The 131050-nt window shown below is 47.4% G+C and overlaps 5 protein-coding genes and 1 long non-coding RNA gene across 8 annotated transcripts; 5 read left to right on the forward strand and 1 right to left on the reverse strand.

The window, feature by feature from the left end:
- Positions 1–5510: 5510 nt before the first annotated feature.
- Positions 5511–20231, forward strand: LOC116499347. Its single transcript, XR_004254220.1, has 3 exons — positions 5511–5525; positions 17462–17467; positions 20172–20231. It is a non-coding gene; the product is annotated as an uncharacterized LOC116499347 (long non-coding RNA).
- Positions 20232–26750: 6519 nt separating this feature from the next.
- TACR1 (tachykinin receptor 1) lies at positions 26751–47071 on the forward strand. Its single transcript, XM_032204132.1, has 5 exons — positions 26751–27407; positions 40862–41056; positions 45205–45355; positions 45654–45850; positions 46249–47071. The coding sequence occupies exons 1-5, from the start codon at positions 27007–27009 to the stop codon at positions 46538–46540; spliced, it is 1236 nt and encodes a 411-aa protein (XP_032060023.1). The 5' UTR covers positions 26751–27006; the 3' UTR covers positions 46541–47071.
- An 18722-nt stretch (positions 47072–65793) lies between these two features.
- On the forward strand, positions 65794–75161 carry NCAPH (non-SMC condensin I complex subunit H). Its single transcript, XM_032204196.1, has 17 exons — positions 65794–65931; positions 66037–66130; positions 66473–66565; positions 67630–67768; positions 68303–68424; positions 68714–68903; positions 69487–69578; positions 69739–69941; positions 70400–70548; positions 71100–71206; positions 71628–71750; positions 72071–72178; positions 72877–73041; positions 73347–73463; positions 73707–73786; positions 74106–74181; positions 74637–75161. The coding sequence occupies exons 3-17, from the start codon at positions 66518–66520 to the stop codon at positions 74694–74696; spliced, it is 1779 nt and encodes a 592-aa protein (XP_032060087.1). The 5' UTR covers positions 65794–65931; positions 66037–66130; positions 66473–66517; the 3' UTR covers positions 74697–75161.
- Positions 75162–83951: 8790 nt separating this feature from the next.
- Positions 83952–89807, forward strand: PROM2 (prominin 2). Its single transcript, XM_032204180.1, has 23 exons — positions 83952–84168; positions 84390–84439; positions 84573–84775; positions 84896–85016; positions 85160–85223; positions 85301–85390; positions 85495–85694; positions 85775–85849; positions 85937–86000; positions 86111–86270; positions 86367–86519; positions 86806–86929; positions 87454–87545; positions 87628–87712; positions 87831–87977; positions 88100–88171; positions 88245–88337; positions 88423–88476; positions 88853–88933; positions 89088–89156; positions 89253–89342; positions 89533–89639; positions 89744–89807. Exons 1-23 carry the CDS (start codon positions 83952–83954, stop codon positions 89805–89807), a joined length of 2475 nt encoding a protein of 824 aa, XP_032060071.1.
- A 13508-nt stretch (positions 89808–103315) lies between these two features.
- On the forward strand, positions 103316–109031 carry PRNP (prion protein). 2 transcript variants are annotated; one of them, XM_032204047.1, is made up of 3 exons: positions 103317–103604; positions 104518–104597; positions 106288–109031. In XM_032204047.1, the coding sequence occupies exon 3, from the start codon at positions 106290–106292 to the stop codon at positions 107055–107057; it is 768 nt and encodes a 255-aa protein (XP_032059938.1). In that variant the 5' UTR covers positions 103317–103604; positions 104518–104597; positions 106288–106289; the 3' UTR covers positions 107058–109031. The 2 variants fall into 2 exon arrangements, with proteins under 2 accessions (XP_032059939.1, XP_032059938.1); XM_032204048.1 differs by lacking the exon at positions 104518–104597 and having other exon boundaries at positions 103316–103604.
- Positions 109032–115214: 6183 nt separating this feature from the next.
- On the reverse strand, positions 115215–128925 carry RASSF2 (Ras association domain family member 2). 2 transcript variants are annotated; one of them, XM_032204134.1, is made up of 12 exons: positions 128906–128925; positions 127534–127718; positions 124436–124518; positions 123292–123367; positions 121885–122036; positions 120731–120819; positions 119001–119155; positions 118776–118877; positions 118572–118623; positions 118364–118485; positions 117250–117347; positions 115215–116715 (listed from the first exon to the last, which is right to left on the reverse strand). In XM_032204134.1, the coding sequence occupies exons 3-12, from the start codon at positions 124492–124494 to the stop codon at positions 116646–116648; spliced, it is 975 nt and encodes a 324-aa protein (XP_032060025.1). In that variant the 5' UTR covers positions 124495–124518; positions 127534–127718; positions 128906–128925; the 3' UTR covers positions 115215–116645. The 2 variants fall into 2 exon arrangements, with proteins under 2 accessions (XP_032060025.1, XP_032060024.1); XM_032204133.1 differs by lacking the exon at positions 128906–128925 and adding an exon at positions 128198–128236.
- Between the last annotated feature and the right edge of the window lie 2125 nt (positions 128926–131050).

The raw sequence follows: 131050 nt of genomic DNA on the forward strand, positions 1-131050 counted from the left end.
GTGCTCTTGGGGCAAGGAGGGGACCTGTTTGACCTGTCTGCTTGTGGCTCTGCTAGGTGCAAGGCGAGCCCTGTGCAAGTAGACAGAACTTGGGAAAAGGGTCTTTGGGAGCTTTTGTTATGGATCTGGGGGTCAACGATTAGATCCATGGCCTTTTAGAGCTCTGCAGTGATTTTTCTGAGCTGCCAGATGGAAGCAGAGGTGCTGTGCACTGCTTTCAGCTGCAGCTCTTGGGTTTTGTTAGCTGCATATGGGACAGGGTCAACCAAAATCCTCCTTAGTATCCCCAATATTTAAGTGGTATGGGAACAACTGGCTTACCACTAGAGGTGGTAAAGGAGCAGGCAGTCAGCATTTGCTGATTCAATGACTGGGTTCACTGCCTTAATTGCACCTATTGAATAAATTAGTGAGTATTGCAATTGATCCTATTGCAATTCCTTACAGCCAAGTTGGAGTTGGAAAGTGCTAATTTAAAGTTTAGCGCTTCAGCCCAGGCAAAGTCACGTCTTTGCACACAGGACTGGTGCACTGATGGGATCTGTCCTGCTCTGTCTGAGCTGGGGAAGTAGCAGTTACAACAGTCTCTCCCAATCCTTCATCAGACAGCCACAACAGCACCTAAATTATGGTTCCTCCCAACCAGATTACCATTTAATTGCATGAAAAGTGATGCTGCTACTGCTCTTACTTGCACTTCTTTTGCAAGCCAGACACACTGAACTGTGAGGAAGAAGCACAAAGCAAATGATGCAGAGTATTGATCCCCTTGCTGACTGTGTGGATGCACTTGCAGCTATTTCACATCTCACAGTGACACCTAATTGAAAACAAATTGCAACCAAATTATCGAAAAAAAAAAGTGTCAAAAACGGAATGAGTTTTGAATTACTGTTACTCCCAGCACCTCTCTTCAGCTACTGCCTGGGAAGATGGGAAGGTTCCCAGTACCCTCATTACAGCTTTGCTGCTTCGCAGATGGGTTTTCATCTTGTCTAAACCATGGGTGAAGGAAAGTTTTGCTACAAGCTCCAAAGGAAGGGACAAATCATGGGCAAGTTATTCACAGTGAAGAGCTTTGCAAAAAGGAGCAAGAGGCAGGAAAAAAAGTTGTTGGACGCCCTGCAGCATTTAGAGATTCATCCTGCAAGGGAGAATGTTTGAAGCCAAACAGCATAACAGGCTTAAACTGCAAGCTACCTCCTCTTTTCCCAGCTGCCAAACCCTACTAAAACCCCATTTGCTGATTCAGAGTTTGATTTTGCTCCCTGTTATCCCAGAGCTGCAGAAAGAAACTTTAACTTGTCCCTGTGATTTTATTCACTAATATTTGTGCTGATCTTAACCCCATTTGCAAACTTTGATGTTGCATTTCTAAACCAGTGGCATTTGGCTAATGCTTTATTTGACCTTTTAATGCCCCATGCTCCATGCTCTTGAGTCATATGCAGGTTTTTTCCTTCCCTTTCCCTTTCCCTTTCCCTTTCCCTTTCCCTTTCCCTTTCCCTTTCCCTTTCCCTTTCCCTTTCCCTTTCCCTTTCCCTTTCCCTTTCCCTTTCCCTTTCCCTTTCCTTTTTTTCAATTAGGCAATGAATACACCAAGCTGCATATTTCTAAATGAAACACTGTGTGTTGCATTCTTCAAACCTAAACTACATTTAACCACAAGCTCCCATATTACACAGTGCCCTTCCCCATCCTGAATTGTTGCCTTGGCTTCACTACACCCTCCTGCAGCAGATGAAAGCACCAACCTGTTTAATAAACACATCAACAAATGAAAAGACCTTCCATGGTGCAATAGTATTACTGAAGTGATGACTTAGCCTGTATTTTCCCAGGCAGGCAGTGATTAAAGTGGAAACATTTTGACTCTGCAAATCATGGCACAGCTGGCTCAATACAATAATGAGTGCAGCAGCTATAAAGAATAAAGTGAACCATGGGGGGGAAGAGAAATAGCTTTGAGGGATTAAGATAATAAGCAAGCAATGTTGCATGATAAAGAGCAGGAATAAAACTGAAGCATTAATGTGCAATTTTCTGATTTGTAAAACACTCTGATTACAAGAGAAGGGTAAAGCGCGGGTCTTGGGGGTGCCAGGATCAGCATCACACTGCAGACACTGTGCCCATGCCAGTGGCAAAAGCGATGCGGAGCAGAGGCATTTCTAGCTCCTATGGCTCAGTTTTACTCAAGCATCCTCCTCGGTTAGCACTGGTCTGCAGAGCATCACTTCTAATTGCACAGGATGGAGCAGTCCTCCATAAATCTGCATTATCCCCTCAGGAAACAACTGATGCTTCCAGCCTCAACAGCCTGAAGCCCTACAACTTTATTAGGGAAGGCAGGAGAGCATCCCCTTTTTTCTCTGTATTTTCAAGGCTTGTATGTGCCACAAGTTTCTGCTTTCTTCCTTATATCTCCTACAGGCACCATTCACTGGGTCCTTTTTTTTTTTTCCTCTTTTCTCTTACTTTTTAGACATTTTGGTGTGTTCCCCCCCTGGCAACTTGCTCTGCTGAGAATCATTGCACCAGTGCTGGAGCTGAGTGGGTAGGTGCAGATGCACAGAGCTCAGGTTAAAAACCAGCAAAAAAACATACATGATGGAACATCTGACAGATACTGCTTCGTCAAAATATTGCTTATAATTAGGGGCTAGTTGTACTGGGTCTGGCTGGGATGCAGTTAACTTTCCCTGCAACAGCCCAGACAGTGCTGTGCTCTGCATGTGTAGCTAGAACAGCGCTGGTATAACACAAGTGGTGTCTACTGCTGAGCAATACTGGCACAGCATTTCTGAAACAATCTTATCACTTTCTGGGCCAAGAGGCATGGCACTGAGTGGGTGTATCACATCCCTTACCACCCACAAGCCTCTGGGAAGGCTGAGAGGTACAATGGACTGTTAAAGGCCATGTTACAAGCATTGGGTGCTGGGACATGGAAACAATGGGACATAAATCTACCAGATCTACTTGGCTAGTTAACAACAAAGGGTCTGACAACCATGCTAGTCCTGCTGAAACAAAACCCCTACACATGGTGAGAGGAGCTAAAGTCCCTGTAGTGTACGTAGGGAAGTGGATGGGGAAGGCAGTGTGGGTTGCTTCTGCCTCGGGAAAAGGCAAACCCACTTGTGGGATGGTCTTCCCCCAAGGACCGGGGTATACCTGGTGGGTAATGCAAAAGAATGGGGATATCAGGTGCGTGCCTCGAGGAGATTTAACCTTGGGAGAAAACTAATCTGTAAGCTAAGTTATACGTAGTAGGAAGACACTGCAGAATCAACGACAGGTCAGCTTTGCAAGGAACCAGGCAAGTGCATCAACAACTCGAGCTAAGCTGGTGCTGGCATCCAGAAATCCAAGAAATCCAACTCTGCCTGCCTTAAGTGACTGCTCTGGCAGATAAAGACTAAATCATCACCAGTTCTTATGAATGATTTTGAGAAAGACCTATAGAATGAAAAGATGTACCTACCTATCAATCTGTTAAAGGGCAAGGAACAATGGTGATGAGAATACTTATATGCTAAAGTACATTGGACCTGAGAGTGACACAAATGTTATGGAATAAGAGGTGGAGGTTATACTGGGTCTGGCTGGGATGGAGTTAACTTTCCCTGCAACAGCCCAGACAGTGCTGTGCTCTGTGCTTGTAGCTAAAACAGTGTGACAACACAAGTGTGGTGTCTACTGCTGAGCAATACTGGCACAGCATCAGGACTCCCTCTAACCCCCCTGAGAGCCAGCAGGCTAGGGGTAGGCGAAAAGCAAGGAAGGAACATCACCAGGGCAGCTGACCTAAACCAACCAAAGGGATATTCCATACCATCTGATGTCACACTCAGCAATAAAAGGTGCAAAAAGGAAGAAGAGGGGAGGGGTGGGCTCTCGTTGTGAAAACGTCTGTCCTCCAGAACAACGGCTACATGCGTTGAGGCCCTGCTGCAAGGACGTGGTCAAGCATTGCATGTTTGTGGGAAGTAGAGAGTAACTTCTTTCCTCTGCACTTCCACGCAGCTTTTGATTGTTGCTTTTTTTCCTCTTTTCCCCTTTCCATTTTTTCCCTTTAGTTAAAATGTTTAATTAATATTATTTTTTCCTTAGTAATTATTTTCCTTTAATTAATTTATCTTTCTCTCAACCCATGAGTTCTTTCTCTCCTTTTCTTCTTCCCTTCCTCTTCTGAGGAAGGGGAGTGAGATAGTGGTTGTGGAGGAGTTCAGCTACCTTGCAAGGTAAAACAACCACAATGTTATGTTCCAGAGTACAGAGACAGCCAAGCCAGACTTATAGTACCAAATATATATAACTATATATAAATAAACAAAATTAAGAAGAAAAAAACAGTGTTTGAAAACATAGAAGCTATAATTGCAAAACGAAGGTGAATTTGTAGCTCATAGCTGGCAGCTTTGATTTTTTTTTTAAGATGTTTTATTATTTCATAAACCACAGGAAAAGAGGTGTTGTTTTTTTTTTTTTTTCTATTTTCTATGCAAAAGATGTTCTCTGTGTGCTGTCTGCACAGTCTGAAAAGACTCAGCTCCAAAGCATTCCACCAGGTTGACGACCTGCTACAGCACTTAGATATATGCAAGTCGATGGTGCCGGAGGGGATCCACCCGCGGGTAATGAGAGAACTGGTGGAGGAGCTGTACAAGTCACTTTCCATCATTTATTGGCAGTCCTGGGTATTGGGGGAGGTCCCAGTCGACTGGTGGCTAGCAAACATGACGCCCATCTACAAGAAGGGCCAGATGGTAGACCTGGGGAACTATAGGCCTCTTAGTTTGACCTCAGTGCCAGGGAAGCTCATGGAGCAGGTTATCTTGAATGTCATCATGCGGCACTTGCAGGGCAACCAGGTGATCAGGCCCAGTCAGCATGGGTTTATGAAAGGCAGGTCCTGCCTGACGAACCTGATCTCCTTCTATGATAGTGACATGCTGGGTGGATGAAGGAAAGGCTGTGGATGTGGTCTACCTTGACTTCAGTAAGGCTTTTGACACCATTCCCCACAACATTCTCCTTAAGAAACTGGCTGTTCATGGCTTGGACTGGCATATGCTTCGTTGGGTTCAAAACTGGCTGGATAGGTGGGCCCAAAATGTTGTGGTGAATGGAGTCAAATCTAGCTGGAGGCCAGTCACTAGTGGCATCACTCAGGGCTCAGTACTGGGACCAGTCCTCTTTAATATCTTTATCGATGATCTGGATGAGGGGATTGAGTGCACCCTCAGTAAGTTTGCAGATGACACCAAGTTAGGTGCATGTGTTGATCTGCTCGAGGGTAGGAAGGCTCTGCAGGAGGATCTGGAAAGGCTGGGAGATGAGTGGTTGGAAAGCTGCCTGGCAGAGAAGGACCTGGGAGTATTGGTTGATAGTTGGCTGAATATGAGCCAGCAGTGTGCTCAGGTAGCCAAGAAGGCCAACGGCATCCTGGCTTGTATAAGAAGCAGTGTGGCCAGCAGGGCTAGGGAAGTGATTGTCCCCCTGTGCTCAGCTCTGGTGAGGTCGCACCTCAAGTATTGTGTTCAGTTTTGGGCCACTTGCTACAAGAAGGACATCGAGGTGCTTGAGAGAGTCCAGAGAAGAGCAACGAAGCTGGTGAGAGGTCTGGAGAACAAGTCTTACGAGGAGCGGCTGAGGGAGCTGGGATTGTTCAGCCTGGTGAAGAGGAGGCTCAGGGGCAACCTTATTGCTCTCTATAGGTACATTAAAGGAGGCTGTAGCGAGGTGGGGATTGGTCTATTCTCCCATGCGCCTGGTGACAGGACGAGGGGGAATGGGCTAAAAATTGTGCCAGGGGGAGATTTAGGTGGATATTAGGAAGAACTTCTTTACTGAAGGGATTGTTAGGCATTGGAATGGGCTGCCCAGGGAAGTGGTTGAGTCCACCATCCCTGAGGTCTTTAAAAGACGTTTAGATGTAGAGCTTAGTGATATGGTTTAGTGGAGGACTTGTTAGTGTTAGCTCAGAGGTTGGACTAGATAATCTTGGAGGTCTCTTCCAACCTAGATGATTCTGTGTGATTCTGTGATTAAGTCACTGCAGTTCTCTCTCTTCATTAAAATGCTTCACTAATTAACTGACAGCAAATCACAAACTCATGACTGCCTCTCTTACTCAGCTGCGTGTAGCAGAGGCACAAATTCTTCCCAGACTCCTTCCCACCAACATCAATGAGCAACTCTGGGCCAACACACTCCATTGCTATAGCAATAGAGAAAACCAAAGCCTCTAACACAATGAAAGCTTTCAATTTGCAGATGTTATCTCCAGAGTGGCTTCTGTTTGTTTTTTTTTGTTGTTGTTTTGTTTTTTGTTTTTTTTTTTCCCCCAATCACGCAAGCCCAGATTAGAGCCCTGACAATAAAATAAGCATTCCCCAGTCCAGCTGTACTATCCTGATCTCATTCGCATGCCTTCAAGAAAATAGGAACCTGAACAGTACTCTCCTGGGTACGTCAGAGTCTAGGTAGTTTGGTGTTAGTGTTGGTGTTAGTGCCCATCGCCAGCAACAAGGACTTCCTTCCAAAGCCACTAACATGGTGGAGGATATAATATAAGGAGAGGAAGCATCTAGAGGAGTAAAAAAAATTAAATAATAATAATAAAAAATTAGTACTCTGCATGCCCAATCATCCTTGCACTTTCTTGCTGATGATCTTGAAGAAGAACATGGAAACTGGCTTTCTCCCTCTTGAAAAACACATGCCAGAACAGGAGGCTGGGTTGAACAGATCCCTGTGATTTGCCCATTCAGTGGTCTTCTACTCACCTAGGGTTTCAGGGTTGTCTTTTCCTCATGTTGTTTCCTTGAGACCCTATAGTTTCATGGATATGATGCATAGCCTTTCAGGCTGTAACTACAGAACAAATTCCTTTATGTTCTTGTATGCGCAGCTCAGCTTTATCACTCTCTCACACCAGAAGTCTCCTAGGCTTAGCCATTTCTACTCCTTCAAACCTGAAGCAGAAATGCCACTCTGATACAGGCTTCTTGCGTCTTATCCACCTTCTGGAGCTGAGTCTCATGCCTTGGATATGATGATGATAACTCATCTGCAATGATGGACAGTAAGAAAAAAAAACAAAAAACACAACAACAAACAACAACAACAACAAAAACAAACAAACAAAAATAATAAAAAAAAAAAAAACAGAGCTGAACTATATATCAAACCTTATAGAGCTCTAGAGCAAAAGCTGAAACACACAATGCCTGAAATCAACTCATCACCAACAATTCTCACCCAAAATTATGCATTTTATGTGGAATTCAAATGCTTTTATACTCCATTGCCATCACAATATGTTCGTTAAGGGAAAAAAAAAAAATCACCTCGCAGTACAAAGTCTTTCTACGCTTTAAGCCAACACTAGATCCTTTAGTGTACCTTAGAGGAGCATCTGAAGCAACCAGAAACAAATATGATAATGGGAAGGAAAAGCAGTCCCTGTACTAAGTTGTTCTAAAGACTAAAAAGCCAAACATCAATCTGAGCAGCACTGAAAGCACTGTAATGTTCTGCAGCTGCAGCATTAATCACCCTGCTCAAACTACACCGTGGAGAGAAAAGCCAACATCTCAAGGTAGAAAATAATCCTGGCCATATGCAGGACCAATTTTGGTTTGATGCCATTGTGCCAAACTTGCAGTTTGTCTCATACCTCTGGTTAAAAACCAGCACAAAGCCAGGTGATACCAGTTCCCAACAGCTACTACTTGCACGAAGCACTAGCAGGATACATTTGTTGGATATCCCAGGGAGAGAAAATATTTACAATCATGTGACATAACATATGGATTTGTGGGAACATAAAAAATAAAAAATATATCAGGGTAAATAAGAGAATCTCTCTGTTGGCCAAGTAAACTGATTTATTACACTTCCAAAATGTTGCTTTGCTGGTAGTCCATAAACCAAAACCTACAACTCAGAGACAGCAGAGCAGTAAAGATGTGCAGTAAAGGATCACCTCACTTCTCAGTGTCCTTCAACTCCTATCTAGTGTAGGTCGCTTCCGTTTTGAAGCCCTAACAAGTAAAAGGAGGGCCCTGAGGAGCCACTGTAAGGTACATTTATGTATACTGTAGCCCTAAGTAAACAACTGCTTTGTGTTTACAACCATACATACTTGGGAGATGATTAAAGAAAGCAGAAAGCACACAAATTCAGTCCTCTGACACCCAGACATTGAATAGGGGTTAACAACCAACTCCAATTTCTCTATGGCAAATATATAGATTTTTTTAATCCTTTGGTTGTTGCTTCCTTAGATGTGTCAGTCACACTACATGTTATTTTAAAGTCAAGCATGCAGAAAGAAGAATTGAATAACTTATTGCCAAAAATAGTCACTTTCCCTTTGAAAGTCACCTTCCTGCTTCCTCTGCATTGCACAGGCTTCATGGAGGAAAAGCCTCTCAAATTGTACAGATTTGCTATTTAAAAGCCATTTTGCATACAACAACAGGTTTCATTTAGCTGCTTGCTAAATCCCCAAAGGGCACCAGTTCCTATTTTGGACTGAAGTTCATGCAGGAGAGAAGCACACATTCTCTGAACACCTTCTGCAGAGTCATTTAGGTGGGCTCACACACATGCTGTGGAGCGTCTTTGTCAGGGGATAACATACAAATGAAATAACCAAGACCACCCCCCCTCCCCCCCCGCCCCCCCCACACACACTATTTATCCTACTGGCAATAGTTCTTTCACCCTGAAACCTCTGCAACTTCCATACCTAATGGAAAAGGTGGGACTGCAAGAGCTCAGGCCACCTTCCATGCCTTACAGCTCTTGAATTTCCCCCAAGCCTGAATTTTAACTCTGAGAAACTAAACTGCATTTCACTTCTTGAAGACTTTTTTTTTTTTTTTTCCTCTCAAATCTCCAAACAACTGTGCCTACTGCTTTAGCAATAGCTTCACCACTCTATCCTTGTAGTGGTTGGTGGTGTGGGATCAACATGTACAGACCTCACACAGCGGAACTCAGAGCAGCTGGGAAAATACAGACTGAGTAATTTGCAGGTAGAGCTTGAGAAACATTTGCAATGCAAGACAGCAGCGCCAAGTGCCAAGCAAGTAGCTCAAGTGGCCTTTCCACCAGTGCTCCCCATTGCGACCTAGTACAAATCATTGGTACCTGTAGCAAGAGCTACTTTCTGTTTGGGCTTTTGTTAGTAAAAGCACTGATGGCTTAAAAATCCCTAGTGCTTACGTAAGCCAAGAGACATCAGATTCTGATAAGCCTCTGGACAAACACACTGAACATATGCTTTGCCATATTGACCCATATTGAATCCCCAAGAAGAAAAATTGGTTCTAGATAGAGAAATACTGTTCAGCATCAAATAGTGAAGTTTTATCTATTGAGAAATGCAATCAGTTCCTAGAACCAGTATTAAATGTCATTAATGGCCAGACAGATGCAAGCTCTGGCTACTAAGATAGATTGGAGTGGCAAGTCATCTATCTCAGTGCTAATCAAGCCCTACTGGGTAAAGCACAGCTGCTGAGTTCAGCACTGCACAACTATATCTTCCTTCCCTAATTCTGAACAAGTGCTAGTTCAGATGGTCTGGCAGTCCTTTCCCTTTGCCATAATATTTTACGCTAAACGCACTTTCTCCAGCACCAGTCTCAACATTAACTCACTGCATGAATGACTCGCCTCTGCTGCAGGAAAACCAGCATCCACTTGGAGGAACTCCATTTAAACAACAACAACAATAATAATAAAAAACAATAACACAAAAGCAATCATATATAAGTAAATGAAATAAAGACTGTTTTACCAAGGACAGGGCATCTCTGCTGGCCCAAAACCCCAGCACAGCTCAGAGGGATCCAAAATAACAATGCAATACACACCACATGTGCTTCCTCAGGAGTCAAAATTAAGTGCAAAGCAAACTGATGACCACATCTGTGTACAGATCAACCCCTACCCCTCCCTCCAGCCCCTTCCGCCACTCCTTTGATCCTTAACCATCCCAGTGGCCTTTTCCCATGTTCAAAAACCAGGAAAATAATTAAGGTCTTGTCTGTCTCTTGCCTTTAGGAGCTTTATCTGTCCTGACAGCTGTTGGAGCCACTCATGGTACAATTATCCAATCAAGTCCTTCCTCCAGCAACATGTGGTGAGGGAGAGGAGGCAAATCCCTCACATTCTGGGGTGGGTGGCACCAGAAAATACAGTGGGTTCCTTTTGCCATCATCCTACCCTGAAACAGCAGCACACAAGCCACCTTGTGCTTTCCTCCATAGTATTTTGGTACAGAGCCAAATACAAGTCATGTGCAAGCCAGAAAGGTCCCAGAGCACAAGGGTTTTGCAAGTTTGCAGATTAAAACCATTTTTATTCCATCTGTGCTGTCCGCAAGCTTCCTCCAGAGACACAGTCTCTTCCCTTGGACCCATCATCATCCTAGAAGAAACATGGCTGAAAATACAAACTCACCCACAGGTATCTTTGCTGTTCCCAGTTCTGGGGTCAGGATCTTCAAGGCCAGCATCTCTGCATGCTTTTCTGCCCTTCAGAGAAGCAAATTTCTTTTAAGAGCAAGGATATTAAAGCACAGTCTTCCAGGAAATATTGAGGCATGTCTGACAAGACCCAGCACATTCAAACTTGGCAATTTCTCAGATGCCTCAGGAAATGCTTTAAGGAGGGAATCCCAAGCTCTAGCTGAACCAGTCAACTATTTATAACCACATTTTCTGGCATCCCCAAAAGCAACCATGCTGCAGAAAACCTTAACTAACCTAAGAGTTCTGTTTTTTCTTCTTTTTTTTTTTTTTTTTTTCTTTTTAATGGGAACCCAGCATTGGCATGCTTCACTCAGGAGATTGGCCAGCTGCAAGCAAATCTCATCCAGCTGAAGTTCCAGAATGTTTCTACTCATCTCAAACAATGGTTGCTACTAAACCACGTGGTGCAATTGCTAAACTTTTAGGAATGGAAGTGCAAAGTGTTTGGGAAGATTTGCATGGGGCCAGGATGCTGAAATCTCCCACATTACCCCTGAACTTCCCTCGCAGCAAGGCAAGGAGACTCTGCAGCCTCCCACATAGCTCCTTGTCATTGCCCTTCTGTCCCCATCACCAAGCCAAGTTGAGGCACATCCTCTAACAGGCTTTTAATTGCTCTGAAACATACTCCATCTTTGGGCATTTGCTTGCAAACATGCAAGTCAGGACCAAAAAAACAGGAGGAGTAAAGAAGAGAGGCAACTTGAGCAAGATGTATTTGGGTTTAAATTGCTTAGAGCAAATCATCCAATTTAGCTGACTTCATTTCATTTGCGCACAGCCTTGCAAGCAGGACTGTTTGCGTTACGTATAATCTCCGCTCTTCATTTAGAGCACTTTTGGCAGACATTGCTGGGTGGAAATAAAGCCATCATTAATAAATAAAAGGCCAACACTTGGAAATGCATGGCACTCCTGCCATAACAAAGAGTTATGTTGAGAGGAAAAGCAGCAGAAGTGTATGGCTATTTCTTTGTGTGCTGCTCGCAAAGCACTGAAGAAGACAAAAACAAACCAGAAAGCATTTTGCTCCTGTTAGTGCTTAAAGGCAGGAGTTTGCAAGGTGCAGTAACTTCCTGGTAAAAATGCCATCATTAGAGAGGATGAGCTTGCACCACATTCCATTTTTGAACCCTTTTAAGTCTTCTTTCTGGGTCTCATTCAGGTCTGTTGCTGCTCTTCTGCCTCTGTGGTGGTTCAAAACAGCTGCCAAGTGACCCTGCCAGTATGTTTCTGAGAAACTCGGAGGAGCTTTGTTAAAATTGCAACAATCCTCCCCAGATTCCACAGATCACTTTCGCCATCACTTGCTTTCCAGCATTCCCTGAGCACTTGGTACAGGGTACATCAATAAATTCATCCTCAGCCTTGGATTTTATTGCCAAGATGACATGGCTTAATATTTCTTTTTAAGAAAAAAAAAAGAAAAAAGAAAAAAGAAAAAAGAAAAAAGAAAAAAGAAAAAAGAAAAAAGAAAAAAGAAAAAAAGAAAAAAGAAAAAAGAAAAAAGAAAAAGAAATACTTCTCAATTACTCCTTCTCTTTAGTCTCCAGTGCTGCTGTACACTAGCACAGAAGTTGTGACCAACAATGCTTCAAGCTTTTCAAAAGGGCATGACACTTTCCTATCAGATACACCCTCATGAAATAAAAATGGAGATTAAAAGATTCTCAGTAGCGGAGAATCAGCTACATCCACCTCAAGCAAGAGTAACTGAACCTTAATACCACTGCATCTTGCAGATTTGATTAAGAGCTTGCTTTCAGGAATAGGTGCTCCATCCCCCTCCCCTACACCCCCCAAAGCTTATCAAATCCATAAGCATGACAACAGCTAAAAAGATAACGGGTCTTAAAGTTCCCACTGCTAAGAAACCCATGGCTTGCAGGAGGAGAAACAGGGGAGAAAAAGAAGGGTAACATTTTAGATAAAAATACAACTGTAAAAATACATTTAATATTCTTTTGTTTGTTTTACCAGCTCTTTCTCTTCTCACCCAAGCCAAAGTAAATATTTTTCAAGTCTTCTGGCTAATTTGCCAAAGAAAATGTTGTCCCAGAAGGCTGACTCACCTAACTGACTCCATTTTAACTGGAATTTGTTCCTCAGTGGGCTCAGTGCCTGAGGGATTAACCCAGCCCAGGATGGCTTCAGCAAGCACTGCTCTGCTGCTGAACTAGGTGCCAAACTCAACAAAGCCAGGTGACAAACTCAAAAAAAGGCTGGCTTGTATGTTCTAAACCCTTGAAATACTGCAAGTTTGGCATGGTCAGATCTTGCTGTTCATGAACAGAGAAGGACTGGAGGGCGATGTAGTGGCTGGGAGCTGTCTTGGGCAGAGAGACCATGAAATGTTAGAGTTCTCTACTCTTGGTGAAGTCAGGAGGGAGGTCAGTAAAAACTGCTCCCCTGTACTTCCAGAGGGCAGACTTTGAATTGTTCAGGACACTGGTAGGGAGGGTCCCTTGGGAGTTCAGTCCTCAAAGGCAGAGGGGTCCAGGAAGGCTGAACACTCCTCGAGAAGGAAATCTTCAAAGTGCAGGAGCAGGCTGTCCCTTGTAAGGTCACCTGTAAGGTGACGTAGCAGGGAAGAAGACCGGCTTTGGCTAAACAGGAAACTTTTTGCTGAGTGTCCAGGAGAAAAAGGGAATTTTATGTCTGTTGGGAAGAAGGGGCAGGCAACTTGGGGAGGGTACAAGGAAGCTGCCAGCATATGCGGATAAAAAGTCAGGAAGGCCAAAGCTCAGCACGAGCTCAGCCTGGCCACAATGGTAAAGGATAGCAAAAAATGTTTTACAAATATATTAACAGTAAGAGGAGGGTAAAGGAGACTCTTCATCCTTTACTTGGTTGCAGGGGGAGAACATGACTATTGAGGATAAGGAAAAGGCTGAGTGTCTCAATGCCTTCTTACACTGGTCTTTTTCTAAGACCGCTTATCCTTGGGGTACTCAGCCTCCTGACCCAGAAGTCTGGGATGGGGAGCAGAGGAAACCCTCCATAATTCATGTGGAAACAGTTAGAGACCTGCTGCTCCGCCTGGACTGTCACAAGTCCATGGGGCCAGATGGGATCCACGTAAGGGGAGCTGAGGGAGCTGGCGGATGTAGTTGTCGAGCCGCTTTTCATCATCAATCAGTGGTTATGGTCATCCGCAGAGATCACAGATGACTGGAGACTGGCTAACATGATGTCCATCTATAAGATGGGTTGTAAGGAGAATATGTGGAACTATAGGCCTGTCAGCCTGACCTTGGTGCCAGGAAAAGTGATGGAACAGGTCATCTTGACCACATGGCATGTGCCAGAAAACCAGGGGATCAGGCCCAGTCAGCGTGGGGTTCATAAAAGGCAAGTCCTGCCTGACCAACCTCATCTCCTTCTGTGACCTGCCTGGTGGATGAGGAAGGCTTATTGACATAGTCTACCTAGACTTCAGCAAGGCCTTTGACACAGTCTCCCACAGTATTCTCCTGGAGAAACTGACAACCCATATGCCTTGGACAGGTACACTCTTGCTGGTTAAAAACTGGCTGAACATCTGGGCCCAGAGAGTGGTGGTGAATGAAGTCCACTTGGTGACCAGTCATAAGTGATGTTCCCCAGGGGTCAGTGTTGGGGCCCATCCTCTTTAATATCTTTATTGATGGTTTGGACAAGGGAATTGAATGCACCCTCAGTAATTTTGCAGATGACACCAAGTTGGGGGTTAGTGTCGATCTGCCGGAGAATAGGGTGGCCCTGCAGAGGGACCTGGACAGGATGGGTCGATGGGCTGAGGCCAATGGGATGAGATTCAACATGGCTAAGTACCAGGTCCATGCACTTTGGCCACAACAACCCCAAGCAGTGGTACAGACTTGGGGCAGAGTGGCTGGAAGCTGTGCAGTGGAAAAGGATCAACAGCCCCAGTTGGTCGATGCTCACCTGAACGTGAGCTGGCAGTGTGCCCAGGTGGCCAAGAAGGCCAACGGCATCAGCCAGCAGGACGAGGGAGGTGATCGTCCCCCTGTACTCTGCTCTGGTGGAGGCCACACCTCGAGTGCTATGTTCAGTTTTGGGCTCCTCACTACAGGGAAGGACAATCGAGGCCCTGGAGCTTGTCCGGAGAAGGGCCTACGAAGCTGGTGAAGGGCCTGGAACACAAGTCCTGTGAGGAGAAGCTGAGGGAAGTGGGGTTGTTTAGTCTGGAGAAGAGGAGGTTCAGGGACACCTCATTGCTGCCTGCAGCTACCTGAAAGGAAGCTGTGGGGAGCTGGGGTTGGCCTCTTGTTGCAGATAACTACTGATAAGAGAAGAGGGAATGGCCTCAAGTTGCATCAGGGGAGGTTCAGGTTGGAAATGAGGAGACATTTCTTCTCAGAAAGAGCATCAGGGCATTGGAACGGGTTGCCCAGGGAATTGATGGAGTCACTGTCCCTGGGGGTATTCAGAAAAAACTTGGACGTGTGCTTAGGAACATGGTTTAGTGGTGATATTGGTGTTAGAGGGATGCTTGGACCAGATGATCTGGGAGGTCTTTTCCAATCTTGATGATTCTATGATGATTCTATAGCATAAACACTAAAAAGCATTTCTCTGCAGGCAACAGCAACGACAGTAGAAGCCTTCAGCATTTTGCTCAATCCATTCTGCCCATTGCTCAAGCTCAGTCCATGACCTTTTCCATACCAAATCCTACTTACTCGTGGTGCAATTATTTGGTCAGTGTATGAAGCTTCATGCTTGGAAAGCATTTTTCTCTGGTTCTCAGCATAAATCTTAATTAATTGTGACAGGCAGCACAGATACAACAGAACACACATTTCTGGACACCAGAAGCAAGCAGCTGTTGAAGAATCATCATCAGAGCTGTTCCCTCCAGCTACTGAGCACTGCTTTATACCTTTAATTAAATAGTGGTAAACACTGATACGAGCTATATAGTTTTTTCCTTAATTCATTTACTGCACTAGCCCTTTCCACCTTTGAAGCATCATCTCCATTTCCTTCTTTCTTCCAGGAAGTGATTTTGGAAAATAAACGAAACAAAACCATAATTTGATTTCCAATAGCAAAAGTCTACTTGTCTTGAGCAGGAAAATCATTCCTGCCCTGTAGTGGCTCCTCACTTTTCATATTGCCATTCAAGTGCTAATACCTCTCTCCCCATCTGCTGCTATTAGGAATTATTCTTTTTTCCATCTTTCAATGACTGAAGAGCTGTAACACTAGCGTTTTCATACCCAAACCTCTCACCTCTCATTTGATTTGGCCAACACATCTCTAGATCCGTTTATAAAAATTTTAACCAAATTTGAGGCTAGCGCTCTTTATAGTCATCAACATGAATTGTATTTTGGGAAGGGGCACAGGAAAGAAGAGAACAACTGCAGCTGAAATAGATTAACTACCTTTCTGAAAGCAGCAGGATGGCAGGGGATAGTTTAGTGTATGCTAATCACTTTGGGTAAATTTTCTTTATGGAAAAGTTTCTATCCACTTCACGCTCAGTTTGATAGAAAGGCTTTCCCATGCATCGCTACCAGTCCAATCCAAACTCATGATAGCACAGAGCTTAACCCCCAACCCTGCCAGCTGCTGCATCTGTCTTTAGACCAAGAATGTTGCAGGTTTGTGTGGTTGTTTTACCTTGCTAGGCAGCACCACCACAACCACTATCTCTTCTGAGGAAAGGGAGTGAGGAGGGGAAGAAGAAAAGGAAAGAAAGAACTCATGGGTTGAGAGAAAGATAAATTAATTAAAGGAAAAATAATTACTAAGGAAAAATATTATTAATTAAACAATTTAAACTAAGGGAAAAAATGGAAAGGGGAAAAGAGGAAAAAAAAAGCAACAATCAAAAGCTGCGTGGAAGTGCAGAGGAAAGAAGTTACTCTCTACTTCCCACAAACATGCAATGCTTGACCACGTCCTTGCAGCAGGGCCTCAACGCATGTAGCCGTTGTTCTGGAGGACAGACGTTTTCACAACGAGAGCCCACCCCTCCCCTCTTCTTCCTTTTTGCACCTTTTATTGCTGAGTGTGACATCAGATGGTATGGAATATCCCTTTGGTTGGTTTAGGTCAGCTGCCCTGGTGATGTTCCTTCCTTGCTTTTCGCCTACCCCTAGCCTGCTGGCTCTCAGGGGGGTTAGAGGGAGTCCTGATGCTGTGCCAGTATTGCTCAGCAGTAGACACCACACTTGTGTTGTCACACTGTTTTAGCTACAAGCACAGAGCACAGCACTGTCTGGGCTGTTGCAGGGAAAGTTAACTCCATCCCAGCCAGACCCAGTATAACCTCCACCTCTTATTCCATAACATTTGTGTCACTCTCAGGTCCAATGTACTTTAGCATATAAGTATTCTCATCACCATTGTTCCTTGCCCTTTAACAGATTGATAGGTAGGTACATCTTTTCATTCTATAGGTCTTTCTCAAAATCATTCATAAGAACTGGTGATGATTTAGTCTTTATCTGCCAGAGCAGTCACTTAAGGCAGGCAGAGTTGGATTTCTTGGATTTCTGGATGCCAGCACCCAGCTTAGCTCGAGTTGTTGATGCACTTGCCTGGTTCCTTGCAAAGCTGACCTGTCGTTGATCCTGCAGTGTCTTCCTACTACGTATAACTTAGCTTACAGATTAGTTTTCTCCAAGGTTAAATCTCCTCGAGGCACGCACCTGATATCCCCATTCTTTGCATTACCCACCAGGTATACCCCGGTCCTTGGGGGAAGACCATCCCACAAGTGGGTTTGCCTTTTCCCGAGGCAGAAGCAAACCCACACTGCCTTCCCCATCCACTTCCCTACGTACACTACAGGGACTTTAGCTCCTCTCACCATGTGTAGGGGTTTTGTTCAGCAGGACTAGCATGGTTGTCAGACCCTTTGTTGTTAACTAGCCAAGTAGATCTGGTAGATTTATGTCCCATTGTTTCCATGTCCCAGCACCCAATGCTTGTAACATGGCCTTTAACAGTCCATTGTTACCTCTCAGCCTTCCCAGAGGCTTTGTGGGGGGTAAGGGATGTGATACACCCACTCAGTGCCATGCCTCTTGGCCCAGAAAGTGACAAGATTGTTTCGGAAAAGACTCCCATTGTCGGACTCAATTCTCTCTGGTGTTCCATGATGTCACAGCACTTGCCTTTCCAGGCCCAAGAATAGTGTTTTGGGCGGTGGGCATGGTGTATGGGATGTGTTTCCTCCAGCCACTCAGTAGTTGCTTCTCCCATAATATGTACCATTTGCCTTGGCAGGTTTGTGGGAGTGGTCCGATATAGTCAATTTGCCAGGCCTCACCATATCGAAACCCTATCCACCTCCCCCTGTTCCAGGGAGATTTTAAACCCTCATGACTCTCTGATCAGAGCACAGTTTCACGCTCATGGGTAACCTGTGTGATGCCTCAATGGTCAAGTCCACCCCTCGATCACAAACCCATCTGTACGGGACATCCCTCCCCAGATGTCCTGATGTTTCATGGGCCCATTGAGCTACAAACAAGCTCACCCTTATGTTCCCAGTCCAGGTCCACCTGAGTCACTTCAATTTTTGAAGCTCAGCTACAGGGTAACAGCCAGATACGTTTACCTCTTCGCTGACAGTTGCTTTGTTCTATTGCTGCAGCCACCCTGCAGAGCATTTGCCACCATCCACGAGTCAGTGTAGAGGTAGAATAATGGCCTCATATGCTGTATCTCCTTTTCAGTTGGGGTGCAATGGGCTTATGGTCCTCAATAGCCCTGTAGCCCCAGCTCCAGAACCCCAGAGGTCGACCTCAAGTTGTTTTTTTTTTTTTTTTTTTTCCCCTCTGGCCAAAAAAAAAAAAAAAAAAAAAAAAGGAGAAAGCGTGTTTTGTACTGCTGATCTGGTATGGACCTGCAGCAGCCCAGTGCAGTTTGCTAAAATCTTCAGTGCTCTTTGCACATCAGAAGCACCAGGCTCCATTAAAAGGAACAAGAGGGGAAAAATTATTTTGGGAAAGCGTACTCCGTATTTTCCTGCAGAATAGTAACAGATAATAATACACCTGGGTGCCAAAATACTCCTTGGGCAATTAGAGGCTCCACAATACAAACACACCCAAAGCTCTGAGCCTCCTTGAGCACCAGTGTCTGAAGATGCTTAGCCTTTCTAAAAATCCCCTTTTTAGCAACTCTGTACAGAAAACACACTTTATCTGCTGGAAGATTGTTTTCCAGCAGCTTTAATATTTCCACTACAAAATAACAGAGATAAATCCCAGCCAGGCGAGTGAGCTTGAAACAAAATACATGTGCAGAAGAGATCTGCCAAGGAAGAGGACTTTTTCCAGTTGTTTTGGGGTAGAACAATACCAGACAATTAAATCACAAGAAGCCCAGCCTTTAAAAAAACAGTCAGTGGTTTATATACTAAAAAGACCATGAGAAAGAGCAGTATTCCTCAGCTAAAAGCATCTCGTGCAGCTTTTATTAGCACAGCTCACTCTCTGGCCCCTGGGGTTGGAAGACTGAAGTTTTGAATGGAAATAGCCTTCTGCAAAGAAGCATCTCTCAAGTGCTCTGGCAAAAGCCAATTTGAATCTCACTTAATATTGTATCCTTGCAAATAGAATGAATTAAGTGGTTCTGGGAACTGAAAATAGTTTAATTAGCTACTGTTTGGTTTAGGGCCAGATCGTTAATTCATTGACAGCTAGGGAGAGCAGCTAGCAAAGCAGATTTCACTGGAAGCAGATTTTCACTGGATCTTCTGTAACCACAGATATCACGAAGACAGCACCATTGCAGTTACCAAGAGGCATTTGCAGACCAAACTCCTCTGCATCCGCCGTCTAGATTGGGCTTGCCAAGGCCCACCAGCCCCAGCGACATTAATAAACTATTAATAAACTTTACAACCCTACAGTTAAAATCACCCAGTTTACAAGATCAATCAAAGCCAAACTAGCAGCAAGCCACAAGACTTGCATTAAACTCTTTCCATTCAGTATTGCAAGCATGTGTTCTCAATTTACCTTCCTGTACACCTCCACACCCTACCACCTACTTCAAAGCTTCACAGGCAGGTTTGCTGCAAAAACAAAGCACTTTGGGCTGCCAGTGGGCCACTGCATAAAGTCCCCAACCCAGGAGCAACCTTCAGGCATTATGACATGCTGGCAGGTAGCTTGATGGCAAAGCAGCAAAGAGTGAAAAGTCCAATGGGGTATTATGGTTTCCCCTCACTCCTCTGCTAGGTATCATGAGTGTGCTCAAACAGGGACCCAGTGCAGTGGGGAACTGCTGTTTTTGAAGATGCTCAAAGCCACTAAGACAGAGACCTGACCATCCAACAGCCCAGCTTCAGGACCTTCAGGGACTTTCCCACCCAAACAGTTAGCAATCATCCTAGGGAACAACTGGAAATGGCTTCCCTGGAGCTGTTTTTACATAATTCACATTGTTCATCCACTTAATGATGCATGTCTGAGCAGGTCCTCCAAGGCCCTTCCAGTTGTTCTCCCATGGAAAAGGAGGAGCACTTCTTGGGTAGCAAACCTGGAGGAACTATCTCCATTCTGCATTTGAGCTTGGCCTCAGGAAAGAAACCTAGGTCCAGGGGGAGGAAGAAGGTGAGAAAACGCAGGGTTTTGAACCATCCAGTGTGGAGGAATGGTTAAGTGAAGTAGGTCATGTGAATGTTGAGCAACTAGGAGGTCGCGAGTTAACAAAGTATTGAACGCAGCTCATATGAGTCTGAGAAAGTACGTAAATGAGTCTGAGAAAGTACGTAAATGAGTCTGAGAAAGCACGTAAGATCTGGGAGGTTTCAGGTACAAGAACATGATATCTGTTGGTGGTCTGGGAAAGTACTAACTGTGTTATTTCGGTTGATGGGAGTGAGAAACTAGCTGATAAAATAAAGAAATGCACTAACCAATCATGAGCTTAGCTTTTGCAATATGTATGAGCTAATTATATTGAATTAGATAAAAGACGACTGAGCTATCCAATAAATCGAAGTTCACTGATCACTCATATTGAGCGTCTGTGTCTTCCTTCCGTCGACAACAAATGTCCTCGCAACAATCCAGAAAGCCTACAGTTACCAGCTTTTGAATGCAAAACAGAACAACCAGGATCCAATGCCATGGGAAAACACCCAAGAGAAGACAATTACAAAGAGCCCATAGACAGCACAGCAAGCAGGCAATGAGTTTGGTTTCATCTATCATTGGCCACCCATGACTCCCTACCTGCCCTGATTCACAGCCATGGTGGCTGGTCTCTTCTAAAGCCCAAAACCCCACGTTCAAGATCCACATGGGTTGTGACTATCACTGCAGTCTATTTCCCAAGGGAGGAGAGGCAAAGCCAGATGTTTTGAATGCAACATGACAGAGGTGGGAAAAACAAAACAAAACATACAAACCTACCAGTTCCCAGAAGATTTTGGGGGAAGAAAGAAGAGAAAATGCATCTCCCCCAGGGTTGAAGCATACCTTCAGGGCAGGTCCACTCTGGGGCACCCACAGCCAGGGTTTGCATGCTTTGCTTATCAGCATCCACCCCTTGCAAGGTGAGGAGGAGCGTTGCTAGGACACCTGTACCAGGCTTCAGCAATTTCAGGCTGATGATGTATAAGAGAGCTGCAGGAGGCTCTGAGAAGGAGAGGCAGAAATTAAGAAGTAAGGTGCTGGGGAGAGGTGCAACCTGCCTGGAGGAGCCCAGCACCCGGGGCCATACAAATGCTGGTTCAACTTCTTTCCACAGGGAATTGCCTTTTCGGTTTGGGACAAAAGACCCAGAAGCAGGCTGGCCAGATTTTGCATACTGAGGCATCTGCAAAAGCAGCACCAGCTCCACCTTCCTCATACTGCAAACTGCACACAGACTATTTTTGATCCCACTTTTCCCTTGAACAATGTCGCCAGCAAACAGAGAAGGGTGAGGGGCAAGCCTTCTGTCCTCTACTCCCCCTCTGGATTTCTCTCCATAACTCATTATAGAATCACAGAATTTCTAGGTTGGAAGAGACCTCAAGATCATCGAGTCCAACCTCTGAGCTAACACTAACAAGTCCTCCACTAAACCATATCCCTAAGCTCTACATCTAAAAGTCTTTTAAAGACTTCCAGGGATGGTGACTCCACCACTTCCCTGGGCAGCCTGTTCCAGTGTCTAACAACCCTTTCGGTAAAGAAGTTCTTCCTAATATCCAACCTAAAACTCCCCTGGCACAACTTTAGCCCATTCCCCCTCGTCCTGTCACCAGGCACGTGGGAGAACAGACCAACCCCCACCTTGCTACAGCCTCCTTTAAGGTACCTGTAGAGAGCAATAAGGTCACCCCTGAGCCTCCTTTTCTCCAGGGAGAAAATTAATGCAGTGAGATAATATTACAGCTTTCATAGCAAATTGTCCCTCCAAAATGAGCCAGCTCATTTGATGCAAGGCTGGTAGGAATTAGCCCCAGGCATGGGTAAATGCTTCATACCCTGAATCCTGCCTGGAGTCAAAGTCCTGCAGTCCCACACTACTGCTGCCAGCTCCAAAGTTCAAAGCCGAGACATTTTGTCTGGGACAGGGGAAAAGGCTTTTGAACTTCCACAAAGATTTTTCAAAGAACACAAAGCTGGATTATTCATCCACATTCCCACATCCAAAGCTTGCTTAGGTTGGACGTGTCAACGCTGAAATAATAATTAATATTAAGCCTGGGTTTGAACCTTCTTTCACCTGACATGGAAAATAAAGAAAAAAGGCAAATGAAGAGCTGGAGATGAATGAACCCTGCAGCATGCCATCCCTAGCATCTTTTAGGGATGTGGGAAGCTAAACTGAAAAGAAGCTCCAGCAGGAAACACTTTAGGTATTTCTGGTGAGGTCCTGAATTTAAATTAAATAGCAAAATGAGACGTGCTGGATTAAGCCAGCAAATAATTGCCAGCAGCTGGGAGAGGTCTGCTCAGCAGCCCCCAGGTACATGGCATTTCAGTAACAGCATTCACAGATAAAGCAAGCCCCATCAGTATCAGTTTTGGATGGCTCTTTCAGTAACCTGTTATCAGTCCCCCCCCCCAGACAGCACAGTCTTCTCCCTCTGCTTATCTCAGTGTCACATACTGCATAGCAGCAAATAAAACCTTTTAATTTATTTTGCTATTGTTTTTTCTTTTGTTGTTTTGTATAATTCCAGTTATTTTCTCCTCTTCCTCTCCAGAATTAAGGACTACTGCAGGCAGCTTTGGAGTCAGTGGTATGGGTGGGTTGACTACATCATAAGGTAGGGTTTTAAAACTGTCCCCTGCTGCATAGCCCTGGGCACATCTTTGACTCCTCAGGATGTTTTCTTACCTGGCCACTGCTCCCCCAGTTCATGACTTTCTATGCTGGCCATTTCCCCATACTTGTGTTTGTTAAGGCTCTGATTTTGGTGGCTGTACAAAGCTCAAGCATGGTTTGGTGTGTTTTGCCCATCACTACAGTCTCTGAGTTCCTCAGTGACCTTACACGGAGCTCTAAGATTGCACCACCACCCTGTCTTTTATTGTCGTGCTCCTGAAGCCTGGAGATATTGCAGTTGCACAAAGACTCTGTTGCAATGGAAATGATGCAATGCAGCAGCTTTAAGGACTTTTAAAGCCCATGTAGGGGCTTAAATCCACAAGCAAGAGCTGCACTGGCCTGGGAGGCTATGGAAGCTCCAGCAGCACCCAAAAAATGCAGATTACTTCTTATTCACCTGCTTAAGAGCTACATTGCTGACTGCCACTGTGCAATGCAGCTCTAGCAGAGGCAGGCGGTGACTTAGCCCACAAACATCCAAAAACATCCCCAGAATCCTCATGTCTAAGGATACCATTTAACACACTAATTCTGTAAAGTCAGGAAATGTAAAAAACTGCTCTGAAGAGCTTTTAGAACATTTCATGTTTCTGTAATGCTGCCTTAAACAGACCCACAACCAGTTCACCTCACCCAAGCACAATCTTTCATCTCCAGGGAAATAAAGCCCCTCTCCCCCAGCTAAAGCCACTCCAAACAAGTAGGCTTCACACGCGCCCTACTAAGAAAAAAATTAATAAAATAAAACTTGTATTTATCAATCCACCCCTATTCTTTAGCCTTGAAGGCGTTAAGCACGGAGCTATCTAACTGCAGAAGAGCGCTCATTAAACAAAAAAAAATCCTCAGCCTGGGAAACACCAACCATTTGCAAAACATGGCCTCAAAAATAGAGAGGGAGCTGTGCTCAATTTAAAGCCAAGGCAATATTATCATGGGTAAGGTAGGGAAATTGGAGAAGAGCTCACTTGCTCACATACACACATGCAAACCACTTGCAGGAGGCAGCTTGTTTGTGAGTCTTTTATATTGTAAGATGTCCAAACTAATAATGAGTAGTTGCTTGGCAAAGTGAGCTATTTCTGCTGAGGGACAGCTGAGTATCCAGACACCACTTGGTGCCACGGAAAATGGCTTGTGCAGCTCCTTGCTGTCTCCTCTGTGTGCACATTGACTTAAGGATGAGACACATTCCTCCACTGTTTGAGGGATAAACCAGGGCTCCCTTTTAAATCCAGCTGTTTTAGGAAAAGATGTTATTGCCTTGCTGGGTGCAAGCTTGCTATCCCCCACTGGTGCCATACCCAAAATCTAAAACACAGCTTGATCTGCCTGCACTTTTTTTACCCACGCAAGAAACCATGCAAACTCCTCTATCAGCAGCCTGCAATTTGCTGCCCAGTTTGGTGCTTAGGACCAGCAGCCATGTTTCTGGGAGAGAGCAAGTCTTAAATCCATCACTGCTGTCACTTGCACCTGGCTTTGTACAATGGGGAGACAGGGTCCAACCCCTTGGCCAGGGTGGAGGAGCTGAAACTGCAGAGGCTGCAAAAAGACCAACTCTGATGGTTTCTTTAATGATGAGGCTTGTTTTTCCTCACAGATAACTGCGCTTTGTATATGAGCAACATTGTTATGCTGGCCCAGGGGACTCTGCTGGGAAACCTATAGTCAAGGAGGTTCCTGTTCTTCTGAAAAACATAACAGGAAAAGTCAAGGTTTTCTCCATCAGACAATTACAAAGCCCTTTTCTTTGCTCTGAAAGGGCCGGAAACATGTGAAGGTATACATGCGCCCATGGGAAAAGGAAGGAGGGGGCTTGTTGGAATAGTCCATTACATTCACCAAGAATAGTGCTGGCTTCTTCACAGGGACCTGCAAGCATTAATTAGTCATCACAAGTTTGCAATAGTGTGTTTGTTTTTGCCAAGTAACAAATTCATCTGCTCTCGCTCATGTGGGTTTTCTATGCCCCTTCCGTAGCCTGCTTTAGTCAAGATGCTAGGTTGCATTTCAATTCCTTGCACGGCAGCAGCACAAGAAAAAATAGTTAGTTCCTTCCAACACGAATGTGCAAAGGCATTGCCCTCTTTTTCCTAATGGAAAAGCTGAGGAAGGGACATGGATGTGATCTCTCTCTGTTCTGCAGTCATCTTTGGGGTAATGCTGCCATCTTGGAGCAGATAAGCAGATTGGAAGGAGTTGGAAAGGGTCTCCTGGAATGGGAAAGGGTTTGCTAAGGTGGGCTGAGATGACTTCTAACATTGTCCCCTCCTGCCAGGGCGTCCACTCCTTGGGTTTAGCCATATTCACAGCAATGCACTTTGGTGAAAGGGAGGTTTGGAATGCAAATGAAGGAGAGGGTTGGAAATACCATTGCCAGCCAGCCTTCCCAGGCCCTGACAGGGTGATCACTCATTCCTCTGCTGCAGTTTTAAGCAATGCTGCCATCGAGTGGTCCATGAGCATCCAGATCCACAAGAAGAGTGCTTTGCTGCACTGGACCCCACTGTGGTCTCTCAGGCAGCCCCTGCTCCCAGGTCTGCTGGAAATGCAGAGGTCCTGGTTGAAATATATCCCCCCATTCACCCATCCTAGAGTTAAAAAGCTCAGTCCCACTTAAACTACTTACCTGGTGTTAAGGACTAGAGATTTTCAGCATCACAGAATCACAGAATGGCTTGGGTTGGAAGGGACCTCAAAGATCGTCTAGTTCCAGCCCCAAGTCCTTTGTGCTTGCTCTTGCTTAAGAGCTCTGCATCCTCCCTTGACATGCACAGAGCTCTGTCGTGCAATCCAAACCCATTTTTTCCCCAGAGTTTGGTGAGTTGCAGCTTCACCTGGGAGTGGTTCCTCAGCTGGACATGTCCAACTCAGAGCTCGTCATCCACCAGTTTTGGAGTCTGCATCCTGAAAATGCAAGCTGGGAGGATGCTTTAGCAAACCAGAGGGATGTGCTCAGCTTCCATAAGGGATTTTTCTCTTCATTGCATTCGTGCATCCCGAGAGAAAGACAGATCTTCTAGCAGACAACAACATTTTTACTTTTTTTCCCATACCTGGCAATAACACAATACTGGATGAGTAAGTTAAAATCACCCTTCTGGTGGCTACCACAAACCTGGACTATAGGAGGGTGTGACTCTGTTTGCAGTTTAATTGGATTCCAACTACAAAACACTCCTCTGAACAGAAGGCTTTGCCAGCCCGACAGAAGATGTATTTACTTGCTTTGTAGCTGTATTAGGGAAGAGGCACAAAATGAAACATCTCATTTGCATTGGGAAGAAGCTGTTAGCGCCTTTTCCTAGACAGAAGTCAAGCATTTGATTTTCTCATAGGGGATGGAGAGCATTCACCAACCACAGCATAAAACTGATCGGGCAAACGCCGCAGCTGTAACACGGGAAAGGCTGCATGTAAGCTTTATGCCTCAAGGAACGTGTAAAACTCCGAGCGACTTTTTAGAGACGAACTGCAGCTCGCTTCAGGCAGGCTCGACCCAAACGCCCGTCAGCCCCTCAGCATGAACCCAAAAGCGGGGGGATTCAGGGGGCAAGGCAGCTGCAGGGAGGGTGCGAGAAGCCTGGGCGGAGCGGAGTGCGGGGGGGGGGGGCTGGAGGAGGGCTCTGGGCTCCGGCTCCGCTCCAGCGCTCGCTGGCACCGCCCGCGCCGCCCATAAAAGCCAGGCCCGCGCCTCCGCTCCGCGGTGGCGGCTGCGGCCGGGGCGGGGGGTAGTCGGGGCCCGGGAGGAGCCCCACGTCGCTGGCCGAGCCTTTGCCGACCCCAGGGAACTTGCAGAGGCAGCGGCTGCATGGCCGCTGTGCCCCGAGAGCGGCGTCGCCCCGAGGTGGCCGGACGCCCCGCTGCAGCTGCACCCAGAGGCGGGAGGGAACCGCAGGCTCAACCCGCTGCGCACCCCAAACCGACCGTGCGCGGAGTCGGGAGGGTCCTCAACCCCAAAGCGGCTGCGCTATGAACCAGGAGGCGCTTGCACCCCAAACGTTCCGCATTCCGTGATCTTCGGTGGCCTAACCAGGAGAGACCTGTGCCCTGAAGCATACTCGTACCCTAAGCTGCTGCACCCTAAAGCAGGAGGGTGCTGTGACTCAAAGCATCCCTGTGCCTGGTCTGGCCGCACCACATCGCGATGGATAACGCTGTGCCGCTGGAAGCAGAGCTAAAGCACCAGTGGCTGTTCAACGCCACCCGGAACGATTCTTTTGCCAACCCGTTTGTTCAGCCCCTGTGGCAGGTGGCTCTGTGGGCTGTTGCCTATGCCCTCATCGTGGTAGTGTCAGTGGTGGGGAACGTGGTGGTGATGTGGATCATCCTGGCTCACAAGAGGATGCGCACTGTCACCAACTACTTCTTGGTGAACCTGGCTTTTGCTGAAGCCTCCATGTCTGCTTTCAACACAGTGGTGAATTTCACCTACGCCATCCACAATGAGTGGTACTACGGTCTGCTATACTGCAAGTTTCACAACTTCTTCCCCATTGCTGCTGTCTTTGCCAGCATCTACTCCATGACAGCCATCGCCCTGGACAGGTGAGCTCCGAGCATCAAACCCCAAACCCTCCCTGCACCCTGCAGGGTGCTGCTCTCCAGATCTGCCTCTACCTGGATGCTGTGTTCAGCTTCGGCTGATCTCTGGCTGCAGGAGAACATTGCAATTAAAATACAGCTCATTCTGGTAAGGGTGCTTGAAAAAGGCACTCTCCTCACCCTGTATCCAGGTGGCTTAGGGAACCCTTTGTCTGCTCTGCATAAGGAGCTCAAGAGAAGGCTTTTTAATTCTGAGCATGTTGGTAGTGTGTGATAGGGTGTGCCTTTGTAGCATTGCTCTGTCCTTTCCTTTCCCTTCCCAGCTTCTCTCCAGAGCTGTCCATTCTTTTCCCAACCTTCTCATTTAAAAGCAAACTTGATATTTAGCACAAAAAGACATCACCTCGGGACAATAAATACACGTGTTGAACTACTGCCACTGTACTGCAGGTGGTGTTTCCTATTGCTTGATCGTGGTTGCCTAAGGAGCCTCCAAGAGATGCTTGAGCTTGGAAAAGGTGTTTCAACTTGGCAGGTGCATGTTGTTGCATTGCCTGTCAGCATGTTCCCCCAAGTTGCAGAATCTGCAAAACTGCTTTGATTTTGTAACTGGGAGTCAAAGGGGAGGGAGATGCCATGGATTCATCTCATTTGGGTGCAGCCAGTATATTTAGTTGCTTTTTTCTGCTACTGACACCTGTCTGGGTGCTGCTGACTGGCTGGGCACTGCTGGTAGAGCAAGATCCCACTTGCAGTTTTACAGGATAGAAAGTTCAGCAGCACTTGGTAGGTTGCAATGGCACAAGGGATGTTGCATTTCTCACCTCAAAGGGAAGGGGCAGAAGTTGACAGACACAAAGTACCCATGCCAAGGTCCTTCCTCCAAGCATCTCTGGTACACAACTCCCTCACTTCCTCCCACTCTCCCAATCTTTGATTTCATGGCTTTTTCATATTAGCACTAGCTATAAATCGATGCATCCAAGCAGCTTTGCAATTCCTTCTTGAATCCCAGCACAACACGTTTTCCAGTGCAGCATATTTCCCCAAAGACAGCTCTGCTCTGCAGTACCTCCTTTTGGTACTTCTTTCTAGGGAATAAAACACATTTTGGCTTTGGAGTGTGGGGGGGATTTGCACTACCATATGCCAGCACATTTTGAGCTGACATGTAAGTACTGCACAAGCTGGCAAAGATATATCCCAGCAAGAAACTATAGTGCTGCATTAAGTCACACACTAACAGCTTGGAAAACGGAGCTTGAGATGGATGATGGTCATTAAAAACAGGCTCAGATTTCATTTTGCTGTGGCGTGGTTATAAGGCTGTGAGCCTGCCTCTCCCCAAAATCAGTTGGACATAGCAAAGCTCTGGTACTGGAGATGTGAGGAAAACAAAAGCAGCGATAAATAAAAAGAGGAATGCTACCAGCATGGTTCTGTTCCCACCTGATGATGTTGCTGGCTCTGTTTCAGGACTGTCTGTTTTAAGGATGTTGGGGATCAGTGGGCAAATTCCCTTTCGGGTGAGGATGAATTAGGCAGATGATATTTTTATTTTTTATTTTATTTTCAGCTTGCCTTTAGCTTTCAGTCTTCATCCCTGAACAACTGCAAAAGCAAATATAACAAGGGAAGCTGGGGTACAATGAGGAAAATGGGGAGCAAAGCCAGGTCTGGGAGCCTGGGGCTGAATTTTGGGGGGAATTGTCATTTCCAGGCTTGTGCAGTCCCTTAACAGAGGCTGGGTTTTCCCATGGGTGGACTGTAAAACTCATGCATGCAGGCCTAGCTCACCTGCCAAGTAGGAGCCAAAAGAAGGTGCAGCCTTGGTGTACAAATACCATGCCATCTGCCTGCACAGAGCTCCCTCCTGCATTTATTGGCCCCAAATTTTGAGGGAGGTGGGAAATTTGGGAATGGAGGCAGCAAAGCCTGTTTTCTGACCCTTAGGCACAGAGCATGCAGCATCTCTAAGTGCTGGAAAATGGCCTGTTTTCCTGTGCCTGAGACCTGACAATAGTAATTAAATGTGTTAGATGCAGGAACTTGTTCCAGGAACCCAAAAAGAAAAAAAAAATAATAACATGGCGAGCAACAAAAATGGTGTGGTAACATGGAAAGCAAATGCTTCACTTCAGTACGCTGTGTAAGAGCAGCAGAGCCATGAAAGCTCAGCAAAATGAGTTATATGCACAGTATCTGAAATGACTGCATTTCTGATTTCCAGAATATAGAAATGAATGTGCTTTATGTTTCCCAAAGTGTATTAAACCATCTATCACAGCAGCTGAATATGTAACCTGAAGGCTCAGAGGAGAATCAGCTGCAGATTGCTCACCTAAATCATCTCCACTTTTGCTTTCTGCAAGCAGTTTCCAGAATGTCCTCACCAGAAGGTACAAAACCACCTTTGAAAGACTCAGCACGGCTGTAATGGCATCTGTGAGAGAACAAGAAGGGAAGCGGGTTTGATTCTCCCAGTGGCTTTTTTGCAAGGCCTGCCATGGATTTGTGCAAGAAAAAGGCTTTTCCTTGAACCTAGGTCTGCTCTTTTACCAGGACCTATTTCAGACTGGGCACAACCACTCAGGGGAAAAAAATAATATAAAATTAATTTTATACCAAGCACTATTCTGAACCCTGCAACAATGGCAGGAAACTCAGAAGTCAAGGTTGGCAGCTGGTATTGTCTGCTCAGGAAAAACCATGATGCTGCGTCTCAGCATCCTGCAGAACTGGAGGCCAGGTAGCTTGATTTGGCACTAGACAGTATGCCACGTACTTTGCTGTCAAGCATATCAGTGCACTCAGGTCCTTGAGCAAAAGCAATCCCATTGATGGGTTTGCCTTTGCCTGAGGTTTGAATAACCCAGACTCTCTTCCCCAGCACATCCTTTCTGTGCACCAAATGGACTTTATCTCCTTCTGCACTGTGTAAGAGGTGGGACTGGGCTGGGCCAGCTGGGTTGGCAGCTCCCCTTCTGTTGACTAACAAGGTGGCTTTTGCTAAAGGTGTAGGGGGGGCTTTCTCTTTGAACATCCAGCCCAGCACTGGTAGGTGGGTTGCCAAGAGTGCTTCAGTACCAGCCACTTCCAAAGCAGCTTGAACCCCTTCATATGCTGCTTTTTCACTTGGAGGATAGCAGGCCTCAGCTCCTCTGTATCCCCAACTCCAAAACCATAGGGGTCAACATCAAGTCTCCCTCTGGCTTACTGCCAGCGGCTCCAGCTGGGGTCATTCTCTGCAGCAGTGGTGTAGAGCACATTGTTTGCATCTCCCCCTGCCAGAACTGGCCCAAGGGCTACTGCATGAACAATCTCCCATTTAATTTGTTCAAAGGCTTGTTATATCTCAGGGCCTCACTTAAAATCGTTCTTTTGGGTCACTTCATAGACAGGGATTACAATCAGATGGTAATTTGGAATTACAAAAACCCACACCACCTAAGAAAGCTTGTTTCCTTTTTGCTTTTGGTGGAAACATAGCTGTTCTTTTGTTGATCACATCCATGGGATCTGACCATGCCCATCATCCATTTTATTCCGAAAAACTGGATCTCCTGTGCAGGTCCCTTGACCTTACTTTGTTTTATGGCAAAACCAGCTTTCAGAAAGACTTTGACTCTCTTACTTCCCTCTTTGAAAAACTTTCTCTGCTGAGCTGCTCCTCAAAATAATGCCACTGATGTATTGCAGCTGTTCAGGAGCTTCCCCCTGTTCTGGTACAGTGTGGATCACTCCATGGCAAATGGTAGGGCTGTGTTTTCACCCCTGCAACAGTCAATTCCAGGTGGACTGGATGCCCCTGCAAGTGAAAGCAAAGTGGGGCCTGCACTCTGCTGCCAAAGGAGTGGAGAAAAATGCATTAGCAATATCGGTTGTGGCATCCCACAGAGTGGTCTTTGACTCCAGTTCGTATGGAAGTTCTAGCATGTCTGGCATGGCAGCACTCAGCTGTGGCGTGACTTCATTCAAGTAACAATAGTCTCCTGTTAGTCTCCACTCTGCATTGGACATATGGGAAGGATGAAGTGTGAGTGAGTTTTGCTGATCACTTCTTGGCTCTCCAGTCAATGACTCAGCTTATGGATGGGAATCAGGGAGTCTCAGTTGGTGCGATATTGCCACTGGTGCAGCATTGTGATAGCAGTCAGCATCTGCTGTTCTTCAAGCCTCAGCAACCCCACAACGTCTTCCTTGAAGGGATCCCTTTCCTTCATGCCTTCACAGGAGCCACCTGCAGAGGCTGAGGGCTTGTGCTCCATTTCCAATGGCTTTCTCAGTGCCCCCTTCCGTAGCGAGGAATCCCAGCTGCTTGGCTTCCTTGCCCTCTAATTCCAGACTAGTAGCCCTAAAATCCCAGCATTGCAGCAGCCAAGGGACAATGTGCTTGCCTGGACAATGGCTGGAAACTCTTTGCATATATTGCAGCTCATCCAGGGATTGTGTGGTTACTGCTGATTTTCTTTCTCTTCATCCTCCTGTTCCCTGTGATGGCCCTACACTGGGGTAGCCTGCCTCATTGTCTTCTTCCTTCTCCCCTGTTTGAGTAGGAGTTCCTTTCCTTTCTAAATGACCTGACTTCCTCATCCATTATTTTGTTTTGCATATAGGGCAACTGACACTGGCACAGGGTGGTTCTCTGGCACAGCCATGGGGCACATCACAGGGGTTGGAGTAGTGTTGATTATGGCTTAGTAAGTGCAGGCCAAATCCCAGCACGTTGCAATGATTTGTGTCTCTTTGGAATTGCCAGAGTGATGACAGACCTTTCTCAAGCATTTTGCCAGTTTTCTAGGATTCTGCACTTGGTCAGGTGTGAAGTTCCAAAGCACTAGAGGTGCCTGCTGTTATAGGTGCTTGCCCATATCGTCCCGCCCTCCCTGCCACTCATAACTGTCCTGCCCTGGGCCAGATCTCTGGATGGCATTCTTAAATGGTTGTTTAACCTACAAAACCTGAAATACATTCAGGAGATGTAACAATAGGAACATGCTGGTTTGAACATCCCAAGGTTGTTCAGAGTTTTGAAGAGCTATTGTAACTAGCCTGGGGAGAAAGGGGAAGGTGAAAGAGAAAGGGAGAGGGAAGAAGTGGGGAAAAATGTCCTCTCTGTCCCCCTCACAGATTGGCTCCCTCAGTAGAAAAAGTGTAATTATTAGCAGTTTTCAAAAGACGGTTCCTGAAGTACAAAGGTGATGGCAATGCTGAGTACCAAAACCAAATTAGTTTTATGACCAGTAAACACCACGCAGCTGTTTGCTCACCTCCCCCATCACCCCCCCCAGCAGGATGAGGGAGACAGCTGGGAGGGGAAAAAAAGTGAAAGCTCATGGGTTGAGATAAAGACAGTTTAATAGGACAGAAAAAAAAAGGAAGAAAAATAATAATGATGATAATGATAATAATAATAGTAGAATGTACAAAGCACGTGATGCCCAACACAATTGCTCACTACCTGCTGACCAATGTCTAGCTCATCCTCAAGCACTGGTCTTCCCCACCCCAGCCAGCCACCCCATATTAATTGTCCTGCATGACATGGTCTGGTATGGAATATCTGTTTGGCTAGTTTGGGCCAGCTGTCCTGGCTGTGTCCCCTCCCAGCTTCTTGCGCACCCCCATTCTCCTCACTGGCAGGTTGGTAGGAGAAGCAGAAAAGTCCTTGCCTTAGCGTAAGCACTGCCCTGCAACAGCTAGAACATCACTGCATTATCAGCATTATATTGCTCCAAAATCTAAGGCACAGCACGTAGAATCATAGAATATCCCGAGCTGGGATATTCTTGAAGGGACCCCACAAGGGTCCCTTCAAGTCCAACTCCTGGCACCACACAGGTCTATCCAAAAATTTAGACCATGTGACTAGTGCACAATCCAAATGCTTCTTGGTGCCATGACTACATCCCAGGGGAGCCCGTTCCAGTGAGTGACAAACCTCTCAGTGAAAAAGCTCTTCCTGATATCCAGCACGAAACTCCTCTGCCTCAGCTTGACAACATTCCCTTGGGTCCTATCACTGGTGACTAAGGAGAATAGATTGGCACCTTCCCCTCCATGTCCTTTTGTGAGGAAGCTGTAGACTGTGATGAGGTCTCCCCTCAGCCTCCTCTTTTCCAGGATGAACAGGCCAAGTGACCTCAGTCCTCCTCATACGTCTTCCCCTCTAGGCCCTTCACCATCTTTGTAGCCCACATACCAGCTACTAGGAAGAAAAACTCTGTCCCAGGAGAAACTAGGAAAAGTGCCCATGCTGAGTTCAAGCTAATTTGCTGCCACACATTGAAAAAACAAAAACAAACAAAAATCCACCACTGGACATCCCCCTAAGAGGCTGTTGAAATATCTGTGGAGAATAGGAGGGAGCAACATTAGACAAACAGTTCACGTTTTCTCTCTCTGTGGAACCCAGATTAATTTCAGAGCACCACCATTTGCTTGCACTGTTAGCAAACTTCTGAAGGAGGAATGAGTTTCCTTAATGACAGATTATCAGGAAAACAGCAGAAGGTTAGAATCCTGTATTGTCTGCAGAATCAGAAAAAAACACAAAACATCTCTAGTCTCAAAGATTTAAGTTAGCGTAAACAAAAACACTGCAGACGGAACATACAGTGCCTGGGGATGGAAGATGAGAAGGGTGACAGCCATGCCATGAACTCAGAGTTCGGACAGGGCAGCAGTTGAGGTAGTTAATACAAAGCAATTTCCCTTCTTTGTCTTTGCTCTAAACCAGCTATAAAAATGACATACAATGGGACCAACCTCCTGTAACTCCTAAGCCAAGTTGCTGCTTTTGCTCACTAAGATACTCCCCCCTCTCCTACATTCACTAGCACTAATGCTGCCAGACCAGCAAGCAGGGCTAGGCAATCAAACTGGAATCTTATTTACATTCCCCTCCCTTTTCCCCCACTTTTTTTTTTTTTTTTTTTCTCCAAATGGCTTAAATTACATTAGGCATCTCAAGATCCATCAATTTGCCAGCAGGAGCTGCAGAATAAGTATCAAATCTGCAAACCTTCATTCACCTCTGTGGCTACTAAAATTGCTAGCCTGCAGCTGAGACCTGTTAATATCTCCCCAACCCCATGTTATTTGCAGCAGAAAAATTGGCTCAGAAAATTATTTACAGCTTACAATCTTGAACTCCCAAGTTGGATGAACCTGCTGAATACCAGGAATATACTCGCCAGCTCAGTGACCCAGTGCCTTCCCTAAGAGGCAATTAATGCAGAAAGAAACCTTCTGGAGAGGACAAATTACATCAGTGCACAGACAGATTAATTAGTCATTTACACCCTAATATAGTGTGTGTGTGTTTTTTTTTTTTTTAATCTTGACTTAATGGTTTTCTGGGGGGTGCAGGGCAGAACTTTGATTTGTGCCTGACGATATGTAATCTTGCTCTGCTGGGATGTAATTTGGAAGATGAAGAGCAAGGGGGAGTGAAGCAAGCCTGAAGGGGGCAAGCTGGGGCCAGCCCTGCAGCAGCTGCCTTGTGCCATTTCTACATGTCAGCTAGCAATAACAGAAGCAGCTTATTGCATTCTCAAAAAATCAAGCACAGTTGAATGCTACAAGAACTCTACAAAGCCACTGGAGACCCAACACAGGGCTGGCTTGAAGCCTTGATTTCCCATCCAGGGCTAGAAAGCAGGGGGCTGGGGATGGACAAGATTAGGGGTCACTCATCAAAGATGCTTTATGTCCCTGCTCTCAGACATAGTCTCTGGTCTGACAGAATGATTTCCCCATTGCTCATTAGATATTAATTCAGCCTGTCAAAAAAAAATTATGTCCTTCTTTGGAAAGAGGAAAAATCCATGTGGCAATAAATGTGTAACTATGATGAAACAGCAGCAGTTTGAGCAGTTTGGTGGCTGGGAGGTGTAGGAGACTCTGGTTTTAGACATGCCTCTGAGGCTCAGATGAGCTGAGTGCTCATCTACAGGGTGGGTGCTTGCTCAAGCTACCATAAGAGTTTGAGGGCCTCGGGTGAGATATTTCACTTATTTGATAGATTTCTTAATTTATTCTTAACATTTCAGTGGCCCAGTGAGACTCACACATGCAGTAAGTGCAACAGCTCTCATGGGTCATTAACCCTGTATTTCCCACCTTCATTCCCCAGAGATAAACCAGTGCCAGGACTAATTGCTTTCTTTAGGCAGTGGTTAATGAGGACCTACAGATGCTTCAAGTAACATCACCTACACAAAGTCTCCCAACAGGGCCAGGTTGTGCATTGGGCCCTCCTTTTCCATCCTACCCTGGCACTATCAGCAAATGTGATGAATGCAGGAGGGAGCCTTATGCCTCCTTACTAGCTTGCAAATAACTGGGCTTTGATCCTGTTTTGTCTGCATTTGGCTTTTCAACCAAACATGGCCATGGCATTTGAATCATGAGGAGTGCTGTTCGGAAAGGCATGGAAGATCACAAAGCTGCTAGCACAATTCGGGTCACTGTTTGCCTGTGGCTAACTTGTCCTTTTTAATAGTGCTTGAAGGAAACATTGAATTGCTGTCAAAATGCAAACCTGCTGTGCTGTATTGGTGCTGCAGGGAAATGCCTGTGAGAAACCTTCAGCCTCCTGCTTGATGAAGATACTTTCCAGAATGTTGGAAAGTATGACTTGGGTCTGAGGACAGGCTGGCATCCTCAGACATCATCCAGATATAGGTATTTGAGGCCAGAATGACAAGACAAAACAGATGGGCTGGGTTTTGCTGTCCAAACCTGCTGGAGGAGTGGCATTTCTGCATTCATGCTGTTGTGATGCAGTCCTCACATAAAGCATGGTTAGGCACTGGAGCGGGTTGCTGAGGGAGGTGGTGGAGTCACCATCCCTGGGGATGCTTAAGGAAAGGGTGGATGTGGAATGGTTGGACCAGATGATCTTGGAGGCCTTTTCCAACCTTAATGATTCTATGGTAAAAGCAGTTTTATCTCCTTCAGAAGTTTTTTGTTTCCAGGCTGAGAGGGACCCATTCCATGCCTTGAGTGTCATCCTACAGGCAAAAATCTGATCTCAAGGCAATTGCTTTCAAGTATTTGACCCAATTCAGTCCAGGGCATCTACTTTGACTAGGCTGCATGCCCCTCTCTTGACTGACACTGCACTAAAATCCTCTTTATTCAGGATGGGAAACTGCTGGGCAGTAAAACACAGCATAAATTCTGTATCCCATGGGTTACTCATCTCTTATCTGTTACATCCTTATTATTTAATGAGAAAGATAAGGAAACTCTGGGATGAAAAATGCCTCATAAATTTTTGCTATTATTTAATCACATCTCCTTGAGGGTGGAAAGAATTGTGTAATGTTAGTTATCCAGGCAGACTGCAGATTTCCAGATGCAATGAATAGTACACTTGAGGCAGTGTAGCCACCTATATATTTAATGGCTGATACACTCAGAGTTACCCTGGTACAACATTGTACTCAAATGCTATTGCATCATCATTTTATAAACCCCCTCCAAAATGCAATAAAATATGTAAACAACAGCAAATGGCATTGCCTATGTCATTGAGCAGAAAAAAGGAAAGTATCTGGCATAAATTTGTGTTCTTTAGTGCCAGGCCAATTAAATGGGGTGGATTTATTAAGCTGCTGACAAATGGAGTCATCACCAGCCCCACTGCAGAGTGGTGGCCATTTTGGGGGAAAGGAGCGAGGGACGTGCTGCTGCACAGCATTGGGTTTCTCCTGCAATAAGCTGAGCGGCACTGGGCTTGCAAAACCTGCGTTTTTTTACTCGAATGCGGGGGACTCCCTGGTTCCTGGTGCTTCACGCCATGCACCACCTGCAGAGCAGCAGGAAATAAACATTTCTCTGATGTATGAAATCTGCCCTTAAATCCTCAACTAAGAGCCCACTCCCCATGAAGAATTGGGACTTCAAGAGGCCATAGTGTTTTTTTACCTGATGCATGCTGCAGTGGTGAGGGCAGGATAGTCATACAGGAGTGTCCCCCCTCTTTCTTGCCTCCTGAGAATGATTGCTCCCCAGCAAGCTGCAACACCCAGTTCCTTTACAGTCAAGAAAACCACCCTCTTGGATGGTGGAAAAAGAAATATATATCTCTAATAGGATACAGGGAGATGGACAAGGTGGGGCCACAGACACCTTGAGAGGAGAAATATGAGCTAATAAACCCATCAGCCTGCTTTTTAGAGCCTGCTTCTCACTGGCGTGGCTGGGATCTGTGGGGCCAAGCTGAGGAGGGCATAGCTCCCTGGCACTTAAACTCTGATTGATGCCTTTGTGGTGGTTTTACCGTGCTAGGCAGCTAAACACCAAAACCGCTCTCTCACTCCCCCTCCTTAGATGAGGAGGGGAAGAAGTAAAGTAAAGAACAACTCACGGATTGAGATAAGGACAATTTAATTAAAGGGAAATAATAATAATAATAATTAAGGAAAGATTATTATGAAATAAACAAATTAACTAAAGGGAAAAAAAGGGGAGAGGAGAAAAGGGAGGGGAAAAAGGAAAAAAAGTGAGGAAAACAAACAGACAAAACAAATAAAGGCTATGTGGAAGTGCAGAGGAAAGAAGTTACTCTCTACTTCCCACAAATTAGCGATGCTTGACCACGTCCTTGAAGCAGGGCCTCGATGCACATAGCCGGTGTTTGAGAGGAGGACAGACGTTTTCACAATGAGAGCCCACCCCTCCCCTCTTTCTCCTGTTTCCACCTTTTATTGCTGAGTGTGACATCAGATGGTATGGAATATCCCTTTGGTTGGTTTAGGTCAGCTACCCTGGTGATTTTTCTCTTCTCACATTTTTGCCCACCCCCTAGGAGGGTTAGAAAGAGTCCCGATGCTGTGCCAGCACTGCTCAGCAGTAGACACAACAGTGGTGTGATAACATTGCTGTTCCAGCTACAAGTGCAGAGCACAGCACTGTCTGGGCTGCTGCAGGGAAAGTTAACATTCCAGCCAGACCCAGTACAGCCTTAAAGTCCAATGCTGAAAACCACCTGCCCACAACTGCACGTGGGGCCAAACGCCTACTAGCATCTTGCAGGTACTCTGTGCATTGCAGCTGCATTCCCAGAAATGCACACACAGGAACACACAAACTTACAGAGTAGAGAAATGTGTAAAGTCCAAATCATCAGCAAGAAAATGAAAGTTATTTGAGATGGACAGACCCAGCACTGGAGGAAAGCAAAAGAAGCTGGCTTACTCCCCATATTGATGCTTTTCCACCCCAATATAAGCAAGCCAGTGACTGTCATCTGAGCTAAAGAGGCCACAAAACCATATTCTCAGCTCACCCCATCTCCACACTTCAATTTTGCATTAAATGTTCTTGTCAAGGAAAAGATAAAAACAAAAATGAAACAGTTCCTAAAATGTTAGGACATTTTTCTGCTTAGTGATACAATTATCATATAATTCTATGATATCTTAATATGAAATAATGGTCTAGCTATTTTCAGGATGTTTGTACATTTTCGTCTATCTCCAGCATTTTTGTGGTCCATAATACCAGCTCATCCAAGGAGCCCAGACCCTTTTTATTATACTTTTTAATTCCCTGTCAAAGCCCCTGCCTTTGAGAACTGATATTATTTCCATTTTTATTCCTGATAGACAGCTGAAGCCCAGAGCATCCCTGAGGAACTATTTCAGATGTCACTTAGGACTGGCAGTTTGGGAATTGCTGCCACAAAATAGGATTTAGGGGCAGTTTTACCCAAAACACCACTAGTTCACTCCCTCCTGTGCCCTGACCCTGTCATTGCAGTGCTGGTGCATTTCTTTTCTTCCTTGGCTCTTCAGTGTATGACGGTCTTACTAATTTTGCTGTCTTCTCACCATCAAGAATGCAAGAGCAGGTAGCATTGCAGACAAATCGATGGCAGCTGGAAAGGTTTCTGTGCAATGTGCTTGTGGTTTAGTTCATCATTTCAACAATTATTTGGACATTTTATCACCTACAAGGGCTTCTGCAGCCATTAAGTGCTTGATACTGATGAGTAAAGTCCTCCAAAGTTTATAGGTAGAAATTAGGTCAGAGATGTAAGAGCATTTCTGGCTGGTTGCAATCAGGCGCTGGTTTGCTTTCCAGAGGTAGCAATTTCAGATGTTTTTCCAGGCAAATATTTCAACAGAAATGGTGCAACTTTCTCAGAAATCCCTCATTTTCCACCTTTCATATTTTTGAACTTGAACTGTTTGCACAGCTGCAAACTTGGGTGCAATGACACCTTGCTTCTCGGGAACAGACACACAGGATAAAACACTTTGAACCCTGTGCTAAAACCCAACCAAACGTCATCCAGCTCTGACTGTGGCCCAATGAGGGGAAAATGAGCAATGTGGATGCAGAAACCAGGAGGCCTCATAGACCCTTAACTGCATTGCTGGGCACTGTGTCAGAACAGTGATAACACCCATTGCCTTCACTCTTCCTAACCAGCTTCAATTTCCAGTACCAAAACAGCCGGTGGAGATTACAAAGGGATAATTATCAGGTGAATTTTCAGCTGAACAAAGCTGATAAGGTTTGGTACCCCAGGGCAGAGGAAGAGCTGATGGCAGCACCTCCTGCATATGTCAATATTAAGCCGTGCATCTTTGTCTCAGCAAATAGCCACACAAAAATGCAACACAGGGAATACTTTTCATCTATGAAAAAATTAAAGGAAAAACCTGTCCATCATCTGAAAGGAGTTGGGGTGAGGAGAGAAATAGAGAAGGCTGCCTATGCCCTGGTAGCACACGCAGAACAATGCAGTGTGTCACCTTGTTATATGATAGCAGCTCTTTCTAAAGCTTGTCGTGGGGGAGGGCAATAAATTTCCAACATGCTCACTTAATCCTTCCAGTGCTGCTGTCAGCTTTGCAAAACCAGATTTGCAGAAGGATAAATTCAATCTGCCCTGTCGCTGCTGGAGTCTGCCTCAGGTATGACAACTAATGTTCAGGGTGAAAGACCCCATAGGCCAGGCAGACAAAGGTGACAGCTTGGATTGCCTCACCTGTGCCACTCCTGTATACTTATTTTCAGTTCTACTGTTTATAATACTTGGCACTGTGATCTACCGTATAGACACAATTTTGCTTGGGTGCAAAACTATTGGGTACTGCCAAAGCAGATGATGCCAGATGGCAGCATTGCACGTGGCATTGTACAAATTGGTCTTTCCAGAAGCAGCTGGTTTCTGGTTGTGTTAGTGAAGCTGGTTTTCAGCTTAAAGCCAATGAATGTCTCAAATGGGACTCAAGTCTCAAGGTGAGGTTGCTGAAAGAGAATTGGCTGGGAACCCCTCCCAGAAGGGATTATTTGATGGTTTTTGTGTGGTGTGGGGGACTGCCAGGATGTGCAAAGGGGGAGTCAAAAGTACAAACCACACATGGGATTGTTGAGACAGCAGCTGCAATGTAGGGACTTTCAAGCCTTGATTTCTCCTCTTCTCCCCCTTGCAGGTACATGGCTATCATCCACCCACTGCAACCCCGGCTCTCAGCCACTGCCACCAAGGTGGTCATTGGTGTCATCTGGCTCCTGGCATTCCTGCTGGCCTTCCCCCAGGGTTACTACTCAGTGATGGAGAAGCTGCCAGGCCGGCTGGTGTGTCTGGTGGCATGGCCAGAGCACAGCACCGAGGTGTATGGAAAAACGTGAGTTGGACTTTCCCAGCAGCAGTGACAAGTCAATGCATAAAAATATGTTAAAAAAAAAAAAAGTGGGAAGGGTGGGAAGGGCTTAAGGACCCTTGTGATGAAGAAATCCTCTCCCTACCCTAGATAAGGCTGGTGCTACCTGGTGGACAGTAGCGAAATCTCCATCCATGACATCTTGGGGTGTATTAAAGTTGATTAAAATGAGTTTGGTGCTGCTTGTAGTCCAAACATTGCCTCATGCCACACTTCCAGCATTTCTGGGATGCTAATCCTTGAAAAAAACTCATGTAAAACTGCTAAGATGCAGTATTTTGGCTGTGGGATGTGGTTTTCATTGCCCCTGGAGGCTTAGTCACACACACAGACATGGCTTTCTTTTTTGCAGCACTTTTTCCGTAACCTATGTCTGTAAAGGCTTCCTGGAGGTGTGAGTTGTTCCTGCAAGAAGCAAACAGGGTTTTGTCAGGTGTATCTTGGCCAGACAATGACAGAGGAATCTATTTTGGGATGTGCTGAGTACAAATGCCCCCAAAATCACTAAGCTGCTTAAAAAACAAGCTCTGAAAAGAGGCTCTACACAGTGTCAGCTCAGGCTGGAAGGTGAGTGTTTGGCTAGGAGGGCTCAGCAAGCACCTCCTTTCTGCACGATAATGGACCGTCTAATTTAATCTGGCATTTCCAATGGGTCTGAGCAACCCCACTGGACTGCCAGCATGCAGTCCTTCATGGTAAGCTCTTTGAAGTCTGTGAGTCATGCAGTGAGTTGAATGTCATGAGTTAAGGAAAAAGAAAAAAGAAAAAAGAAAAGGCATTTGTGATCTCCAGTTCCATGGACCAATGAATTAGTGTTGTGAAATTGTACTGGAGCCAAAGCCGGGGACACATATGCATGAAGAGGTGTTCAAAGACAACCTGAGCCTGGCAAAGGTCTCTCTGCAAGGTGGGAAATAAGCTAGGGCTGGCCCAGCTGACCTCCAGAGGTGTCTTCATCCTTAATTATTCTGGACCAGTGTAAGAAAGCCAGCTCATGTGGCCAGGATGGGGCTGAGCCCCCAGGTTCCCCTGACTGAAGCAGTGACCAGCATAAGCTCAGGGCAATACTTTGACAGATCATTTGCTGTTCAGCCATACAACATGGTTTAGTGGATGATACTGGTGGTAGGGGAATGGTTGGAGCAGATGATCTTGAACATCTTTCCAACCTTTATGCTTCTATGACAGGAATATCACCTTTTCAAGAGCTAATTTGAGAGAAAAATGCCATTATTAACCCATGAATAATTTGCTGCTGGAAGCTGGGTGCCACTTCAAAGCCTGAGCATCCCATGCTCTTTGGTGTGCTGGAGGCTCTGTAGGCAGTTGAGGGCAGCCAGGAAAGCAGATGCTAAGCTTAATCTTTTTAACAGACAAAGTCTGAATATTTGTTGGGGATGGAAAATAATTTGCAGCTCAGGCTGAGCACAGCAGAGGCTCTCCAGACCATACAAACTCACACAGTGCAGCGCACAAGATGTTAGTTTACTGCCCCAAAATAACTCTGCAGAGATGAGTGTTTGGGCCACTGTCAAACACCCTTCCTGCTTGCATGGCCTTGGTGCAGTTATTTAAGGAAGTAGACAGTAGCAGGAGGTGCTGTATCTGCAACAGGAGCTGGCAACTCAGCTACATTGGATTCTGCAGCTGCTGGCTGCTGCTAACTACTGATTCCCTCTCCCACTTTTGATTTTGAAATGGATGTCTAATCTATTCTGATCTCATTAGTTGCCATTTTGGTTTGTTGAAGGAAGGGGAAAAGCTGCTCCACTTGCTGTCTTCTCTGGGAAATAACAGCCTGCAGCAACCATCTGGGCTTTGCAAGGCAAAAGGAGATGCCCTCTCCTCTCATGCCCCCGTCCCTTACCTCCTCTGGGCTCCTCCATCCTGTACGAGACCCTAAGTCCTCACACTGAAGACCTTTACATTGCAAAATCCAGGTTTTTCTAAGTGGTCTGATACTGCAGTCCTTGAAAACAGAATAACAAATAGATGGTTTTCAGCACCCGAAGTACAAACAAAACAAAACAAAACAAAAATATGCAGCAGGATGCTTTGGAAATCTCTCTCCCCACCATGCCCAGGTAGCTCTGAAAACAAGAGTACCTCTTACTTGCATTATTTTAATGGCTCTTCTGGTTGCTCTGGGGCTTTTCTGCATCACCCTCAAGAGTTTGCTTCTGGTTTAAGACCCTGCTTTGCATGGGAAGAACAAAAGCATCATTGTGGAGCCGCAGAAACGCCTCTTTAATTAGCAAAATAGAAAACAGCCCTACAAAATCCAGCTGAAATGCAATTAGTGCTGGGTGGAGAGGAGGCCAAATGAGATTGCAGGTACAAAACAAGGAGGAGATGGCATGGCAGCATGGGTCCGGGGCCAACCCCATCCCTGCCAGAGCAGCAGGAGTTTCATCAGGCATGATGAGCCTGACCCATTCATTACACTTCGGAGGGATTATTTAATCATAGCTCCTAGGAGGACAAGTGAGTGCAAGGCTACAGAGCTTGAACTGCCTTGAATACATGCAGCACCTTGCATTCGAAATGGGCACATACCCCACTTAGCACTGCTGTAGCTCCCTGAAAATTCTTGCAAGTACCCTAAAGCTGTTGGAAAACTGCAGTGCTATCACTTGTTTTTCTGCAGGGAAGAGAGGTTTTTGCAAGCATTGATGGTAGGAAGGAACCTGCAAGGTCAGACCAGCCATTCCCTTCCTGTTTGTTAAAAAGAGCATTTAAAGCTTTTTTTTTTTTTTTTTTTTTTTTTTTTTAAAAAAGCAGTTACTATTTAATACAAATACACAAATCCTTCCCTGAACCCCTGTAATCCCAATGGCTATAGCAACCTTTCATGGTTCCCACCGACTTCATAGCAAAACAACCCCAAATCTGTGCTAACTACTTAGTTCAGACTCTCATTTGATTTTATGCTTACTTATCCATGTTATAAAAAGTATGCAAAGGTCCTGCCTTTCCATGAGTCTAGAAACCTAACACAGCCAATGAATTCACAGGAAAGTTTTAAAAAAAGTTCTATGACAGGGAAGGGTTTAGGTATAATAATACCACATAAAATTTGTGTGTGACCCAGTGCCTGGCATCCAAGGACCCTAACACATTGCCTTTCTCAACTATATGCACCAGGTTTATGAAAATATTTCACTGTCATCCAGTTCTGCCTTCCCTGTGTGCTGACAGTCAGTCTCACTTTACCTGCGAATCCTCCCTTCAAGATGCTACCAGGCTCACAAGTCCAAATGAACCAGTTGGATTGACAGTGGGAAGAAATACAGCATAGACCAGTGCTACAATGGATGCAAAGTCTCTTTCTACCATATTGTCTTTATGAACCTTACATTGATCTTTTGCTAGCAGGACATTCCTACAGCTCATGCTGTAGCTTTCTCTAGGTGAGAGCATGAGCTGGTGCAGCCCTGCTCTGAGCTCTGGCTTTGCAATTATAAACTGGGAAAACACAAAAACAAAAACAAACACAAAAACAAAAACATAACTGTCATGTGTCTTTTGCACACAGCTCTTCAAGCTGTTCACAGCTGTGTTTTTGGCAGAGGGGACCAGGATTATGCCTTCTGCTGCCTAAGCCTGGCCAAGCCTACAGTGGATCAGGATTCAGGCAAAGTGCATCCAAGACTAAGCATTTGCCATGCAGGGAAATCCCGCATCTCTCTTCAGCTTAATGTTACCATTCTTTAAATGTTAAAAAACAAAACAAAACAGAAATTGCACAGGACTGCTAGATGAAAGGTCTGATAAGAGTGAGCTCTCATCTTTAGGATAAATCGGGGTGTAAGTAGAGTACAAGTGATAGTAGAGCCACATCAGCTAAGGTGTCCTTGCTATACAAAGGTGATATAAGTCCTATCTATCCCATCTCAGGAGGGTGCCAGCATGCCAAAAGCCAGTAGTGGAGGCTTGGAGGAGATTGGGATGAAAATAGGGAGTTCTTCCTAACCTCAAGATCTGCAGTCAACTTGTCTGCAGGAATCGTGCCAAATTCCCTCTGCTCCTGTGAAACTCTGCTTCCAAGATTGGTTTGCAAGAAAAAAAAAGAATAGGTAGAGGACACACTCAACATCGATCACTTTTTCTAGGTATCACTTCTGCATGACCATCCTGATCTACTTTTTGCCGCTCCTGGTGATAGGGTGCGCCTACACTGTGGTCAGCATCACCCTCTGGGCAAGCGAGATACCTGGTGACTCCTCAGACCGCTACCATGAGCAGGTCTCGGCTAAGCGGAAGGTAAGGAGCTTCAGGCACAGTAGGAGCTCAATCCCAAGTAACCACAGCCAAAAGAGTTATGAAAGTGGAAACAGGTCATGATTTGTTTCATTGGTTTTGCTAATGGTGCAGGATGTGTCCTGGATATGTCTGTCCTCCATGACCATGCATGGTTTAGTCAAGGTGTTGGCTATGGCCATGTTGGCCTCATTGGAAGGGTCTCCAAGGCAAGACAAAGTGGCCTCTCTTGGAGTGTGACAGCCCACATATGGGGTGTCAGCAGATGATTTTGCTTCTCTTCCCTCTCTTCTTCTCACAGGTGGTGAAGATGATGATTATTGTGGTGTGCACATTCGCATTCTGCTGGCTACCCTACCACATCTACTTCACCATGCAGTATTTCAACCGTGAGTGGTACCTGCAGAAGTTCATTCAGCAGGTCTACCTGGCTATCATGTGGCTGGCCATGAGCTCCACCATGTACAACCCCATCATCTACTGCTGCCTCAATGACAGGTGGGTTTGAGTGACTTTCAGCAGCATCTCAGCACAGCAGGGTGTGGAGAGGATGGAAACACAGAGGAGTCTGATGGAGGAGACTTTGAATGGAGAGATTTTCCAGGATGGCTCTGTTCCATACTTTGCTAGGGGCTGCTTGTAGTGTGGAGATAATACAAGACTTACCTTAATAAGTCTTTCCTAAAGCCCCTGCAGGATATGAGGCATGTATCAAGACAGCCCTCACACTTAACTGGGATTTATCAGTGTTTTGTTTTTTTCCACCACTTAATGGAAAGTAGCATTTTTTTCATTGTTTTGCAGTGCTTAGCTCTGGCCTCACACATATAATGGTGTCCTTTCCCCATCTGCACATTCCTCACCTCTGTCTTTCCCCTTCTCTTCTGCCCTGGCAGGTTTCGTGTAGGCTTCAAGCATGCATTTCGATGGTGCCCATTTGTCAGCGCTGGTGAGTACGAGGGCCTGGAAATGAAGTCAGCCAGGTACCTGCAGACACAGAGCAGCATGTACAAGGTCAGCCGGATAGAGACCACCGTATCCTTAGCGGTTGGTGCAGCTGAGGAGGAGCTGGAGGAGAGCAACAAGGCCAAACGTCTCTCTGTAGACATGACCTCCAATGGTTCCTCCCGCAGTGACTCCAAAACTGTCTCCGAAAGCTTCAGCTTCTACTCCAACACACTCACCTAATCAGCTCCCAGGCTCCGTCAGGCACCCATGAGAGTCCTGCCATACACTTTCCTCACTGGGATGCTTCAGCGCTTGATCCAACCAGCATCATCACCCTGTTTTGCAGCGTGCCAGCTTTTCTGTGTTGTTTTATCACCTCTTGCTGTGCTGTTCACTCACCTGCTGTCCTCAGGTGAGCCTGAGGGCAAAAGCTTTGGACTGGTCTCATGTGCTCCATTATGGCTCATGTCCAAATGTAAAGAAGGGTTTTCTGGCCTCCACCTTGCTTGCTGCCTGTCCAACCTTCCATGTGCTGCGTGGGTGGGTAGGATGTAGAAATGGAACATAGCTGAGGGGTTCTCCTAAACCATAAGTACAATGCTGGCAGGCACTTCCTTGCTCTGTACAAGGCAGCAGGTATCTCCCAGTGCATTCAGCCTCCACAGAAAAATGAACCAGTATTTCCTGTTCCTACCTTTAATTTAATTCTGTCATTCCTGGTTGAGTATCCATAGGGGTATTTGTTGCAGGAAGCACGGCCGAAAGCACGACAGACACCAGTAGAGTCAGATCATGCTCCATTTTATTGCCCGAATAGCCTAACTTTTACAGTGAACTTAACAGGGGTGGACAGTGTTTCACACAAGATTATTGGTCAAAAGCACTCAGACAAACAACTACAAGAAAACAACCCCACCTGCAAGAAAACAACCCCCTTGTGATTAGCAGTCACATAGACCTTGTCCTTGAAGCCAGCTACTGGTAACAATATTTTTCTGAATTCCTCAATTGGGCAATGTGGGAACACTGTCATGGGAACTTCTCATAGTTGCCGTGGTAGCTTGGTTTGCTCAGCTATAGCAAGCCATGGGATTTTTGCTGTTTCAAGAAATCCCTCAAGAGGTATTCAATACAAAAATCCATCAAAAATGCTGTTTTCAGCTTCAGGAGTTTGTATATCCAAGGTGTACACTCAGCAACTCAGTGCTTTGTCTCAGCCTGGTGTTTTTGCACCAGTCTCAGATCATCTCCAGTACCTGCATTCCTCTGCATGATGCTATTCTGCAGAATGCCACTCCACGACACAGCTTTGCATCAAGACAGGGCACTTGAAAGGATTCAGAGCTAAGCCAGAGTTTGGTTGCCACTAATCAACCATATGTGCCAAAATCAATCACTGTGATTTCCTAAAAGGCCCAAGGAGGTGTGCCTTCCAAAAATAGATTTTGGAAGCCTGTGGAGGTCTAGAGAAGAATTGACTGAATGGACTGAAAAGTTTTTCACAGCTTGGAAATATCTAGAGCCAACCAGAAAGGGGCACAACATAAAAAGTTTGAAGAATTACATGATTTTTTTCACTCAGAGGAGGGTTGAAATGATTCACTTTCACTTCCTTGCATTTTTTTTTTTTAAATCAGGGAAAAAAATATTTTTTCTTCCCCCTGCCTTGTGCATAAAACATTAAGTTTATGATGTGTAACTAGGATATATTATATGTTTTAGTCTTGTTAAGATGGTGCAATGTTTCACTGGAGCTGTTCACACCAAGGGCTCCTGTGGCCAGTAAATGTATGTATGAAGATACACTCAAGGTGGGGTGGGGGTGGGGTAGGTGGAATTAATAAAATGAGAAGTTGGCAAACTTGGTTTGTTCGGAACTAACCCACAAGTTTGGGGGCTTTTATACTGACTACTCTTTCCTGCTCAGGAGCTGCGGGTATAATCTTGCACTTTTTGGTGCAGAAATCAGACTCCTAAAGTGGATTAACTGCAAAACAGAAATGATGCAAAAATGCATGACTGATTTGCACAGAGCAAGGAAATGGCTCATTCATTTTAAAGTAGCCAAACATCAGACCCTGCTGAGAACACAGCAATTTTTGGAAGTAAAGCAGAGATACGGAGAGTAAAGCAGAGATTTGGAGCTTTTCAACAATTCAGCCTCCAAACTGTCTCTTGGAAGATACAGTTATTAATAAATCCCCAGCTTGAGTAGTTTTTGGAGATAAAATACACATAGTCAAGCAATGTCACCAGCAGAAATTAAATGAATGGAGCTGCAAAGGATTTACAGGAATCACCATCTTCACCTTTACCCTAAATCCTCCCAAGGGCCACCTATGATGAACAGCTCTTCCAGCCACTTCCATGCTCTTCCCGACCACTGCAATTATGCAGCATTACAAACTGCTGTATGTTTTGTGCACGTGCTGGAATATGCTTTTTTTTTTTTTTTTTTTTTTTTTTTTCCGGAATTGCCTGGGGATTTAGTTTTGCAAAGAACACAAGCCCCAAGTAGCAGTGATCAGAGGTGTGGGTGACACCAAGGGTTTTAACTCAAGGGTTGGACTATAAAACTTTTCCACAAACACCACAGGAGCTGTAATGCCAATACATGAATAGGTGCTATAAACCTGAGCCAAACTCTGATTTTGTCCCAGCTGCTAACCCAAACTCAAAGTCAAGGCAAAACCAAATGTCTTGAAGTGTGCTAGAGAACCAAGTAAGGCAAGCAGAGATCAGGTCTATACATGCCATCCATGCACACACAAGTTTGTATCAGCCTGTGAGCCTACAGAAGTCAGCATTCAAATATAATATGTAGAAGAATAACTATTTTGCCCTTTTGTCTTCCATGTCTGATGTCCCAAGGATGCAGTGATCTTGAGATGTGCAGAGAAATGACAACTGTCTTCTCACAAGCAATGCACAGCTTGAAACATGGGGAAAAAAAAACACAAGAATGTGCATGTAGACCTCAATTCAAGTTGACAGTACACAGCCTGAAAGGCTTCTTGTGCATCCTGTAAACTATCTCTTGAAAAAAAGTGGGCAAAATTCCCACCTGTAATAAACAGTGGAGCCAGGGCTGGTGGGAACATGTCCACAGGATGCTTTTACCAGATGGAGGCCAATGCAGGAAAACCAAAATGTTCTGGGTAAATATCCAAGCCAAGATTTTTTCTCCCCTTCAAATGCCAAGTTGTTTTATTGGTGAGGACAGGAACAGGGATTAGTATTTTCACATCTAGGATCTAGTCCAACCTGTGAGATGGGATGTTTGGGCCAGGTCTGTGTCTATGATTATGACATGCATCAGGAACACGCTTATGACATGCTGGTTACACCAACCTTGGTATGTTCTCTGTGTGCAAAAGTCACAGAAAAGTCTTATGAATACTGAAAAGCCCAGAAAAAGACAGCCCTGCCTGGACTTGGGGGTGGGACATCTATCCATATCACGAGCCATCTCTGCAATATTTCCAGTTTTCCCTTCAAACAGGCCAGCTATAATACAGAGACTTTTGATATTTTATTAAGCTTGTTTTTCTGTTTTTCAGATCTTTGATTAGAAATTCAATTGCAAAGCCAGAGAGTTTCTTTGTCTCTTTCCTGACTCTCTGAAATGCAAAATAACAGCATCTGGAGAGAATCACTCACCAGGTCTGCACACATCCTCTGCTATCTCCTGCTTGGAGGCATACAGACAATTCCTGCCATCATTAAGGGGAACTGGAAAAACCCAGTTACAGTGCACTCCAGGCCAAAACAATTGCAGAAGGGAGTTCTGAAAGCCATTACCTTTCCCCTCCCTGCTTCCCCTTCCCCTCCACCCCCCAGAATTGAAATAAACTCAGGTTTCCTTTCTTGTCTCATAATATACCTTGATGTCTACTCAATTGCTAAAAAATACATCACTAACATAATGTTCCCTGTGTAACCATTTCTATCCCACCAGCCTGAAATAAAAACCAGCAAAAGCCATCCTAAATTCTGCTTGCCAGAAAAATTAGACAGCTTTTGAAATGTAGAAGTCAAAGCAAAGCAGCTGATATAAATCCTTGTTGTCTGTAGTGCTTACAACAGGATACACAGCAGACAAGCAAGACTGCCCATCCACTGCTTATCTTAGTATTTTTATTTTGTCATCCCTCAAGGGATGCAGTCACTGCTTGGCCTATCCAACCACACCACTTCTGCCAATGGGTAGTGACTGGGATGGAAGCACAGTGTCTGCTATTTGCTGTGTATTTATCCAGGGTGTTATGTATTTTTTTAAGCTTCCTGTGCCCTAGTCAGAGCACCCCTAAAAGATCACAGAACCAAAGTACCCAGCACAAGAGCTCCTACCTTTTGCCTGCTATTAAAAATAATAATTACCTCCCCCCCCCCCCCCCCCCCCCCCAATAAAAAGAAAGCAAGCAAACAACAACAGCAACAACAACAATAAACACCTCTCAGGCTTCAAGAATCTGTTAATAATTTTCTAATTGGGCAATCACTGACCACATGAAGTTTAACAAGAGTAAGTGCTGGATTCTCCACCTGGAATGGGGCAACCCTGGCTATACATACAGACTGGGGGGCAAGAGGCTGGAGAGCAGCCCTGCAGAGAGGGATCTGGGGGTTCTGGCAGATAGCAATCTGAACATGAGCCAGCAGTGTGCTCTGGAAGCCAGGAGGGCCAACCGTATCCTGGGGTGCATCAAGCACGGCATTGCTAGTTGGTTGAGGAAAGTGATTGTCCCGCACTGCTCTGGTGCAGCCTCACCTTGAGCACTGTGTGCAGTTCTGGGCACCATAGTACAAAAAGGACGTGAAACTGTTGGAGAGTGTCCAAAGAAGGCCTGCTAAGATGGTGAAGGGCGTAGAGGGGAAGACATATGAGAACCGGCTGAGGGCCTGTTCAGTCTGGAGAAGAGGAAGCTGAGGGGAGGCCTCATTGCGGCCTACAGCTTCCTCGTGAGGGGGAGTGGAGGGGCAGGTGCCGATCTGTTCTCTTTAGTGACCAGTGATAGAACCTGAGGGAATGGTGTCAAGCTGCAACAGGGGAGGTTCAGGTTGGATATGAGGAAGAGGTTTTTCACTGAGAGGGTTGTCACGCACTGGAACAGGCTCCCCAGGGATGTAGTCACAGCACCAAGCCTGTCAGAGTTTAAGAAGTGTTTGGACTGTGCTCTTAATTGTACGGTCTGAATTTTTGTGTAGACCTGTGTGGTGCCAGGAGCTGGACTCAATGATCCTTGTGGGTCCCTTCCAACTTCGGATATTCTATGATTCCATCATACCATCCTGCCCCTCAAACGTGTCTCCAGCTGCATAATTAACACAGCAGTTTTAATGAAAAGCTTAACACCCAAATAGCCCCTTTTCTCACAGCTTATCCATTCAAAATAACATCTCTGTTGAAGGCTAAATCACACATCATTTAAATGTAATTGTGGCACCCCAGAGAAGGAACAGTGAATCCCAACAGCTGCTGAGGGTAAGAGATGACTCGGGTATCTCTGCTCTTAAATTTTCCATTGCAGAAAATACGCCTCTGGTTTCAGTGCAATATGATATGTCTGGGCCCAGGAAAGGATTGAAGGGACAAGCTGGACTGCAATGTGCATAGGATTTTCGGTATTTGGTGTGCGATGTAACTAACAGGAGTTTGTGTGAGGTTCTTCCTATAGTAGCATCTCTATAAAGAAAAGTCCAGTCTTCCTGTACCAAATGGTCTCTCTCTGATCATTGGGTTTAAGTCCAAATGGATTTTCATAAAAACATATTTCTTTTGTGAGACTTGAAACTGGTAAATGCATCCACAGTTATGGAAGGCAGCCACTAGCACTGTGGGAGCAGGAGAAAGGGCAAAGTGTATCAAAGCCAAAAATAAGTGAAAGCCAGCCAGTAGGTGTAGAAGGAGATTCAATGTTAGGGGTGTGCTCAGAAATTTCTAAACTACAGCAAGAAAAAGGACAGCATTCAAATACCAGTCATCCAGAAAGCCAGGACCAGCCACATGTCACTGATATCCAAAGCTGGGGAAAGGTTTAATTTGCTCCTTGAAGCAAGGACTCACTGGCTACTCACTGCTCTGCATGGGGCTGAAGCAGGCATGTGACATATGCATGGTGCACCAGCACTTCTACCTATTCAGCTGGCTGTGACACAGAGTGATTCCCTTGACAAAGCAGCTAACATGCTTGGCTCAACTTTCTAGTTTTAATTTCCTAAACCCACATGGGCAGCATAGTTCTCAACTTCCCAAGGCCTCACCACCCTGGTAGGAGAGAACGTGTGAATGTAAGAAACAGCCAAGCATGCTTCACCTCCCAGAGCAAAACCCCCAAACCAGCTAACCTTTGCTATCAGCTCTAGTTGGCTGAAATCTGCAGTTTTTAATCTCTAAGAATTGTCAAGGCACAGCTGACTGACATTGCTACCAAAGGCCCTGCCCCATATGCCTTTTAAGCCCTGTTTATTTTCATGGATTATTTTATCATGAAAAAGGGAGAGAAAAAACAGTGTGGTGCACTGCTGCTGTGCTGTGCTTTATATAGGCATCTGCTCTCAGCCAAGCTCCCCCATAGCAGGAACCTGAGAGCAAATCCCAATTTTCAGTGAGATTCAGTTTGTTTGATTCAAACAAGAGGTCAGCATCAATGCATCGCCTTTCCCAAAAAGCCTCATGCCAGTACCTAAATGCACTTGTACAGACTATATGGGAATCTGCTTGGTTATAAAATATGCTCATTTTAACAGTGATCTGCTGCAGAAATCATATGGGCAAATCCAGATTTCTCATGCCCTGCTCTGTCCCAGTTTGCTCATTTCTTCCCCCTGCAATCAGATATGAAAAAAAAAATCAAAAAGGAAAATAATATATATATATATATAAATAAAAGTAAAAATCAAAAGTTACCTAGTGGATTTGTGTCAGGGTCAAGACTCTGGGGAGAATTTAAGATAGCTATTTTACAAAGGAGGAGAGGAGACAGTTAAAGGGGTTGTTACCTGCATTTGAAGCCTGGCAAAGTACTGCAGAGCAAGGATACTTCTCTATCAATATCCTGCTTCCCCAGCTGAGGCCTCTGCCATTTGCAATCACATGCCATCACATTCTCACACAGCAAGCAAAACACATTGGCAGAGTCGATGCTATGCCTGCAAAACCTTCTGGTCTCTCTGTCAGGGCAAAACCCAAATCTGCAGCTGAGACAAGACAGGTCAAGCCAAGATACACCAGTGAAAGCAGGACCAAGCAAGAGCACACTGAGTGGATACCCATCTTGTTTTCACTTCTATGCTTGTGTCTTTTTATAGCTGTTGACAGCCACCACGATTGGTTTTGCAGACTTCAGTGAAACCATCAATCTGATTATTTGCTATGGCAAAGACACAAGATAAACTTAATTAACATTTATGCATTCCACAGTGCTTTGCATAAATGTTTGCTTAATACATGAGTCAAAAATATTCCCAGAAAATGAAAATTAAGGATAGTTAATTGCTTGCAGCTAAGAACCAATAGGTAAACTAGGGTTTCGACAGAATCAGTCTAACAGTCTAACAGTCATCATTATTACAAAGTTAGAACTTAATGAGAAGCAAGTTGTTTCAAGTATGTGGAGGAAAGTGGGTTCTTTGTGTTTTTCATCTGACTTCATGATCAATTTCTGTGCAGACTGCAGTGGATTTTGGTTTCCCTGCCACAAATGGGGCTACTTGGTGCAGAATTACAGACACTGCCTCAATGTGGCCTGGTTGTTTAGACATGCAATTACTTTTTATTACTGAACTAAATGAATCAAGCACTAGCTAATGAAAAATTTAAGAACCTGCAGTGGTAATTCAAAAATCAACCCAATCCAATTGCAAGTGTGAAATGAGGATTAACAGCAGTTTTCATATTCTTGGTGCATTTGGGGCAGCCAAGTAATCACATCGAAAGGACTTTACATCAGCAAGACACAAACACCTGAGAAGGAATGGGAGTGGGTGACAGCAATTATTGCTAAATAGGATGTTCAAGTGTGGTGATGATTCTAATGCATTTGATTAAAAGTCAAATATTATTAATTTGAGCAATTTGATAGGCAGGGAAGTGTCACAGAAGGGTCTAGGATGTCCTGGTGGGACCTCTGGTCTCACTGTGTGAGATCAGGTTGCTCAGGGCTTCATCCTGGGAGATCTCACAGGGTCAAGATCCCCACTAGAAACACCTTCCCATGCCACAACTAGTGGACCACAGAAATAGGGTATGCTGATCCTACTTTCCCCTCTTCCTTTTCCTATAAGCTGCTTTCCAACAACAACAAAAAAATACTCTGCTTACAGAAGACTTAAGTGTCAAGCCCTTCCTGAAGGCACAGTCATTCTGAATAGCAGCATTTCAGGTTCTTAAGAGCATTACCATGCAAAGCACTTCCAAAAACATTATTCCTGTTTACTGTTGTGCTGTCCAGACTGATTAAAAAGGTTTCAGGGAGGAATTGAGAGCAATTTTAAATGGAGGTGAAAGGAGAAAGAGGGAAAAGATGTCTTATTCTGAACCACTCTTCTTTTTGTGGAAGCACGCAGCCATGATATCACAACAGCAGATAATATCTGTATTGAGGGATGCACAGTTGATTATCACAAGCTGTTGGAAGTACAAAAGCTTCTTTGATGCACAGCTTCATCAAATGCCTGCAAATATGCATTTAAATTGAGGAATTTAGGAATTCATACCCCAAAGAGGAGTAGGTCCCCTTGGATGATATTTCTGGTACCTCAGCCTTCAGAAGAAAATAAAAATTGTGTGTGATATGAAACAAACAAACAAACAAAAAAAAAAAAAAAAAAAAAAAAAAAAAAAAAAAAAAAAACCTGTCCTGCTGCCTTCCAGCAAGACACACAAATCTGAAAGGGCTGCAACTGATGCCCATGTCTAAATCGTACCATAGCTATAACCTTTCAGCCTCACCTCCAGAGACAAGTCCCTGTTAGATGGGGTTGTGTTAAGACTTTGTCTTGAAGCACTAACATTATCAGTGTTACTGCCTCTCCCTCCAAATCCCCCAGATAAAGCATTGTTTGACACCCAGACAGTGGTGGCAGACACTATCCACACCAGGATTTCATCAGCAACACAAAAAAGGCAGCAGAGGCACACTGGGCACATGTCCAGGAACACCTGTGTCACACAGCGTGCTCAGGGGACGGAGCACACAGAGGTAATGCTCTCAAGAGCAGCTCTGATCAGAGACCTGTCAACAAAGTCCTCCTTGAGGACTGCACCATGCTCTGTGCATGCCAAGAAGCGTGACAAAGTGAGCTCTCCTGCTCTTCAAACTATCTTCTTTTCTTCCCTGCTCAGTAAAGGCACAGGCCACTGATAGCACTTTCCAGGGCATTACTGCCTCTGAAAACACCAGTAAAGCTGCAACCTATGCAAGGACTCACTGTTTTTGCCTGGGTTGTGGCAAATCGTTGAGTTTGCCCGCTCAGATTCAGATCACGTGTCTACACCAGGCCCATCCTGTTCTTCCTCATGCAAACAAAGCTGTGGGAGCTCAGCACTGCTGTAACCCCTCATTTACAAACAGCAACATAGTATGAAATGATTGTTTGAAGCTGCTAAGACTCCTACATTACAAAATAAATTGAGGTGAATTAACAAGGCTCTGTCTCAGCCAGTCCATCGTGGGCACTAGCATCTTCATAGCAGATTCCTGTGGTCAGAAACGGTCACTGCTGCAACTCCTGGGGACTGTAGCCGGTGGTTGTATCTGGACTGGCCTGCACATTTCTTTCTCTTTGATTGTAAGAGAAAACTGCCAAGAGGCATGTGTGGGCACAGCCAGCCACCACCACCATCCCTTGCTAACACGGCTGCTGCTGTCTTCAACAGTCTCAGAAGATTTACAGCCCATCACATCCCTCAAATCTTAACTTGATTGCTGTTGGGACCTTGAGGACTTTTCCACAGCTGGAAGCATGAGTCCATGCTGTGGCTGTGCTATAAGTGATTTAGACATCGCTGCATTTGAGGAGTTATTTTTATATTCGATTTTGCAGTCATTAGAGGGTCCATGAAATCCTGGATTCTATAGTGCAAACTCTATACCTGGTGATAAAACACGAGAGATGAGAGTATGAAAGGTCAGATCATTACTGCTCATAGCAAATGAGCCAGGTGTCTGCAAAGGGAGAAGTCAGCAGAGCCATCCCGAGCTCTGAAAACCCTGCTGGACGATCCTTTGCCCTCTCCTCTGCACCCCCCCCCCACCCCCCGTTCAGAGCTGCACTTGCTAACCAGGGTCCAAGGGGAAAAAAGATATCCAACCTGTGTTAGTACAATCTGTGTTACAGCCTTTCCAGACAGATTGCCGAGCTGCGGCCCAGGAAGACTGCTCAGGAACAGGCCTTCCCAACAAGACCACAGAGAAATCACACCATTTACCTCTTCCAAGGTTTAAATCTCTTCCTTTTGCCCCCCAGGTATGAGAAAGGCCAAACAGAAGTAGCTCTACAGCAATAACAAACCAGGCTAAATGCAGATAGCATATTCTGGAAGGAAAAAAGCAGAGAGGCTGAGCCTTGCCTGTCCTCCAGAAAGAATCTGCAATGAAAACCCAAACCAAGCACCTTCCTAGTTACTGTCAGAAGCTGAGCAGATATTAAATCACTTTTTATTACTAAGAAAAACTACACTTGTTTGCATAAGAATAGTACCAGTGAGCTAATAAATGTTGCTGTAGTACCTGCAGTGGCATGCAGAAACTACCAGATAATTTTTAATTTAAGGGTCATTTGTCTGTTGAGTAGAGACCCTGATTGTGCTTAATCAACCATCTTAGCCCTTGCAGCAGGGTCCCCAGCCACTTGGTGACTGCGCATGCATGCAGAAAAGTCCACGTGGAAACCTGGCAAACCCATTGCCATGGGTGAGCCCACTGAGTCGAGCCTAGGGTGTGAGGCTTGTGTCCAGACAGCATGCAGGGAGCAGCAGTACCAGCAACCCCAGAAAACTGTGAGCTCAGTACTCCCCAGCTCAATTTTTAACCTTATAGACAGAGAAGATCCCTGTTGCTATGCCACCCATGTTGTAGGTCCGGAGCACATCCCACCCAGAAACCTGCTGAGCAACTCAGCAGTCCCGTGGACATGACCAATTAGGTTTCAAGTCCATCATGGCAGCTGCAGCACTCAGATAGGAATGCTTCCCTTTCTACTCTTCTCAACTTTCCACCCATCTCTAGCACTTGCTTGCAGCTCAGAGACATCCCCCTTCGCATCGAAGCTTCCCACAGCCCTGGTGCTGTGCACACAGGCAGGTGGAAAAAGCACTGGCAGTGCAGCAGCAGCTGCTGCATGTGGGTGGACAACTAGCTTTCTTTTGTAAATCATTTTTCCATCATCCCTAATAAGATCATCTAGTATTCTTCCAGGAGAAGAAGAATCCCAGCACACCTTCATCTACCAGGAAACTTTTTGGGAATGCATCCTGTGGCAAACGCCCACCAACAGTCATAAATCAAGTTTCCCAATGTCCTGTCAGTGATTTAGTAGTTTGGGACTTGATCGAATGGGGAACAGCATTTGTAAAAGTTCCTGTCACCAAATGATGCATTCTCTTAATTTCCAGTTAATACAAAGCATGAAGATTTGTCCTTGCCAACATCACTGATAGCTGAGGATAATCAAATGCTCCACACATTGCTATTGCCATAGCAGTAATAATTCATTTGGATGTTAAAAATCCACATGGTTCCTTCTGCCGCCTTCATTTTGGACATATAGCTGGAAGTACTGATTTGTTTACAGCAGTCATTAAAGCTTTGTTATGAGGCTTTTGCTGCTAGGAATACACATCATGAAGCATGACTCGACTTTTGCAGCCTCTCCATTTTAGTCTGGCCCAGCTGGAGCCAATGAAGAAGAGGGTAAGACTCTTTTACTCCAGACCCAGAGTTATTTTGGGACAAAAAAAAAAAAACTACAAGGTTTTTACCGCCTGCAAAAGTCACTTACTCCCTCAAGACTGTTGCTTTTACAAGTGTCCTTGGACTCCAGGGTACTACAGCTGTGCTTATGAATAGACGCCAGTCTCCAGAAGTTTATTCTTTTGCCATTTTTGGGGTGCTTGGAGTCAGTGCAGAAAACAGCTGATGGCATGGCAATTCCACAGCTGCTCTGTCTGGGGAGCAGGGGACTGCTGCCACAGTTGGCTCAGCACGGTCCTACCCCAATGTTGCTTCTGAAGAATGCAGTTGCAATCAAACCACATCTTTTCCTCCTGCTGCATCCAGTGGTTGAGGCTGGAACTCCACTTTCATATCCATAAGAACTCGGGCATTAACCTATAGCAACTTTGCAGTTACTGGTACCTAAATCGCCCAAGAAGGATTGGGGCAGCTGCTGCTTTTCCCGTGTCAGAGAATGATGACTAGAACGCTGGACAGGTAGGACTGAAGTTTCTTGTCCAAACGGTGGCACTGGAGAGAGGCTGCTCTTCCCATCAGCTACATGGTCAGGATGATGGTGGGAGGCAGGAGCAGATCCAGGCCATCTAACTGGCTTTCTGCTAATATTTTTATAGCACAGGACATTCTACAAAAACAAAACACTCAGCTTTACGTCCTCCATTGCTCAGCCTTTCCTCAGGCACATAGCACATCCCTCAGTCCTGCTCTCTGTACCAAAATGAGGCGCACGTCTCCTTTGCCCAACCACTGTGATCAGGTGCATGAGGCCTCTGAAGATGAAAGGTGTCAGCCAGCAGTTTGATTTTGCTGAATTTATTTGATTTTGCTAGGGTCTTACCAGGCCCTTGCTCTGCTGGGAAAGGGAAATTTGAGGTGCAACAGCTTTCCCTGGAAAATTCCCTGCAAGTAAGTGTTGTTGCGAGGACATTTGTTGTCGACGGAAGGAAGACACAGACGCTCAATATGAGTGATCAGTGAACTTCGATTTATTGGATAGCTCAGTCGTCTTTTATCTAATTCAATATAATTAGCTCATACATATTGCAAAAGCTAAGCTCATGATTGGTTAGTGCATTTCTCTATTTTATCAGCTAGTTTCTCACTCTTGTGTGAACTTGTGTTGTTACATTTGATTGTTTAACAGCCCAACAAGCAAGCTTATTAATGTTAGTCAAAGCATGTGCAGTTCCCACACCAGGCACCAAAGAAGCAAAGAATCTTCCTGCTGGACCCCACAATTGTACTCCATCATTACAGTCAGAACCCAAAGTTTTAGTTCTCGTTTAATTCTTCTGCTCTCTGTCGAGTTCTGCCATGAGTGCAAATCTGGAGCGAAAAGTGTAAGTCGTCCTAGGTAACACGGACCCCCAAAAGCACTAGCTGGTATTCCTTGCCATGCACGGTCCCCACAGATTAAAAACATGCCAGGTGGCAAAGCTTTGGCCTGACTTTGAAACCAGATCGAATTGGTGTCACCTATTCCATACGCCCCAAATGGTACACTAATGTTACCGGTGTTGTTCCATCCACAGTAATGTCCATTGGCCTCAAATCCAAGGGTCCTCGATGTTATGTTGGTCCAGTGCGTTTTATTTTGTTTCCCTTCATGGAGTACAAAGCATGTTTGTGTCCAGTTACTACTGCTATTCCCTACTACCACAGACCCCAGGAGATCCAGTTCTTGAGGGTCCCATGGCAGTGAGTTATTAAGAGCTTGCAGGGCAGCAACTACTCCATCCGAGACGTTTGCAGAAAGGGATCTACTGAGTAGAGTAATACTGGCAGAATATGGTGCTAACATTTCACTCAGTTCCTTTGGATCCCCTATTGGGACCCCAAACAAGCATGTTCTGAAAGGATACATAACATAATACAACTATACAACTTAACTCTAATAACACTACAATTACTGTAAGCACTTAATGGTAACATAATTAATAGTAAGTAACACAACTTAATAGTAACACACTTAAACCTAATCACTTGATGGTGATCGAAGGCTGTTCTTGACAGTTGTCGAGGTGTCACAACCCACGTCGTTGTCAGAATAATTATCAGGAACCTCTTCCTGGTCGTCTTCGGCGTGTGCAGATTCTAAAGCTGTTTCAGTCCACTTTGCAGTGATCCACTGGGTACCTGTTTCCTTAAGTTTCTCCAAGTGGCTACTTCACACAATGACTCCATACTTGTGAAACATGATTTTGCTCGACCAGTACTAATTTCCTATGATTTCAGCCTGTACTATGGCAATAAATGGGCTCTCACTAACACAGTACACAGCACACTCACACCCAGAGCACACTTGCACACCCAGAGCACACTTGCACACTCAGAGGCCTCTTGCACATCTCACTCTCAATCATACCATAACCTCAATCATACCACAAGAATATAATTTAGAATGATAAGCAAACAATACGTGCGGCCAATATAATTTAGAATCATAACCAAACAAACAAGTATTGTCTGTCATTGTGTTCCTCCTGAAGTGACTTGCAACACTTTGTTTTAAAACCTTACCCTTACACAAATACTTTCAACACAAAATACCTGGACATTTAAGAATAACACATACAATTATTAACACTCCAGTTAGTATCCCTTTTGCATTGCAAGGTAAACCTCTTATAAAAAGAATGCCAGAGAGAAGCAGCACAGCTGCCGCTGCTTCCATGGTTACGTCAGACAGGCTGCAGGGTCCTGATGTCCGTCCCTCTTCTCTGTGCCGACTCGCCACACGGTGAGGGTCGGCTGCCGTTCGATTCCGCGGAACTCCGAGTGCAGCGCTGCTCGTGGCGGTGACTGAGGGGGGGTAGGCTCCCATTGCCCCGTAGCCCCCTGAGGCAGCGTTATCGTTCTCACTGAAGGCAGCAGTGGGCAATCCCCAGCTCCAGCACTTCCCGGCAATCCCAGTCGCTCTGTAGCGGTAGCAGCAACTCTCTGCTCAGCCTGATGTATAACTAAGGCGTTAGTGACTGCTCTCCAAGGCTTCAATAATTTTTTAGCAGTCTTATTTTCATCAAACAATTTGTCCCCAAATTTACGCCACTCTGTTTGTTCAAAAACTGTATCAGGATTGATAAAACAACCCTTAGCTACCCCATATGCTAATAATCCTGGTAAATTCTTTTTGCAGTCTATAAGCTGCGTGCTCCGCTTTTCTAAAAAGCATTTGAGCAAATCATACGCCGCTTGTCTCTCCATACCTTTATATACGTCGGTACCGTTGCAGCCTTTGCAAAGACCTCGGCGACGCTTTCCGGCGGGACCCTCTATAGGCTCATCCCGGGTGCGAGGACTCCCTTTCCGAGCTGCGGGTGTGGGTATTCCAGGTTTCTTTTCCATTCACCTTTCAGGCCTCGGGTGCGGAGATTCAGCAATTTGTAATCCTTTTCACCTCCTGAGCTGCGTTGCAGGACCGGTCCTCGTATTCCGTCCAACCGTGGCTCGCAGGTACAATTCCAGCGAAGTTCCTGTTCCTGTTCAGAAGGTCCCTGTTCCCATTCAGATTTGTCCCTGTTCGGGCGCCATTTGTTGCGAGGACATTTGTTGTCGACGGAAGGAAGACACAGACGCTCAATATGAGTGATCAGTGAACTTCGATTTATTGGATAGCTCAGTCGTCTTTTATCTAATTCAATATAATTAGCTCATACATATTGCAAAAGCTAAGCTCATGATTGGTTAGTGCATTTCTCTATTTTATCAGCTAGTTTCTCACTCCCATCAACCAAAATAACACAGTTAGTACTTTCCCAGACCACCAACAGATATCATGTCCTTGTACCTGAAACCTCCCTGAAACCTCCCTGAAACCTCCCTGAAACCTCCCTGAAACCTCCCAGATTTTACGTACTTTCTCAGACTCATATGAGCTGCGTTCGATACTTTGTTAACTCGCGACCTCCTAGTTGCTCAACATTCACATGGCCTACTTCACTTAACCATTCCTCCACAAAGTGTAGGGAGACCAAAGCAATGCAAACACAGCCTCAGCTGATGAGAAGTGGGGAGACAGGTGAAAAGCTGTGGCGGAGATGTTGCAGGGAGCCGTTCTGCCTTCACAGGGTCCTGCACACAAGCACAGGCTGCCTTGGGTAACACCAAGAGCAGGAACTTAAGGAAACCCTGTTCTTCACTTACCTGTCCCTCTGCCTCCAGCACTGCAGCAAAAGCATGAGCTACCATCCTCTTTGGGCCAGACTGGGAGAGACAGTGCCGTATTGGTCAGGAGGGAGGGCTTGTGAGGAAAGGACAGATAGTTGGCCCAAATGAAGTGCCTCTACACAAACACAACATGGGTAAACAAACAAGAAGAGCTGGTAGCCACTGCCCAGCTGGAAAACTATGATTTGATTACCATCACAGAAACTTGGTGGCATGAATCAAAATGATTGGAGTGCTGTAATCAATGTATATAAACTATTCAGGAGGGACAGGCGAGGACGGAAAGGTGGGAGAGTTGTCTTCTTGTGGTGGTTTTACTCAGTTGGGCAGCTGAGGTCCAACACAGCCATTCTCTCACGCCCTGTCCTCCAAGGGGAAGGGGGAGAAAATACAATGCAGAGGGTTCAAGGGCTGAGATATGGATGGGGAGAATGCTCAACAATTATTGTGATGGGCAAAACAGACTCAGAGTAGGGAGATGATAAGATTTATTGCCTATTACTAACAAGCTAGAGAAGTGAGAAACAAAGGAAACAAAACCAACCAACCACCACCACTAACAAAAACCACCTTCCCCCCATCCACCCTTCCACCTCCTCCCCTTGAGTGATGCAGGGGAATCACTCAAGTGACCCGCAAGGTGAGGGAGATGATTGTTTCCCTCTGCTCTGCTCTCATTAGACCCCACCTGGAGCCCTGCGTTCAGCTCTGTGGCCCCCAGCACAAGGAGGACCTGGAAGTATTAGAATGATTCCAGAGAAGGGCCATGAAGATGATCAAGGGGCTGGAGCACCTCTCCTACAAAAATAGACTGAGGAAGATGAGGTTGTCCAGCCTGAAGAAGAGAAGGCTCTGGGAAGACCTTATAGAAGTTTTTCAGTACCTAGAAGGGGCCTACAGGAAAGCTGAGGAGGGACAATGATTCTGTGAAACTGTTAATTGCTCTGTCCCGCTCTGCATTACCTGCTCTGCAAGAGAATAGTTAACTGCTCTGCTTAGAAGTTAGGAACTAATCACTTTGTCTCTGCCAAGAGCTGTAAACACTAGCTGTAAACACTGGCAGGATGTACTAGAGTAATAACCTATTATGTGACAACACCAAAAGTTCTGTTTTGAGAAAACTTCAACCCTGGAGAAAAGCAATGTCTCAGGGGATACGAACAGAGGACTGGAGCCAGTCTAACGGCTGCATCTGTACTGCACCAGAAGCTCCACTGTGTATGAGGATTGCGGAGTTAGGATGCATGTAATGATGTGATTGGAGGTGTTTGCAAGCCTTGTTGTTGGAAATTGCATATAAGCTACTGCAAATTTTTGTGGGGAGCTCTCTCTCTATCATTTCCCTAACGGAGGAGGTGTTTCAGCAGCTGAGTTGATAGCACTGACAGAAGCCTGCAGTGAAGGACGAGGGAAGGAAGTGAACATCTATACAGACTCGAAATATGCTTTTGGTATGTACCGCACTAAGGACAGTTGTAGAAACAAAGAGGTTTCATGACCTCCAGCAGCGGCCAGAGAGCAGATGCTGAACAGATCAAGAATTCATTACAAGCTATTAGTCTCCCAGAAAAGATTAGTGTTATGCACCAGGTAGGCAGTGCACACCAAAGAAAGACTGTCCCCACTACGAATGCAGATGCAAGCAGTGTAGCAAAGTTCTTATTAAAAATCATGGTGACCAAGTTTGGGAGCTCCAAGAAAAGATCAATTCAGACAAGGGGAGCCATTTCACATTTCAGGTTTTAAAAAAGGTTGTATGAAACATTAATTATTAACCGACAACTGAGAGAGGGAGTTAGAAGAATCTTACCAAGTAGAGGTAGAGCGCTGATGGCATTAGCTAGGATGCTACTTAATGTCTTTGCTAACTATGGTGCATTGTGAAAATTAACTAAAGCAAGAAGCCTTGGTCCCCTTGCCAAGGTCAGTCTCCTAATAGGAGTGTGAACCTATATTAAGAAACTGGTAGAAACTGGTCCTGCGGATGAACAAGAGCCAAGGAGCTACCGAGTCTGTGCAAAAACAAGAGGTCAGCTAGCGGTGACGAGGAAAAGTCACCAACTTTCATCCCCATGACCCCCAATGACCACCACCAGAATACACTGCACAAGTGCAGATGGGAAGAGTTTATGGAAATGACTCCTTAGAACTAATTTTAATATGAAGTGGGGACAGCTTATGAATATGTATAGGTGTATTGGGAAACTTCATGCATATGTAACTCTACTCCATATAACCAAGGCAAGTTGCTGCGTCAGGTGCGCACGACTTTGGTGAGACTACCCCCCATGCTGCCCAGCGCTGAAGAAATATACCTACTTCACAATCTTACTGATTGTGGAGTCCGTTTTCCGCAAGTCACAACTACATAACACATATCACATCATTCTCACGTAAAATTTGACAGGAATGAAGAAGATAAGGATCCATTGAAAATTATATTAAAACAAACAAACAAACAAAAACACAAAGCTATCCCCAGCAGCATGGCACTGACACATGAGCTGCTGAGTGCTGTCCAGCCTAAGTGGGAGAGGACTCAGATGGGCCAGGGCAGGGTCTCCCTCTCCTCCCTGAGCCTGGGAAGTCCCAAGACCCACCACAAACTCTGGGACATCCCTAGGAACTCGGAGAGTCCAGAATCAGAGAATGGCTTGGGTCAGACCTCAAAGATCCTCCAGTCCAACCCCTGCCATGGACAGGGACACCTCCCACCAGACCAGGTTGACCAGGGCCCCATCCAGCCTGGCCTTGAGCACTTTCAGGGACAGGGAATCCATAACCTGTTCTAGCGCCTAGCCATATTTTCACTGACAACACTTTTTACGGGCTTCTAAACGCAGTACGCTGACAGCAACAACATCTCATTAATTAGATTTTTGTTGTTGTTTTGTTATGTGCAACTTGGAACAAGCTTTCATCAATTATAACGGGTTTTCCAAGGGGAAATCTTGGCTCCAAGACTGAACAACACACCAAAGGGCGGGCAGGGGCAGGGGCAGGGGCAGGGGCAGGGGCAGGGGCAGGGGCAGGGGCAGGGGCAGGGGCAGGGGCAGGGGCAGGGGCAGGGGCAGGGGCAGGGGCAGGGGCAGGGGCAGGGGCAGGGGCAGGGCAGGGGCCGTTACGCCCGACGCCTGCGCAGTGCCACCGCGCGCGGCGAATTCAAACCGGGAGCCGCCGCGCTCGATTGGCGGGGCGGGCGGGGAGCCGCGCGCCCATTGGGCCGCAGGCGGAGAGAGGGCAGGAGGCGGCGGCGCGGAGGCCGCGGCCACGGCCGGTGCCCGCTGCCAGGATGAGTGTCGCGACCCCCCGGCGGGGCGGCGGCGGCGGCGACGGGCTCGCGTCTCCCGCGCCGCGGCCGCTCGGCAGCTCGGCCACCCCCACGCTGAGCGACTGCCCCGGCAACGATGACGAGCGGGAGAGGCGGCAGCGGCGGCGTTCGCGGGCCGTGGACCTGCAGCTCGGCGGCGCTGAGGCGTCGCTGGGCCTCGTCTCGCCGGTGCCCGGGTACGGGTTGGGCCCCGGGGTCGGTGTGGGGGTCGCGCTCGATCGGCGCGGGGGGTGGGGAGGGGAGAAGCCCGGCTCCCCGGTGCAGACCCGTGCTTCCCTCAGGCAGCCGGATGCGTCGCTGTCGGCGGCCCCGCGATGGACGAACGCACAGATCTCGGACCACTACGCCACCTGCATCAAGCTGTTCACCGAGAACGTGAGTTGGCATCCCTCGGGAAGCGCTGCTCGTCGTGCCCCCCGCCGCTGGGTCCCGCGTCAGCCCGTTGTTGCTGAGCTGCCTAGGGCCAAGGAGGGTTTTTGACCCCTCACCAAGCAGTGGCATCAGTTCTTCTTCCAGGTCCTCTGAGCCGCGTCATAGCCCCGTGATAGGTCTGGATTTGAATCTCTGTTACTGCTTTTCAAGCATAACTAAGTAGGATGTGGCACAGTACACATGCAGTCAGGTTTTGCTGCAACCTCTCTTGCAGAATGATGGTGCACAGGCAGATTGACAGGTATGATTTTCCAGGTGTTGATTCTCAAGTATGCTTTGTTTCAGAAAATCACCACAAAGAATGTTTTTGGCTTACACCTGATAGACTATATGACAGATATACTGAAACAGAAGGACTCTGAACTGATGAACTTCAAGGTGAGAGAAATTACTGCCTGGTCACTGCAGTGTTTTGTCTCTGATCTGTACTAACTAAGGCTTTAATAAGTAAAAACCTCAAATAATTAAACTTTCAGTAAGAGGTCCGGTAGAGGCAGCACAGTTGTTTTTAACAGAACCATATGGTGCTGAATGCTTTTGTACTACAGATATTAAAGGCTAAATTCTCCTTTCAGTTATGGTCTTTCGAAAGGAGAGCTCGTTTAAGAATAAGACTTGTGAGGCTTCTGAGGTAAATACTGGGTGTTACAGCCATGTTCTGTTACTGGCTGTAAAAGAAAAGAAGATAGTATGACCTGAGTGTAGGAGCCATCAGGATATAGAAACATAGAAACATCATTAGGGTTGGAAAAGACCTCCAAGATCATCTGGTGCAACCATCACTCTACTAACAATGTCACCCACTCTAAGCACCACATCCAACCTTTCAAAACTTGCCTGGGCAAAGACTATTCATAGTTCTATTCATACTTCACTGATGCTATGAGGGAGAGATGAATTCTTGGCAGGGATTTTGAACGTGGCCTCAAGGAACTTGTGAGCTAGGTATCTTATAATTGATGAAACCGAGGAAGAAGCAGGAAACAGTGTGCAGGTTTGGAGTAGGTGCTTCCTCACCTTTCTTGGTTGACCTGTGATCTGGAAAGGTCGCTTCGCTTCTTTTGACTATGTAATTTGGAAAAAACAGAACGATACCAAGAGGAAATACCAAAAGAAGGTGGAAGAGAGAGGTTGCAGATGCAAATTGCACCTTTCTGTTTCTTCCCCTTGCTTAATCTTGGCAACTTTAAGTATTCTTTGTGATCCCTTCCAAAAACCTTGATAAAACAATCTGTATCCTCTGCCTGGGAAGATGTATCTTGACCCCTGCTGTGTACCTAGATTTCTGATAGGTTTCTGGATAAATCTTTATATGTGCTCATGGTTCTGCTTGTAATACAAGAATTCAGAAACTCAGGTCTGCTGCTTGTCTTCTGTATTTGCATCTTTTGTGTCTTGTTCCTTTCTAGCTGTAACAATTACAACCTGTTTTCCTCTGTCAGATAGCAGCTGGCACCCTTGATGCCAGTGCGAAGATTTATGCTGTGCGTGTAGATGTAGTCCATGCAGATACATACAAAGTTCTTGGAGGCTTGGGCAAGGGCTCGACACCTACAGAAGATACGGACAGCCCAAAAGGAGGTGTGCCATTCACTCATTTTCTGTTAAGCTGTTCCTGATTCCACCTACAAATAAGAAATGTCAGTGTACTTAATGCAGCACCCATGAATTTTGAAGCACTTAGCTTACGTTTTTGAAGCACTGCTCTATATCTGGGACAGTACTGCTAGCTTGATTCTTTTCAAGGGCTGAAAAATACTGAATTTGGATTCTTGAGCAAGGGAGGTTGAGATGAGAACCTGAGTATGATGCTCAGTCCTGTATTTAATGATTTGGCCAGATAAATTTGAAAGCAAACAAGGGGAAGCCTGATCTGAAATATTTGCGCGTGCAGTACCCTAGTCTTTGCTGTCCTTTGCTTCAAAACAGTCATGTGCTGTTAAGACAAAATTTACATGATAAAAAGAATTACAGCATATACAGCCAATGAAACGTTAGTGGTTCATGCTCATTCGATACTTATGTGGGTAACTTTGTACCTGCTGGGCTTCTGTGTGTGTGCATACATTTGGCTATACAAACTGCAAGTTTTCTAACTGTAACTTCCGCTTTTAGAAGAAGACAGTGCAGCTTCTGGTACTGTCAAGAGAGTCCAGGCAAAGAAAAAGCATTCATTCAAAACCATTGAGCAGAACTTGAACAACATCAATGTGACAGATGATAATCGCAGATGTGAGGTGGGTGGAGGTGGAACTGCTGCAGTGGTGGGTGAAAGAAGGAAACATCACTTCACTCTTGTTTTCCTAACTGTGCAGTCCTCTTTTGGGCTGTAATATTCACATGCATGTCTGAATTCTGCTATTATAACAAGATTGTTCTTACTTGCATTTAATCCTCCTGTATGAGGCAGCCGTGAAAAAGATGCATAGGTCATTCTCCCTTTGGTGTTGTACTTAAAAGTCTTCTGTAGAGATGTATGTCTCACCATCTGTATGCTTCATTCTCTACTTCATTCCGTACCTATAGGTTGACACCATGTTTCAGAAAACATCAGCATCTTTTGATGAATGTAGCACAGCTGGCATTTTCCTCACCAGCCTGCGTACCCAAAGTTGCCACAGTAAGCTCCTCTTTGACTCGGAGATCGTGCCTCTCCCATCTTCGGCAACCGTCACTTTGCCAAACTGTGATCCTGTGAAAGTGACAGATTTAAACTGTGAGTGCTGATAACCACTAAGTAGTTGGCCCATCCAGACCTTTTGATCTTTTTCATCTTCCAAGCATGCTCATTCTAGTCTCAGCCAGCTTGCTTGTATTTTGTTTTTTTTTGGCTCCCCTGTTGCACCCTTGTTACGATCCTGCTCAAGCTGAGACTGGTTGCTGACTAACTAGGACCCTTGTAGGTTTTAGATCTCTACCTGTACCTCCAGCAGACCTGTCACACAGCACATACATATGGTCTGAGCTTGCACAGCAATTAAGACGAGCATGTTCCAGTTAAGGACCGACCTTTTTAGACTGCTAAAGCAGATACTGCTTTTAGTACCCTGCAGATACTACCAAACCTTACTGCTCTGATAAGATTCCCGGCATTATGCCCATCCTTCAGTTACGGAAGTAGTTGAACCTACCTTGCTGCTGAAGAAAAAGTCCAAGTGCTTTTGCAGCGAGCCCTGCTCTATATGCAAGAAGAGCTGCCTGTATATGCAACTTTAAGAACAATCTAACACCTAGCATTTGTTTTAGCTACCAATGACTTTATCCTGTGTCTAATATCTCCTTCTTGTTCTTGTCTCTAGTGCTGCTATCACAGTGCATTGAAAAACGCCCCATCTGCTCTTCACTGGCTGGTTTCCAGTTTACGCATTGGGATGCTGAATCCCATGATGAGGTATATTAGTTGGCTAGGAGCAGGGTGGGATACTTAAGCTGTATTCTGTGCACACAGTTGTCACCCCAAGGCGATCTCAGAGATACACAGGGCAGGGGGATGTGCAACGGGGTTGTGGGTGTCCTGCAACTTTTCCCCTGAACACGTTCTTATCTTACAGTCAGTGTCAGCCCTGTTGGATAAACTTAAGAAGAGTGATCAAGTGTTCAACATCAATGCAGAGATAGACAGTTATGTAGAAGACGGTGTTCTCATGCTGCCAGATGATGACTTCAACACTGATTCACCCAGGAGTAAAGTAGCAGATGAAATTGGGGAATTCACAGAAAACAAGTCCTTCAGGACAGTCCGTGAGAGCAAGGGGTGAGTGATCAATGAAAATCTATAGTTTTGCTTTGATAGCAAGTAACAAGTTAAGACAGCTCGTGTGGGGTTCTTTAGTTTACTGTGCATGCTTTCCATCTGGCTATAGCTTACTTTATGATCAAGTTTCAGGTACATTGAGGAATGTGTGTTTCTGACTCCCAAGGGAACCTTTTTGTGTGGTTGCATTTCCCCAGTGATTGCTTATCTACTCACTCTGCTCCCATTTTCAGCCTGCCCTTTGACAAACCCACCGCTGTTTTTGCAGTAGCCTCACAGACTCCAGACAGTGCAGTACCCACAGTACTGTTTGCTGATTAGAGAGCAAGAATCTTGCACATGTGTTGGCAGAGGGACCAGGAGATGTCTGTACAGACCTGGTCTGGGTATTAAACACATATTTAGGCCTGTTGTGTGTCAAAGGAAGGATTTCACTGAGCAACTTGTGCTCTTTCCAGACTTGATGCTGTTCCTTTTGGAGAGGGAGACATCGGAACCATGTGCTTTCATCTCTCCATGAAGCCAGGGGAATACTCCTACTTCAGTCCCCAAACTCTGTCAATGTGGGCTGGCCCAGACCACTGGCGTTTCAAACCTCACCACAAATGTATGTATTTAGAGGCAGGGGCTCGTATACTAGAAGATCCAGCTACTGCCAGGTCCTATGTATGTTTGGAGATGGGCAGTATGTGATTCATAAAGCCCAGACAGTAAAGATGGGACATGTCTGCATGGCTCTTTTCTAGCCTGATTGGAAGCAGTACTGAGTGCAGACACCAGAAGAGCTTTAAGTCATGTGTGGATACTTTGATGTCTAATGTGTTCTCTATTTGTTGCATTTGTTAATGATGCTCAAAGTTGAGGGGGTGTCTCACTGCAGCAATAGGATGTGATAGTACTAATACAGATCCTGTGTTTTTTTTCCCCACCTTCTGTGTAAAAATAAAAAAAAAAAAATATTATTTTCTACTTCTATAGAGAGAATATTGATCCCATTAAAATGTGAAGCAGAGGACACCACTTATTGCTTTCCCTAACAAAGAAAAAAGACCTTGTTTGTAAAAGGACACAGGTGACCTGTCTGTGTGGATCCAATGCTCAAGATGGGATTGAGTTTGTCTTCATTGTCACAAACTACTGTTTCCTTCCTTTCTGCAGCTGGTTCTGTCTCTGAACAACAGAATAAGAAGAAGATGGCAAAGAAAGGATTTGAAGTAAACTTTGATGAGGATATTGACTTTGAGACGTATTTCCGTAAGACCAAGGTATGCACTGAGTCTCTGCCTCTGTTCTGTCTTCAGCCATATTTGTGTTTTAGCACTGTCATCTGCAAGTGGCTTGTCTCATTCTCCTTTGAAACTGGCTCTGTATACCCAATATTGTGCATGTTCTTTGGAGAGGGGTCTTCTGATTCCAACACATGTTACAAACAGATTTTCCAACCTTGAAATAAAGAATCAGGATGGATTCTACTTGGCTAATACCTGTAAGTAAGAGACACCCTTCAGGCCCAGTTGTGTGTCCCAGGATGTGGTGCAAAAGTCACTGGATGCACTGACCGGACTGTTGTAGTACTGCTCTTTGGAAACACGTCAGAACTTTTCTCCTTTTGAACAAAGACCTGTGTTCAAAGCACTTATTTGTGCTCTGAGTATTGGATATTGCATGATTTAATGTCTTCCACAGGCTGCTTTAACTCTGAACAAATCCATTCTGGAAAGCCAAAACATGAAGGCCACCACGCTTCCTGCAGACTTCAACTATAATCCTAACAATATTGTCCAGCTGTTTCTCAAACCACTTGTTAAGGTAAGTCTTTGTGGAACTGTTGCCAAGAGGATTTTGCACAAAAACACTCTTGATCTGTTTGAAATGCTCTGGGATGTTCCTCAGGCTGCGAAATGAGGCAGCATGATGCCAGTCAGTGACCTAGCTCTCTTAAGGATACTGAGTGGCCTGTGCTTGGCTGTTTTGCTTTACGAGGGAGTTGGTGGTGAGCTGATACATAAGGAGGAGGAAGAGGCAGCAGACTGGGAAAAGGGGTAGCGATGAATTAACAAGGTGTAGGCATTGCTTTGAGAAATATCTAGAGTTTTTCCTTTCCTGATTCCCCAGTCTCATCTCTGCAGCTCTGCAGGCCGTCTGAGCCAGGCAGCTCATTGGATCATGAAGATGAGATCAACGAGTATGATTACAACAACCCCAATGACACCTCCAATTTCTGCCCTGCAGTGCAGGTAACCCGGACAAGATTTTTCTGTTACCAATATTTGACATGTGATAGGAGTAATTTAGGAAGAATCTATGTCCAGCATTGGTTACTAGTGAAATAGAATTGACATCAGATTGTGACAAAGCTGTGGGAGGTTCTCTGTGTACAATTCTATCCCCTCACTCTCACCGGTACACTAACAACATCAACTAAACTGTCTGCCCTTGGAATTTGCCTGACAGCTTGCTGCAGAAACTCCATTCTGTGCTTTTTTCCATACACACCTACCCTGAAGGAAGAGTAAATACTATTACTCGCCTCTGCAGTCATCTCTGCACAGTGACACTTGCTCCCAGCTGTTTCAAGCTCCTGCTTAAATACATTTCCTCTAAAGCTTCAATTTTCTGCCAGGCCAATGCAACCTCCTGAGCGTGTTTTGTTACAAATCTCAGCTGGTCCCATGCTGGCAGGAGAGCCCTCATCTCTGTCAATTTTGCTAGTAGATCAGCCTTTTGATATTACATGCTCTAGATCTCCCTTGGGTTTAGCCTTAGTACCAGCTAAAAGGTGTGGGGAGAGGCTGAAGAAGATTCTTCTACAGGAGAAGTGGGCAGGTATTACCACTCTCCTGTAGGCTGTGTGCTCTTGTTATCTCAGTGCAGGGCATCTCTGGCTCCTCAGAGATGTCTTGGCGGCCTCACTGCTGTATCTGCTCTTGATCAGGCTGCAGACAGCGGTGATGACAATGATCCCATTCAATTCATGAGCCAAACAGAGGATTTCAACCTTAATGCTCACCCTGAGGGTCAAGACGAGGAGTTCAATGGAGTTGTTGGTGCTGATATTGCAATGTATGGAGAGCTGAACCTCATTGCTGAGCCCCAGAAGGTAAGGACTTGTGCTGTTGCCCAGATGTGAACTGCTCACTGCCTTGGGTGGTTAGAAATTCTGAGACAGCAGTGTCCCTGGTTCAGGATCTCCTGGGTTTGCTACTGGATACTTTATCCTCAAATGATAGCTCAGGTAAGAGAATAAAGATAAAATAAATTAAAATAAGGGTTTAGTAGTAAGATAGCATTCACTGTTCCCATAGGGGAAAATCATGTTTTAATTGTTCCTGTGTCTGTGACTGAGGGTACTACTGCTGCCTCTGCTCAGGTGTTGTCTGCTAAGCCAGAATGTCTTTTCCTCAGGTCAATAAGATAGCAATTCAGTATGCAAAGACAGCCAAGAAAATGGACATGAAGAGGTTAAAGCAAAACATGTGGGACATCTTACTTGATACAGGAAAAAAACAGCCACTGGCAGAGGTGAGTGCAGGCAGAGCCGCGTACTTTAACAGGACCAAGGATCAGAGAATGTACTGCAGGTAACAGTGCTTAGCTCTGTTCTTGGGCAAGTTTAGTGGCAATTCCTTTCTAGTAGTCTTGCTCCCATGGGGTGTTTGTTAAGGATGGACTGTGAGCAGTGACTTGCAGTGGTTGTTCTCTGAGCATGAGGCTGCATTCTGGGGAACAAAATCTCTCAGCAGTGTCTGTCTTTTTGCTGAATAGATTGAAGATACGGAGAAAGACCCATCAGTGGTAACAGGCGAGAAGGCCTTCAGCGACATCACAAAGGAACTGCTTCACAGGTAGAGAAGCCCTAACAAAGGTTGGACTGAAGATGAGGCAGTTTTCAGCTGAGCTTGGGCAAACCCTGACCCATGTGTTTGTTACAATCTGCTAACTGAACCCTGATGGGGGAAAATCTCTCGCTCTCTGGGTTTCCCTGAGGAAGCTATAGGTTGTATTTTGCTAGTGGGAGGGAAAAGGTAGAGAAAACCAGAGACGTGGGAGGAAGCTGTCACACATGTAGTTAATCTTTGATGACCTGATGGTTTGCAGACATGCTTTTATCTGTATGGTCTCAGTAGACTGGCCATCCTGATGTCCTCTCTTCTCTTCCCATAGGCTGCCTTCTATAATGGTGAAAAATCTGTCTGTCCCTTTAGCCTTCACCTGCCTCTTGCATTTGGCAAATGAGAAGGTAAGTAAAACACGTGCACAGGAGATGTGGTAGGAGTATTGGGTGAAACAGTAAAAAGCACCAAGAGCTGGGCCATTTTATATTTACATCAGGACCTTAAAACTTAAGCCTGTTTCATGCTTATAGGGAGCATAAATCAGGTTGATATGCTGGGAATGAGAAGCCCATCGTTTAGTGCTTGCAGCATTTCCAGCCTAACTTCTGTCTGTCCTCGTCCTTGGGTCTGGCAGCAGAGGGGGATGAGTGCATTCTTATAAGTGTTGGGGGTGTTTCAGACTGGTAGAACGGCTAATGGGAGGCCTTGGTCTTGTGCACCAACAGCGGAGACAGAAGGGGCTATGGTTGTTCTGAACCTTCCTCGTGTTTTTATTCAGCTGCTTTGGAGCAGTCATCAGGCTGAACCTTCAGACTCGAAGGGAAGAGCCTGGTTTTATTGAACTTTTTCGTTTTCACAGAATCTCATATTGGAGGGTACAGAGGACTTGTCTGATGTCCTGGTGAAACAAGGTAACTGAGCCTTGTGCAGAGGGGAGCATCAAGACTTACCCACAGGACAGATTTCTGCTCTCCAGCTGGCCTGTTCTTGCTATGGACTGTCTCATCAGCGGCAGATTTTTTTCCTCACAGACTTGTTGTTGAGAAATCCCAGCTCAGAAAGACTTAAATCATGGACATAGTCCTACCTAAACACAGAGCCCATATGGATGGACAGTTACAGTTCAGCCTGACATCTTTGATCCATTACCTCTTTCATGGGCCTTGATAGCAGAGTTCTGCAATCTCACTGTGAACCACCAGTACCTGTTAGCAAACGCTACTTTGCGTGTCACTCACTGTCTGCTTCTGCTTGTAATTCACAGCACACTGACTGGTATTCATGTCTCCAATTCTTCCTTAAGTCCTGTTCCTTTGCCTGGTCTTTCCCTGAAGTGATTTATCTTTTATACTGAGCTTAATAATAATAAATTCCTACAGACTTCTTTGATGGACCTTTGAGAGGGGGCAGGAGGAGTCTCTGAAGCAAGAGGAAAAACTAATTAACACACAAGTGTTAGGGAGCAGCAAGAGGCTTCCTAAGGGGAGACGATCACTGGAGTGTCACCAGCCAGAACTGAGTCCTGCAGTACCTCAACGAGGTAAACGTAAGACCTGGAGATGATGGCCAGGTTCAACCAGGAGCTGAGTTCACTAGGCAAGCTCATGGTGTTAAAGCAGGTCTGAGGCCAAGCTAAGAGGTCTAGTCAGGATTGGGTCTAGGTCTGAGGTGATGAGGCAGGGAGACCAGCACTCCTGATGCAGCTCAGGCAGAGGGTGAAGGCTGAGCTTAAATGGGTCTCCTGGGTATAGGTGGAGGCCCTGGGTGAGGCTCGTCAGGGGCCACTGAGGCTTATGAATACCTTCAGGGCCCTGCTAACAGTGTGGGTATGTCAGGTAGTGGAACCTGTTTTCATGGCTTTGGAGGGGGCACTGAGGGACAGAGCTGGCCCTACACAGGCAATTCTGCCCCCAGGGGCTGAGGCTATGCAGACAGCCAGAGAGCCAATACTGGGGGACATGTTGGGTGGCACAGGAATGGCTTGTGGGAAGTTACTTGGGACTCAGGAGTAGGGTTTTGGGGGTGGTAGGATTTTAAGGGGGTTAGGGGTCAGGGTTAAGGCTATGGTATGGTTGCTATTGTTAGGGTTCTTAGGGTTGGGGCCATTTTCATGGTCAGGGTTAGAGGTGAGGATTAGGATTACAGGGGTTGCAGGGTTAGGGTTAGAAGGCTAGTATTAGGCTTAGGTGTTCGCTTTATGATTTTGGTTACACAATTAGGTTTAGGGTTTAGAGTTAAGAGTTAGAGATAGGGTTAGGTTTAATGTTTAGGGTTAATAGTTAGGCTAACAGTTTTGGTTAGGGTTAGTAGTTTTGGTTAATCATAGAATCACTTGAGTTGGAAGGGACCTTAAAGATCATCTAACTCCAACCCCCCTCCCATAGGCAAGGATGCCACCCACTAGATCAGGTTAACAGAGGCCCCATCTAGCCTGGCCTTGTACATCTTCAGGGATGGGGCAGCCACAACTTCTCTTGGCTACATGTTACAGTGCCTCACTACCCGTACAATGAATTTCCTCCTAATGACACAGCTGCAGGGATTGCAGGGATTCCTAAAGTCATAGCCAAATACAAGAAAGAGAGGAGGATGTGATGCTTCCGAGAGAAAGGAGCTGGGTTTTGGGTCAAAATCCATCCATTTTTCTACCACAGAGACACCCAAGGGTATAGGACAGCAGCACTTCAGGGAAGCAAGAGATGCTGTGCATTTCTCATCCCCAAGTGCCTTGAAAGAGACCTTGCTTTCTCAGGCCCAGGTGTCCAGCTGCACACCAAGGCCATCCCTGGCTTCCAGGCGCAGTTGCCAGGCCCAAGGCCGAGCTCCCCTGCGAACCCCCAGCCCAGCAGACCTTGCTCCTGCCGTTGTGGAGCAGCCATTTCACGGGAGCCTTTTCTCCTGGCAGTCAGCTTAGCGCCGAGAGATCTGTCACTGGGACGCCTGAGAGCCGTGGGAGCTCAGCAGAGAGTCACTGTCAGCCTTGGAGCTCACAAAGGTGGGAGGCCACAAGTGCCCTGAGCGTCCAGCTCGCCTTGAGGACTGGTGCTGGCACTCGAGGCGTGGAGGTCGGCATGGTGCAATGGGAGGCGCCACTGTCCTGCTGGTGGGACAAGAGACACTGATGTGCTGCTGCTGCAGGAGGAGACTTGAAGGTGCTGCTGCTTAGAGGTGCTGAGGAGCGGGCAGCCTCCATGCCGGTGGCTGAGCTAAGCATGCTCCTGTTCATTAGTGCTCTCCCCTTCCTATCTTTTTCCGAAGGTGGAGAGAGAGAAACACACAGATCTCTTTCTGTCCCGGTAAGAAATGGAAGAGCCTTGTAGCTACATATTCGCCAGATTCTGCCTGGCGCCCTTGGGACTGGGGATCTGTGTTGACATGTAATAAAGAGCAATCGTCAGCACAGCAAATCCCCGTGACCTTGTGTCTATCAGCATGGTCCAAATCCCTCTTGTGATCTCTGCATAGCTGTGGGGTGGCCAAGCTGTGTGTTGCATGGTGAAACTGGGAAATGCTTGGGATGGGGAATGCTGAGTGGGCCGAGAACTCCTTGCTGGGATGGGAAGGCTTCCTTGGGGTGGGAAGCCATTGGGCTAGGAAATGAGAGAGATGGGAAATGTTCGTGGGCTTTGAAAGCATTGGGAAGCAAAAGCATTGGGATGAACAATGGCTCCTGGGATGGGAAAGCCTTGGGATGGGAAGTCTTGAATGGGGTGGGTACCATTCCCTGGGGAAGGAAGTGCTTGGAAAAGTCCTCCGAGAGGGGAATTCTTTGGGACAAGATCTCTTTGGCTGAAGAAACGCTTGGTGTTGATGGGACAGATTTCGCCTGGCTTGCTGGGAATGTGCCATCAGGTGAAATGGCAAGGATGGGCACAGCCGCTGAGGCCGAGAAGCCGGTCCTGGGCTGGGTAAGCCTTGGGCTGGGCAAGTGGTGGTGTGGAAGCGTGGTGGGCATGGCAAGTGCTGCGTGGGAGGGCAAGCCTGCTGGGGATGGCCAAGTCTTGCGCTGGGCAGCCTGCTTGGGTCCAAAGCCTGCAGTCCTCCCCAAGATGTCGGCGAGGGGCTGGTGAGCCGTTGGGACGGAACCCCCGTTGCCCGGATTCCCCAAGCAACCGCCCCACTCTCCAGCCACCATGGCAGGTCCAGCAGCCGGCTCCCGCTCCTCCCGGGGCTGCGGCCCTGCTGGCGAGCCCAGCGCCCCAGAGCTCAGCCCAGCGCCCTTTTTCCCACAGAGGGTTTCCCCAGACGGCTTCCGCGGCTTGCGCAGACGCAAAACTCCCCCTTCGTCGTCCCAGCCGTGCCGCCAACGGTGGCTGCCTGGCTGCTGCCCTCCCTCCCCGGAGCGACGGCGCTGCCCTTGCAGCCCCCGCAGGTACCCACCCTCCCCTCCGCGCTGCCCCAGGCCACCGTCTGGCACGTGGTGCCGGGGGTCCAGGGGCAGGTGCTGCAGCTCCCCGCCGGGGTGCAGCTGCCACCTGGGGGGCACCTCCCAGCCCAGGGGCACCACCTGCAGCTTGGGCAGCTCCCCGCCGGGGGGCAGCTCCCTGCTGTGGGGCAGCTCCCCGCCGTGGGGCATAACCTGCAGCTGGTGCAGCTCCCCGCTGTGGGGCAAAACCTGCAGCTGGTGCAGCTCCCTGCTGTGGGGCAAAACCTGCAGCTGGTGCAGCTCCCAAGCATGGGGCACCAGCTGCAGCTGGTGCAGCTACCCACCGTGGGGCAGCTCCCCCATAGCGCTCCTCCCTGTGCCCCCGTCCATCAGTGGGGACAGCCCATGGTGACGGGGACACTGGTGCCCCACCATGCGCTGGGGCTGGGGCCCAGGGCCGTGCTCCATGGGGAGCTCCTGCACCCCGCAGGCACCTGCCTGTTGCAGGCCCCCGCCCAGCGCAACCCCCCGCCACCCCTCGTCCCGGGGCCTCCGCTGCGGGGGCAGGCGCTCCCCACGCCCCGCACCCTGAGCAGCAGCCGGGGGCAGCTGCCGGAGCCCTGCTTGCACGCCGTGGGGCTCAGCGAGGACCAGGGGCCCCCGCTGCCCGGCCACACTCCCCCCGAGCCTGCCCAGGCTCCAAGGACCGCCAGCACCCAGACGGCGACGCCCGACGGTGAGTTTGGGACTGGCACAGCCGGCCGCTTGTGGCCAAGCAGCTGGGACCTCTCTCTAGGGAAGGGGGCATTGAGAAAACCATTGGAAATGGGGCATGAGCCCTCAGCCTCTGGAGGCGGCTCCTGTCAGGCGTGAAGAAAAGGGATCCCTTCTAGGAAGACGTTGTGGGGTTGCTGAGGCTCAAAGAACAGTAGGTGTCGACTGCTGCCACAGTGCTGCAGCAGCAGCAAGGCAGAGACATGGGGTGGTTCTCCTCAGCTGGGCAGCTGAACTCCATCCAGCACAAGCTCTCTCTCACTCTCCCTCCTCTAACAGACGGGGAGAAAAGATGTTGGAGAGGGCTCAAGGGCTAAGGACAGGGAGATCTCTCCAGAATGATCGTCATGGGCAAAACAGACTCAGCAGAGGGAGATGAATAAAATGTCTTACCCATTACGAGCATGCTAGAGCAGTGAGAAACAAACCCACAGAAAATCAAAGTACAAACACCTTCCCCACATCCACCCTCTTCCGCCTCCTCCCCCTCCCCCACCCCCCCGAATATAACAGGGGACCGGGGGACACTGGGGGCTGCGGTCAGTCCATAACACTTTGTCTCTGCTGCTCCTTCACAGTCACTCTCTTCCCCTGCTCCAACGTGGGGTCCCTCCCATGGGATGCAGTCCAGCAAGCCTGTCTTTTGGCACATGGGGACAGCCTGCTCATGCACCTTTAGCATTTCCTTCCTGAAGAAGGTCCAAGAGGGCGCCTTCCCTAGTTGGCTCACTCACCAGCTGTGTCTGGAAGTTATCTTCCACACACTCCACAAACCTCTTAGACTGGACTGTTTTCTGTCTGCTGTATTGTATTTCTAGCAGATATCTGGCATGATGGAGTGCCCCACAAGAACAAGGGCTAGTGCTCATGAGAATTGTCACATTCAGTTGATTCAGTTGAGATACTGAAAACAAGGAGGTAGTATCTGCCCCATTTGCATAGTGTGGAATTAGCGGCTTTTTTGTGGAGAACACTCCTGTGGCTCTCTGTGTCACCTCTAACACAGGATGCAGAGTTTCAGCTGGGCAAGCACTGTTATTGGTGAAGTCACTGACAGAAATGGTATAGAAGAACTTTGCTATAGTGTTTTTTTTTGGAGTGTTTTCTGAAGTTCTAAAAATTCATCCTCCCAGTAAGTCCGCTATTAACCTGTTATGTTCAATACATAGGCTCGGAGAAAAGGCATTCCCATCTTCAGTTCCATTTGGTGTCACAAAACTGGAACAAATGTTTGAGCGAAAATGCTCACAATAACAGAGAGGCGTTTTATCTACCAGAAAGATGTACAATGCGGCTAAGTCGTTATCCACTCCTTCATGTAAAAAACACTTTATAAGAGGTTATAAAGAGGTATTAAGGGGGAGAAGATTTTTTTAAAGCACCACTATTATGAAATGCTTTCCCTTAACCAGATCCAAAATATGCTCCCTGTTCCAGACAATCTATCATATAAGCAAGTTTTCTTCTAGAGCTAATAAAACCATTTTCAAAATACTCACTCTGCTCCTTTGCATACAGAAAATCATGTCTCGTGTAAAGACAAGAAGACAGCAAAGCAGTTACTTTACAAATAAGTTTGATAGATGCTTAATAGCTGTTAGATTAAAAGATCAGTTTTAGATACCAATAAGCTTGTAAAAACATGAGCATTTAAAGATTTTTTAATATATAAAGTTTCATTTTGCACAAATGATACTGAATAAAAAGCTCTTTTCATGTAAAAATTCCAGACACTCACTGAAGCAATGGACTCCATACTGAAGTGGGGTCAACATGGCAACAGAAACACATCTTGATGAAGCAGAAAAACAGCTTATTTCTGCCAGCCTCCAGCCTGGGGCCTGCTCCTCTGGGGCCTCCTCAACAGGCCGCAGCCTCCTCCAGGGCAGATCCACGTGTTCCAACATGGGCTCCTCCACCCACAGGGACCTGATGCGTAGCTGTGACGCAGCCTGCAGCCCCTGCAAGCCCTGGGATTTTACCTGCAGCCCCTCCAACAACTCTGATGTTCCCTGCATCGACTTCAACCACTGCGGTGGGACCTGAGGCCCCTCAAAGCCTTGTCACTCGCCCTGCAGCCCCTCGAGCCCCTGGCATGTTCCCTGCAGCCCCTCCAAGCCTGGCACAGGCCCTAAGAGCTGGCTGCGGGGACTACCCTGTTGCTGTCTCAGGCGCCAATACACACAAGGGGAAGGAATGCATGCAGAAGTCATCTCATTTCGGAAGGGCAGAAAGTCCTCCCAAGAAGGGGAAGGAGCAAGAGGAAGGCGAGGCAGCCTACCCCAAGGTAGGGCCATCCCAGGGAACAGGAGGCTGTTGGAAAGGAGAGCAGAGACAAAAGCAGCAGGAAGCAGGTGATCCCCATCCCTGGGCGAGCTGCCAGCCATGGGACAAGATTGCAGCTGTCCTCCAGGCGAGCACATTGTCAGCTGGCTGCTGCGCTGCTGGGATAGCAGTTGCGGGAGCCTGGCAGCAGAGGGCAGGGAAGCCAAGCAGCTGGGATCCGGATCCTTCTCTGGGGAAGGGGGCACTGAGAAAGCGCTTGCAAATGGGGCACAAGCCCTCAGCCTCTGGAGGCGGCGCCTGTCAGGCGTGAAGGAAAGGGATCCCTTCTGGGAAGATGCTGTGGGCTTGCTGAGGCTCGAAGAACAGATGGTGCTGGCTGCTACCAGCGTGCTGCAGCAGCGGCAAGACAGAGCCGTGGTGGTTTTCCTCAGCTGGGCAGCTGAGCTGCAGCACAAGCGCTCTCTCCCTGCCCCTCCTCCAACGCCAAGGGGAGAAAAGAGGCTGGCAAGGGCTCAAGGGCTGCCAGAAGGACAGGGAGATCACTCCACAAGGAGCGTCACGGGCAAAGCAGGCTTAGCACAGCCTGTTCCAGTCCAGCCCGGGGCCTGCTCCTGCGGGGGCTCTCCACAGGCCGCGGCCTCCTCCAGGCCACAGCCACCTGCTCCACCGGGGGCTCCTCCAGCCACAGGGGGGCTGCAGCGTGGAGATGTGCTCCACGGGGGACCCATGGGCTGCAGGGGGACAGCCTGCTCCACCAGGGGCCTCTCCCTGCACAGGCCGCAGGGGAAGTGCTGCTGTGAGCCTGGAGCACCTCCTGCCTCCTGCTGCACGGACCTTGGGGGCTGCACAGAGCTTTCTCACTCCTCCCTGAGCCAGACGCTGCTGGGCAGCAGCTTTTGTTCCCTTTCTTAGATGGGCTCTCCCCCAGGCGCAAACATCATCCTTTTGCTCTGCGTTCTGGGCAGCAGCGGGTGGGTCCCTCCTGGAAGGAGCCTCCTGGAAGCGGCCCTGAGCTCCCATGGGGCAGCTGCTGCATTCTCCTCACAGAGGACACCCCTGCAGCCCCCCGCTCCCACAGCCTGGCCACGCAATCCCAAGCCAAGACACCGAGCGAGCCTCCCTGATTGCCAGCAGCTGGCTCAGCCTGGGACCCCAGGCCAGTGCCCACAAGACTCTCCTGGGCCTTCCAAAGCAAGCCTGGTGGGGACGGAGCACCCACAAAGAACGGACTCACACAACAGGACTCCTTGCCAACACCACCTCACAGACACCTGGGCCTTGAGCGGGTAGCTCACCTTGAGCGAGCTCATTTCCTTCCCAGTAGCTGGCATGTGCCATTTCGTGGGCATTTGGGGGCTACAGCGTGCTGCTAAGAGGGATGCTGGAGCTCTTGCAGGGCAGTGCTTCCACTAAGGCAAGGCCTCTTCTGCATCTTCTACTGCCCTGCAAGCGAGGATGCTTGGGGCACACAAGAAGCTGGCAGGGGACACAGCTGCAGGGATTGCAGGGATTCCTAAAGTCATAGCCAAATACAAGAAAGAGAGGAGGACGTGATGCTTCCGAGAGAAAGGAGCTGGGCTTTGGGTCAAAATCCATCCCTTTTTTCCGTCCAAGGGCCACTGACACCAGCCCCATCCCTTCCACTCCGGAAGTCGCCCCTCTTCAACAATCCTCACTGGGTTTAGGAATTGTTAGCATGGGAAGTGGGAAATATTTGGGATAGTAAATGATTATTGGGTTGTGAAATCTCCAGGATTGGATTTTTTTTTCTTCTTTATTGTCATTTCCCATATCAATTGCTCAGTTTAATATATTATTGAATAATTTTTGTTCACTTTTTAATGTCTGCCTGCAATCATTCATAGAATTAATGCAGTGGTTGCCCTAACACAGTCCACTCCTGCTTCCCATGCCTACCCCATGAATTTGTGTGGGGATGGCCACCATGGAAGGGAGTCAATGTATGGGTAGAGAATTGCCCTGGGTCATGGACACCCATGGGAGACTTAGGGAGTGGCAGGAAGAGTGTTTCCCATGGTACAGGGAAGCGGGGGTGGTTGGGGCTGCTTTGCAGACATACAGACTTATACAGATGCCTTGCATGTAATTGCTCTTCTGACTCCATGCTTTTCTAGTCCTGGGAGTTTTGTCCCAGGACAGGGACTCAGTCAAGCCTGTATGTCCAGGGCAGGATTTTCCAGTCCATTGTGCATCTCATTCCCAGAAGGGCTGTGAGGAGCAGCACTTGGTGTTCCCCATCTTCTCCAGCAAGGTGCTGCAAGCACCACTGGCTCAGGAAAAAGCGCCTTTTCTTGGGGGGAACTGCACCACACTGCACATTGCCTCCCAGAGGAAGCAGCCTGCCTTGCTTCCAGCCATCCCTGCCACTGGTGCTCAGCCCATTCTGGCTTGCAGGATGCAGCCCTGGGACTCCTCCAGCCCAGAGTGAGGGGGCTTTGCTGCCCATGGGGATGGTGGGGACTGGGGGGACTCAGTGGTTGTAAAACAGGCCTGGGATGGTTTGGAAAACTGTGTGGCTCATAACCCCACCTCTGCACAGCCCAACCAAGCCCAGATGCCCCAGGGAGCCCTGGGGAGCAGCCGCAGCAGCGTCTGGGCTTGACACAGCAGCCGACCTGTCAGGCAGGTTTCCCAGAGCAGTCAGAGAAGCCGGCCAGGACCAGGCATGCCCCTCCGTGTGCTCACAGGCTGACGGGGCCGCCCGGTTCTCTCCTCACCACTGAAGCCATGCAGGCAGCCGGGCTGCTCCTCACTTGGGTGCTGCTGCGCCCGGCCAGCACCCAGCAATGCCACCCCAGCAGCCCTGGCAGCATCCTCCGCTTCACCGACACCCATGCCGAAATCCGGGTACCAGCACTGCACCGGGTGCCCAGCTCACTCGACCCCCTCTACAGCCTAGTCCGACACTACCTGGACCTCATCCAGCAAAACCCTCTGCCCACAGGTGAGTCTCCCAGGGACCCATGACATTACCCCCGTGGGTGCCACCATCCCTTGGAGCCCCTCTGCAATTCCTGTGCTAGTTACCTATGAATGGTCAGTGGGGTCTGAACTGCTTTGTCCCTGCACTGAGTGGCACACTGCCAGGGGAGGGATGGGGGCGCATCTTGTGGGACATGGGAGCTGCCCCCAGGGCATTCACTGGCACCACGGTTTCTTTTACAGAGCTGCTCAGGGCAGCCCTGAATGACCCCAGCTCAGTTCGGACATCACAGGTGAGCGGGGACATGGGGACAGGGAAGCCATGGTGGTGGCACCTGCCCAGGATGGGGAATTCGTGACAGTGAGTGTATGGAGTTCCCCAAAATCTGCATGTGACTATGCTGACTGTGCTCTGCTGTCACACAGGTCGTGCAGTATGAGCTCGGCTACGTCATCTGTGCTGCAGTGTCTCTGCTCTTCACTGTGACTGTTCCAGTGGCTGGGCTGTGCTTCTGCTACTGCCGGAGCCAGCAGCGGTGCGGGGGCCGCCTGCGTGCCCATCGGCGCTCACTGGGTTGCCGGCGCCGCTGCCTCCTCATCTGCCTCTCCATCACCTCCCTCATCATCCTGTGAGTGCCTAAAGCCCTCCACCGCTGTCTCCCCTCACCTCAGGGTGGACTGTGCCTATGGGGACAGGGATGGGGTTGCTCTGTGGGATCTCCCCATCACTGCCTGCTTGTCCCTGGCAGGACCAGTGCCATCTGTGCGTTGGTCACCAACCAGCGGGTGAAGGAGCAGATGGAGCCAGGGCTTGGTGCTGTTCCAGACACACTGCGCACACTGCGGCAGCACATTGCCAATGTCCCCCAGGTGGGTCCCCAAGCAGCTCTGCTATCCTAGGGTGGAGCAGACTGGGAGGTCAGGTGAAGTTGGTGCATTTTTAATGGCAAAGTAACATCTTGGAGAATGTTACTGCCATGTGCCCCCGTACACCAGCTCCTCTCTCTTTGCAGGGTGTGCAGATGGTGGTAGACCAGTTTGAAGTGCCCCGGCAGCAGATAATCTCCGACCTGGCAGGTAAGCATTGTACAGTCTCCCAGTGCACCCCAGCCTGGGCTGGGACAAGCAGCTAATGGTATCATGGTGCCTTGCAGGAGTAAGTCGCAGCGTGGGACTCTCCATCCATGCACAGCTGAAGGCAATGACCTACACAGCACTGGCAGACCTGAAGGACAGGGCAGGAGGTATGGCTGAGCATGGCTCTCCCTTGGGCCACTGTCAAAACCTTGCCAGGGACGGGGGTGGCCAAGTGGAGCAGTAAGAACTAGCCTTGGGCTTTCTCTTTAAGACCTACAGACCTCGCTGCACCATTTACAGATTCTCGACAAGACAGTGCGGGTGCTGACAGCAGCACGGGCTGAGCTGGAGCCAGTGCTGCGTGAACAGCGGCAGCGTGTGGTTGCACTCCTAGACGACCCACGTTGCACCTCCTGCGCCAGCATCCTGGGTAGGGCACAGAGCCTGGAGCTGGGTGCTGACTACAGCAAGGTGAGACGGGGTGCTGGTCCCCCTGCCACCACCCCTCTGGCACCAACAAGGCTCATGGGATGCTTTCTCCTACCCCCTAGGTGCCCTCAGTGGAGAAGGTTTTGAAGACATTGGCTGGTCTGCCCCGAAGTGATTTTGCAGAGATGATTCGGCAGGTGGGGGCAGATGGGGTTGAAGTGGGGTAGCCTGGTGCTCATAGGCAGCCCCATCTGAGCTGCTCCTACCCTCTTTTCTCCTCACAGGGCAACGGTACCTTCAACTCTATCCCAGAGCTGGCTGTGGAGAGGATGGCACAGGTCATTCAGGGTGAGCAAGACCCTCATGCGGATCAGTGTTGCCCTCCATTGGGTAAATCTGGATTTAGGGAGGTGGCGTGGGACACACAGACCCCCTTCACCATGGTCTTGGTCCTGCAGAGCTGCAGGAGGAGATGACCAAAGTGTCAGAGAAGGTGCAGAGCATTGCTGATGGCTTTCCCCTCCCTGACTATACCTGGCATGTCAGTGAGGCCCTGCTGAAGGCAGAGAACCGGAGCCAGCCTTTCCTCCGTGAGGTGGAGCGCTTCGAGTGGTACAGGTGACACAAATGGGTTCTGGGGGTGCAGTGGAGGTGGGTGCTGAGCCCCCATGAGCCATATCTAGGACTGTATTGTGAGGCTGCAACTTTCTCCAGGTGGATCATGGGCATGGCACTGTGCTCCATCATCCTCCTCATCACTGCCTGCAACGTGGTGGGGATGGCCCTGGGGACATACGGGCTCTCCAAGCGGGAGGACCCAAGCGACTACGAGTGCCGAGGAGAAGCTGGCGCCAAGTTCCTTATGGTGTAAGCATCCCTCTGGGTCCCAGGGGTCTGTAGCCATCTCATGCTACCCCAAAAAGCAAAAGCAAAGGGACGAACCTGGAGCCACCTGAGCAGAAAGGCTTTTGTAGCCACCGCCTGCGCCAGTGGGTCTGGGAGAAGCTGCTCCTCCCTGGGATCCTGCAGCTCCCGCGCCCAGCCAGCATGCCCAGGCGCAGGAAGGAGCCGCAGGGCTGGGCAGGTTGCCGCAAGCCTGCTCAGGTCTGCAAAGCTGTCAGCAGTGCCTCCGTGCCTCCTCTCCCTCTTTCAGTGGCGTAGGCCTGGGTTTCCTGTTCTCCTGGCTCCTCATCCTCTTGGTTTTTGCCACGTTCCTGGTTGGGGGCAACATCCAGACACTGGTTTGCAGGAATTGGGTCAACCAGGAGATTTATAAGGTGGGTAGCCATGCATCTGTCCATCACTCCATACATGTCTGCTTGGGTACACCAAGATGCCTACAAATGCCTCCTCTCCTTGAACCCTGCTTGGAAAGCCTTATCCTAGACCAGAATACTAAGATAAGGATTAGGCCGCTGGATTTGCAACAGCAGCGGGAAATTGGCTTTGTGCTGGTTAATTTGTTTAGAGCGACAGTGCTCCCACCTTCGCCCCTATCCCGTGGGTGTTTGGGGACGCTGGGGGTGGATGGGGTGCTCTGAGGTGCTTGTGACTGGTGACATGCTGCTGTGGGGCTGGGAATGGCACCAGGCCTTATACTGCAGTCATGCACAAACAGGCAGGGCCATGCAAAGGGCTCTCCACTGCTTCCCTTCCCAACATCATACAAACACATGCAAGATTAGCTCCAGATGGGATAGGGTACACCAGCATGCACCTGTGAGGGCAGAGCAACCCCAAAATTATGTCTGGGAGTGCCTGTGTCTGACCCTACCCCTCTTTTTCTTACTGTTTTGCCCAGTTCATTGACACCCCTGGGAACCTGCCTCCGTCCATGAACCTCACCCGCCAGCTCAACCTCAGGAGAGACTCCAACCTCAGCACCACTTACCGGTAGGTGCTCACAGGATACCACCTCTGCCCCTAATTAGTGTGAGGCTTGTGGTGATGCTGCCACTGTCCCCTCAACTTGCAGGGAGTGCAAGAGTGGTGCAGGTCTGTGGGAGGTGCTGCAGCTTGAGAAGTCCTATAACCTGGATGAGCACCTCAAAACCCCCAAGGTGAGGGCTGGCTTCAACCAGAGCTTCTGGGAAGGGGAATGCAAGAGCTTTATTGAGGCTAATGGGATGGAGGTACCTGGTCCCAAACCTGTGGCATCCCCCTATCTCATGTCCACAGTACACAGCCAACTTTCAAAAACGCCTGGGTGACTTCACAACGCACCTTGGCGATGTGCGGCTCCTGCGCAGTGAGGGCAGGCAGGATCTGGAGACCTTTGCCCGCAGTGGCGTGGATGAGGTAGACTATGGACGCTTCCAGGAGGAGGTGAGGGGTTTCTGACAGGGAGATGGTCCCCCCAGTGGTGGGCACGTTGTGGCCAGCCCAACAGGGAGTCACGTTCCAGGGCTGGTTTTCGAGTAGACTATGACTCTATCATCTTCCTCTAGATGAAAATCCCTGTGGTGCAGACCAGCCTCCCTGGCCTTGCAAGGAGCCTGGAGGGGCTGCAGAAAATGCAGGTGAGTGGTGGGTCAGGCAGCAGGGGCTACCTGCATGCCCAGATGGCTGTCCACATCCCACTGTTCCCTGCAGAGGAATGGCACAGTGGCAGGGCGGCTGGCTACTGAAGCTCAAGCATTGTGGCAGATGCAAAACTCCACGGTGCAAACACAGGAGGCTTTGGTGGTGAGTCCATGTCTGACGGGCATCTTGTGTCACTGTGGAGGGGGGAACATGGCTTTTGCAGTTATTTCACCTCCCTGTTCTGCAGGTGAAGCTGGGAGAAAGCATCCGGTTCCTCTCTCAATTGGCACCACACCTCCAGGTACTATTTTCAGCTCCAAAAAATATGCAGTGCCATATGGGTCTTGTTACCCAGCATCCCAGAAGTGATTTATAGGGTGATGGAAGACCAGGAAAGATGTAACCCCAAGAGGACTGGTTTCTTCAGTGACTCAGTTTTGCTGCTGCAAATTAGAACCCCCTTGCAGCACTCAAAGCTGCATCCCTGACAGAGCCATCCCATGTTGTTTAGCCCACTCCCTGACAGGAGTTTTCTCTCTCCCTGCCTACCAACTATCAGACCCAATTTTAAGCCTCACTCTGCACATTCCACTCCCCACACACCTGGGGCACCTGTCCCACTGGACCAGTGATGCTCACTGCTCTAAGGGTGCTCTGTGCTCCATGTGCTTTTCCAGGAGCGGGTGAAGACTACACTGGCCACCACAGCCTCAGTGGAAGCCCAGCTGCCCTTGCAAGCCCAGCAGATCCTCCGGCAGGTGAGCCAGGGCTGGATGAGCCCTCAGGGGGATAAAATTCCCCACAGCCAGAAAAGAAGAGTGGTAAAGAGGCTCTGGAAGAAGGGAATGAGCACCTGGAACCTCCAGCCCTCATTTCCAAGCCTCACCTCCATGCTGCCTTCTCTCTGCCCAGGAGATTGGCTGCTTCACAAGGAAGGAGCTGAGGTACTTTGCACAGTACCTGCACTGGGTTGGGCACACGGTAAGTGCATGCCTTTGCTGTGGAGGTGAGGAAGCGAACTGCATCTCACTGAGTTGGGAGTGATTTTACACTTTGCCTCCTCACTTTTTTTTCCAGCTTAGGGAGGATGTGGCTTCATGCCAGCCACTTGCCACAGCCCTAGACAATGGGCGGGTGATCCTGTGTGACCGCATTGCTGACCCTTGGGTAAGGACCCTGTGGTCATGGTCCCTCTGTGGATGCCCTTACCCAAGGTAGCACATATTCAGTGCAGCTGAAGCTGACAGCAGCCCTGATGCCCCCACATCAGGACCAGCTAACACAAGACTCCCCAGACCCCTCTGGGCCTGCCTCTCCCTGAACAGCCAAGCAGGACCTGTGTGCTCTCTCCTTGCAGAATGCTTTCTGGTTCAGCCTGGGATGCTGCACCTTCTTCCTCATCCCCAACATCATCTTCGCCATAAGGCTCACCAAACATTTCCGCCCCATCCGCAACAGACTCATGTAAACAGTGGGCACAGGGTGGGCAGACTCCCTAAGATGATGCAAGGAGGGGAGTTGTGTGCTCCTCCTCAACCATCTGATTATTTCTCCTTCTCCCTCTACAGCTCTACAGGGTCAGAGGAGACCTGTCCTTTCCACATCCCACGTGTCACAGCACTCAAGCTCTAGGCCAGGCTCTGCCAGGTATGGTGGCAGGCTGAGACCTGGGGCACTTGTTTCAGGAGCTCCTGCCTGTCAAACTCATGTGCAAACATTACAGGGCTTCCTCCACCTCAGTGTCCTTGGGGATCTGAGCATCCTTCCTGGCCATAGGACACTCAAGTGTTGTAGGGTTCCAGGTCCCTCTGACATCTATTTCTCAGTGTCCTTCAGGGTCTGAGAATCCTTCCCAGTCACAGGGCAGTTGTGTCCCTGTGCTGTAGGGATCCAGGACCCTCCAACAACCCTTCCTCAGTGACCTTGGGGTCTGTACATCCTTCTGGGGCACAGGAGCACTTGCATCTGTGCATTGTAGGACCCCGGATCCCTGTGACGTCTCTTCCTCAGTGTCTGAGCATTCATCAGGGACACCCCCAGAGCCTGGTTGATGGAGGGTGCCAGGACGTGCCCCCGCAGATCCCGCTGACCACTGGTGCTCCCGCTGCACATGCAGACCCTGCTGGGATGCACACCCAACTCCCTCCCGCCCTCCTGCAGCAGCACACTGCGATGCTTCTCTGCTCCCAGGATGGACCCAGGAATGGAGCACATTAAACCCTCCCATGCTAAACCCACCACCACCTGCCTTTTTATTTTTTTTTTTTGCGATCACCAGTGCTGGGTCTTTGTAGGGAACTGTTTGGGCCTGAGGGATGCAGCCCCTCAGGGGAGCATGCTAGGCCCACAGTCCCCTCTGCCTCCTCAGAGGCTCCCAGGGCTGAGGCTGCCCACAGTGGGGGTGAGGCCATGGCTGTAGGGGCTCCAGATCTGGGGCTGAGGGGAGCTGCGGGTTGGGAAGGCTGAGGAGATGCCGCGGGAGGGCCACGAGGGCCATGAGAGGCCAAGACAGGGGCACTCCATGGCCGTGCCAGGGAGGAGAGGCCCTGGAGTGGTGGCCTCTGGAGCTCCGGGGCTGGGAACGCTCTGCGGCCAAGGGTAGGTGGCAGCTCAAGGACTCTGGGGCAGGGTGTCATCAAGAGGTGGCGAGGCTGGGCCCAGCTACCCACAGGACCCTGGTTCCATCCACCCAGACCCAGGCAGGGGCCTTGGTGGGGCTGTGCTGGAGTCACAGGAACAGAGACCCAGAACCCCTGTGGGCTGGGGCCCTCCAGGCTGGGTCATCAGTGCACTGGAGATACTCACTGGCATTTATGATCATTAATTATCATTGCTTTGCCCTGGCTGGTGTTTCTGGTAGTCCTCGAAGAGGCTGGTGAAAAAAAGCAGCCCTTGTGGTGGTTGCAGGGATTTTAGGAAGCAGGAAACCCCTTTGCCCAAGGCCTGAAAGATGAGACATAAGTAATCCCACCTCTTAAAATTAATTAGATGTAAGTTGTGAGGGGAGCGGGGGGCAAAAAAAAAATCTGGCTGAGTCTTCAATTTTGTGGGTAGGAGACCCTGCCAGAGGTGGGGATCATTTTCAAGCTCCACTAGCTGAAATAGTATGTGTTTCATATGTTTTGTGGTTCGGAAGCTGCTTCCCCACAAGGAAATACAGCCTGGGCCTTTGACTTCCAATTTAGAGCATTTATGGCTTTGTGGTAGGAAATGTCTAAAATTTCTGTAGTATCCTCCATAATCTTTAAAGCACTTTGACCCTACCAGCAAGTGATTATTTACAAAATCTATAAAGGAGTTGACAGATCCGTGCCTTCAAAGTGAGTGAGGATTTCCCTACATTTCCTTAACTGAAATACTCTCTACTTGGTAACTGACAGGGAAATACCCCATTTTATGCATTATTAAAGGATTACTGCTACCCAAAGCCAGCAATAATGCATAAAATACCTATGTTATGCATTATTTAGGTTGTTGCTGCCCAAAGCCATCTGGTTCAATGCAGTATTTGCCAGCAGAGGTCAGTATTGCAAAGCCTTTTTGCAAAGAAGGGCTTTGGTGAGTGCAAGCCCAAAGAATTTCTTCAGGAACCCAAAGGGATGCCCTCAGCCCACATAAAAACTGTGTGGTGGTGTCACCAGCAAAAATTCTCTTTAAAATTAATCATTTCCAGCTGGCAACCGGTCATGAGTGGTGTTCCCCAGGGGTTGGTGATGGGGCTCATCCTCTTTAATATCCTTACAGATGATATGGATAAGGGAATTGAGTGCACTCTCAGTAAGTTTGCAGATAACGCCAAATTGGAGTGTACTGTCAATCTGCTGGAGAGTAGGGTGGCCCTGCAGAGGGACCTGGGCAGGATGGGTCAAGGGGCTGAGGCCAACAGCATGAGGTTCAACATGGCTAAGTGCCTACTCTGCTCTAGTGAGGCCGCACCTCGAGTGCCGTGTTCAGCTTTGAGCTCCTCACTACCAGAAGGACATCAAGGCCCTGAAGCATATCCAGAGAAGGGCCACAAAGCTGGTGAAAGGCCTGGAACACAAGTCCTGTGAGGAGCAGCTGAGGGAACTGGGCTTGTTTAGTCTGGAAGAGGAGGCTCAGGGCAGACTTTATTGCTCTCTGCAACTACCTAAAAGGAATATGTGGGGAGCTGGGGGTCGGCCTCTTCTCGCAGATAACTAGTGATAAGACAAGAAGGGATGGCTTCAAATTGCACCAGGTGAAGTTCAGGTTGAAAAAGAAGAAGAGAAAAAAAAAGAAAAATCTCAGAAAGAGCAGTCAGGCATTGGAACTGAAGGTGGTAGAGTCACCATCCCTGGGGGTGTTTAAGGAAAGGTTGGACCTGCTGCTCAGGGACATAGCTTAGTGGGTGATTTTGGTGGTAGGGGGATGGTTGGACCAGATGATCTTGGAAGTATTTTCCAAACTTAATGATTCTGTGATTTTGCCTTCAGAGGAAGGCTGGTGGAGAGGAGAGGCAGTGGTACCACAGTGGGGTACAGAGAAGAGATGTTAGTACCAGGAATTCAATTAGAAAACACATCTATGAACCTTCTGGGTATATTTTAAAGGCTTACCATCATGTAATTCTTACAAAATTATAAAGGAAAGGCATACCTCATGTTTTTAAGCCCCTCTCAACAGGAGTACTACATTTTAAATAAAACTATACTCAGTATATGGTACAGAAGAGCAAAGGGCTTACCTACCTGAAAAGGCAAGTAACTGAAAATATTTCTTGGGCTGATCCATTGATTAAAAAAACATACAGGTGTGCAAACAAAGGAGCCTTTGTTCTTCTTACCAATTTATTTCTAGTAGCTGGACTATAGTAAATGAAGTGCCACACAGATGAGCTATGAATAACAGAGGAGTTCATCTCAAGAGAGATGATTGTTATAAATACGCATGGTCAGAAGTACTGTAGTGCTGTTTCCTGCTTGGTAGATAGACAGATTTAAAACATGACTGGTTGCATCTCTGGGTTAGTAGTAAATAACCAATGAATGATCCAGAAAATTGTTCTAAACCAAATAGGCCAGGGCTTTTCAGTTTTTAGAAAAATAAAAAATAAAAAAAAAATAAAATGAGGACAAGCTGGTTAATGATTCCTCAGCTGAAGAAAGGTCATGAGGTTTATGAATAACTTCTGATTCCTTCCCAAAGAGGCCTCCTACAGTGGTTTAACAACCAATGGGCACCTCCACTCTCATCAACGAATGGCCTGCTCTCTCACTCCACCTGAAAAAAAAAGGAAAAAGACTTCACAGAACCAAAAGGAGAAAAAATTAGTCTCTAATTCCTATGGCAAAGTGATGTTCGGCCACTTCTTGGGAAGAGGGGCCTCCATACATGTAGCAGTTGCCTGGAAAGACAGACACTTCCATAACAAGAGACACACACACACACACCCCATTCTGCTTTCACTTCCCCAGCTTTTATTGCAGAGCATGGCATTATACAATATGGAGTATCGTTTTGGTGAGTTTAGGTTGGCTGCAACAGTGTTGTCCCCTTGAGCTCTTGCCTAGCCCCAGCCTACTGTCTTTTGGGGGCAGGGGGGAGATGAGGGGGAGGAAGGGGCTCAAGAGACAGCCTTGATTCTGTGTCAGCAGGAGCCAAAATGTTGGTGAGGTATCAACACTGATCTAGCTAGAAGAGCAGAACACAATGCTGTGGTGAAAGTGAACTCCATCCCTGTCAGACCCCATACACTCCCTTCCGTAGGCTGACACACCTTCCCCTTGCTCATTTATTGATAACATAAGGACTAGAAATGACTTATTTCCAGCTCCTGGATGCAGTGTATTTTACAAAAAGTGGTTATCTCCTTCATCAGAGGTGTGGCTTTTTTTTTTCCTCTATCTTGTTTTGTATGGGATCTGTGTTCTGTGCATTTAACTAAACCATTAAACCATTTCCCTTCTCATATCTTCTCTCTTGAAATTCAACCCCTGCAGCACCTCACCTGGCACACCTTCCTTGTGCTCTATGACTGACCCTGAGAAATGTCTACAGAAGATCAATAATTCAATGACTAGACAGCAGCAGGAGCTCTGGCGCTAGCCCAGGTGCAGTTCCTCACCAATAGCTATTTTGAGACATAAATCCCTTTTTCTTAGACCCAGAAATAAGGAACAGGTGGGAACTAAGGAAAAAAAAATACAGGAAAAGCATTTGCAGTCAATTCTACCACAATCTGCCTATTTTTGGAATTAAAATAACATGAGGTCTTACTATTGTTGTTTCATTTTCCTTTTATTCCTTTCTATTTTTCAAGGAACACCAACCTCTTTTTTCTCCAGAAAAAGGACTTTTGTCCTTTTACATCTACTTCTCTCATCATCTCCTTTAAATATCTCCAAAAAATAAAACTATAGCATCTCCAGAAGAAACAGCTGCAGCAAAACGTTACTCCAAACTTCATTCTCATCCCAGTCCCCATGATATTCCCATGATATTTGTGCAGTGGATGACCTAATGAATCTTTAGCAGAATAACTCCAGCTCCCACACATGCTGAGCTTGGTGAGAATTCAAGTCCCAGAGGATTTGCTCCAGTTTAATTTATTTTTTACATGACAAAATCCTTGGACTATTGATACCATAAAAATATTTTGAATGGTGCAGATGTTTCTGACCAGAATACAGACAATAAAATACCCTGGGAATTATAAACCATGTTGTATTATTAGCACTGATTATTATTTCCTATTTAATGGTTGCAGATGGGGCTTTGCTTGCAAGACACTGCATTGTGCCAAGCCTGGTGTGAGCAATCTTCCTGGTCCCTTGGCAAAATTTATGTTCTTCCATCCTCCATAAGCCCTGCTAGATACCAACTCCAAGCCCTGACAAGCCTACATGTTTCTATCCTTGTAACCTAATCTACAGTTGTTCTGAACAGATTTAACATAACTTTTATTGTCCCAGCCTTCTCCAAGCAGGCTGCAAGCCACGGCATTTACACTACAGCTGATTGCTGGTGGGAGTTAGCAGGAGATAGAAATAAGGAATTTCTCCTTTAGGAGAGTTGCAGGCTGTGATGTATCAGCTCAGCCACTCATGCTACCACATCTCAGTTGTAGATATATTAACTGGTTGGCAAGACCTAGATGTTGCTATGGTGTGAAGTCTTTGTTGTTGCTTACAGATAATTGCTATCCAGGGAAGAAAACACAATTCTAAATGATTTTTTTCCATACCCCAAGCAAAGTTCAACTTCCTTATCTCCATGCTGGACTAATTGGGAGGTAGCTTTTTTTTTTTTTCCTTTTAGGAAAGTCATGCCCATAGGATAATCTTGGCTTGATTCTGAAAACAGGAATATTGTGTGTAGTTTTTTGTTTGCTTGTTTTTACTGTATTAAAAAAAAAAAAAAAAAAAAAAAAGTGCTGCATCTGCACCCCAGTACACTCACTGTAACAGTGCATCTGAGGAGTGATGTTACAAAACTCAGGTTTTTATAAATAAAAAATTTGCAAATCTCAGCTGCCTTCAAGCTCTGGCTGAAAAACAGCCAGCATCCCTGGGGATAAACCTTTAGGATCATCCCAAATGCTGCTTGTTTATACCAGGTAAGAGAGAGCATGCAGCTTTTAAGCTAACAGCGTAGTTTCTGCAACACTTGCATCTCCAATGCTCAGCACTGAGGTAGCCATGGAGATGGCTATGGGGAGCATCGTGCCCATGACAACTCTGCAGGAGCATCTGGAGCATCTTCAGAGTAGCATTCCTCTCCCTAGTCTCTTCCCTGCATTAGACCATGATTACTGGCTTGTTCTTGCTCCCTCGCAGGGGACAGTAAAGCTTTTCTCCAGCAGCAATTCCCCTTCCAAAATAAAAGGTCAAAGAATGAAACATATGGAGTGGATTTGGTACTAATGTCTCTGAGTATCTGGTATATAATGTCTCTTTTGTATATAATATCTCCTTGACATATAACAGAATCATAGAACCATTAAGGTTGGAAGAGACCTCCAAGATCATCTGGTCCAACCGTTCCCCTACCACTAATGTCACCCACTAAATCATTTCCCCAAACATCATGTCCAACCTTTCCTTAAACACCCCCAGGAATGGTGACTCCACCACTTCCCTGGGCAACCCGTCCCAATGCCTGACTGGCCTTTCTGAGAAGAAATGTCTCCTCATTTCCAACCAGAACCTCCCCTGGCACAACTTGAGGCCATTCCCTCTAGTCCTATCACTAGTTATCTGCGAGAAGAGGCTGACCCCCAGCTCCCCACATATTCCTTTTAGGTAGTTGCAGAGAGCAATAACATCTGCCCTGAGCCTCCTCTTCTCCAGACTAAACAAGCCCAGTTCCCTCAGCCGCTCCTCACAGGACTTGTGTTCCAGGCCCTTCACCAGCTTTGTGGCCCTTCTCTGGTTATGCTCCAGTGCCTTGATGTCCTTCTTGTAGTGAGGGGCCCAAAACTGAACCCACTCGAGGTGTGGCCTTGCCAGAGCAGAGTACAGGGGGACGATCACCTCCCTGGTCCTGCTGGCTACACTATTCCTGATACAAGCCAGGATGCCATTGGCCTTCTTGGCCACCTGGGCACACTGCTGGCTCATGTGCAGGTGAGCACTGATCAACACACCCAGAGCCTTTTCCTCTGCACAGCTTTCCAGCCACTGCCCCAAGCCTGTAGTGCTGCTTGGGGTTGTTGTGGCCAAAGTGCAGGACCTGGCACTTAGCCATGTTGAACCTCATCCCATTGGCCCATTGATCCATCTTGTCCATCAATCAGCCCATCGATCCATCCTGCCCATGTCCCTCTGCAGGGCCTTCCTGTCCTCTGGCAGATCAACACTTCCTCATAATTTGGTGTCATATGCAAACTTATTGAGAGTGCACTCAATTCCCTCATCCATATCATCAGTAAAGATATTAAAGAGGATGGGCCCTAACACTGACCCCTGGGGAACACCACTGGTCACCACTGGTCACCAGCTGGAGTTCACTCCATTCAGCACCACTCCCCGGGCCTGGCCATCCAGACAGTTTTTAACCCAGCAAAGAGTGTACCTGTCCAAGCCATGGGCTTCCAGTTTCTCCAGGAGAATACTATGGGAGACCATATCAAAGGCCTTGCTGAAGTCTAGGGAGACTATGTCAACAGGCTTTCCTTCTTCCACCAGGAAGGTCACCCGGTCATAGCAGGAGATGATATTGGTCAGGCAGGACTTGCCTTTCACGAACCCATGCTGACTGGGCCCGATCCCCAGGTAGTCCCGCATATGCTGCATGATTGCATTCAAGATGACCTGTTCCATCACCTTTCCTGGCACCAAGGTCAGGCTGACAGGCCTGTAGATCCCCAGATCCTACTTACAACCCTTCTCATAGATGGGCATCACATTAGCAAGTCTCCAGTCATCCAGGACCTCTCTGGATGACCACAACCACTGACAGATGATAGCAATCACGTCTGTCAGCTCCCTCAGCACCCTCGGGTGGATGCCATCTGGCCCCATGGACTTGTGACAGTCCAGGTGAAGCAGCAGGTCTCTAACTGTTTCCACCTGAACCGTGGGAAGGTTCTTCTGCTCCTCATCCCAGACTTCCAGTTCAGAAGGCTGAGTATGCTGAGGATAAGTGGTCTGGCTAGTAAAGACACACAAAGAAGGCAATAAGAACATCAGCCTTTTCCTTATCCTCTATAGTCATGTTCCCCCTGCACCCAGTAAAGAACGGAGATTCTCTTTGGCCCTTCTCTTGCCATTGATATAATTGATGGCAATCTCACCCTTCTCTTGGGACTGTTCCCCCAGCCCCATCTCATCATGAGCATGACCCACAGCACAAGCCTCACAAAAAGCCTGTCAGCTTCCCAGCTGGAAGATGTGTCAAAATGCATGTAAAGGTGCACATCATGTGGGAAACTGTTTCAATGTGTTAAAAAACCTAATAGTTGTAAGCCTAAAAAAAATATAATAAGTCCCCTGAAGGCTCACATTGCCCAAGCCCAGTTTAACTTTGCTTGTTTCACTGACACCTGGAGGAAAGAGGGCTGAATGCTCAGCAGAGGGAATGGTAGAAAACAAGGTGGACATGGCCGTGGAAAATTTTACCTGTGGGAAGAGGGGGAGATTAGGGCAGGAGCATCTGGTTTAAAGAGAATTGCACACACATTTGGTGAGAGAAGTGGGCTTAATTATCTCATCCTTCCCAAGCACTTGAATTAGAAACCGTCACTGGGAGTGAGAGTTTGATTCAGTCTCCTGTGAGTAAACGAATCCTGTGAATAAACAAAGCAGAGCTCTAGAGCAAAATTATGTATAGAAAAAATATGGATTTAAAAAAAAAAAAAAAAGCTTTACAGTTCTCTTTTTCATTTCACCATCTTCAATCTTGTGTCATAGCAGTCTTTTATTTATTTATTTATTTATTTTTCTTAATTAAAAACAAAACAGCCTGTGTTTTCTGAAATTCCCATAGGGGAAACTGATTAGTTTTGCCCCTTTCCCAGTTCAAACCAGACCCATTTCAGAGGCAGCGCCAGGGACTGCAGCATCATCGCTGCTCCCATCACCCTTCCCACTGCAGGGACAATGTTCCAATACGTCACAGCTGGGCTTTTGTCAAGCTCCTGCATGCTTTCAGCTCGCAGCTGACATATATCTGGATAGGAACTGGCACTGAAGCAATTTCCTGAAACTGCATCTGAGACTGGCACAGATGATTTATGTAAAAACAATGAAAATGGGAGTGCCTTCACCTGCCTGGGGTGTGCCCTGGATTAATTTTAAGGAGCTGACCTCAGTGCTGCCACACTATGTCATCTGATCATGCTCCCATTTCTGAAAGTCTTCCAAGGGGATTGCAAGTTAAAAATAAATGGGAGAGGTGAAGGAAAGCCTCCTGATGAGTCAGATATTACTAGCCCTGAAAAAAAAAAAAAAAAAAAAAAGGTAAAGATATTCAGCTTTTCCTGCACAGGATCCAACAGGTCAGTCCTGTGTTACTTGGGGAAGGTCTGTGAGTAAATTTACAGGAAGCTGGATTAAAGCATCACTGGCTGAGTATTTGTTCCTGCAGCTTTACAGAGCTTTAAAAGAGACTAAATGCCGCCTGCCCTTGTCTTTTCAAACAAACAAGCAAGTTATTGAGAGGCAAGGACATAATGTGCTCTTCTGTTAAAGATTTCGGTTCTTCTACATGCTCATGCTCCCAGACACAGAAGCAAATTGTTCACTCCAAAGGTGCTGACCCTGAGTGTCCCATGGCAGCTTCTCCAGAGGCACAGGACAAGTTATTTTTAAACAAAATATCACACTGAATCTGAATTCAGACAGCAAGCTTCTTCCTTGAAGGATCGTGATTTACTTATCTATGTAGCCTGATTTCTCCATAAATTCATCTAGCTATTGCTCGCAGCACCCAGACTTGATTTTTTTCCTCTTTCAAAGAACTTTTATTACCAATGCTTATTCCAAAATGAAAAAATATTCCCCCCACAAAAAAAAAAAAAAAAAAAAAAAGCAGCTATTTAAAAAATAAAAACAGTTACAGCACCTGAGTGATGTCACTAGCCCCAGCAGGGCCACTTCCTGCAAATTCTGGGGGATTGTACTTCTAGCAGATTATGTTTTAAAGCTGCAGTGTATCACTGAGGAGGCATCAGCCTGTAGTCAGGGATGCCCCTATCTGTAAAGAGCTTAGGCATGCCCCTGCTTGGAATAGCAGATGTACACCAACAGAGCTTTTTATACTTCTAATCAGATTGTAGCAAGTGGCTATATATTTATAGCTCTTTTAAGATAGTTGTCTAATAGTAGAGCATGTTCTCCAGAAGAAGCTCACATTCAACTAATTCAGCTAACTTGCTTCCTCAAGGATTGAGCTGTGGCTTGGAAACACAATAAGAAAGCTACCTCACTTATTTGCAAAAAGCAGTAACGTCTTTCAATGCTCACCCAGCTATGTCCTCAATAGAAGCCTCCCATCCACAGCATCACGTCACATCAGTACCTGAGCACTATCTGCCTGTGGCGTGATTTGCAAGGATGTGCTGCAGAGACCTGCAACCCAAAGGTGATACAAACATGGGGGATGTAATTCCTCCCCCTGCCCCAGAACCATGTCTACAGGCAGCCTCATTTGCTGGGGCAGGTATGAATTGATTTATTCTTTCATTTTCCATTCCAGCTTTTGGCTTTGGAACAGAGCTGCATCTGTTAAAAAATAAAATCCTGGAAACAGCATGAGATGGCACTTGGAAAAATTGCTTTGCTTGCTTTTCCCTTGTGTTTCCTCTCCTGGCACATTTTTTGGGTCGTTTGTGTCCTTGTCTGCCTCCAGGATTAGGAATTGGCTGTGACTACTCCTCCACAGGATCAGAGGTTGTGCACTTGCTGCCTGTGATAGAGTGGAGGTGCATGCATTCAGTGTCCTGCTCACACCAGTTTTGTAAGGAGCATCATGGCTTGCTTCCACCAATGGCAAAGGGCTACAAATTTGTACAGTCTTTTTATCTATTTATTTTTAACAGGAAATCTTACTGCACTCAAGAGTGGAAGAGGAACACCATCCATGAGCTGCACTTTCCCCTCATGCATTTCAATGCAGAATAAATGTGCAAGTAAAGATTTCTATGCATTTCTTTAGAGCCTTGTGGAAAACCTCTTTGTTCTAAAAATGGGCCCAGTGTGGCATTTCTTTTTTGTTAGCAGGGACCTGTCTTTCCTGAGGTCCCCAGGGACTTGAACCCTGGTGGAGCTTTACCCTGTATGTGCAATGAAGCCCTATGCAAAATCCCTTAATAGGTCTTTTTTCTTTTTTTTTTTTTTTTTTCTTTAATTGAACAATGGAAAAATAAGTCTGACTGAATGGCATCTGTCCTTTTCTCTTGTACAGTTGCCCCAGTGCTTTCCTTCTCTGCACTGCCATTGCCCCATTTATTCCCCAGGTTGCCTTTCCTCTGCTCTCATTAAGGCAGGAGCCAGATATCACTGAGATACTGCCTTCTTAAGAAAATCCCAAATTAGAGCATTTTACATAAGAAGTTGTTCAGTGGTGATACCAGAAAATAAACCAATTTACAAATACAAAAATGCATTTCATTAACTCTTCAAGCACATAAAGGGAAGATTGTTTGCACCTATTAATGTTCTTGAAGGGTTTAAAGCATTTGCTATAGAGAGAATGCTTTCCTAGCTGATTCCTAGCAAGGTGATTGATGCTCCATGTTTTGAGCTCCATGACTGATGCGCCAGTGTTCAAGAGGCATTCGAATAATGCTCTTAAGAATATGCTTTAACTTTTGGTTAGCCTTGAAGTGGTCGGGCAGTTGGACTTGATGGTATTTGAAGGTCTCTTACAACTGAACTATACTAAATTTATTTTCTATTCTATTCTATTCTAAAGAGGTTTCCTGATGAAGTGACTGTGCTTGAGCCAGCTCAAGCCCAGATGTGTTCCCAGATCCAGGAAGCAACTGAAGGACAGGGATGGGCTGTGAGACTTGGTGCTCTCATCCCCAGCTCCAAAACCTGTCAGATCAGCCCAAAAATTTAAATCCAGTAAACCTCATGCAAACTATTTTCATGCCTTCCCCTGCATTTACAAGCTGTGGCCTTCCCCAAGCAAGCCAAATTGCCAGAGTGCACTATGTGAACTGAAGTGTTGTGCATGAATTACAAAAAAAAATAATCAATGAGAAGCAATGAAGTAGGGTCACATGGATCCGGGTCCTCTTGCAGCTCTTGCATGGCTCTCATTATTAAAACAAAGTCAGTGCTTTCTATTTGTTACAAGAAAAAACAGCCCATTAATGCTTTCTAGCCTGGCACCAACTCCCTCCTCACTTAACATTGCATTATTGCATCCGCATAAGCTGTGGCTGAGGGTGAAGATGAAGAAGAGCTGACCTCCAGCACAGATCGATACAGCTCTCAGGTTGCTGCCAGTAGAAATTTCACCCCAGGGTTCTTAAAGCAGAGAACACTGAAGAAAGAGTTTGTGTGGCTCTGTTAAAGAGATGTTGCAGGCATGCCGGTTTGGGTGTTTTCAGTATTGCTAACTTCTACAGTAAAATAAAATAAATCAATTGGCTGGTCCTGTTCTAATTGTAGCTGGGATCCAACAGAGTTTCTCTATTTCCCCAAACAAGGTGAGAAGTTCCTCTGAAACAGATTATGGTGGAGAGATTTTGTTTTTTAGAAGTCACTGATGGATTGATCTCAACCGTCCAGTCCCTGGTGCTGTATTTCCTTCACAGATGCTTTGGATTTTAGATAGATAGTCCAATGATGAGTGCTTAAGCCAAACCCAGGGAATCAGGAACCATCTGTGCACCCACAAGAGGAATGAATGTGTCTACATATTACAGGAAAAATATTCAATCAGCCTGTAATAGCTGACCTTAATCCTGACACAGTTATTTATTTTTTTCATATAGAAATGAATATGTATGTCAAGCTCACACAGCCAAACCACTCAGTGCAACCCACTTCCTGCCAGACAGAAGTTATTTTTTTTTTTTTTTTCAAATATAATCTGGTCAGATGGATAGAGAAGCACATGGAGCAAGGGGCTGGGAGTCCTCTTTATGGCCAGATGGACTGTGTAATCCAGTGGTGGCAACACCACCAGGGCAGCCATGCAGAAATCCATCTGGGTGCAATTAGCTTCAAGGTGCAATTGCATCTCCTAACCACTGTGCCAGTGTCCCTGGGTGCTAGAGACTCAACCCTTTTACTGTAGCCTAACCTAAAGGATGGGAATGAAGGCCAGGTGAAAAACATGCCTGAGCCATTAGCGCACTATACCATGCATTCCTTTATCCTCCAAACAAAGGGGGCTATATAAGCTTGTCATGAGCATCACATATCATTTTTAATTAGTGTTTGTGATACAGGCATACCTCAAAACACACATCTACAGGAGCTCTGCAACTGCTCTGCTGTTTTACTCAATCAAAACAAGATGAACTCAGAAGACAGACCCATCGTTTCGGCCGTCGGTCTGAGTCTATTTTATTCTCTACCCATCAAGCTGTAGAGTATCTCTCTCTGTATATTTTACAGTGGATGGGTTTTTACAAGCTAATGGATTTGGATAAAAATGGCAACCGCTAAAAGCTTCCTTAGCTTCTCATGCTGTGACACCCAGAGCCCTGACACTGAGCTTTCTAACCAGGCCCCAAATCCCAAATACAAACAACTCTTGAATATCACTGAATACAAACAACTCTTGAATAAACCAGCCAAGCGCTGCAATTTTCCAGTTTTGCCTCTTGCATTGCTTGTACACGCCGGGAGAGATAGGGAAGAACCCAAAACGCTGCAATCTCCGAGGGGAAGTAGGATGCAGGCCAGGCTGTGCAGCTTGTGCTCAGCAGCCGGCTCCTCCCTCTCGCTATTTATTCCTTCCCCCGTCTCTGCGGCCGGTGCTGGATCATCCTGAGCCGAGCAGGCGGTGGTGAGTGCCGGGGAAGGGATTCTGGGGGGCACGAAGCCGGGCAGAGGCAGGGGGGCAGCCGGGGCAATGGTCAGCGCTGGGCTCTGCACGATGTTGACGGCTGAATCGCTTTAGGGGATGAGGGCTGCTCTCCCTTTGCTGCCTAAAATAGGCATTTCCAGCTCCGAAGGAGACTGCCAGCCTTAGAAGAGCTCTGCTGCTTGCTGCTACTTGTTTATTCCGATTCCGGGCTGATTCTGGTGGGAAAATGTTGTCGCTCCCCTCCCCTCCCCTCCCGCCCCCCCCCCCCCCCCGCTCGACCCCCAGTGTTTTATTCACCCGGTGTTGTGGGAGCCTGGGGCCCAGTGGTGCAAAATTGTGCTTCCCTGATGCTGGGGGGGGGGGGGAGGGCAGAAAAAGGTGGGATTTCTTAAAGATAGGGATGCTATTATCAGGAAGCAGCTGTCATGCCTTACACCTCCCCCAGCCCTGTTTTTGGCGTCCCAGTGCCACCAGCAGTCAGCAATTCCCAGCATTGCAGAGGGGGCTCGGTGTGAAGCACAAACCGAGCGTCTTCCTCTCCACCCCACTGCGCTTCCACTTTGCCCTTCCCCTTCTCCACCTCCTCTCTTTTCTCCTTTACCCCCATCTGTGCCCAGGGCACTGTAGCAAGGCCTGGCCTGTGGTGATTTTGGCAGGGAGTACTGGATTTTCTCCCCAGGGCCAAAGCTGCATCTGACAGCCCCCCCACACAGCTGCGCACTCCCACACATGTAATTGCTGTTTGCAGTCATTCTTTGCAACCTCCATTTTCCCCTTCCATTCTGCCATGCTGGCACCGTGGTTGTAGACACGGGTGCAGACATAAAACCCTGCTTCTACCCCTCCCTGAGTGCCATAAATCACCTGAATTAATCAATCATCTCCATTCAAGGCTTCTCAGATCAGTCACATCATAAATATTATCTCTGAACCAGAGAAAGCAGCTACTGAGACCAGACACCTCACCCCCAGGTAAGTGCATCCACATTCCCTATCTCTTGCAGGGTTTTAATTGTGTTTATTAAGGGAGAAGCTCAGCCACCTGAGGAGCTCAGTAGTTAGCTGTGCAAACGCAACCAAACCCCCCTTCCCCCGCCCGGGTTTGTCAGAGCTGAAGCACAATTAGGGGATCAGGTCGGTACTGCCGGGCTGGAATATCGTTTGGGGCTTTCCCAAAACCTGTTTTCATCAAGGCTGTGTCTTAGGGTTATTTTTCCACCCCTTGCAACTTGCTTCAGGAAGTCACATGTCTTAAAACGAGCTGCCAGCTTGCTGCTTTTTCTTTTTTTCCCTATTTTCCAAATCCTTCTTTGAGATCCCAAGGGAGCATTCGCCCATCCAAATTTTTTGATATGTCTTCTGGCTATTTTTAAACTAGCTGATCTCATCTTTGCTCCCAAGTGGGTACTGTGGGACTGGGAAAGCAGCAAACCTGGTGAAAAACAGCTGCCAAGACTGAATTTTCTCCTCATCAAAGGAGTCAGCTCACTGCATCCTCCCTGTTCTGTTATTTAAGACTCTTGCTAATGATCCCAACCAAAACGCTGTTGTTAAAGTTCCCCAATTCAAGATTTCCTAGATTGTCTCAGGCCAGAATTTTCTGTGGGGTAAAAGGGCATTACTACCTGGATAGAGAGAGAGAGAGATTAGTGTCCTTTTTCATGGAGCATAAAACCTTAGCTGATATACAAAAGGAAAGAGTACTGGCTTCAAGAGGAAATTGTTGTGGGTGTTTGCTCTGTTAAAAGCGATATCTCACAAGAGCCATCTGTTATCTGCATTAAACTTGTCTTTAGATTTAGTTGTGACCATTAATGCCTGCAAAAAAAAACACACTCAAGATCTAAAATGCAGTTGCTTCTTGCTGCAAGATGAGCCAGAAAGCATGCCCAGCGTGTTGTCCACCCTTTTGTATTACTGGACACTCTTACTGATCATGAGGATTGCAGTAACTTGATGCTCCTTTGTACTGCATGCAGCACCTGAAGGGGTTTTTCGGTTCAGGAGGTGTTTCCCAAAGGCATAGACCTGGTGTTTATGACTCCTTCACTGTTTCACAGGGAGATAACAGCTCATTAAAGTGGCATTTCTTCCTCCCACCAGTTACTGTAAGTGTAAGGGCCTCCTGGCATCCTGTATGCCCCTGGGATGCCAGCAGCAAAATGCTGAGTAAACAGCTTTGCAAACACATTAACCAGAAAGACACCACCAGCTGGTTTTCAGTTAAGGTCTGTTGTGCATAAAGAGGGACTTGGGCAAAACACAGTGAATTTCATTCTTTTGCAGAAAACCTCCAGGGAGGGGCTGAGTGTAACCCTTAGGTCTGGTTAAGCATTTTCCCCAGAATTCTTTTTTTCCACTACTTAGAATTGCTGTTAGCAGCAGAGCTGGCCCTTGTGGCTTATGGGAAGCTGTACAGGAGGTTCCAAGCAAGGGAAGGTAGAGATATAGGGGTTTGCGGGGAGGGAGAGGAGGGTAAACGGGCATTTAAGCTCAAACTGTTCATTCTGTAGCTAGATTAAAGGGGATGATGTGTGTTTTATATGATGCATGATTTGGATGCAAGCAAGCCTAAAGCCTGTCATGCTTACAAATGGTGCAGACAACAGCTGGGGGTCTCTGTGTCCTGCCCCTAACACACTGCTTGTCCTTGTACCTGCAGCCATGGCCAGGCTCCTCGTCACCTGCTGGCTGGTGGCCCTGCTCCTTGGTGCCTGCACTGACGTTGCCCTCTCCAAGAAGGGTAAAGGCAAACCCAGTGGGGGTGGCTGGGGCACTGGGAGCCACCGCCAGCCCAGCTACCCCCGCCAGCCTGGCTACCCCCAGAATCCTGGTTATCCCCACAACCCGGGGTATCCCCACAACCCGGGGTACCCCCATAACCCAGGGTACCCCCAGAACCCCGGCTGGGGATACAACCCATCCAGCGGAGGAAACTATCACCACCAAAAGCCATGGAAACCCCCGAAGACCAACTTCAAGCATGTGGCTGGGGCAGCAGCAGCAGGTGCCGTGGTGGGGGGCTTGGGGGGCTACGCCATGGGGCGCGTCATGTCAGGGATGCATTACCACTTCGACAGCCCAGACGAGTACAGGTGGTGGAACGAGAACTCAGCGCGTTATCCCAACCGGGTTTTCTACCGGGATTACACCAGCCCTGTGTCACAGGACGCGTTCGTTGCTGACTGTTTCAACATCACAGTGACTGAGTACAACATTGGCCCCGCTGCCAAGAAGAACGGCTCGGAGGCTGGCCCAGGGGCAAACCAAACAGAGACGGAGATGGAGACCAAGGTGGTGACAAAAGTGATACGTGAGATGTGCGTGCAGCAGTACCGCGAGTACCGCCTGGCCTCGGGCATCCGGCTGCACCCGGCCGATGCTTGGCTCGCCCTCCTCCTCCTGCTTGCTACCCTCTTTGCCATACACTGATAGGGTGTTGCACCCTGGCCATGTAACAGTAAGATGTCTTCGTGTCCCTGAGCCCATCCAAGGGGTTTGCCCTGCCCTGTTCTCACTTTTTCCACCTTTGGTGAAGAGCTGTCAAGGCGAGTGGGTACTGATGTCCCCCACTGCCTCCCTACAGGCTCTGACTTGGGCAACCACGAGCAAATTTTGCCCTGTCCTGGTTGTGACAGGACAGCTGCCCAGATGGAGTAAGATGCCCAAAATAGCAGGTCTTCACCACCTCCTCCTCCTCTTTGGGGTCACCCCAAGAGTAATGGGCCCAACAGAGATGGGCTTGCCCAGCCTTCGTCATCCCTGCAAGAGCATTTCTAAAAATCCTCTTTGCTAAGAAGCAGGGTTTTACCTAATCCGCTTAGCAACAACAACACCAAAACACCTTTCCCTGGGACATGCCAGTATTGCAACCCTGAGCATGAATGCTCAGCACTCTTTCATTCTAAGGAGTTTTATGGGTTTTGGGGTGCTCCAAGCTAGACCCTGGGCTGCTGGGTGTAGTTTTAACCCTTTAATCCCCCCAAACCACCCTCACCATGTACATAGGAACATATCAATGCTGCAGCTGGCATGCTGCAAATACCTCTTGCAGCAGCACACCACCCCCCAAAAAAAGTGGGTTTGGAATAGCAAGGCTGAAGTCACAGCTGCTTTCCAAGTCCCACCAGGGCTGGGTTTGGAATATCACCCCACACCACTTTGCTTTCAGCTGAGCCTTGCTGCCTTTTGTAGCCTGCCCAAAGGTGGCAAGTGTGAATGCCTGAATGCCCAAGGAAAGCCCCCAAAAGTAACACCTGCAATATTACAGCCCGAGAAAATGCTTTTCTCCCAGTGCTATGGGTGTTGAATGCATCTTGCGCAGGTCAGCCTTGAGAACATGGTCATCATTTGCCATCAGCACTGTAACTCAAAGGATGCTAAAATATATCCAAAGGGATTCCCAGAGGGATCAATCACACAGGGAGGGATTTAAATCAGCTAAACTGGACTGATACAGCAAGCAGCATTGATAAAATGAACCCTGAGGAACTGGCGTTGCTGGAAAACCACCTTTCACAAATAATTTGTTTGACACACTCATGGTACAGCTGCCATGGCAACGGCAGCTATAACTATTGCTTCTTGTGCTTTGGTTGATGCTGATTTGTATATAGCCTGTAGCATATGTAAAGTTACACTTGTCAAGCTACTTACACTGCATAGATCTGATATATATCATGTATTTTGGCACTGAACGCCACTGTTGACGATATCAAACCTTTCTAAATGATTTTCGCATCAATGTAAGCTAAGTGGAGATATACATAAACACAGAGCAACAAAATCTTTTGGGATATTCACTGCAAAAGCAGGACATGGAGGTAACACGTACTTTGTGATACGCAACTGTTTTGTACATTTGTAACAGCGCATGCACTGCATTTTACCTTCCAGTACTTTTCTAAGTGTTCGACGTCTGGTGCAAATTAAAACAGGTGAAGCGAAGGTGCAAGTCAGCTTCCTTCGTGCAAATGCCTCCTTGCAGTTTTAGCTCTGGCCATCTTGAGATCCCATGCCCCATCCCAGGGCTTTGGTGACATCCTGGTCTCATCACCTGTTTTCCCAATTTTCTTCTCCTTTTCCCTGCTTCTTGCCCACTTTCTCTCTCTGAAGCATTCTGTGGGGGAAGTGCTGCAGATAGAAGCAGCTTTTTTTTACCCTTTCTGACCCTGCCTCCCATCACGTGGGCATGTTATTCCCCTTTAACACTGAATTTAACCCAGAAACCACAATCTGAGTTAACCTCTCCTTCCCTGCTTCCACAACTGGCTTCAGTACCATCCAACAAACATTTTCTAATAAAGCCAGAGCAACAGCTGTGGACCAGGATATCTTCTCCCCATTCGAACCTTGTATTCCTCCCTCTGCTTGTCCAATAAAAGAGCTTTCATGTTTGCTGTTTCAGTGGAGATAATCCTGAACAACTTCACATGAAGCCTCAAACCATACTTACTGCTGCCAGAAGTTGGAATCTCCCATAGTTCAAAAAACAGCACAACTTTTGGGCCACTTGGAATGTAGCGAAGCTTAAAGATTGCAATTAAATGAACTGAAGGGTTTGGGCACCTCAGCGTGATGGTGCTTTTGTTTTCAGCTTGGACTGGTTTGGTTTGAGCCCATGCAGAATGCTATTAATTGTACTGCAAAAACCCCCTTCCCACAAGGACACTAAAGGATTTGATCTTCAAGCAGTGCTCCAAGTAAACCCCCGAAGTAACTCTTTTTCGTAGTTTTGGTGGGGGAAAAAATATTCAGCACTAAATAGATTATTATTTCTGAGTGCAAGCAGCCTGCTCTGAGAATGAAACCACAAAAATTCATTAACAGGGATCGAGAGCTCCCATAGGTATCTGGAAAGAGGAAAAGTTTTTTCTTCCTTGAAATTAGCTACTGGGTGTAACCACATTATCTCTGGCTGTCGGTAAGGAGCCCCAAATGGGGAGTGGGATGAAAAAATAGATGGCAGCAGGAAATGAGCAAATTTTCTTATTTGGAGCTAGTTACCAAAATGAGGGGGAATAAAGAAAGTCAAGATCTCACACATTGCATCCTTGCTGTTCCAGAACAATGCAAAAAAATAGTGATGAAGAGGAGGATCTGGGGAATAAAAAGCCCCTATGACTTTGCTGGCTCTTCCCTAAGCTTCCCTGGGACTGCTACTCAGCTTTTCTCCTGCACCAATTCAGTGGTGAAAGCAACCCAGCTGGCAGCCAAATCCAGACTTCAGCAGGTTGGTTATCCTAAATAATTGCAGTTGAATAATTGCAGTTGAATATCTTAGAATCCTCCCAGGTCATTTTATGGGTGCAAAGAGATGCAGCACCCCAAAGCACTCCACTTTAGCTGCCCCAGCCCTACTTGTGGCCCTGGGTAGGATTTCTCATTGCTCCAAGTGCAAGGTGCACAGGAGCAGCTCGTCCCCTCTGTCTCCAGACAGATGTTGCAGGATGCTTCCCCAAGGGGAAGTGGAGAAAATGTCTTTGCAGATGGCCAAGGAATGGCCTGCATGGTTGTTCTCTGCACGCTGGGGAAGCATTATTAAACTTTCTTATTAATTAACATATTGCAAGCTGAGAAACAAGAGCAACTTCAAATAGATATAAAATGGTGGCAGTGAAGGCATGGTTCTGTGGGATTGGGCGTAGAGGATCCAGATCCTGTTCCAGCAAACTGCAGCTAAGCTCAGCATTTAAAACAAAATGAAAGAGTGAGAGAAAGAGAGAAAGAGAAAGAGAAAGAGAAGGAGAGAAGAAGGAAGGAAGGAAGGAAGGAAGGAAGGAAGGAAGGAAGGAAGGAAGGAAGGAAGGAAGGAAGGAAGGAAGGAAGGAAGGAAGGAAGGAAGGAAGAGAAAGGAAATAGGGGAAGGGAAGGGAAGGGAAGGGAAGGGAAGGGAAGGGAAGGGAAGGGAAGGGAAGGGAAGGGAAGGGAAGGGAAGGGAAGGGAAGGGAAGGGAAGGGAAGGGAAGGGAAGGGAAGGGAAGGGAAGGGAAGGGAAGGGAAGGGGAATATATAAAAGAAAGAACACATTTTCAAGATGAGTATACTGATATTGGGGCTAGCAACATCTGCATGGTAAGTTGAGTCATTCCCAAGTTCCACTAAGGGAAGGTGTGACCTCAGCACACAGCAACACAAAATGGTTATTTCCAGCCCCCCAGAAGCCAGACTTTTTCCTGCACTTCACTCAAAGTACATGAAGTTGCTCCATCCCCAGCAAGGCAGGTGGAAACACTGACTTTGGCAATGCTTGGAGGAGGATCAAAAAAACTATTTCCACCCACTGTGCTCACACAGCACTGAATTAATTGGCTAAATACTGCAAATCCTGCAGTGTTCATGGAGCTTGTCTGCCAAACAAACAGAAAGTGTTTCTGATTTGCCATGCTGATAAAGGAGAAATAAAGTGCAAATGCAATAGTTTAGGGGTAGGTTTTTTTCTGCTCTCTTTGAAATCTCTTTAGCAAGGTAAAACCCTCACTTGACAAATAAGCATTCCATATGCAAGCTAAACAACACCACACTTTTTTTCTACCAAAAAAAAAAAAAGCCCTCTAAAAAGTGTGGTTTTAGTGCAAGTGATGTTACAGCTGAACAGTTGGCACAGAGCTGGAGGAGGGATGTGCAGGACATGCATCACTGCCAGACACTCATTGCCAAGCAGACGACAGCTCCATCTCCTGTCAGAGCTGTGCCCCTGCTCCAAACAGCAGCCCTGGAGATGTTTTTGCAATGCTCTTGTTCCCAAATACACCTCCCAAGGCAGCTCTGATGTCTCAGGAGTTGTTATTTCAGAGCAAAATAAATGAAAATGCCCTTACCTCACCTGCAATTGCTTTCATAAAAAGGTGGTTGGGGAGAGGGGTGGTGCATGTCCCTATGTATTGCATACCCTCTGGAGGGAGAAAGCTAGAACAAGGTGGGACTGCATGAAGCTGTGGAATCTCTGAATTCAGGCTGCAAGTCAGATGGCTGAGTGGAGGCTGTTCATGGTATGGGCCTGCCATCTAGCCTGGGCAGGTTGGGATGCAAAACATGGGTTGGAAGATGTAAATTCAGGCTTATCACTTACTTCACCTAAGCACACTAAAAACAACCAACCAACCCCCAGTGCATTACAGGAACAGCTGTGCTTGTTCACCTAAAAGTTTACCCAGGCTGTGTCTTAAGCCAGAGAAGAGGTGACAAAAAACCATACTCAGCACCATTTAAATGAGAAAACCAGGCTCAGCAATATTTGTCCTTACTTGCAGGAAGATGAGGCTGCCCCATTGATTTTTGGGGGGATCCCCAATAGTTTGCTTGGTTCCTCTTTGCTTGCAGTGGTTGCTCAGCTGCTGCAGCTCAACCAGGTTTTTGGAGAGGTTTAACCACACAAGACATAAAATAGAGACAAAAATGCAGGACCCAGGGAAAAAGGATCCCTCTTTTCCCAGAAGGACATCAGAGAGGATTTGCATCAGTTTCTCTGCTGGAAAGGCCTGGAGGAAAAGCAAACCCAAAACATCCACGAAGGGCAAATCCTGGAGCAGGGAGCCCCTACACCCCAGGGAAGGGACAATCCCACTGCTGCCTATGCTTTGGACAGGGGATGCTAAAGACTGAGACAGATTTGATCATATTGATGCTGGAGAGATGTGACAGGAGTTAGTCCCCAGGCAACGTGATCACCCCGAGTGTCACCCTCTCTGCAATGTCCCTTAGCAGTGCAGGCTTCCCAGGCTGCAGATGGTACTAAATATGATGGATTTGGTTTAAGACTCCCCATGACACAAGCAAATCTGCAGTGCAAGAAGGTATGCCCCAATACTGCAAAATGGAGCAAGAGGCAGTCTCTAGGCCAAACTTTATTGCAAGTCAGAGGGGATCATTTTGGAGCCCCATGTCCCCATCGAGTCTCTGTGCTCTTTTCTGGGGAGGAAGGAGCATCTTTTTGCAAAGCCGTTCAGTGCCAAACCAGATCCCAAGCACCATGTCTGGTGGGGCGGATCCAGTGGTGCCTGCCACCATCCAGGTGCAAGTATTGACACTTCCTTGCAGGGCTTGATTTGATTGTATGCTTGATAGGTTTGCAGGATCCATTTGGCTGCAAGGTGGCCACGAATGTGGTGATGGCTGCTTGGCTCCAGCTGCTCACAGAGGGTCCCGTCATGCCAGTGGGGGAAACCAAGACAGCAGCATCCTCCCATCTCCCCCCAAGCCCCATCCCACCTCCCAGCACAGTCATGCACCAGTAAATCTCCACAGCTTCAGGTCAGTGGGGGTCATCCAGGTGCCCATGCCCCCTCCCCACACTGATGTTCAGAACTGCATCCTGTGACTGACAAAGCAGATGGCATTTGCCAGCAGCAGTGTGGGGACAATGCCACTGCGCTGTTCCCCGGGGGCTCGGCTGGGGGGTCCCCGCTTGGCCCCCATCTCTGGCCAAACCGGGGCATGAAACCCCCCCACCAGCGGAGGCTGCCGGGCAGCCGGGGGGCCGTGGCCAAGACGGGATGGCCGCGGGCGCCCAAGGAGCCCCATGCCATACCCTGCGGCAGCACCAGCCACGATGGCCCCTGCCATCTTAGAGCCACGGCTGGGGGTGCCGCCACCATGGGAGACAGCGCGAAAGCCCCCACGCAGCCCCCCACCACCACCGCCTCCTCCACGCCCCCCAGCTCTTCCTCCAGCTCCACGGCGGCCACTGGCAGCATCACTGAAGAGGGCGAGCAGCAGCACCACCACCCAGCACCAGGCATCGCGGGGCCTCATCCTGCACGACCTGCAGAAGGGTGCAAGGAGTGATGGTGAGCACCGGCATCCTACTTGTGTGCACTGTGCATGCAGCCGTCTAGCTCACACCCAGATCAGGCCACGTGATACATCTTATATTTTCTTACATTGTATTGTGTTATATTATACTACACTACACTAATGTATTTGATTTTGTATTTGATATATTCAATATGTTTCAAGTATTTTATGTAGTTGATATAGTTGACATAGTTGATGTATTTTATGTAGTTGATATAGTCAAAGAACCATAGATTGGTTTGGGTTGGAAAGTGCATTAAAGGTCATCTACTCCAACCGTACCACCATGGGCAGGGACATCAAATATATTTGATATATTTAACATATTTATCACGTTATTTAACCTATTTACCGTAGGCAGCATATTTAATACATACAAAGTTAGCATGGAGGGTTGGCACTGCTGTTGTGGCACAACCTCCTGCGATGCCAACACGTGATGCAAATGCTCCTGAGTTCCTGAGAGAAGCTGCACCTTCATTTTTGTGACCCAGCAAAAAGCAGCATGGCAGCATGGTGAGGACTCCCCCGTACTCCCCACTGCCCCTCTGGCTGAGCAAACAGGCTGATTGTGCCGAAGCTGCTGAGCCATCACTGAGCCATGTTGACAAAAGCCTTTTGAAAAGGCAGAGCCCCGTGGTTGGGTGCCTTGGCTGAATGAAAGGCGGCAGTGCATCCCTGCGTCAGCATTTCACCCGGTAGAAGGTGCCAGGCGTGACTCCCCCACCCCCAAGCCTGACACATGGGAGGCAGTGCAAACACAGAACTTCCAAAAGAAGGGCTTAATTAGTAAAATTTACCAACTTTGCCACTGTTAAGAGGACCTGCTCCTCCAAAGATCATAATACGAGATTTTTTTTTTTGCTTTAAAGAAAGCCTGGATAGGTACATGTCGCCATTCCAGATGTTTGCAGCTGCATCACCGCTACTGGAGCAGCGAAGCTGGAAATACAGCAAACCTGAGCAGCAAAGCCCCACAAAAATTAAGATTACTTTTTCCCTTCCAAATTCCCTCCCCTTTTTCCCTGCAGCATCCACATTCATGGATCAAATCCCAGAGAAAACCCTGGTGATGAAGTGCCCAGGCAGGGTGCAATGCCTCCCTGGGCTGCTCTCCCCATCCTGACTCCCAGCTCTGGTGCATGCTGCAAACCTGCTGTTTTAACTGCTCCATCCACACTACATCTTATCCTCTTATCCCGCTCTGCCATGCCACATGGCTATGAGCTGCCCTTACCGTGCAGCCGTGGTCGCGCTGGAACTGCCTCTTCCCGTCTGCACACGCGGGGCTAGACTCACACTGGACTTTTTCCAGCTGATAAAACATCGACAACAAGGGCCAACGTCACACGTTTCCCCTCCTGCATGGGGAGGGATAAATTGCACTGAGCTGGCTAACATGAGACAGTGGCTTCCAGCAAGCTCAGCCTCATGGAGGAGAAAAAAAAAAAATGCATCTGGTTGAAAAATTCAGTGGGTTTAAAACAAACCCAATCAATGCACAAGTTTCCTTCCAGACATGACTTTTACTTTCTGGAAGAGAAATACCTAGAGGATCAAGCATGCATCTCCATGATGCATGGAGATGAACAGTCTGCTTAAGTGCCGGATAAACCTCACAGCAGCAAATTCTCACAAAAATCCCCTGGTGACTGGGTTGTGAGTCTCCAAGTCTGCAGCACAGGATGCTTCTCCTTAGGAAACACCTTAGCCCTCATGCTGGCAGAGTTTTGCTTTTCTCTCTCATAGCATCTAGGAAAAACCAGCTCATGCAAAAAGCCTATTTCTCAGTAGCGTTTCTATCCACAAAGTGCTTTATTTTGAACAAAACAAGTTCTAACTCATGTGCTTCCACATGGTATTAAGTTGCTACAGACTTTTTTTTCTTGTTAATAAATGAAGCAATGCCACAGTTGTCCTCCAAATACATGAAACGCTTTTGTCACTGGACAATACTTTTTGTATGTTAAAGGTTTAAAAGGTACCATTAAAAAAAGTTACAAAGATATAAAGATATAAAAAACCTAAGGGACAAAATCAGAGTTTTAGTTCACATCGAGGTATAAAATTGATATTGCTGGTATAGCGTTGAAGGAGAGAGGCATTTGCCTTGCAAAACAAACCTCTTTTTGTCTCTCCCCCCTCCTGCCATTCTCACCATCCTCACACACAAGGAGAAACATCCCCCAGACTCAATTTCAACACCAGCAATGCACAAACATGCAAAATCTTGCCAAAAGAATGAGATGAGGAGAGTTCACAGATGATCTGTTCCTGTGCTGCTCCAGTTTCCTTACAGCATCCCTCAGGAGCAGCTCATTACCATGAGTGGCTCCTGCGAGCGGTATTTGGCATGTTATATCTACCAGAGAGGTTTGACATCAGGTGTGTTGTTTCTTTTTTTAAATCCCACAGTAAAATTAGTGCAAATTAGAAAGAGGGGGAGGGTTAGGCAACGAGATGCAGGTTTAAGGGAGAAACACAGCAGAATTACTCTTTCACTGTAAGTCCAACATTCAATCTCATTTTGCTTTCAATGGCAAAAGCAGAAGAAAGCAATTCTCAGAGGTCCTTTAGGGATGTACAAAAGCTTCCCATCACCTGTGAATTATTGCAATAGAAATGTGCTTTAAAAAAAAAAAAAAAGGTCTGAGAGGAATTATTTGTGCTATTTGGCCTCCTCCAGGCACTGCGCATGTGAACCATGGAAGAGAGCATCGCCAAACAGAGCTGAAGTTATTGCTCTTGAACACTTGCAGCCCCTCTCGTCCCCATATTCAGTGGCTTTGCCCTTCTCCTGAATCTCTTCTTTTTTTTAGCTGGGGTTTACAGGCATTTGAGGTTTCAGATGAAGCCAATTGTGCTGCTTCTGGCCCTGCACCTGGCTCTCCATGTACAGAAAGGAGCAGAAAAAGCATTTGCAGAGAAGGAGCTGTTTGAGGATGCTGCAAAGAAGCTGCCAAGTCCCATGCATGGGACGGGGCTACCCTGAGTGTGCCGGCACCCCATGAGCTTGAATTTTTTGGGTGACATCCAGACATGGCAATAGATGCATTGAAGCTGCCTGAACTGCTCTGCCTGACGCAGAAGGCTGGGTTGGCTCGAAGACGGAGCAGTCCAGGCAGGTAGGTCCACTCCCACAGCAATGATCACTTAGGGTTCAGTACAGGATGTCCTTCATTCAAACCTCTTGCATTGTAAGCAGGGTACAGTGCTGCAAACTGCTTCACAGCCTTGCTGGCCCTTCAGAGATCTCTTCCAGCCTTTGTTCGATCATCAGCCGGAGGATGGAGTATCTGGAAAGGCAAAGGAAAAAGCAAAGAGAGCAGAGCCTTGCAGAAATGCTCAATGTTTCCAAGCTCCTCACTGTGTCTGCTTGATCAGAGGTCAGAAATTTTGAGGTTAGGATAAATTCATCACTGGAAAGGAGCCCAGAGCATCTCATGGGATGTGCACAGACTGCTGACAAACTCTGACCTAGGGGCTACCATAGGGACAGGCTCCAGTGCAGTATTTTCAGCAGCTGGGCAGGGAAGGGGTTTTGTGCTGGTGGGAGGACTTGTGGCTCCACACCAAGGTTTTTAACAGCAGAAGCAGCAAGATGGGCTCTTAATCCAAATTACTAAGAAAGCCCTGGATAACACAAAAAAGCAATGTCTCATGTATGCATTAGGGATGCCTGCCTTGCAAGGCTGTACAAATGAATCTTCAGCATCTAATTCCTGCAGCTGAGCCCTCCCACCCCCTCCCCTCCCGTGTCCTATAAGCTCAGCATCTTCCCTTGATGTGCCAGCACTCAGCGGTGAGATGCTAAATACGTGCGTGCATACTTGTGCATCAGCTTCTTCACTTCACGATCTTCCTCCTCCTCCAGCTTCTGAATGAAGCTCCTGAGGACAGGCATCTCAAATTTGATGTACTGAGCCACCTACAGAGGAGAGATGTGCAGATAAATGTCCACCTAATTTTTTCAACCAAGACCGGAAGCCTTCACATCCTGGGAGTGTCATGCGCATCGCCCAACAGTTCATTAAGTGCTATTTAAGCCCAAAATCACCTCAGCTGTGCCCTCATTTAGGAACAAAGCCACAGCAGGGGCACGAGCAAGCCAGCAGATGGCACAGCAGAGCTGCTTCCCGTAAGCAGCACTTCCCTCAGCTGGAAAAAAAAAATAAATCAATTGTGCTAAAAGATGTGTAGCAGGCAGATTTGGAAGGGCTGAAAAGTCAGGAGACAGATGGAGGCACAGCAGATGCTGGTGTCCATGCAAAAGGTGGGCAGTTTTGTATCCCCCTGCAGACAGGAGTTACAGTCTCCTGCTCAGCATTTTTTCCTAGATACTTGTGTCCTTTTTTTAAGCACACAGAGAGATTTCGAGCTCTGAATTTAACTGTTTCCAGGGAATTTTTGCCACTTTGAAAATGATAGAGTGCGCTCCATCCTTCTATAATGTCAAGTGATGGAAACACAGGAATTGTGCCAGCCTTGATTGCAACATTTCCCACTGACGTTAATACATCTTCACAATTACAGTGGGGTCCCTTTGCTCTCAGTTGTTCTTTAAGCACAGAACAAGGTTTTCTGCATGAGAAAGCTTTAAAAGTGGCACAAAACATTGCAGATGGGTGGAAGGAACTGGGAGGCTTTCTCCTCCGTCATGCAAATGAATGGTACAGAACAGGGCTATGCTGGCAGGAAGCTCTGCAAAGCTAACAGCATTTTAGAAAGCAGCCCCTTGGTTACCTGCGATGCTTTAGACAACCAGGAGCATGTGTGCTCCTGCACCCAGATACGGGAAGTAAAGGATGCATGCAGAGGGGCTGCGGTTTCTGCAAAGCAACTTTTGCACCCCAGTCCTTTTGGGGATGCTCACCCTGAGTTAACAGAATGTACAACCACCAGGGCCATCCAATAGCAGAAAGCTTGCCACAATGTAAAACTCACATCATAGGTGACTTCCTCCACCTGGTCCTTCTCCATGAGGAATACCTTGGAGACCTGCTCACAGGGGCCCTGCAGGATGCGGGCGATCAGGGGGTAATCAGTGGCCCTCAGCTTCTGCTTTTCTGCAATGAAAAAAGCACCAGTTTACACCACCAAAGCCACCAGCAGGCTTGGTCATCCCAGTGCTGGGCCCTTCCTGCAGCCTCACCTCCGCTGGTGTGGACAATGTACAGCGCGAACTCCTCCGCTGAGTTCTCGATCTGAGCACAGATGTAAAGAAGCATTACATCTTGATTTTTTTCAAGCCAAGAAAATAAACATCATTTTGTTCTTCCATTACATTTTATATCTATGGAAACTAAGCTCCCTGTTACATCTAGTGCAGAGCAGCCCAAGGATCACCCCAACTTGCCTTGAATTTGTTGAGCAGCAGCTTGAGGACCTGTGGGGTCGTCATCGTGCTGTTTATCCGGACATTGGTGATGGAGCCGTATGCCGGTGTGAACACTGATGTCTAAGGGGCACAACATTCATTTCACCCCCATGAGCACCAAAACCCCCATCCTTTTCCCCCAGAACAGCTTCCACCACCCATCCCCACCCCACCCCAGTGCCAGGGGCAGGAGCCAGGGCTCGCCTTGTGGTTGTAGAAGTGCCCGTTGATGGAGAAGCGGTGGCGGCGGATGCGCCGCTGCTCGCTGGGGGTGCGGGCACTGCCCCGGCGACGCACGCCCACATCGCTCCGTGTCCGCAGCAGCTGTGGCGGCTCCTCTGGCTGCAGCCTCGCAGCACCTGGAAAACCCAGGATGGGGTTAAAGGTATGGATGGACAGACGTTTGCCAGTGACAGTAGGGTGGCTGGGGCAGAAATCACTTCTTTGCTCTGCTTTGGTGCAAGCCACAATACCCCAAACACATAAACAAACAACCTTCCCTGATCTCTTGCCCTGGACTTCCATCAGCCCAGACCACTGGTTTACTTTCCCACAAAGGAGGCTGTTAATTCACAATTACTGCATACATCCATGCTGCTACCTGGATAAAACTTCATCTCCTGGGAACTTGAGCACCTTACTCGCTTTTTCATAATTTAACTTTTTTTTTTCTTTTCCCTTAATGAGAGCGGGAAAATGAGGCCAATGCTTCAGATCTCAGCATGAAGACTGGCCTGGGTCCAGATTATTATAAACTCGCCGTTCATCCATTTTTAATGAACCTCTCCAGCTCAAGCTGATGTTTTAATTCAAAGCATGTCTGCCCCAAGAAAATCTCTTGTTCCAGATGCATGCCAGTGACTAAGCACTCACAAGGAGCCATGCACACACATTATGCACTGATTTTGCAGACTTTTGGAGAAAATAAAATAAAGACTTCTTTCTGTGCATTGGCATATGATTCACGTCATATGCCCAGCCAAAATAGTGCCGGGGTTATTTCTATATATCAGTGTGTTGCAGTTATCGCCCACCAATCTGTAACACGTCTCTAGGGCAAAAAAAAAAACCACAAAAGAGTCATGCATGGGAAGATCAAAATGAGGAAGAGGAAGCAGGAGGACAGAGGGCTGAGCAAGGAGTTTCACAGATCTGTGAGCAATGCAAGGGCCCAGTTCCTTCCCGACTGGGAAGGGGATGAACAGCAAAGCCCAAAACCAAAAGAATTATCCAGCTCTTATCAGCCTCCAGGGTGCCTTTCCTTAACAGCATTAAAAAAAAAAAAAAAAAAAAAAAAGCAAGGAACGTGCAAAATGTGCAAAATGCCCTGATTGAATGAGAAAAGGTGTAAGGCAGGTTTTTCTGGTGGGAATCCTGGTTTCCCATTCACTGCTGGGCTTGCAAAAAAAAAATAGCGAAGCTGGTGCCAGGGTGAGGAATCTGGGTCCCGGTGGGATTAAGGAAGTGCAGGGGCAGGCAGAGGAATAGCCCTAGTACCTAACCTCGGTGCATGCAGCAACGCGATGGGGAGGGAAAAAACTTTGCAGAAATGTTGACTTCCCCATGGTAACAGTACTTCACAACAGCACCTATTATTCCTCCATAAAAGCAGAACTGCCAGGAAGGGGAAGCAGCAACATCCTTTTCCCTACAATCCCAATAGGCCTTTTTCTTTATCCCCCTATTTCTTTCCACACTCCTCTCCAACACGTCCACCATGGACATTTCCCTGAGCAAAGTCTTAGGAAGAGTCACTGCGATTAAATATAAGCACTTAGGAAATGGCTTGAGCTAACTTAGGGAGGCAGGGACACTGATTGCTACCAAAAAAAGAGCCAATTTTATACTTTTACAGATACAACTGGAATGTAAGGAAGCTGGTGCAGAGCATGGCACTGCTCACAGTGGTGCAGCCAAATCCATCTCTGTCTCACCAGTGCTGCTGATGGTGCCCTCCGTGTTCATTGTGGCATCCACATCTGTAACCTGGATGTCCGGCAAGGTGCTGGGCTTCAGCACCAACCTTGGAAAAAAAAAAAAAAAAAAAAAAAAAAAAAAAAAAAAAAAAAAAAAAAAAAAGGAGGTGCATCATTACCAGGCAGTTGCAAAGGAATTAAAACCATAATAATTTGCCCTCCAAGCCTCATGCTGCTATGTTGTCAGGAGGGAAGGTAAAATACTCCATGAATCCATCCACAACTGGAGAATGCGGTTTTCCCACCAGCTTTGCAGTTTCAACTTGCCCTTCTCATGGCTTTGCCCCTCAGCCAGACCAGAGCATCCCCAAAACTGGGGGCAGTGAGGAGACTGGGTGCACCTAACTACACCAGGCTGATGTTTAGAGCAGGACAGGTCCAGCAGTGCAGTCAACCCCTTCTTACAGATCTGGCACATTGCAAAGCACCTGCTAACCTCCTGCAGGGTCTCTGCACAGTATATTTCCACTAAAAATCCTGGATCCTGCACATTTTTTTTCCATTTGTAGATGTCTAAGTGATGAGTGAAAAGCATGCAGAAAAACCCACAGACATGCTGCTCTTAGTCACTTCTTAAGTGACCATGATGCAGCCCAGGGTCCCACGGGTGTCTGCAGAGCACAGCTCAAAAATCACTGTCCTGGAGAAATTACTTGTGTCCAGATCAAAATTCAGCATTAATCTTGTTTTGTATTACAGTTAAAACTGAGGCTATTTTGGAAGGATCTTCTTGATGGCAAAGGGGTCTTCTTGATTTGCAATAGGGGTCCTTACAGACTGAAACCCAGTTACTTTACTGGGACCTGCCCTCTCTGGGCATTGCATGTTGGAATACAAGGAGTTTTCCTGCATAAAGCAATGACTGAACACAGCCTGCGAAAGACCACCTTGGCCACCACAGTCTGATTGCTGAACACATTGGGCTACGTGGATGAAAAGCAAGTATTAACAGCCCTCAGGTCTCATCTTCATTAGGATAAATGATGTCCTCCTTCATTACAGCCACCCAACTGTTACCGTGTGACCAAATCCTTTCAGAGATGGTAACTGTGATTGCATCCAGGCAATGGCTGCAAAGCACAACCTGGGGCCACTCCTTTTCCTGCACTCACCCATGCGCTCCCAGGTTGCAGCCCGAGTGCCAGGAGGAGGAGGAGGGTGGCGGGCGGATGCGCTGGTTGTCATCCTGCATCTGCAGGCGGATGGGCCGCCGCAAACCCCATGAGATGTTCAGCAGCCCCTCAACGATGAGCTCACCTTCCTCCTGCACAGAGCAGAGAGATGGGCATCACTCTTGCCACCCATACAAATCCTAAAAGATGCACTGGGGAGGAACAGTGTGAACTGTATGGGAGGTGGGTTATAAAGAGACCAGAGGGTGGTGGTCAGCGGTCCCAGTTGGAGGCCAGTCACCAGCAGTGTACCCCAGGGGTCAGTCGTGGGTCCCATCCTGTTCAACAGCTTCGAGAATGAGCTGCATGACAGGGCAGAATGTGCCCTCAGCAAGTCCACAGCTGGTCCCACAGTGGGAGGAGTGGTTAATGCACCAGGGGGCTGTGCTGCTGCCAAGGGGGACCCACAGAGGCTGGAGAAATGGCCTGAAGGAACCTGCCGAGGTTCACCAAGGGGAAGTGAAACGTCCTGCCCCTGGGGAGGAACAACCAGCCTGGGGAGGAACAACCAGAGACACCAGGGCAAGCTGGGAGCACCCAGCTGGAAAGCAGCGCTGCAGAGAAGGCACTGGGATCCTGGAGGACACCAAGTTCAACACGAGCCAGCAACATGCCCTGACCACAACAGAAGCTAACAGTGCCCTGGGCTGCAGTAGGCAAAGTGTCACTAGCAGGTCAAGGGAGGTGATCCTGCTCCTCTGCTCAGCTCTGGGGAGGCCACACCTTGAGAACTTTATCCAGTTCTGGGCTCCCCAGTGCAAGAGAGCATGGCCACACTGGAGAGTGTCCAGCGAACCAGCAGCCAAGCTGGTGGAAGGACTGGAGCATCTGTCCTTTGAGAGTCTATGTCCATCCGTACCCACAGGAAGGTGTGGAGGGGACAGAGCCAGGCTCCTTCCAGTGGTGCCCAGTGCCAGGCCCAGTTGCTCTGGGCACACACTGAAGCCCAGAAGGCTCCCCCTGAGCATCACAAAGTGCATCCGTGCTGGGAGGATGCCAGAACCCTGGCACAGGTCCCCAGAGAGGTGCCAGAGCCTCCTCCTCTGAGTCTTCGCACCTGGCTGGACGTGGTGCAGGGCTCTGGGTGGCCCTGCTGGAGCCGGGTGGGCCCACATGGACCCAGGGGTCCCTTCCAACCTTAATCATTCTGTGGTTCTGTGGGAGAGTAATGGGATTTGGGTCTTCAGTTGCTCTGGTGTACCCATATATAAGCAAGTATCAAGGAATGTTGTTATCACACAGTTCTTGGACCTTGCAAATCCAAATCGAACCAGACATTCTCGTTTCACCATTGAGCCTCTCCTGCCAGAGATACACACCTGCTTGGTGCTGGCCCCAGTTCCTTACCTCCCGGTGCCTCAGCTGCAAATTCTGCCCTTCGTAGTAGATGTTGTATGTCTTCAAGTGCAGTAGCAGCTCATTTCTGCAAGAAAAAGATGAAAGATATCGAGAAAAGGAGGAGAAAAGCAGGTGTGAAGGCCTCATTTGGGGCAAATTTGGGTATTTCACTGCCTCTAGAACTCCTTTATTGGGGATATCTGCTGTGGGTTCAACCACATCCCTCTGGCCACCAGCAACCATGGTTTTGAGGACAAGCTCCCACATAACCATGCCCTTCTCCAGGCTCACAAAAAGACATAAGAAAACCTCAGTGGAGTCAGTGGAAAACAAAGCAAGGCTGAAAATGTAAAATTTAGGAGATCCTAAGCCTTGGGGTCATGCTGGAGTCACAAGTTGTCACAAGTCCATCAGTTTTGATGTCAGACCCCAATCTCATGTTCAAATTAAAAGTCTGAGCCTGCTCCAGCTGCAGATACATAAAGCTAACAAGATGATAATAATAATAATTAAAAACAAAAACAGGATGTTTAAGTACAGCTGTGTATCACTGGGAAACAGTGACTGATAGCATAAGACAGTCATTAATTTAACTGGCCTGACTGATTGAGTTTAAGGGTGCTCAGTATCGTTGGATCAGTAAAAAGAAGCACAAATCACCAGGATTTGAAGTTATGAGAAAGAAAAAAGAGGGAAATATCACACATATGCTCTATCACCTCATACTTGAAACTTAGGAATTGATTGCTTCTTTACCAAAGCATAGAAGAGCAATGACTGAGCTAGAGCTGATCAAGACTTCTTCAGCACAAAGCATATTTCAGCAGAAATTCTGTTTGAGCAAAACTGAATGGTTTTAGAACAGCTGGACATGTTCCTAAGAAAAAAAAATAAAAATCACTTTAATAAACCTCTCTAGCACTTTTGTTTTAAAAAGAAATTGCTGTTTCCTGCCCCGGAATGTCTTTTTGTTTCCAAATCCAGACTAATCATGTTAAAAAACAGAAAGTGAGGCCAACACAGCTGAAACAACCAATTTGAGCCGGGTTGACCACTCTCCCTAAAAGGCAAAACCCCTGGGAATTTTGCAAATAACTGCCCACCTAGCAGCATCACACATATTTTTGAATTACAGCTCCACTGAGCATCTTACTTGGAGATGTATTTGTCTTTTCCACAAGGGACCAGGTATTCGCAGCTGCCGTAATCCATCCTCACGCTCCTCTTTCATGAGAACTGAATGGCAAAGAGACAAAAGCAGCGGTGTCAGCCTGTGTTATTGCACCTCTGATATGCACTCATAGCAAATGGGAAACAGAAATTTGTTTGGATTTGTAAGAGCTCTTAGGCTGTGGTGCAGCAGCTGCAGACATGGGAAAAATTAAATGCTGCTCTTCCACCTAAACTGCTGGGTAGGGCAGCAGGAGGGGAAATCAGATAAGGTGAGAACCATTGTAAACTCACTGAAAATTTAATACTGGCAGAGATACGCTTACTCTAACATTTGCATTTCGAGCAGCCTCCATCCACAGACTGTCACAGCTATACAAGACCTGGGTGGAAATGTTACAAGTGGAATTTGCTGCTTTCCTCCATTTCTTTTTATAATTTTATTATGGAGCTCTTGACAGGTAGGTCCGGATCCAAAATCAGGCAACATACACAAAGGCTGGCTGACTTTCAAAAGCAGTGTGTCCTTGCTCCTGCATTGGTTTCTCTCTTGTTTTTTAATACAATGTTCATTGACTTTTCTTGCATTCCCTCTAGTGCCAAAATATCCCCCTCTCTCTCATACACTCAGAAACTGTCCCAGCTGTCTGACTGTTAAGTGGCCTGGCCTTTAAAGTGCTGCAGACCATAATCAAATGATTTGGGTGAAACACTCAGGATCACCCATTTGCTTGGAACACTTTGCAAAAACAGCACTTGAGAGAATTTGAAGTGCAGCTTTGGGATGATTTTAGTCCATGAGCAGAGGCTTTCCAGGTCATGCTTTTTCCTGTGTGTTTGTGCAAATCCATGTACAGGTAGTCTCTAATGTCACTGAGGTCTCTACATGCACTCCTCTCCCTTCCCTCATACAGAAAGCAAAAAAAAAGCATTTGATGCACAAACTGCAGTTTCCTCCACTTCCTGCATTGCCCAGCACTTCACAGCCCCTGCACACTCCCAAAGCCCCAGGAAACAAAACCGTTTTACTGCAGAAAAACCACAATGATGTCCAGAGAGATAAATGACTCAACCAAGACCATATTGCAAAACCTGTGTCAGAGGAAGGCACTAAACCCAAAAACATAAGTGCAGCAGCAATCCCTGCTTCGTACCACAGAGCTCTGTATGCTTGCTTATAGCATTTAAACTGTATGCAACAGGAGAAATATTCTGCTTTGTGCTTCAATGCAGAAAAGAGGTTGCAAAAGCAAAGCCCACATTTAAGCTGACAGAAACGTGGGGAAGGGCAGGACGAGCCTCCCTGCAGAAAGCAGAAGAGAAACCCGCCTGCAGAGCTCATGCCTCACAGCGGAAAAGCTGACAAAGCTGTGCACTTCCTGACAAAGCTTCTGAAGAGTTGTGGTGCTGCCCCAAGCTGTTTCAAGGCAAAGCCCAGCTGCAGATGCATGCCCAGAGTGCCTTTTCCCCATCCACACTGTTCACTGGTCTTAGCAGGAATAGGCAAAGAATTTAATAACCCTATGTACATATTAAAAATTATATAGAGAGGGGACTTTGCATCCTGCTTTTGCAGAAATACTGATGAATCCCAGCACCAGCAGAGCATCGGCATGACACCCAAATTTGGGGTTTATGCAGAGCACGGGCAGCTGTGATACATGGGCTGGTGTTGATGTCTTGCTCATGGGTATCCTCTGAAACCAGATGAAGACTGGGTGGAAATTACCACTAAGGAAGGATTCAATTACATGGCTGCTTGCTTGGGTCATGCAAAAGTGTTGCCAAAAATATCAAATTGGCCAAAAACCCCCTTTGCATTGTAGCTGTGTAAGGGGTGGAGCCTGCTCTAACAGGAGGGAGTTTCACTTCTAGTATCATGCTGATAAGAAGGGGTGAAGCCAAACCCATTTTACCCTATTGAGGTAAAATCCAGGCATTCTGAAGCAGAAGGGGAGCCCCAAAAAGCAGGTTTGTGCCCTGAATGCTGGCGCTGAGGAGCTGGGTTTCCTGTTTACCACCTTGCAGCCCAGCCAGCACTACCACCTTCACCTCCGTTATCACATCCCCTTCCGAGCAGCCAGAAACAGGGCAGATTCTTCCTTTTTTGGCTCTTGAGAGCATCAGGCTGTGCGTGGAGCAGCATGGCAGCCAACAGAGATCCCCAAACAACGACTGACAGATTTTCTGCTATGGCTTTGGCAAACCTAGCAGCACTGGAAATCACCAGAATTAAATAGCTGGAAGCATGCAAATTGCCCAGCTGGTTACTCAACCTTTGCAGCTTGGCATGGTCAGAATTTCCAGGCATCTCCATGCATCAATTTCCCGTTTTGATGCATTTCCTTCATGTCTGTCACAGGCTGAGATTTCATCACTAGTTTACAGAGCAGCCCAAGGGCTGTATCAATACTTTAAATTAATCAAATCAATGGTCTCTGCTGCTGTGGCAGGAGGACTTAGCACTCTTAGCCTTCAAATATGACCCATCAGTTGCTGTCAGCATTGCTTTCAAACCCAAACATGCCCCTCCTCCCCCTAAAAATAACCTTCCTAAGATCATATCCCTGATCCCCACAGCCCCATCTGCTCCACAGCGCAGACCAGGATTGAATGCCTGATTTTGCAGAGTTCCTGGAGAGATGCCCAGCTCAAAGTCACCAAAAAAAAGGGGGGGGGGCAGAATTAGAAAAATAATTAATTATTGCATTTTTCAGTGGGAGAGAGATGGTGCAGCCCTGCTCCTGCAACGAAGGGTTGTTTTCTGGGACTGTTTTCTTGACCCCCTCCCATAGCTCACTGCCACAGGTGCTCCAGAGTGGGAGAGTGGTTTCAGCATGGCTGAGTCCTCCCCCAGCTGTGTGAGGGATTGTGGGAATATCCCACTCCCTGGGGATGCTTCTCCTGCCCAAACCCTGCCCAGGGCATCATGGGGCGGGTTTCAACCCACCCAACAGCACATCCATCGATCCCAATGCAATCAGAGGCAAAGCAGTATCTGAAGGTGACAATTCCCTTGTAGGCACAGGGAGCCTCTAAGAGAGTCTCACTCCATGCTGGGCAGCGGCTGCATGGTCTCACCCTGTTCTGGCAGATCCCGGCTGTGCTTTGCTTGTGCAGCAGTGATGGTGCAGGGACAGCTCTGGCCCAGGCCCTGTTTTCGAGCTGGGATTTCTTCTGAGTGGTCGTGCTAAGCGTGAAGGTGCAGCAGCTCCATTGTTTTCCAGTGCTGCTATTGTTCGCCAGCACAATTGTTCAGCTCCGTCCTGCGAAGGGAAAGGAGGTGAGCGGTAAGAGGTGGCAGAGATGCCAGCGGGCGATGCTGCCCAGACTGCGGGTGAGCTTCGAGCACGGGGACGAACCAGGGGATGAGCCAGAGGACGAGCCAGGGGACACCCCGCCCGTGCGCGGCAGGTCAGGCCCCCGAGCAAAGCCAGCAGCCCTCAGCGGCTCCTTGGGGGCCGCAAGGAAGGAGCTGGGGGCGGTCGCAGCCACGGGCCTGTGGTGGAGGCGTCGTGCCCAGGTGCGGGGCCCTGCGGACGCCCGCGGCTCCCTCCCAGCCCGCAAAGAGCAGTGGGCTCCGAAAGAGAGAGCGAAGTCCGGGACGTAGCAGTGCCACCCCCGGGCTGGGGGGAGCCGCCCCGCCGCGGCTGGGGCTGCGGGGCCGCCCTCCGGGGCACCCTCCCCCTGCGCTGGGGACGGGGACGGAGCGGGATGGCGGCCGCCCCGTCCCTCCCGCACTCACCCGGCCCCGCTCCGCGCCGCTCCGCCGCTGCGTGGGGCCGCCCCTCGGCGGGGCCGGGCGGGGCGAGGCGGGGCGAGGGAGGGGGAGGAAGCCGGGGGGCGCCCCGACCCCAGCGCCACGGCCGGGATCCCGCAGGACGCCGCCGTCGAGGGTCGGACTCCGTGCCCGGGCCCCAGGGGCAGCCCGGCTCCGGCAGGGGGGCGGAGGCAGGATGGGGAGCCCCGAGGGCGGCCGGCGGCAGGCTCCCAAAGGAGAGCACAAGTCCCGTGTGCGCAGCGGGACTGCGTTCCCGGAGGATGCCGCATCCCGAGTACCACGCCTGGGTTCCCAGAGGATGCCCCATCCCAAACAGCCAGCTTGGAAACGCTCCCATGATCGGCTCCAGCTCCGTGCGGAACGCCCTGGAGGACCTTTTCCAGGCTTCACCACGCAGCTCAAAGAGGTCGATTCACCCTTAAAATGGCTGTGATACCGTGTCACATCCATGCACGCATCACACTGAGCCCTTCTGTTTCTGGGACAGCGCGGGGCTGTGTGCTGTCAGCACAGCCAGGCCAGCATCCTGTCCACAGCTGTGGGATCTTGCCTGGATCCAAAACCGCCCACAAGATGGGGATTTAAGAGGAAATAAAAAATATAATAATAATAATAATAATAATAATAAAAATGAGCATGGAAGCAGATGTTGCAGCACAGGGTGGGGGTTACCTCCAAAACACTGCTCAGCCTCTGTTCCTGGGGTCCCATCCTGCTGTGTGCCACATGCCACTGTGGGAAGGGCTTGGGGAGGCACAGAAGCATTGAGTATTCCAGAAGCGCAGCGGCGCCTTTGTCTGCTCTTGACCTTTCCCTGTGCTTTGTGGCTTCTCTGGGCCTTTTTTCCTTTTTAAGGAATTTGAGTAGAAACAACCCACACTGGGGGAAAAATTAAAAATCCTGAACCAAAGAAATAATCTGAACAGCTGGTTTAGCAAAACAAGCAGCTCTTCACAACTGCAATATTGTAATCTTTTTTTTTTTTTTTTTTTTTTTTTGACTTGTATGTAAAATATGAGAAGTTCACGAGGAGCCATCTGGCTAGGGGAAAATACTGACATCGCAAAAGCAGGCAGGAAGGGGGGGGGGGGGGGGTGTTATTATTTATATTCCAGCAGCATCTTGAAGGGCTGGCAGAGATGAGAGGCCCTTTGTGGCAGGGAGAGCCTGGCCACACTGCACATTGGAGAAGAGCCGCCTGTGCTGTGCAAACCCCCAAAACTGGGGTTTATCTCCAAAGCAACCAGAGCAAAAACAAAAGGGGGAAAAAGCAAGTAGGGTTTTTCTGCAAGCACCTGTGCGGACACAAAGTAGCAGAAGTGGGGGTAAAGCTTTATTTTGTAGCACCTGCTCGCCACCCTTAGCAGAGCAAAACTCTGCCCTGCCATGGTCCCTCCAGCTGTGACAAACCCAAGCAAACCCAAACTCTTCCTGCTGCCAGAAATCTCACTGGAAAAGGAGGTTTTGAAGTCTGCCATTAGGTACACTGTGCCCATTTTGCAGGTTAAATCAGCATTTCTGTGTTAAATGGCATGCAGGGTAGATGGCTGATGCCTTTTAAACCTCTGATTTTGAAGGATTTTTTTCCACTCCTATTAAGTGAGGCAGGATAGTGAGGACCTAAGCGTAGGGCATTCACTCCAAAATACTCCCAAATTCAAGTATTTCCCCCTGGACTGAGCAAGCATCCAAATTCACTTCTTTCACACTTACCCCTATTTCAACTTTAAGACCCCCAAGGTAATTGTCAGTAAATACCAAACAATATTATGCACTTGGAATCATGCTAGTTCGGGAGCATCTGCTAGCTGTTACACAGCCTCCAGGAAGCAGATGGAAAAAGATGTGCTTGTCTAAGGGATTCTGATCATACCTAATATGTATTTCTTCACAACGTGGTTGCTGTCTCCATTTCAGAATAAACCAAATGTCTCAGTCATTCTTAAGATACTTCTGAGATGCTGCGCAGCGTAAAGCCCTCCTTTCTGAGCTGCTGCAGCTGATGCTAAATTTTGATTCAGACAAGACACAAGGAAGAAACCCAAGTATTTTCAGAGCTCTGACCCAGTCAAAGGATTAATTGAGATTTAGATCAGTGATTGTCATTGTAGCTTGTAGATACAAATCCAGCCCAGCTCTTGCTTTAGGTGACTTTTTACCATTTTTCTTTCCTTCTGTTGCCCACTGGTCTATGCAGTTTTCAGACTGGTGCTGTGAGTTAGGCACGCAAGTAATTACAGGCTTTAATTCCTCTTAAAATCAGTGGTTGTTCAGACACCTTGAAAGCTGACAGATGACTGAAGATGCTGTGTTTGTACTCGGAGAGACATTTCAGCTCCTAATTTGCCATAAGTAGCCACTGAACATCACTGGTAATCCAGCTAACATTAGGGATCTAGTATGATGACCCCAGCTAAAACATCCAAGTTCATTAAATGGGTGGAGATAAGGCAAGGTGATATTCAGCTTATTGTTTTTAAATGTTGCTGAAGAAGTAGAGTGATGCAAAGCGTGTTTGTCTTTAAATTCTGCCTGAGAAGACAGCTCACATCTCCAAATACACTGTCAGTGTGCCTACTACCCCTGCAGACTGTTTTCGCCAAGCAGCAATCCTGACAAGGGGCCCCAAGAGATTTCACTTTGGCTGCAGATTGCTAAAGAAAGGGCAAAAATGTAGACAAACTCCCAACCCTAAGGCTTTACAAAACCAGAGGCTATTTCCCTGCTATTAACACTTTGTTGTTGCTCATATTCGTAACTAGAGTCACTCAAAGATGCTGCTCAGTGAAACTTCCCAAGTGAACTTGAAGGTTGTGG

This window comes from Aythya fuligula, chromosome 27 (assembly GCF_009819795.1).
Source record: "Aythya fuligula isolate bAytFul2 chromosome 27, bAytFul2.pri, whole genome shotgun sequence".
NCBI lineage: Eukaryota > Metazoa > Chordata > Aves > Anseriformes > Anatidae > Aythya > Aythya fuligula.

What these genes read in the sequence shown, in the direction of transcription:
- RASSF2 (XM_032204134.1), bottom strand. Translation starts at nt 124,494, where the DNA reads ATGGATTACGGCAGCTGCGAATACCTGGTCCCTTGTGGAAAAGACAAA. An exon ending in TGCAGCTGAGGCACCGGGAG is followed by an intron (nt 122,037 to 123,291) that starts GTAAGGAACTGG and finishes TGCTCTGTGCAG; the next exon opens with GAGGAAGGTGAGCTCATCGT. An exon ending in GGGCACCATCAGCAGCACTG is followed by an intron (nt 119,156 to 120,730) that starts GTGAGACAGAGA and finishes TGGGTTTTCCAG; the next exon opens with GTGCTGCGAGGCTGCAGCCA.
- TACR1 (XM_032204132.1), top strand. Translation starts at nt 27,007, where the DNA reads ATGGATAACGCTGTGCCGCTGGAAGCAGAGCTAAAGCACCAGTGGCTG. An exon ending in ACAGCCATCGCCCTGGACAG is followed by an intron (nt 27,408 to 40,861) that starts GTGAGCTCCGAG and finishes TCCCCCTTGCAG; the next exon opens with GTACATGGCTATCATCCACC. An exon ending in ACCGAGGTGTATGGAAAAAC is followed by an intron (nt 41,057 to 45,204) that starts GTGAGTTGGACT and finishes CACTTTTTCTAG; the next exon opens with GTATCACTTCTGCATGACCA.
- PRNP (XM_032204048.1), top strand. Translation starts at nt 106,290, where the DNA reads ATGGCCAGGCTCCTCGTCACCTGCTGGCTGGTGGCCCTGCTCCTTGGT.
- NCAPH (XM_032204196.1), top strand. Translation starts at nt 66,518, where the DNA reads ATGACAGATATACTGAAACAGAAGGACTCTGAACTGATGAACTTCAAG. An exon ending in CGTATTTCCGTAAGACCAAG is followed by an intron (nt 71,207 to 71,627) that starts GTATGCACTGAG and finishes TGTCTTCCACAG; the next exon opens with GCTGCTTTAACTCTGAACAA. An exon ending in ATTTCTGCCCTGCAGTGCAG is followed by an intron (nt 72,179 to 72,876) that starts GTAACCCGGACA and finishes GCTCTTGATCAG; the next exon opens with GCTGCAGACAGCGGTGATGA.
- PROM2 (XM_032204180.1), top strand. Translation starts at nt 83,952, where the DNA reads ATGCAGGCAGCCGGGCTGCTCCTCACTTGGGTGCTGCTGCGCCCGGCC. An exon ending in AACCTCAGCACCACTTACCG is followed by an intron (nt 87,546 to 87,627) that starts GTAGGTGCTCAC and finishes CTCAACTTGCAG; the next exon opens with GGAGTGCAAGAGTGGTGCAG. An exon ending in ACCGCATTGCTGACCCTTGG is followed by an intron (nt 89,343 to 89,532) that starts GTAAGGACCCTG and finishes CTCTCCTTGCAG; the next exon opens with AATGCTTTCTGGTTCAGCCT.